Source organism: Salmo salar, chromosome 10 (genome assembly GCF_965601325.2).
Source record: "Salmo salar chromosome 10, fSalSal1, whole genome shotgun sequence".
In the NCBI taxonomy this organism is placed as follows: Eukaryota; Metazoa; Chordata; class Actinopteri; order Salmoniformes; family Salmonidae; genus Salmo; species Salmo salar.
The window spans coordinates 35502216-35646394 of record NC_138300.1 but is presented as its reverse complement, the minus strand read 5'-3'; positions in this window follow the sequence as shown (position 1 = coordinate 35646394).

The following is a 144179-nucleotide window of genomic DNA, read 5'->3' as shown; positions in this document are numbered from 1 at the left end:
CAGCATCGCCCACATTGTACAGGAAACTTCATGGCAAAAAAATCACAAAGCAATACACAGATTTTCTAATGTTGCCAAAGCAAACCGCGTTGGGTGACATTTGCTAGATATGGGTTGACTAGATATGAGTATTTGTGTAGATAAACAATAATGTTAAAAAGTAACTGTACGCCTCCCGAGTGGCGCAGCGGACTAAGGCAATGCATTTCAGTGCAAGAGAAGTCACTACAGTCCCTGGTTCAAATCCAGGCTGTATCACATCTGGCTGTGATTGGGAGTCCCATAGGATGGTGCTGAATTGGCTGCATCCATTTCCTGACAAATTTAAGCTTTTGTGATTGCAACTCAATATTAGGAAGATATAGTTTCTAATATTATTTCCTATGACCGAAAAGCACTTCTGGACATCAAATCGGAGATTACTCACCACAAATCTGACTTTCAGCTGGATCCTTTGTCTGGACAACCCGAAGCAGTTCCATTGAGCCCTTTTTCCAAAAAGACACCGCCAGAGGAGAGAAAGGCGAGCTGGAATTTTAGTCGGATTAAGGAAAGGAGCAAACCACCCTCCGCTTTCTAGTATATTACTTGCTAATGTACAGTCTCTGGTCAATAAACTTTGCGACCTCAGAGCATGGATTTCCTACCAGAGAGATACGAGAGACTATAACGTAATCGGTTTTACAGAGACTTGGTTGTCGGTATAAGTGCTTGATCAGGCTATAATGCCTACAGGATTCTCTGTTCATCACACGGACAGGGTAAAAGAGCTTTGTAGGAAAAACAAAGCCGGAGGAGTATGTTTTATAATGAACAACTGATGGTGTGAGTTGTACAAACCCTTAAGAGTTTCTGTTCCTCTTACCTGGAATACCTCACAATCAAATGCCGACCCCATTATCTCCTGGCAGAATTAACAGCTGTTTGTGTCACAGCTGTGTACATCCCCTCATAAGCCGACACCACGCTGGCACTCAAGGAATTACACAGGACTTTGAACAAATTGGAAAAAGCATGTCTTACGGCTGCATTTGTTGTAAGGAGACATGGACAAAAACAGGTATAAACAGACCACCTATGACCTCCGCAAGAGAATCAAAGAGGTAAAAAGACAGTACAGCAACAGAGTGGAGTTGCAATTTAATAGCTCAGACGCGAGATGCATGTGGCTGAGACTTCAGACAATCACGAATTATAATGGGAAAACCAGCCACATCGCAGACACAGGTACCTGACTGCCAGACAAGCTAAACACATTTTTCACCCACTTCGAGGAAAACAATACAGAGCCGCCGACATGTGCCCCCACTGCTCACGAGGACTGCTGGCTCCCTATCTCTGTAGCCAACGTGAGTAGGACCTTCAAGCATGTTAACCATCACAAGGCCGCATGCCCAGATGGCATCCCAAGCAGCATCCTCCACATCAACCTCTCACTATCCCAGTCTGTCGTCCCCACTTCCTTCAAGATGGCCACCATTGTTCATGTACCCAAGCAAGCCAAGGCAACTGAAATAAATGACTATCGCCCCATAGCACTCACTTCTGTCATCATGAAGTGCTTTCAAAGTCAAGGACCATATCACCTCCACCATATCCGACACCCTTGACCCACAACAATTTGCATACCGCCCTAACAGATCCACGGATGTTGCAATTGCTGTTGCACTGTACACCACCCTATCCCACCTGGACAAGGGGAATACCTATGACAGAATGCTCTTCATTGAGTAGAGCTCAGCTTTTAACACTATAGTGCCCTCAAGGTCATCATCACTAAGCTTGGTGCCTTAGGACTGAACTCCTCCCTGTGCAACTGGTTCCTAGATTTCCTGACGGGCTGACCCCAGGTAGTGAGGGTAGGCAACAACACTTCCGGCATGGTGATCCTCAACACAGGGGCCCCCCATGGGTGTGTTCTCAGTCCCCTTCTGTACTTCCTGTTCACACATGACTGCGTGGCCTCACAGGACTCCAACTCAAACATCAAGTTTGCTGACAACACGATTACTAACAACGATGATACGGCCTACAGGGAAGAGACTAGAAACCACAAGGATATTCCAGAAAGCCGGATTAGTGATTTAGTGAGATCTGTAAAATTAGAACTTGTGCAAACTCAGAATTTATGGCTTCAGAAAGAGAACTTGAAAGAGAACCTGATCAGACACCATAGCAACGAATGCTTTGAAGCAAACCTGCTACCTACAAGGTTAACTTGAACTTAGCCTGTCCTGGTGAATATATACGGCACTTCTCCACCAATGAGATTCACGTTCGTCGCTTTGGCCTGTCCCTTCTTGGAAAATCCACATCAGAGCCTGCATTGTTTGCTGTGGTTTACAAAGGGAACAAATTATTGAACCTCAAATACATTCTCTAGATCAATAAGAATAATTTAGTTTAGAAAATGTTTGCTTTTACCCCCTTTTCCTCCCCAATTTTGTGATATCCAATTGGTAGTTACAGTCTTGTCCCATCACTGCAACTCCCCTACGGACTCGGGACAAGCGAAAGTCGAAAGCCATGCTCATAAAAAAAGAAAAATTGGCCTAACTCATCTTAAACGGCACTGACACACACACACCTCATACACAAACACATGCACATACACACTCACAATCATACAATCACACACAACCAATGCTGCTGTTCCATGCTATAGAGACATTGAATCACTGATCATTGAACCACTGTATCCCCGACGTAGCTCATCATAATATTTATACTACTGTACATTTTTTTTGTTACACTTTATACACATCACATATTAATTAGTTTACATAGTTTACTCTAATATATCTACTGCTGTACATATCATTCTTAGCTGATCTTGTGTAAATTATCCTGGTTTACATACAGTACGTATAGATTGCATTTGATTGCTGCTACAGTGCTATTTCGGTTGTTAATCAGATTCATCCCGCCGTTCTTGATTTCTTGTCTTTTCTTTCTCGATTTTCTTCCTTACATTTTAATTGTTTGACATTTTACATTGTCAGGAGCTAGTGACATAAGCATTTTGCTTCACGCACTATTTATTTGATATACAGTACCAGTCAAATGTTTGGACACACCTACTCATTCAAGGGTTTTTCTTTATTTTTACTATATATTTTAGATTCTTCAAAGTAGCCACCCTTTGCCTTCATGACAGATTTGCACACTCTTGGCATTCTCTCAACTATCTTCATGTGGTAGTCACCTGGAATGTATTTCAATTCACAAGTGTGCCTTGTTAAAAGTTAATTTGGATAGGGTCAAAAGGTCCCCAGGACATCTATAGCACCCGGTGTCAAAGGAAGGCCAAGAAGATCAATTAAGGACCTCAGCCACCCGAGCGACGGACTGTTCACTTGGTTACCATCCGACAGACAGAGACAGTGCAGGTGCATCAGAGCTAAGATCAAGATACTAAAAAACAGCTTCTATTAACAGACCATCAGACTGTTGAACAGCCATCACTAGCCATCTACCAGGTGATGCACACTCACACACACAAAACACAAACAGAAGGTAACACACACACCAGTGGAAGCTCCTCAGAGGAGGAAATGCAGGATCATCCTCCTCAGTAAATTTCGTAAATATAAAAATAGTAAAACATTAAAAAAGCTATTATTTTTAGATAAAACTATACTAAATATGTACTTGTCACCAAACAATTGATAAAACATACACTGTTTTGCAGTGAAGGTCCACAGCCTCAGAAATCGGCAACTGCACCTCAGATTGCAGCCCAAATAAATGCTTCAGAGAGTTCAAGTAAAAGACACTTCTCAACATCAACTGTTCAGAGGAGACTGCATGATTCAGGCCTTCATGGTTGAATTGCTGCAAAGAAACCACTACTAAGGACACCAATAATAAGAAGAGACTTGCTTGGGCCAAGAAACACGAGCAATGGACATTAGACCGGTGGAAATCTGTCCTTTGGTCTGATGAGCCCAAATTTGAGATTTTTGGTTCCAACCGCTGTGGCTTTGTGAGACACAGAGTAGGTGAACGGATGATCTCCGCATGTGTGGTTCCCACTGTGAAGCATGGAGGAGGAGGTGCGATGGTGTGGGGCTCTTTGTTGGTGACACTGTCTGTGATTTATTTAGAATTCAAGGCACACTTAAGCAGCATGGCTGCCACATCATTCTGCAGCGATATGCCATCCCATCTGGTTTGCACTTAGTGGGACTAACATTTTGTTTTTCAACAGGACAATGACCCAAAACACACATCCAGGCTGTGTAAGGGCTATTTGAACAAGAAGGAGAGTGATGGTGCGGCATCAAATGACATGTCCTCCACAATCACCCGACCTCAACCCAGTTGAGATGGTTTGGGATGAATCTGACCACAGAGTGAAGATAAAGTATCCAACAAGTGCTCAGCATATGTGGGAACTCCTTCAAGACTGCTGGAAAATAATTCCTCATGAAGCTGGTTGAGAGAATGCCAAGAGTGTGCAAAGCTGTCATCAAGGAAAAGGGTGGAAAATAAATCAAGGAAAATATATCTATAATATATTTATTTAAATATATACTGCATATTATTATAAATACTGAACACACTGGATACATATATAATAGCTTATATCTGAGGACTAATACAGTACTGGTCATAGTCAAACCATAATGGGTTAAATAGTGAGCTACTGTACTCATAATAACTCCCCAATATTAGTCATACATCTTCAGATTATTTAACGGATTCTCCCTATAGTTATTAAATCCCACAAAGGTAGGGCTACAAGCCACCTGAACTCAATTAACATTTGTCACGCTCTCTTTTTTCCTCTCTCCTTCTCCCCCCAATATTCTCTCAGGCTTTGTAATAATAAAAAAAGTGCCACAGACTCCAAGGATTAGACTATGATGCTGCCTCATGGCAAGCCTCAGAGAAATACAGATGTAAAATAGAGAAGGACATATGAATTATTCCGGACAGAAACCATCAGTGATACTCACGCCTATTTCTGTGTCCTTTGAAAAAGAGAGCAGTTAAAAAAAAGTTACCCGTGTCATTCTACAAGTTGTGTGATGGGGTGGGCTGCCTTTGATATTACAAATTCAAAGTCTGTTTGTGTGTGTGTGTTTGTGTGCAATTCATACAGTTAATCTGTACAGTAACAAAGGACTTGACATACAAATGTTTGTTTGCACCTCCATATTAAATTATTCTCTGAGGAGTAACTGCAGCAGCAGAACCCAAATTGTACTGTGTCGAACAACCACAATAGTTTTTTTGTTCAGTCACCCATTTTGAATGTGGCAGATTTTCCCCATCGCCATGAATGATACAGTGTTATGGCACACTGAAATCAGAGATCAAAATGAGGCTGGAGACCAAAGCTGTAAGTCATCCTTAGTGGTGAGATCTATAATAGCGTCGCTCATCAGTAAAAGCTCTAATCACCTCCCTCATCAGAGCTGCTCCACACGCCACTGACGCTATTGCCACCACCGCAGCAATTCAATTTAATTTGTGTCATTGCAATGACAAACTCATCCACGTAAAGCAACTTTTTAATGTCTTGAATTTTTTATTTCAAACAGAAGCTATTCTCTCTGTTTTAATGAACAAATTGGGCTGGGCCGGGTGGAGAGTAGGAGTGGGGGCAGATATTCAGATGAGAATGAGTCATTATCTGAATATCCTTTGTTTTAAGAACAGGTTTTGAATTTGATGATGGGAACTGCAGCACTGCATATTGTAGTGATGTGTCGTTTTAATGTCATGTTTTGAACATATGCAAGACTGAATGTAACTTAAAACTGTAAGTCCCCTACATTAATGGTGCTCAATGTAAGGACAATCCCCTACGTTATATGGTACCCCGTGTGAGGAGAATTATGACAGAAGTTTGCCAGAAGCATACTGTAGTATTTTACATAGTGAGGTCACACTAACAAACCCAATGTCACAAGGAACATACTTGAAGGTCTTCAATGTCACTAAGGAGCAACATAATGATTGAGATCTCTCTTTCTCTGCTTTCATAATACAGCCTCACAGTAGTCAGTCGCCAATTCATCTTGATTCCTCAGCCGTTTTTCAAAGCCCTTCTTTGAGGAGTGCAGCTCGACTGGAAATAAGATTTGGTGCTGTGAGCACAGGCTGGGCCAGTGTAGCTGCAACCCTCTTAGCTTATTTTCCAATACAATTTCACAGCTGAAAAGTGGAACTTCAGACAGTTGTGCAAATTGTAGAAGGTTCAAGGCATTTCACCCACAGAGATTTCCTGTTTGGGGATCTAGTGATTAGTGTGGAACAGCTTGGGCCCAGGCCTGGACTCCAATAAGCTCCCCATCACCATGGCCTCACATCAACTTCACACTAGTTTAGAAGGGAAACAGTAGAGTTAACCCCTAGTATCACCTCTAGTACCACGGTGAAATTGCAATCAGGCCCACACAGCTTGTTCGATCCAAGCTTGTTCCCTCCTTTATACACAGCAAACACACATACACAAACAAACATCACACACATCCTTTAGTCTCTGCAGTTGGTCCTGAATTCAAAATAAAACTTGTTTTTGTAATATTACTCTGAAGACGCAGACCTACTGGGCAGAAACCACCAATTTATCTGAGGTGTGATATCTCTCTGATTGCCCTCCATTGTAAATGTTTGTAATGTAGGCCTGTGCTTTTCCAATCAAACACGTACTTCACCATAAACAACACAAGGGTACAATTTGGCCCCAATTATCCGGTTTCCCTAATTCAACTTCAAGGCATAATCATCTGGAGTGTATCAACACTGTGTGTTCTCTCCTTGGTGCTCAGTGGGAAGGTGAAAATGAGTGAACACAGAGCAGAAAAAGCCTCTACAGTTTTTGATTAGAGAGGCTGTAATTGCGTGATATGTTTTCTGTCGGTGATAGATAAGACTTTGAGACAGCTGGAGGATCGTTGTATTTATTTAATTATATTTTCGGTTCAGAGAAGTGTTGTTTAAATTTTTGTTTTTATAGTGAGTTTTGTGTTTTACCTGAAAATTTGGATTGGGTAGCATATGCTGATTTTGGATCTGTGCTTTTAGAAGTGAAATATTTCTGTAGCTCTGGTATTAACTTGAATGAGAAGTTGCTGCCATGCATCACCATGAAGGATGGCAGACATTTTCAATGATGTCCATGATTAATATAATTACACATGATTCTGCAGATGAGGAATTTGCTGAGGATAAACCACCTGTTCCATAGCTGAGAAACAATCAGGCTGAGGTGAACAACGGGAACAGGGAACAGGGTAGCCTATAAGCAAATTGTCTCAAGCTCAATAAAGCATGTCCTGCTGAGGCAAAAAACGAATTGCTGAATAATTACACTGTGGACAGTCTCTTGTGGCTGGCGCTCTCATGCATCGGTGAGAAATAATTTAATAAAATGAGGAAATGGAGGTTCAGGAATCTTAAATCTGTAGAACATCCCCCCTAAATGTTTTAACAGACATATTACTGAAGTGAAAAGGGTGTATTTCATTATTTAGCTAGCTGTAAACTTGAACTGAAATATTTGTAGTGGGTAAGTGCTTTATTTTGCTCAAATCTAATACTCAAGCCTGTTTTGATTATGTGGACACTGGATTGGTTTTCCTCAGTAATCATACTGTAGCTACTTGTCTTGGTTTCCCACTAAGCAGTTTTAATTTAGACTGTTCTTGTAAAATCCCACTAATTTAGCTCAGACACAGGCCTTAGACCACAGAAAAGAGGCATTCTTTGTTTTCATGGAAATTAAAGCAGATTAAAACAAATCACAGATGAGCTAAGCAATTTATTTGCTTGAAATCAGAGTATAATGCAACAATGCTAGAGTAAACTTCATCCTAGAAGCTATGGAATGTTGTGTCTATGATTCATTACAAAGAATAAATGAGAATACCTAGTGGGATCTGGAGACGCATTTTAAAATGTGACAGTGATGCCCACCCAGGGGATAATTTAATTGAATTTAAATTGTTGATATTGCAGAGTAAAATTATTCTCGCTGTATTTCATATCAATGCAAAGTACAGTAATTGACTTGGACTGGGGAAGAGGCAGCACGATTTCACAGTCTCTGAGTGTACAGTATATATTCTAAGTACCCTTCACTGAGGCAGCCTCTGCCCTGTTTGCGTAGATCTGATTAGCAACATGACAGTGCGCTCCTGAAATTAAGGACCAGGTCCTATCGGTAGCGTTTCTTCTGATTCTAATGCCATAATACCCTGAGCAAAAACTGGGTGACCCACACATAAATCATCTCGATACAAAAACATTAAGACCAGGGGGAAAGCGAAACTATAGATATGGAAAGTCTATAAATCTACCAGGGACCTATATCTGGGGGCACTGATGGGACCACAGATGATGAATTTTGGCTACTATAGTCTTCTCTACCCCATAGGGGGAATTAAGTGCTGTATCTCACTACATTCGAAAGAGAGGGAGGGAAAAAACAGCTCATTACGGAAGATTGTGTTTATTGTGTGATATAATAAATATTCTAAAGAAAACATCAGGCTGCGGTTGGGGAATGTGTATGGAATGTAAAACAGGCTCTAATGGGCCATCATGTTAGTACATAAAAAATTAAGAATGGATCCACCTGCCAAGTGCCTTACAGGATTCACTTTCATAACTGGAACTGAGAATGTGCCAGAAGAATATGACTCAAAGCACATCATCTTGACAAAAAATAGTGCTTTATTCCAATCAACAAGTTGCACCAGGTTTCTTCCAAAGCCTTGGCCACAGAATGTAGTCTTTGGTCTGTTGCTAGTTGTTTTTCAGCTGACTCTCCCCTCAGTTCCACTGATAATCTCTTTCAGTCTTCTCTCTGGATGCCTCTGAAGTACAAGCAGCACATCCATATGCTTTACTGCATACCAGACAACTCTCCCTGTTCTGACTTTGAGAGCTTTCACAAACTTGTGATTGAACCTGCAGCCGTCACATTGTTAGGAGTGGAAGCGTCTCGCAAGGCATGGCTCCAGATCGTACAGAAGGGAGATACTGCTCACCTTGATGGACCCATGCAGTGAAGCCAGAAGTGCTGGGTTAAACACAATGAACACTGATAGAAACACATTGGACGATGTCACACAGTCGTCCGGAACAGCTGATGCTCTCATGCATGTTTCAGTGTTACTTGCTTCGAAGTGAGCATAGAAGTAGTTTAGCTCGTCTTGTAGGCTCGTGTCACTGGGCAGCCCGCAGCTGTGCTTGCCTTTGTAGTCTGTAATAGTTTGTAAGCCCTGCCACATCCAACGAGCGTTGGAGCCGGTATAGTACGATTCAGTCTAAGTCATGTACTGATGTTTTGCCTGCTTGATGGCTTGTCAGGGGCATAGTGGGATTTCTTATAAGCTTCCGGGTGAGAGTCCCGCTCCTTGAAAGAAGCATCTCTACCCTTTAGCTCAGTGCGGATATTGCCTGTAATCCATGGCTTCTGTTGGGGTATGTACGTACGGTCACTGTGGGGGGGACGTCATCGATGCACTTATTGATGAAGAAAGTGACTGATGTGGTGTACTCCTCAATGCCATCTGAGGAATCCCGGAACATATTCCAGTCTGTGCTATCAAAACAGACCTGTAGCTTAGCATCTGCTTCATCTGACCACTTTCTTATTGACCGAGTCACTGGTGCTTCATGCTTTAGGTTTTACTTGTAAGCAGGAATCAGAAGGATAGTATTATGGTCAGACTTTCAAAATGGAGGGTGAGGGAGAGCTTTGTACGCATCTCTGTGTGTGGCGTAAAGGTGGTCTAGAGTTTTTTTCCCTCTGGTTGCACATTTAACATGCTGGTAGATATTACGTAAGACGGATTTGAGTTTCCTTGCATTAAAGTCCCCGGCCACTCGGAGTGCCGCCTCTTGATGAGCGTTTTCCTGTTTGCTTATGGCTGTGGACAGCTCATTGAGTGTGGTCTTAGTGCCAGCATCGGTTTGTGGTGGTAAATAGACAGCTACAAAGAGTATAGATGAAAACTCTCTTGGTAAATAGTGTGGTCTACAGCTTATCATGAGATACTCTACCTCAGGGGAGCAAAACCTTGAGACTTCTTTAGATCTCGTGCACCAACTGTTGTTTACAAATATACATAGACCGCTACCCCTTGTCTTATCAGAGGCCGCTGTTCTATCCTGCCGAACAATCTTAAAACCCGCCAGCTGTATGTTATTCATGTCGTCGTTCAGCCATGACTCGTGAAACATAAGATATTACAGTTTTTAATGTCCCATTGGTAAGATATATGTGATCGTAGTTTGTCTATTTTATTTTCCATTGATTGTACGTTGGCTAATAGGACCGATGGTAAAGGGAGGTTACCCGCTCGGCGTCGGATCCTTACAAGGCACCCAGATCTTCGTCCCCGATATCTCCGTCTCCTTCTCATGTGAATGACGAGGATGAGGGCCTTGTTGGGCATCTGAAGTAAATCCTTCCCGTTCGACTCGTTGAAGAAATAGTATTCCTCCAGTACGGGGTGAGTAATCACTGTCCTGGTATCTAGAAGCTCTTTTTGGTCATGACACACGGTGGCAGAAATATAATGTACACAATAAATAGCACAGTTGGTTAGGAGATCGTAAAATGACAGACATCTCCTCCAATATGAAGAGGAATAAAAAGTGATATATTAAAACAAATGTGTTTCTCACTATGCTAATGTAATTTAAGATTACATTTGTATATGGGAGATGGCAGTCTATCTTCGAACGTAAATATACAGTATCTATTTGAAGAATACTTATGATTTTCGGCTTTATCTTCAGTGTCAAATTCTAAGCAGCACGGTAGAGTTTACAGATCATCAAACTCACAACATATCATATTATTATCTTTCCTGTGTATGTTGCTGTTACCAAATACATCATAGTCTCCGTTTCCAAACTTCAATGAAATGTTCTGGATCCCAAGGACAGGAAATGTCCATTTTTAGCCCTCTAACAAGCAGACCAATAGTAGAAATATGGTCATAAATTTTACATAAAATTAGATGTGGTCCTTTGAATGAGCTTGGGTCCAGTTCCTGGGATCAAGGTGGTTAATGAAGAGCGAACTGGAGCAGTTCACAGCAGTGATCCTCTCTCTGAACCTGGGGGAACCTTTCTCTGCTAATCAAGCTATTGGCTAAGGTAATTACTGCATTAGCGAGTGTTTCCCGGAGTGCTAATTATTTATCCAGCTCGGGAGTAGAGGAACTTTTAACTTTACTCTGAAATCTGGTAGATGTACAGACAAATGGTGGTGGTGGGGGTGGGTTGTTCATCTTACAATCAGGTCACAAGAAAGCTGTTTCACTGACTTTAAGCCTACAACTGGACTTAAAAGCAGGTTTCTTGTTGCTCAGGGGTCAGTGGGGTGGTGTGTGTGGCTGTAATGTAAATTGATATACAGTAGTGTACCAAAAGAGAAAAGTCAGGATGTCAGAGAAAAGTCAGAATCTTCTACTGTTTCTCTGATGTATGTCTGGCTCTCTGCTATGATGAACTGCACACCTACAGCACAAAGAACTTCCTCTTTAGCTTCTGAAGTAAAGTAATGGTCCTCTGGCATAAGATGGTTCATTATGAGGCGGTTGGATTCGGCTGAGCTACAAACGCAGCACTTTGGCCTAAAGACGGTCTTTGGAGACTATTACATTTTACTCTTCATTATACACCCCTAACTAGAGGTCTTCTCGATCCCGAAATTGAGATCCGAACCAAATTGGATCCGTGAAATTCCTGTCCGACACTGACAGGACCTGGTCATAAAAGAAAAAGCTGGACCAGATCCGACCCAAAATATGTCAGAGATGAGGGAGAATTGGATCTAAATTGAGTCGGGTCTGTATCGGACCAAATTATTGTTTCATTATGTGAATGGTTTGCTCTTTGTTTGTTAATGTTTACTTTTTTACATTTGTATTGTATGTATTATGGATCCCCATTAGCTGCTGCCAAGGCTGCTCTTCCTGGGTTCCAGCAAAATTAAGGCAAAATATTTTGCTTGAGCATGCATAGAAGTACCTGGACTATGTGCTAATGTAGGCCTATAAAAGTTCCCATTTTGGGATGTGTGATTGTCTTAACTCACCACCCCTTACGAGCTGCAGCGATACTCAAAGTTAACAGAGTGTTTACATCCATTGCGAATGACAATAGTTCCTTTATGTTTTTGAAAAATCTTTCCAACACTCTCCTTCTCCGGTCCTCGGTGTCAAATAGCAACATATTTCTGATCACATATCTCCAGCGGAAACATCATAAAATAGGCAAACTGAACACCTTGTGCAAATACAACTGTCTGTTCTGAGCTCATTGGCGTGGGAAACAGTGAGGGCCCATTTGAAACAATGTTGCAAGTTCGCTATAGCAAGAGATCAAGCCAGACAGAGAGAGAGTCACACAGGCAGAGGATAGAGATTAATGCTTTTGACTGAACCAACTGCCATGGGTAACAAATGTGATTTATTCACCTCTCCGTTGACTTTAACTACCAAACAAGTGACTCCAAATGACAAAAACCTGACTACAGTAAAGGTCAACTCCAGATCCACCTCAATGCAGCTCTCTTATATGCTGTTTCTTCTGGCTCTATCAATAAAAATCAAAGACAGTGTAACGTGTGCGCTGGGTGTCGGGAAGCAAATTCAGGGCTGTGAATAATTTAATAAATGAACGAAACATAATACATAACAAGAAACACGAACAACGCACAGACATGAAATGGAAACAAAAACACCTGGGGAATAACGCGTGAGTGTCATTAGGCACTGATTCTGTGTTCTGTGAAGGGAGTAGTTCACAGCGTTGTACAAGCTCTTCAGTTTCTTGGCAATTTCTCGCATGGAATATCCTTCATTTCTCAGAACAAGAATAGACTGACAAGGTTCAGAATAAAGTTATTTGTTTCTGGCCATTTTGAGGCTGTAATCGAACCCACAAATGCTGATGCTCCATATACTCAACTAGTCTAAAGAAGGCCCGTTTTATTGCTTCTTTTCAGCTGTGATAACATAATTGCAAAAGGGTTTTCTAATGATCAATTAGCCTTTTAAAATGATAAAAGGGGGGGGACATATACCTATATTTTACTTTTTTTATATATTGTATACCCTTCAAATATGCATATTGTATAAGGTACCGTAGATAACTGAGGTTGTTCCCTCCAGAATCCCTTCCCTAGGTGTAAACTTGATTATGTTTGGCTCTGAATAGAGTTCTACTGAGGTTCAGTTTAACATGGTAGCATTTTTCTCTAGTCTAGGAGAGGTCGATGCAGCCTTCCAACTGGGGGAAGGCCAGCTTAGGGGTCCAAGGTTTCCTCTGGGTATTTTTTTGTTTTTAGCCGTTTTTTATTTTCTTTATATTTTATTACTCTGACCTTTCAGCACACTGGCCATGTGATCATACTAACATTTATTTCTGATTACTATGACTATGCCTAATTCGCATACTCTGGGCTCCTGTAACGGCTGTCTGAAGAGAGAGTAGACCAAGGTGCAGCGGAGTTAGTGTTCATCATGAATATTTAATTATGTAAGAACACGATACAAAAAACAAGAAAAACCGACAGCCAAACAGTACTGACAGCTAACACACTGAACAGAAACAATTACCCACAAAACCCAAAGGAAAAACATGCTCCTTATGTGTGACTCCCAATCAGCAACAACGAGCTTCAGCTGTGCCTGATTGGGAGCCACACACAGCCCAAAACAAAGAAATACAAAAACATAGAGAAAGGAACATAGAACACCCACCCAATGTAACACCCTGCCCTAACCAAAATAAAGAACAAAAAACCCCTCTCTATGGCCAGGGCGTTACAGTACCCCCCCCCCCCCAAAAGGTGCGGACTCCGGCCGCAAAACCTGACTCTGAAGGAGAGGGTCCGGGTGGGCCTTCTTACGGCGGCGGCTCAGGTGCGGGACGTGGCCTCTGCTCCACCCTTGGCGTCGCCCTCTTAGGTGGCGCACCTGGCCGCGCCGAAGGTCTGGTGGGCGACCCTGACTGCGCCCGGCTGGCAGGCGGCGATGGCTGCGCCCGGCTGGCGGGCGACCCTGTTTGCGCCCGGCTGGCGGGCGGTGATGGTTGCGCCTGGCTGGCGGGCGACCCTGGTTGCGCCCGGCTGGCGGGCGGCGATGGCTGCGCCCGGCTGGCGGACGGCGAATGCGGCGCCCGGCTGGCGGACGGCGATGGCTGCGCCCGGCTGGCAGGCGTCGATGGCTGCGCCCGGCTGGCGGGTGACCCTGGTTGCGCCCGGCTGGCGGGTGTCCCTGGCTGCGCCCGGCTGGCGGGCGTCCCTGGCGGCTCCGGCGGCACTGACCCAGGATTCACCAGGCTGGGGAGATATGAAGGAGGCCTGGCCCTGGGCACAGGCACAGGACTCACCAGCCTGGGGAGACATGAAAGAGGCCTGGCCCTAGGCGTAGGCACAGGACTCACCGGGCTGGCGGGCGGCTCTGACTGCTCTGGACAGGCGGGCGGCTCTGACTACTCTGGACAGGCGGGCGGCTCCGGACAGGCGGGCGGCTCTGGCGGCTCCGGACAGGCGGGCGGCTCTGGCGGCTCCGGACAGGCGGGCGGCTCTGGCGGCTCCTGACTGGCGGGCGGCTCTGGCGGCTCCTGACTGGCGGGCGGCTCTGGCGGCTCCTAACTGGCGGGCGGCTCTGGCGGCTCCTGACTGGCGGGCGGCTCTGGCGGCTCCTGACTGGCGGGCGGCTCTGGCGGCTCCTGACTGGCGGGCAGCTCTGGCGGCACCTGACTGGCGGGCAGCTCTGGTGGCTCCGGACTGGCGAGACCCACTGGAGGCCTAGTCCTGGGAGGTGGCACAGGACGGACCAGGATGGGGAGACCCACTGGAGGCCTGGTCCTGGGAGGTGGCACAGGACGGACCAGGATGGGGAGACCCACTGGAGGCCTGGTCCGAGGAGGAGGCACAGGCTTAACCAGGATGGGGAGACCCACTGGAGGCCTAGTCCTGGGAGGTGGCACAGGATGGACCAGGCTGGAGAGATCCACTGGAGGCCTGGTCCGAGGAGGAGGCACAGGATAAACCGGGCTGTGGGGGAGCACTGGAGTTCTAGCCTTTACGTTCTTTACCCATACTCCAGGCTGACTGCCCACTTTGGCCCGGCACGGGCGGAGAGCAGGCATTGGGCGAACTGGACCCTCCCAGCGCCCTGGAGACACAGTGCGCAGAGCCGGTGCAGGATACCCTGGCCCGAAAAGGCACACTGGAGACCAGACGTGCTGAGCTGGCACAACCCGTCCTGGCTCGATGCCTGCACTCACATGGCACTTGAGGTGGGCTGGCCTATAGCGCACCGGGCTATGAACGCATACTGGGGACACCGTGCGCTTTACCGCATAACACGGTGCCTGACCAGTACTCCCCGTGTGCCCCCCCCAAAAAAATTCTGGGGCTGCCTCTCGTGCCTGTTGCGCTCCCTCTCCTCATACCAGCGCCTCTCAGCTCTCGCCGCCTCGATCTCCCACTGCGGGCGGCGATAATCCCCAGCTTGAGCCCATGGTCCTTTCCCGTCCAGGATTTCCTCCCAAGTCCACGACTCCAGATAGCTTTTCTCCTGGTGCCTCTCCTTCCTCCGCTGCTTGGTCCGATGTTGGTGGGTAATTCTGTAATGGCTGTCTGAAGAGAGAGTAGACCAAGGTGCAGCGGAGTTAGTGTTCATCATGAATATTTAATTACGTAAGAACACGATACAAAAAACAAGAAAAACCGGCAGCCAAACAGTACTGACAGCTAACACACTGAACAGAAACAATTACCCACAAAACCCAAAGGAAAAACATGCTCCTTATGTGTGACTCCCAATCAGCAACAACGAGCTTCAGCTGTGATTGGGAGCCACACACGGCCCAAAACAAAGAAATACAAAAACATAGAGAAAGGAACATAGAACACCCACCCAATGTAACACCCTGGCCTAACCAAAATAAAGAACAAAAAACCCTCTCAGCTCCACATGCTTTATCAGCAGTAACATGAAAGGAATTAACCAGGTGGTCAAGCGTAGCCGAGTGTATGCTCATCTTAAGTCCGGACATTGTTTTTCTCCAAGAGAACTACAGTGAGGGAAAAAAGTATTTGATCCCCTGCTGATTTTGTACGTTTGCCCACTGACAAAGAAATTATCAGTCTATAATTTTAATGGTAGGTTTATTTGAACAGTGAGAGACAGAATAACAACAAAAAAATCCAGAACAACGCATGTCAAAAATGTTATAAATTGATTTGCATTTTAATGAGGGAAATAAGTATTTGACCCCCTCTCAATCAGAAAGATTTCTGGCTACCAGGTATCTTTCATACAGGTAACGAGCTGAGATTAGGAGCACACTCTTAAAGGGAGTGCTCCTAATCTCAGTTTGTTACCTGTATAAAAGACACATGGGAGCCAAAAGCAATCAATCAATCAGATTCCAAACTCTCAAACATGGTCAAGACCAAAGAGCTCTCCAAAGATGTCAGGGACAAGATTGTAGACTCACACAAGGCTGGAATGGGCTACAAGACCATCGCCAAGCAGCTTGGGGAGAAGGTGACAACAGTTGGTGCGATTATTCGCAAATGGAAGAAACACAAAAGAACTGTCAATCTCCCTCGGCCTGGGGCTCCATGCAAGATTTCACCTTGTGGAGTTGCAATGATCATGAGAACAGTGAGGAATCAGCCCAGAACTACACGGGAGGATCTTGTCAATGACCTCAAGGCAGCTGGGACCATAGTCACCAAGAAAACAATTGGTAACACACTACGCCGTGAAGGACTGAAATCCTGCAGCGCCCGCAAGGTCCTCCTGCTCAAGAAAGCACATATACATGCCCGTCTGAAGTTTGCCAATGAACATCTGAATGATTCAGAGGACAACTGGGTGAAAGTGTTGTGGTCAGATGAGACCAAAATGGAGCTCTTTGGCATCAACTCAACTCGCCGTGTTTGGAGGAGGAAGAATGCTGCCTATGACCCCAAGAACACCATCCCCACCGTCAAACATGGAGGTGGAAACATTATGCTTTGGGGGTATTTTTCTGCTAAGTGGACGGGACAACTTCACCTCATCAAAGGGACGATGGACGGGGCCATGTACTGTCAAATCTTGGGTGAGAACCTCCTTCCCTCAGCCAGGGCATTGAAAATGGGTCGTGGATGGGTATTCCAGCATGACAATGACCCAAAACACACGGCCAAGGCAACAAAGGAGTGGCTCAAAAAGAAGCAAATTAAGGTCCTGGAGTGGCCTAGCCAGTCTCCAGATCTTAATCCCATAGAAACTCTGTGGAGGGAGCTGAAGGTTCGAGTTGCCAAACGTCAGCCTTGAAACCTTAATGACTTGGAGAAGATCTGCAAAGAGGAGTGGGACAAAATCCCTCCTGAGATGTGTGCAAACCTGGTGGCTAACTACAAGAAACGTCTGACCTCTGTGATTGCCAACAAGGGTTTTGCCACCAAGTACTATGTCATGTTTTGCAGAGGGGTCAAATACTTATTTCCCTCATTAAAATGCAAATCATTTTTTAGCATTTTTGACATGCGTTTTTCTGGATTTTTTGGTTGTTATTCAGTCTCTCACTGTTCAAATAAACCTACCATTAAAATTATAGACTGATCATTTCTTTGTCAGTGGGCAAACGTACAAAATCAGCAGGCGATCAAATACTTTTTTCCCTCACTGTATCTCCGGTCCAGAAACCAGGATAAACTAAAGAGAGGATGGTTAGACCAAATATTTCCCTCCAACTTTGATGCTAAGGCCAGAGGGGCAGCCATCCTTATCAGAAAAGGTACCCCGTTTGTATCCTCCAAAGTAATTTCATATACTAATGGCAGATATATTATAGTGATGAGGAAATTATTTAACACACAGGTTATTCTGGCAACAACTTCCCAACCTTAACTCTCATCATTTGATATTGATTTCAATTGTGTATTGCATCCAAGTCTAGACAGATCCAGACTGAAGCCCAACAGTGTAATTTCAAAATCAGGCGCAGTAATCAAATCATTTCTAGAATCCTATAATCTGTCTGATCCATGGAGGAGGAGCAATCCCACTGCTAAACAGTACTCTTTTTTTCTCCAGTCCACTGCTCATACTCTAGGATTGACTTTTTCCTGCTAGATGATATAACTCTTCCTTTTGTAACTAATAGCCAACATCACAGCATCATTATCTCAGACCATAGCCCTGTCCAGCTAGATATCCGCTTTCCGGACAGTACTGTATCAAAATGCGCTTGGCGACTTGACCCACTACTACTATCCTGTAGTGCATTTAAAAAATACATATCAACTCACATTATTGTCTTTTTACAGATCAACTGCACCCCTGACATGTCTCACTCTACTGTGTGAGAGTCGTTAAAAGCATACGTATCTAAGGGACCAATTATTTCATACACAGCGTATGACAACAAACAGCGCACCAAACGCTTATCGGAGCTATCTCAACTCATTCTAGACATGGACAATAGATATGCCTCTTCTCCGACTCCTGAACTCCACAAAGAGAGACTGCTACACCGAGCGAAATTTGACAATCTTTCCACCAAACAAACAGAGCAGCTTCTGTTTAAGTCGAGGCAAAAATTCTAGGAATACAGAGAGAAAGCTGGCAAGTTGTTATCTCACCAGCTTCAACAATCCGCTGCTAGCAGCACCATACCTGAAATCTGTGTTGACGCTGATTTAACTTCAACCAATCCCAAAGAAATGAACAATCAATATACGCAATTCTATTCTGCTCTTTACTCGTCAGAGGCTGTTCTCGACACATCTCGTATGCATGCATTTCTAGACAATCTGTACATCCCCTGCCTCAATTCAGATGAACAAACCAACATGGATGACTCAATAAGCGATGAAGCTACTCTGACAATCCAGTCCATGCAGAGCGGTAAAGCCCCTGGGCTTGAGGGATTCCCTTTTGAATTTTATAAAGCCTTCTCCTCTAAATTATCCCCTAACCTCAGCTCAATGTACAATGAAATATTTTCTAGTCAGAAACTGCCACAGACACTTACCCAGGCGACTATTTCGGTTTTAAATTGTTGTATCTGCACGAACCCAGTCTTTACTAAGAGTCATCCATACATCAATTGTCTTAAAATCATTTATTTACTAAACTAAGTAATTCACAGAAAGTATACAAACAGTAATTATCATCACAAAGAATTGGTAGAGTAATGTGCCCTAGTGGCTAACAGGCATGGCTGGTGTCTTGTTCAACAATGGGTCATAAAAGTTCAGCTGAGGAGGTACACAGAGTTCATTAATATTAACAATTGACAATTGAACGCTCACTCATTCGGGAACAATTGCAATCAATATATATTTACGCTCAGTGTGTCGTCGGGATCCTTGTTGGAGCGTCATTCTGTTGGAGAGTTTTGTCCGCGTTCTCTCTCTCTCTCTCTCTCTCTCTCTCTCTCTCGGTTAGAATGGATCTTTCAAAGCGACATTCATTAATGTAATCATAGAATGGATGTTTCGTTGGTCTTCGCGTTCAATGATATAATTTCTAGCTGCAGACTATTAATTAATATCAAAGACTTGTTCTTATTCTGTCAGTATCAATAGTCTAAAAGTTAACCACGTGGTATGGTTCACTTTCAGTAGTGGAATTGGATGGTCAAACCTATTGGCCAACTCGCAATGGAGTGGAGGCCTGGTCTGAAGAAAGTAGATCAGGGTATAGTTTTATAGTGAACATGTCACATGACGCCTGGTCCTGTCTGTGTCCCTGGGGGCGTGCCGATGAATGAGTTAACCTGTTAGGGCTAGGGGGCAGTATTGACACGGCTGGATAAAAAACATACCAGATTTAATCTGGTTACCACTCCTACCCAGTAACTAGAATATGCATATACTTATTACATATGGATAGAAAACACCCTAAAGTTTCTAAAACTGTTTGAATGGTGTCTGTGAGTATAACAGAACTCAAATGGCAGGTCAAAACCTGAGAGATTCCTTTACAGGAAGTGGCCTGTCTGACCATTTCTTGAACTTCTTTTCCATCTCTATCTTTTACTAAGGATCTCTGCTCTAACGTGACACTTCCTACGTCGTCCATAGGCGCTCAGAGCCCGGGAAAAAACAGAATGTCGTCATCCCAGCCCCAGGCTGAAACACATTATCGCCTTTCTCAAGTGGCCGATCAAGGGACTCTGGGCTTAGGCGCATGACCCGACCGCCCCCGCCTTTGTGATTTTTTCCTCTGTTTGCCGAAAAGGAGATTCCCTGTCGGAATATTATCGCTTTTCTACGAGAAAAATGGCATAAAAATGGATTTTAAACAGCGGTTGACATGCTTCGAAGTACGATAATGGAATATTTAGAATTTTTTTGTCACGAATTGCGCCATGCGCACGACCCTTCTTTACCATTTCGGATAGTGTCTGGAACGCACGAACAAAACGCCGCTATTCGGATATAACGATGGATTATTTTGGACCAAACCAACATTTGTTATTGAAGTAGCAGTCCTGGGAGTGCATTCTGACGAAGACAACAAAAGGTAATCAAACTTTTATAATAGTAAATATGATTATGGTGAGTGCTAAACTTGCCGGGTGTCTAAATAGCTAGCCCGTGATGCCTGGGCTATGTACTTAGAATATTGCAAAATGTGCTTTCACCAAAAAGCTATTTTAAAATCGGACATATCGAGTGCATAGAGGAGGTCTGTATCTATAATTCTTAAAATAATTGTTATGCTTTTTGTGAACGTTTATCGTGAGTAATTTAGTAAAATGTTAGCGAATTCCCCGGAAGTTTGCGGGGGGTATGCTAGTTCTGAACGTCACATGCTAATGTAAAAAGCTGTTTTTTGATATAAATATGAACTTGATTGAACAAAACATGCATGTATTGTATAACATAATGTCCTAGGGTTGTCATCTGATGAAGATCATCAAAGGTGAGTGCTGCATTTAGCTGTCTTCTGGGTTTTGGTGACATTATATGCTAGCTTGAAAAATGGGTGGCTGATTATTTCTGGCTCGGTACTCTGCTGACATAATCTAAAGTTTTGCTTTCGTTGTAAAGCCTTTTTGAAATCGGACAGTGTGGTTAGATTAACGAGAGTCTTGTCTTTAAATAGCTGTAAAATAGTCATATGTTTGAGAAATTGAAGTAATAGGATTTTTAAGGTTTTGAAAATCGCGCCACAGGCTTCAAGTGGCTGTTACGTAGGTGGGACGAATTCATCCCGCCTAGCCCATAGAGGTTAACCTGTTGGGTCTAGGGGGCAGCATTTGCACGTCTGGATAAAAAAAATGTACCCGATTTAATCTGGTTACTAATCCTACCCAGTAACTAGAATATGCATATACTTATTATATATGGATAGAAAACACTCTAAAGTTTCCAAAACTGTTTGAATGGTGTCTGTGAGTATAACAGAACTCATTTGGCAGGCAAAACCCTGAGACATTTTCTGACAGGAAGTGGATACCTGATGTGTTGTATTGACTTTAAACCTATCCCATTGAAAAACACAGGGGTTTAGGAATATTTTGGCACTTCCTATTGCTTCCACTAGATGTCACCAGCCTTTACAAAGTGTTTTGAGTCTTCTGGAGGGAGATCTGACCGAACAAGAGCCATGGAACGATGATGTCCCATTAGACACCTGGCGCGCTAGTTCATGTTGGGTACCCTCGTTCCAATACGTTATAAAAGAGTATGCATTCGTCCACCTTGAATATTATTCATGTTCTGGTTAAAAAAGGCCCTAATGATTTATGCTATACAACGTTTGACATGTTTGAACGAACGGAAATATATTTTTTCCCCTCGTTCATGACGAGAAGTCCGGCTGGCTTACATCATGTGCTAACGAGACGGAGATTTTTGGACATAAATGATGAGCTTTTTTGAACAAAACTACATTCGTTATGGACCTGTGATACCTGGAAGTGACATCTGATGAAGAGAATCAAAGGTAATGGATTATTTACATAGTATTTTCGATTTTAGATCTCCCCAACATGACGTCTAGTCTGTATCGCAACGCGTATTTTTCTGGGCGCAGTGCTCAGATTATTGCAAAGTGTGATTTCCCAGTAAGGTTATTTTTAAATCTGGCAAGTTGATTGCGTTCAAGAGATGTAAATCTATAATTCTTTAAACGACAATATAATATTTTACCAATGTTTTCTAATTTTAATTATTTAATTTCTGACGCTGACTTGACTGCCGGTTATTGGAGGGAAACGATTTCCTCAACATCAATGCCATAGTAAAACGCTGTTTTTGTATATAAATATGAACTTGATAGAACTAAAAATGCATGCATTGTCTAACATAATGTCCTAGGAGTGTCATCTGATGGAGATTGTAAAAGGTTAGTGCATCATTTTAGCTGGTTTTATGGTTTTGGTGACCCTGTCTTTGACTTGACAAAACATTACACACAACTCTTGTAAATGTACTGTCCTAACATACTCTAAATTTATGCTTTCGCCGTAAAACCTTTTTGAAATCGTAAAACGTGGTTAGATTAAGGAGATGTTTATCTTTCAAATGGTGTAACATAGTTGTATTTTTGAAAAATTTGAATTTTGACATTTATTTGGATTCAAATTTGCCGCTCTTGAAATGCACCTGCTGTTGATGGAGTGCACCACGGGTGGCACGCTAGCGTCCCACCTAGCCCCAAGAGGTTATTAAGCTTGGTACAGAAATACAATTCCATCACATTAACATCAGTACATAGCATCTCAATGTATTACAAATAGCTTTATCCTTATTAATACATTTTACACAACCATGTGGATGCAAGTCCCATCGCTGAGGCTATTATATAAACAGTTTTATGGTAATATGGCTATATTGTCTCTTCTGAGTATCACAAAATTGTACCAAGCGGACCAGTTCGTAGCTGGATTCTTCACCAGTCTTCCATACCTTCTCCAGAACACAAATGTCGCTTGGCTCCCCAATTCTGTGATTTGGAAGAATTTCCTGTGTCTCTCTATGGGCCATTTGGCAAGAGATTCTCCTGGAATTTTACAACTCCTTCACACAGGGACTGGGTGGGGGAAGGTAGGTTGGGGGATGGTGAAAGGGGGGAGGGGGTCAACTGTCCTCCCTGTACTCAAAGAGGACAATGTCATGACACCACAAATGAGAAAGGTACTGTATATCCAGAGAGACCTATGCCCACAGGGGGCTGGGCCTTCCCAATTGTTTACACTACTACTGGTCAGAAAATACATCTAAATGTGTTTATTGGGTTCTACATTTGAAAACAAGGATGGCCCAACTTGGGCCATCATGGAGTTACAGTCAAGCCTTCCAACTTCTCCGGTCTCGCTCCTGTGCTCCCCAATGCCCATGAACCTTGGCACTGTTGTGTTGAACCCCATTGTTAATTAAGAACTTCCTTAAAATCTGGTCCCAATTCTGAAGTCACTTTAGCCTTAAACAAGCAAGCGGCTTCTCCCCTTTAACATCTAATCATCTCTTCCCAGCATCACAGATTGACACGGCATTCCAGTTCTGGCATAGGAAAGGTCTGGTGTTTTTTTGGGAGGGAGTAGATGGAGTGGATGGATGGATGGATGGATGGATAGATGGGAGAATGAGGGGTTGGGGTTATAATGTTTTTGTTGTTATATCTGAAAATCTACAAATAAAGTTTTTAAAACATTATTTTTTATTTTTTATTTGATAGCAACATGAGGATATGTTGTATAATGTTTGGATCTAGCTTTTCTAAACTCCACCCCATTCAGCATAGCAGAGCACAGAATAGAGGGTAGAAGGCTCTGGCTTGTCATGATTTAGGGCCAAGTAAAATCTTGGTGAATGTAACTCCAATTTCACAGGCTCTTACCTGGTCATCTTACATTTCCACACCCTCCATCTATCGCTCTTAACATTTGGGTCCGCCTCCACTGTCCACACATCTCAACCTGAGCCTCCCTCCCTCCGTCTATAGGCCATTAGACACTCTCTGTACCCTGTCCTGCTGAGAATCCACTTTTGAGCACTTTCCACTCCGGACAAATTAGGAAAATGTGTAAAGATGTGTGAACTTCACCTCCTCCTCTTGCTGCTGACCCAAAGAGCTTTTTTGAAGGAATATGTTTATATTTTGTCTGAATTTCAGAGTGTAATTTTGGATGTCTCAAGTACAAAAGACCACCCTTAGTATTCAAGTAGACGTGTGTTTTCCCTTAATTATTCATATTGAGCTGATGGTGTTGTCTGAAAAGAGATCTGAGAAAAGATGTCTCTTCTAAGACAACAAAGAGAATGAAGATATCTGCAGTCAAAATGAAGATATTGTACAAACAGATAGGGTTAGTGCTGAACATGAATGTCATTCTTAATACATACATTACATTTCTGAGAGCAACAGTGGTCATTGGTGGGGGTGGTGTTGTAGTGGTGGGAACCATCCATTAACCTGGGGCCAAGGCATACATTTTTATTTTTCTCTTTCCATGGCCAAATGATGGCAGTAAAAGCTGAGGATTTCTTTTTGTTTTTGTTTTGCAGGCATATTATTATTGAATTGATTTTATGTACTAGGCTTCATTTTTCTCATTAGCAGCTGTGTGAATACAGTAATTATCGTTCACATAATTTTTCAATATTCCTGCAGTTAAATGCATTAGCGCCATCTTAATCTATGCCTTTGGATTCGGTGCCCAGAAATGAAATAGACGCATATTCACAAATGTTTTAGAAACAAGGTGGTAAAATGCATTTTCTCTCCCATGTTAATTTATCTAATTTCATTGAAATTGGCAAGAATTAGGGTCATTATTATTTTGCTTTCTGCAAGTAGAGCAAGCCTCCATCCACAATTTTAGTCTGAATGCAACTAAAATGTAATCATTGGGCCTGGTGTAACTTGATTTGAACTAACTCAGTTTCCGAAGGTCCTTTGAAGACCATCCAGACTGTTTTGGCAATAAGACTTTCCACTGAGTTTTTCCCCTGTGAGGGGCTGCTGAACCTTGTAGTATGTGGGAAACACAGGTGTGCCAAGCCTCTCGCACCCACCTGTTCCACTTAACTTGGAACCAGAAAGGGAGAGGGAGGAGTAATGAAACTATGCAAACTGTAATGACATAATACAGTCTGATGTAATGCATAACATGTACTGTATGAACACTTGTATGAACACAACCCATTGTGAAAATAACTAACGCTATTAGGTTCTGTGACCTGCCAGCAGGGTTTGACCAGCAAATGCAATGCTGACATACAGTAAGAGCCATAATAAAATGTAGAAAACGCTATATCGTGTCAGAGACTGTTTTAAAGGGCAGACATATTCATCAAAGCTAAGCAGAATGGTCCTCACATTCTGTGAAAGGAACTCTTGCATGACCAATAGAGGTCCTGCGTATAATCGAACTAGGCCGTCAAAGTAAAACTTGACCTCTACTAGTAATAGGAGTTCTTTCAAATTGTTTTACTCACAACCATTACCCCAGTACAAGTGCCAAAGACAACTTTACCTCTGAGAATTGCTGCAGTACTTTTCTCTCAATTAGGATGTTTTCATCAAGGGTTGTTCAAAGCAACCAGCGACCTTCAAGGTGTACAGACAGATTTTTGTCCAAAGGTTTGCCAACAACCTTTCTAGCAGAGCATTGATCAAAGTGCTAATGAGCTTTATATAACAACTTAACTTGCCTTCGAAAAATAACATCTCATTAGCAAAGGTCCGCAAGTATTTGCTGCATTATGTTTTTGACATGGCTTTATTGATAGAGGACATTCCGAGTAGCTGCATGGGTTATTTTTGTACGTATTTTTGTGAGAAAAGAGTGAAAGCTCTTGGTCATTATGAACTATCTCCTAAAAGGGAGAATTTGCTGCAGATCCATCTGACAAGCCTGTCAAATCACTCACATAATGGTGGTCACACCAGAAAGGATGACACTCTTCACTTTCTCCTCTCTTCACTCTCTCCTCTCCTTTTTATGTTTGAAACCTCAGGCGATCTTCAATCCTGTCCTTCCATAGCTCACGTTGTGACTGTAGGAGTGTATAATGTAACACAGCTAAGCTATTTATACCATTCTCCTATTAAATAGCAATACCTAGTGTGAATACAGCATGGAATAGACATTCTCTCTTGTATATTATTACTGTGTTTGGACAATAGGAGAACATGAGAATGAACGTTTTTGCTTTCCAGGCGTATCTAAGTATGAATGTCCAATGATCACCAAGGGACTGAGTTCAATGACCTCTGTAACAGCTATGATGAACTGAAAAGAGATCAAAGCAGTGCATCTTGCTTTATTTAACAACCCTAATCTTGTTGTTTAATGAACTGATCTAAATGATAATGGCAATGTAATGACACCCCTCAATAAATATTTAATCTCACCACAGCATGCTCTGTCACCTTGAGAAGGCCAAGGCATAAACAAGAACCTTTTCAATTAAGGCTAGCTTGGATGTGCTTGATTCTCTTGGTGTAATTGATTCTGCCGTATAATAATTAGCCATATTTTTGTAATGTAGCTAGGACTTTTGTTGATGACTGTATAGGTTGGAATCGAAGGGATAGGCATGCATTGTTGGCTCTTAATGGCCACATAAGCACTTGGGCAATAACAGTTTCTTTATATAATCACAGTCATTACGCTGGTTCGTTGTTGCACTGTGATCTCAAGGTCAGCTGGTAATGAGGCTATGGACCAGTTACGTTACGCTTCTACACAATTAGTCCTTATCTAAGACAACGCTACCGGTACTTTAGTTGTGTATTTTCCTGTTTTTGTTTTGTGTAATTATATAAGTATTTTGTACTATCAATTAAGATAACAGGCCAAATAAACCTAGCTTCTGTTTTAATAACCTGAAGATCATGAGCTGTTTCTCTGACATTTACTAAATGTTACAATGTTGAACATGCAACATAGATTAGATCATTGATCAACATCATAACCTCTAACCTTTAGCTTTCACCTTGTTGTGGGCTGATTGGCCGAACAACTTTTAATCACACCAATGTGCTGGTTCATTGGGACAACATCCGTTTTCTGCCAGACTAAGATATACAAGAATCAGACAAAGCTGCAATGAATTGGCCTCATGCAAGATAACTGACACTATTTATTCTCTATGATTTGCGAGACAAAGTGCAATTAACATTTTGACTTGGGCTCTACAGTGTAAAAATGTCCCATCTCATCCCTGTTAACCTGATTATATCATTTACCCTGTAACTTTGCTCTGAGAAAGAACTTCATCTGAAAGGCTTGTGTCCATGCACTATACTTTAAGCTTTCTTTCTTCCAATCAATTATGAGTGTCCATAAAACACATCCAACACTTTCAAACTTTTATTATTGTCTATATTTGAATTTAGCCCTATTTGGACCTTGATTCTTAGAGTATCTTTACTATCAATAGTGAGAGCTAGGCAGGCAGGAAGTCTCCTCTGAAGTCCAGCCAATCCATGCTGTCCACATGGTCGGCATGACGCAAGACCACCACAGGAGAGTGCTCGTCGATAATGTACTGAATCTCAACCTCTCTGAAAAGATGCATCATCTGCTGCAATGCTTTTTTCTCTGTACTTTCCCATGTTTTGTCATGCTGTGCAGGTATGTGAGATGTGCAAGGGTAAACAGTTCTGAAAGCAAATCTCTCATCACTCATCAGTGGTTTGACATGAAAAGTCACCATTTCAGTTAACCTTTGAGCAACCTTTTCAGAATTGTTCAGTATCCAAGCTTTTTGTGCTAAGTTGAGAATGAGGTAAATGTGCTGCAATTCATTTCAATTCAAACTTGGAATGTGTCAGACACTTGATTTCTTGGAACACATTTTTCTATTACACCTGACTGATGAAAATCTGTCCCATCTACAGAAATACCACAGTTGATAACAGTGAATGTGGCATTAAATCCTATCATTATGCAGCAATCATCCATTCCTATTACTTAGCTATCATTAATTGATTTGTACAATAACATATTTTAAGTGTAATAAGATTCAGTGGAATATTGGAGACGAGACCTTAAATAGAATCACTTGTATCACCATATTTTATATGAATTCATTTTCATTCGATATTAGCATTTTTCGCTCATCATGTTCACATCATCTATAAGTGAGCTTCACAATCAATTTTAGATACTTTTGGAGGATTTGGACATTATGGGTGAAAAATGACAATATCGGTTCCATGACTTATCGGTTCCAAAAAGTGGATTTGTGCCACACATTCTAAAATGTTAGCATGTGGAAACAATGCCATGGAAACTAAACCAAAGCATGTATTGCTGTAATAACTTGTCCATAGGCTGCTTACATGGTAAGGAAACCAATGTGTCATTTTAGAATGTGGATGAACTATCCCTATAAGGTCAACTTAGAGCTGTTGTTATATTTGGGAACTGTTTTAAGATTGATCTTATCATATCAAGGGAACAAATTAAGATACAAAAATATATTTTGTAATGAAAACATATTTGTTGTAATGACCTGATGGAAACACTTCACTTTGAATACATGTGAGAATATAAATGCAAGAGAAAAGTAGTTTGAATATTAGATGCTTGCAAATCAATTACAAGAAAACCAATAGCTTTTTGAGTATGTGGGAGAGGAGGGGGCTGTTTGATCCTAGTAGAACAAAAAAAATACAATTTTTTCAGGGAGAGGATGGTATGGGAGTACATTTTCAAAGAAAACATTCATCAGAAGCGAGGTTCTCTTTTCATGGTTTATTTCAGTAGGTTACACAGAGTGTGCTTGTTCTCTTTATTGATACAGCATTTTGTTTTTTAAAGCAGCGTGTACAGTGGGGATGATTCCCTAGGGGGCAACGAAAGCGGTTCAGCCCGACGCGCAGCGCTCATTATTGCTGTAGTTAGATGTGTAAAACTTTAACACTAACCATCTGGAGACTTGTATTTTGAATTAAAAAAAATAAGATAATAATCACATACATATCAGATATGTGTTGTTTTAATGACAAACAGGATCTGTAGCCCTTGGCAAAGATGATGTGCTCATGATGTTTAATATTTTATTCTATTGATTTGAATACGTTTGTTTTGAGCTACGTTATGAGCAGCCTGGGAAATAATAGCTGATAGATACTATATACACATTTATTTCTGTATGAGTATTTTGGTCTGTGGCGGTTATTTCAAAGTAGTTTTCCGAACGTTTACGGAGATAGTAAATTACTGGATATTAAGACTGTTGATTAACGGTTGTCATTTACAATACTCTGAATGCAAAGTACAGCATGCCACACATGTTTTGCTCCGCTTGATATTCAAGCCAATCCTGAAACCACATTGTGGTGGTACAAGAACCCACTCCTGATTACACGCATTACTTGTAAATCATCAACAAATAGTCTAAAGTGAGGATGGGCCAGCAAATTCCTGACACCGTAACAGCTTTAGCGTGAACGTGACGATAACCAACTCTGACTGATCAACGATGGAGAGATAGAGTCACTAATGGACTAGGAGTGGCTGTGAGGCGTTTACTGTCAGGCCATCAGTAGTGATGTTAGAGATAGCAGGTAACAGGAAGAATAAAATAACAACCAGATGAATAGGAAGTCAACAGATGTCTGTTGCGAATCTTGGATATAGAAAGATTGTGACACCTAACTTAACTTTGTGGAGTATAGTGTTTGATGAGACCATTCCTTAAAAGGAAAGGAAGCCATACCGCTCAGTAGTCAGTGATAGGTATGAACAAGACACACTGCACCTGTGAAGAGGGTGTTAGATCAATGATTTAGACTTATTGCTTAATGTGAATTTTTCTAAACTATGGTTGACAATCACCTGTGAAACATTTATTTTGAACAAGACCAAATACAGGTGTAAAGATAATGGAGAGAAAGGTGTACAGCATTTGATGTATCTATGGAATCCCACATATATGCCCACTATGGACATCCCCATTTCTTTGCTGTAGAGCTGGGCGATATGGACAAAAACCTATACAACTGAATTGATGCGATAATGATAAATAGAGCACTACATTTTTATTCATTAATGTGCACCACACTTGTTTTTTGTATCTTTTAAACTACTACTACTAGTTTGACGGTTGTAGCCATCAATTGTCCCATAAACAATCACCCATATTAGCAAATGCATTTCATACTTAACATTTCTCTAGTATAGGCTACTTATCATAATGAACAATATCATCAAATTGCATGCGTTAAGTCATCGGCATAGTCGTTGTCTAAAATTTTTTGTTTATCATCCCAGCTCTAATTTGCTGCCTATACTCTCATATACTGTGCTGTGTGTTTGACTGCTGCAGAAGCATAATCCCAATCTCAGAGCTGTATGCATCTCTCCAGTGCCCTCTCTGGGACAACACTGTAAATATTTAGACACAGCCATCTACCATGCTACTGTATTTTATGTATCTCACTGTAAGAAGGAGAGACACAGATATCCTTCTGGCACACCGTGCTACAGTATGTAATCGTCTCATCTCATTCAGCGTGAATGAAAGCCTGCCAAGTCAAATGCTGTGGTTTAGGTTTGACGGCCGTAGACTATCATTGTTATTCCCAGACTGCAAGTAGATACGTGCTTGCCATATCATAGTCTGTGCCATTTACTGTAAATTACCTCACAAGACCTGTACATATACAGGAGAACGCGAGTTAAGACTAGTATAAGCAGTTTTTCTTCAAAACAAAACTGTGGTCATGGTTGTTTTTATTTTAAGCTTATACAGCACATTTTGAAGGCATAGAATGTTGTTGATATAACATTCTAATGACACATTGTTTTAGGTGTAAGATGGTGAAACATCAACATTCATATCATTCTCTACAGTACACTCAAAATTACAAAAGCTTCTGCAGCTTTTCTCAGCTTTTGTATGTGGTTAGTGTAGTGCTAGCCATCATTTGTTATTTGTATTCATAATGAGGTGTACCACTAGCACAACAGCTGGCTACATTAACGCATATAATTCATCTGGACACTGATTAGGGGAGTGCTAGTTAACGCCAGCAAGCTAGCAGGCTAATTTTAAGAAGGGCATACTGTTTGACAAATTGAAAAAATGTTAAACAATTAATTAACAATGACCAAACAGGTGTTTGTTGACAAAAACACTTACGGTGTCTAGGGAACACCACAAACACCCTTCGCACACAAACACCCACGCATGTACACACACCTGCTCCTTATACGATGAGGTATAGGTAAAATAATGTAGGAGTAAGATTATTACTTCACCCAATAAAGTAAATTGATTAGGGAAAGGGGCTACATAGTAACCCAACCCCTTTGAATCAGAGAGGTGCGGCGGGCTGCCTTAATCGACATCCACGTCATCGGCACCCAGGAGCAGTTGTTGTTGGGGGCAGAACGATAGATTTTCCCACCTGCCAGCTAGGGGATTCGAACCAGCGACCTTTCGGTTACTGGCCCAACGCTCTTAACCACTAGGCTTCCTGTCGCCCTTTACAGTAAACAAGGCTCCCAAACGATATTCAATGTAGGACAACAGCAGTACAAAACACATGGCAATGTAGTGAACAATTTTACAAAGTCCTTATTCACATGATTCAAAACTTCTTTGAACTTTCCACTTCTTAGAATATATGAAGATGTCTCTGTCATGTAAAGGAAACAAAGAAACAGCCTCCTGAAGTTTGAGCCAAAGAGAAAACAATCTGGACATAAAAGTGCTGTCATGTATAAAGTACTTGGGCCCAAAGCTAAAGCCCACATAATGGGGAGGGAAGCAGTGATGAGACTGGCCCCACGCTGAGTCTTTGGCGTTGTGCTTACAATTAGCCAACTGGCAGCTAAGCAAACCGAAGCTGTTATTCTCAGCGCTAGCCTCCTCTGTTCCAGAACCAAGGACAGAGTTTGGTGGCATGTGACAAAACAGCTAGAAAAACGAGCCTTGTATCCTCAAACAGTGCCTGTAATTAAAGACAAAATCTGTCCTTAGCTCTGTCTTCACTCCGAATCACTGCTGACAGGGAAAGGCTTCAAACAAAAGGATAGTTTGTAGTATTTTTACTCAATATCTTTCCCTCAGTATTTTTTCTATATTTCTGCCCTCGGTCTTTCTCTCTCATCATTCTCTCTCTCATGTCACTATAAAGCCCCATTTCTATTGGCACATGGAAGTCAACCCAGGTTAGGCTGGCCTTGGTTTTCATTGCGTTTCCACTGCTGCCTCCAGAAATGAGAAAATATTTTATGTTGCTAGGTAGCCAATATGTGACTGCAGCTGGCTTCGCTAATGTTTGAGGTGCTAGCAAGATGCTGAATAATTTAATTTACCCTCACCATGCTGTAACTAACGTTGCCCCATACTCCTACCAGTGCCAGCCAGACTCATGTATTTAGCTTGCTGACATTAGCTTGATAGCTAAACGATCAAACCAGATGACAAGCAAACCAGACGACAGATTTGATATGATGTAGCTAGCTAGCTAGCATTCAATACTACCTGGCCAGCTAAAATTCCTGCTCACTCATGTTAGCTAGCTAGCTTGTTTCAACTCTGATTTGCTAGCAAACGTTAGGTAGCTAGCATTCGAGGACTGACTGTTTCCATAAAAGTTTATTGTATAGTGCAAAAATGAATACAGGATCCAGGTATGGTGGCAATTTGTGTCATGTCTGACTACTGCAGTACTGCTTGTCCATGTGCTAGCTAACAGCAACAATCCGAGACAAGCTAGCTAAGTGGTTGCATGGTGGTTGCATTGTAACGCCATCACCAGCCCGAATTCTAATCGAGCTGGCACCAGTTGTGAAACTGGGTGGTGCTGGCCCGGGTTTCCCTCGACCCAGCTCGAATTTGAGAACTCCATTCGAGCCAGCTCGAATTTGGCCTTAATTTTAAGTGCCAGTGCCAAGGCTTTTAGGTACAAAACAAACACATGTATGGCATGGCTGCTTTCCATCTCTTTCCTTCCCTGGTCCATCCATCTCTGGAACTGGAGGTTGACTCCATCATACTCCTCGGCTGCCCTTGAACTCACCATCAGGTAAGGTCAGCCTAGTCCTACATTGCCCGGCCCAGCGAATGCAGTGTTAATAATACACTTTGCTAGGTAATATAATTTATTGTGTGTGCATGATAACCTTGAGGGTCTTCAGATGTGTAATAAAAGCCTGCCTGCAGGGGGCCTCAGATGCGAGGAGGTTTATAAAAGATTAAACAAACTATGATGTTCTGGGTCATAGTTAACGAGGAAGAGGTAGGTGCCGACTGCTCACCTTCAGAAGGAGAGAGAGATAGGGGGAGGAAGGGAGGAAGAGAGAGAGAGAGACAGAGAGGCTAGTGATCTCCACAGAAAACTGTACAGACCCTTACAAAAATGTACCATGGTACTACTGTGGTACTTTCATTCATACCATGTTACCATGTGTTGTGGTTTTTCACTATGAGCTAACGTAATATAATAGGGTACTAGGCCTACGCTTTGCAAGTGTAGAGCGAGTAGTCAATGTTGCATTATGTGAGTAGCATAAATGATTATGTTTTTGGTCACTTTACCCCCCAAAATATATGCTGCTAGTACAAAACCATGGTATTTTTTTAATTGTACTACCGTGGTTTCATTTTTTACAATGAAAAAAAATAGAGATTTTTTGGTCACTACCATGGCAGGAAAATACCATGGTATTTGCACTAGTACAGTGGTATTTTTTATGCTATGGTAGTGACCAAACAACTATGATAGTACGTACCATGGTCGATTTTTCATTGTACTACCATTGTATATTTTTGTTAGGGGAAAACCTACCCCCACCAAACCAAAATAAGCAGATTCAGACTTGTGATTAGCATGACAAGTAGCAACACTAAGTTGATTCCTCTCTCTAAAATATACTCTTACATAGGCAAAGCAGCATGCAGTGTTTAAGCGCTGTAAATTATATGGGAATTGATTGTAAGTTGCTGCACACAGCGTAGCTCCCACCAAGCACAAAGAAAGCATCTCAAAAGAGTTTAAACTCATTTTATTCCACACTCCATTATTATGACCGCTTCAATGAAAGCCATCATTCCAAACAAATACACACAACTCCTCTCTCTGCAGCATGTTTCGCTGGGATACTCAGAAGTGTCACCTGCACATTTCCTCATTATGATGAATAAATTGAGCCAGTGAGTGGTAACAATGTCTCTCCTCACTCTCCCAATACCGAGGCACTTTGTGCCAAAGAGCCGCTGAGTTAGAAGAGAGTCTGAGATGATATACAATCCTGTTCTGGCGCCTGTCCCGAGGATAACAAGGGTTTAGGCTCCGCACTATACCTCATGTATTCTTTATGAATGATCATCCTGACTGACTCATCCATGGTAAATATTTCACTAACATGCCTACCGACTGACTGACTGACTGACAGACTGACTGACTGACTGACTGACCGCTGCGCTGGTTGCGGCTGAGACTGGGGCTGAACGTCATGGGAGCTGCCAGGATGGAGCTAGTGCCTCCTCCAAACAGGCTTGCGCTCTTCACCAAGGAGATGACAGGAGATGACACCTCTTGCTGGGAAAGGATTCACAAGACAGCGGGACATGTGAAAGATGGAGGACTGGTAGAAGGCCTACGTTAAACAGCTCGTCCCTGAGTCGAAGGCTTGTTTGCATTGTGCAGCGCTGTGCTATCAAGCAGGGAGGGACACGTGTCGAAGACGGCGGGCTGGGAATACCTGGGTATTGATTTTGGGGACAATCTGTGAGGATTGCAGTATGGAGGGCAGTCAAAGGCAAACATCTCTCTCTCTGGTCTCGGATCGAATTGCTTCAGAGGGACTCCTTGATGAGCTTGTATCATTTATAAGAACCTTTCACAAATTGGACCTAGGTCAGTCACTCCCCCATCCGCAGACTGGGATCTTTCTTTTTAATAGAGTGGCCCTGGGACCCCAGTGGAATGTCAGCTTTATTTAGAAATGGATAGAACTCACACTCTCTCATATTTCAAATATATCCTCTGACCCACGGGTGTCTACACTGCATACAGTGGGTTGGCATGAATTGTTGATTTACAGTGCTAGTTAGCCTAATCTAAAGTAGGGGGACACACATGATTCAACCCTTTGTCCTTCACACATACTGTAACCCCCAAACACGTCATCTGAAGTATTAAGAGTGATATTTTAACAGCCTTCATAATACTTTGAATTTAATTCCTTTACTTGTCTCCGTGAACAATTCCTGAACACTAATATTTAGCTATACAAGAGGTGTGAATACTGGTAAGAGAGAGAAACAATAGGCCTACTATATGCAACACTACATATTCCTTAAGCAAATCAAGTGATTATTTTACAATACATTGTTCTGTATGGAATATGTCTCAGACATATAAGATCAATCAGGTTTCCGTTTGTTGGCAGAAAGTGGGTCTTGCTGGCAGGTTGCGGGGTGGGGGTCGATGGGGGGGGGGTGACCCTCTCTCAGCTCACCTGATATCAAATCAGTCGGAGTGGCTTGCACACACACACCAAACACACACACAAACACACACACAGAGCTCTCTCATCATATGTCATCGTGTCATCACTCTCAGCATTTCAAGGTGCCCTAAGGTCACAGACGACAATCTGTTAACGTCTCAGCCGCTGTATGTGTGTCTGTTAGGGAGAGGCCTGGCTCTGCCTGACCACACACACACACACACACACACACACACACACACACACACACACACACACACACACACACACACACACACACACACACACACACACACACACACACACAGGATGAGCTACATGCTTCTCATTATACTTTTCATAACACATCTCTCTGTCTACTCCCTCTCTTCCTCAGCTCCTGCCTTTCCTCTTCTCTAATCTAGAGGAAGGCACAAATCAGCAGACCACTGGGACAACGTTGTCACTTTATCAGATGGATGTGGGGTTTGTGATGTTGATTTATCATTTCTGTTTCACTAAACACTCCAAAATGCATTTGCTTTTGTTTTGAAATTCATTGCTGTTGAATGTCACATACCAATAATAGTAGTTGTCTCACGCACTCTCATTCCATGTCTGTTACTGTTTTGGTTTATATTCTCCTGCTCATTGGTGTTCTCACTGAAACCTAAGGGTGGCACTGTTGCCTTTCTTTGGTCCACATTCCTCTATAAGAATCTAGGCCAGTATCATTCCTGGGTGTACAATTTGTTTCATGTTAAATATATGATACCAGCATGTAATAAATGTACAGCTCAAATGCTAATGGTAAAACATCCTCCACAGCGTAATTCAGAGATGAGCTGTATGACACACACTAAGACAGCAGAGAGGAGTCTCCCAGCAGCTCAGGTCAACACACAGTAGGGGGCAAACAAGACCCTTGAATAAACCACTACATATCAGCTGAATGGGAGAGCATATCTGTGTGTGTGCAAGGGGGAAAGAGACACATGCACATAGAGAGTGGGAGTAGAGAGAGTAGGGTGAGTAGAGAGAAAGAGTTTACAGGGAGTGAGAGTGTAGAAAGATAATAGAGAGAGAAAATAGAGAGATTTGAGAGAGAATAGAGAGATGATGAATGAAAAACTGTGTGCTATCAATGTCATATAAGGGTGAGTCGATGTGTGTAAGCCTAAGCCATAGAGACATATCCCCATTCTCTTAAATGTTGTATGTTCCACAAAATCAGGCCTTTCTATAATGAGTCATCCAGTCATTATAAAACGTTCATACCCTACAAATCCTTGTTCAGGTCTCACAGAAGATACATCTGACAAGAACCAAGCATGCAATTCACCACCCATGCCAGTGAAATCCATTTGCACATTACAATCTCCACTGCCGCACAAATCACATTTTCATATAACATCACCTTTAGTGGAGGGAGAAGACATTTTTTGGCACGATGTTGTCTGTCTTTGGCCTGTGAGAATATCACTCTGCAACATGAATTTCACATTGGCGGTGTCAGATTCGTGACTGTGCATTTCAACCATAAATTATGGATATGATTTTACATGAACAAACTTATGTAAGTTCAGATATTTACATTTGAGTAATTTAGCAGACGCTCTTATCCAGAGCAACTTACAGTTAGTGCACTCAACTTAGAATAGCTAGGTGGTGCAACCACATATCACAGGCATTCAAGACAAATTGCACAGTTGTCTAAATAGATTAATCAAATAACTTATTTCAACATGCCTCCAGTGGAGTTGCTGGGAGGTGAAATGGCTCCATAGTGTGTAACTGTAATTCACAACACAAAAATCACTATCTTAACTTTACCCTTCACACACAACTCTTTGTTGTTTTCTGTGGAAGAAAATGTTTACTTATAGTCATTTAGCACTGGTCTCTCATCCAGAACATCTTACAGATGGTGCATACAAAGAGAAAATAATTTCAGGAGGTGGTATTGAGTCCAGGTTTGACTTTACAAGACGAGAGGGAACGTTGCAAGGTGCTGCACTGCTTCAAACAAAAGCATAACAAAGGCTACAGCAGCCATCCGCTTACAGCACAATGGCATACGAAGTCCTGAGATGGGATAAGCTCCTTCAATGTCTTTCTTTCTCTCTCTCTCACTTCCTTTCTCTTGCTCATTCTGCCTTCCTCTCTTTTTCTTTCCCTCTCTTTTGTAATGGTAATCAAAGAGTCATTCCCGAGAAAGACGTTGACAACTTTCAGCTTTTTGTTTGAAATGTAGAATTTCAAAGGGGTTGTAGAGAGAAGCTGTTAAGACTCTGTAGTTGGTGATGAAGACTCTCCAACAGACATAGACCTGATTCCCCCCCCCCCCCATTAGTATCTCTTCTCTCTGCGGGATGAGGTCCCAACAGTCCTCATCCCAACTCACCTGTCATGTCGTTCTGTCCTCGCTGTGAATTCTCAGACTTTCAGAACCCCTTTTCTGCCCTCTTTGATGTACAGAATGAGCACATTGCATGGAGGGAAAAGAGAGAGAGAAGAGGAAAGGGGAGGGGTGGGGTGGGAGAAGGAGAGAGTGGGAGAGAGAGAGAAGTGCTTCCATCTATTCCATCTCTCCTCCTTTGGCTTCATCTGTGATTAATTCCTGAGCCCAAAACAGTGACTTCCTCTTGCATTAATTTCCTAAGTAATGTGACACCTGCGTACAGAGAAGGGCGAGCAGGTTCTGAGGATTCCTGAATGCCGAATCCTGCCATGTGATAAATCATTACCCATTAAAGACCTGTGTGTGTCTGTGTGTGTGTGTGTGTGTGTGTGCGTGTGAACTAAATGACTTAAACAAATGAACTTGTCTGCTTTAATAACACCTTCAGTTACATGGATGTAGTCGATGCAGATTTGTTTTTTTAAGAGAACGGGGAAGTTTCTTCTGGACTCGTCTTGTGCGGAAGTTTTAACTGCTCAGTACCTTTCTTCTTTGGCTCTGTTTTAATTAATTTGGTTTCCTTTTATAACCTGTTATTCAACATTTACATTTAAGCAGATGCTCTTATCTATAATGACTTATAGAAGCAATTAGGGTTAAGTGCCTTGTTCAAGGGCACATCGACAGATGTTTCACCTAGTTGGCTCAGGGAATCAAACCAGTGTCTTTTTGGTTACTGGCCCAAAGCTCTTAACCACTAGGCTACCTGCCGCTACCTGCGATTCATGTTGGAAATAAGATATTGATGTTAATTAATGATGAAAAAGCTGCAATACCATTCTACAGACACGTTGTTCCAACAGAGTATGGCCAAAATGAGCATTTGAACTACACTCAAAAAAGGGTTGCAAAAGGGTTCTTCGGCCTATGGGAAGTGTTTCACGTGTGTGTGTGCTGCTACACCTCTCTGGTAAACATGGGGATGGCTAGGTCGAAGGGTTTGTTTTAGAGTAGTCAACAGGGCACTCTAAAACTATGGGGAGAGACAGAGAGAGTGAAAGAGAGCGAAAGAGAGAGAGAGAAATACTAAGTGGAAAGGACAGTGAGAGGAAATATTTACAAATTATAGTGAGACAGTGCTGGGAGGGTGTAAAGCGTCAGCAGATAAAAGTTCATGTTCGAAGCATGTTGCCTTCACAGCTTCCCACAATGGACTTCCAATTGAATCCATAGCCTGGCTCCGTGGCCCTGGCAGTTTCCTATCCACGGCCCAGAGCACAACTCGATCATGCTTTTATGATCCGCCCCTATCTGCCATTATCCCTGCATTCAGAAGGTTCCGCAGTGCATGGAGCATCAACAACACAGGGATGGAAGAGCCATGATACATATAATCAGGAATCACACTTCCGTAAGGAAAGGGAAGGACCTGGTTGGCTTAGCCTCCAGTGACACACCACCTCTCAGCGTTGTATTTGAAGACAGATACTCATAGTAGGCTACAACTCTCTGTAGTTGATAGATGTGATTGTTATTCCGGTGCAACTGCATCCTTGCGTAAAATAAAGATTTTTGATTTTTGAGTGTTGAGTGCATCTTGGTATATGAAAAACATGCATCAATTGTCCTGTATGTCTCCCCTAGGGGCTATCAACTAGCAGAGTACATGATGCCTTGAATTAATGCCCCATAGCCAGTCATCAATCATAAAAGTACACAGACACTGTGCACAATTACCCAGAGAATGGATTATGCCAGTATGTCTCTGTGAAGTCTGCAGTGAGGTCCACATCAAGTCTACCACAGGTTAATTAGAGTGCGCTAATAGAATCCCTGCACTGCTTCTTCCCCAGACACTCCAGCCAAGCAACTTAAATACTGCATTAGAATGCATATTAGCCGTTTGGGTGTCACATCCCAAAATTGGCATACACCACAAATAGAGAATTCATTAAGACCGGTCTTACATTACAGAGTCCACATTTAATGGCGAGATATCCTTTTGATACAACAGCAGCGATGATTAATTAAATGTATAATTGCATTGGCAAGACCTGGGTTCTGTCTGCTTTCTTGGCAAAATAAACCTGACAATCCTTGCCGGTAGATATACAGGCAAATCTCGGTCATCTAAATTGGTGTGCATTGTAAGATGGAGAGTTGATGGGGTTGACTGTGTTGTTGTATTGTTTAACCACTTAAAGGTGAGAGGCTGTACACTCTCAGAAAAAAATGAATGAATTAAGGTAATGACTTCTTCTTAAAGGGGTACAAACCCTTGTCATTGACAGTTGTTGTACCCTGTAAGGTAGTTTCATTGTACAATTAGTTATAGGTACACATTTTACCCTTGAAGTTCATACCTTTAAAGAGCCAAAAGGAAAAAGTGTGCCTTTTTAAGATACCACCACAGTGACAAAGCCATTTGTTCCTTTAAGTGGCAAACATTTACCTCTTCTCTATACCATGTGCTACCTCGGTAACGTAACCTTTCTATCTGAGTGGAGAGCTCGCATTGATGTGTGTTTACTGTATGTACTTGTTTCCAATGATTATTGTTAAATGGAGTTTAAAAAGCTCCCCAACAAAAAGCTTTAAATGCTTTTAATGACGTCTGATTGTGTCAATGTTGATCCCAGGAAAAACACTTTATTTGGGAAAACACATTTAGCCAATTAGGCTAATTGAGTAAATAGGGGCATTTGCTAATGGGTTGTATATTTGATTCCTTTAAGCTTCAATAAAAACATCCAAATGTCAAGAGCTTAAATATGTTTGCCTGAATATGTGGTCATACATTTAGCTTGTTAAACTAAACAAGAAAATATTATCTGTTGTGACGGCAACTGATGTCACCTAGGATGTTTCAATCTCATGTCAGACCAATAAGAATTGGACAAATTCACAAACACAAAAACGCATGAGCGCACACACAAACGCACCTGCCGATGTGCCCTTGAGCAAGGCACTTAACCCTAATTACTTAAGGGTCACCGTTGATAATAGCTGACCGTGACCACACTCTCCGTATGTGTTTCAGGGGGAGTTGCAATGCAAAATAACACATTTCCAATTCACATATGCTTATGAAACACATTTGTACATGTGTGAAATAGGGCAAATGTAAGCAATCACCAAAATAATAATTCATTATTATTACCTGCCATTTAGCAACCATGGCACTGAGCAGTTCTCTGTATATGCTCTGGTCATTAAGTGCTCTTAATTAGATGCAACTCATACTCTACTGTACTAGTATAAGTCACCGCAGGTGAGATCGAGGTACAGTGCTCCAGAGTAATGGAAGTCAATACAATTGCTGCATGAATGTACCCTAATCATGCTGAATGGAGTTCAGTTGACGCTACTCACTAAAACCATTCCTTTTACCCATTTAGCATTTCTATAATCACCATTCCACACCCATCTACAGCCTTCCCAAGTTCCCAATGTTAAACGTATCGAAAATGGTTCCTTTGAAAGAAACTTTGAAAAAAGTATACAAGAAAAATAAAAAAGGCGGGAGTCATTTTGATAATTATATTGACAATGTAATTAAGCTTTTTTATTCACAGTATCACAAACCAGGTTATCATCTGTCCTTTTTAAGCGAGTAAAGAACATGTTGGATAAAAACTGTCATAACAGGCCTGATGGAAACAGCTAATTTGTCTGTAAACTTTCCAAATGTCAAAAAAATTAAAGAACACTTGACAAGGTGGGATCTTTTTGTTTCAGTAAAATAAATTATGCGAGAAATGGCAAATGTTGATATAATAGCCATAATGTCAAAGTAAACTTGGAGTCACGTAATGTTGTGTGGTCCTCCCACTACGACTCAGGAAGGCATACAGTTTATTAGGCTACAGATGCCATCTCCCGTCTGGATTACTGCAACTCGCTGTTGGCGGGGCTCCCTGCCTGTGCCATCAAACCCCTACAACTCATCCAGAACGCCGCATCCCGTCTGGTGTTCAACCTTCCCAAGTTCTCTCACGTCACCGCGCTCCTCCGCACACTCCACTGGCTTCCAGTTGAAGCTCGCATCTGCTTCAAGACCATGGTGCTTGCCTACGGAGCTGTGAGGGGAACGGCACCTCCGTACCTTCAGGCTCTGATCAGTCCCTACACCCAAAGAAGGGCACTGCGTTCATCCACCTCTGGCCTGCTCGCCTCCCTACCTCTGCGGAAGCACAGTTCCCGCTCAGCCCAGTCAAAACTGTTCGCTGCTCTGGCACCCCAATGGTGGAACAAGCTCCCTCACGACGCCAGGACAGCGGAGTCAATCACCACCTTCCGGAGACACCTGAAACCCCACCTCTTTAAGGAATACCTGGGATAGGATGAAGGAATCCTTCTAACCCCCCCCCCCCCACCCACCCACCCTCCCCAAAAAGATATAGATGTACTATTGTAAAGTGGTTGTTCCACTGGGTATCATAAGGTGAATGCACCAATTTGTAAGTCGCTCTGGATAAGAGCGTCTGCTAAATGACGTAAATGTAAATGTAGATGAAATAAATTATGATGAACTTCACAGGGTGGTGAAAGTGAAAGGTGATGAGCTTGATGCTCCTTTCCAATAAATATCAAGGTTCTCATTCTGGTGACATGATGCTTGGCCTATGTTTGACAAATACATTTGTTTTCGCTATTTTGTCCATAATAATCTCATCATGTAGGCTATACCCACATTGTATCTGCGAGCTCATCTCTTAAATAATTATGAATAGAACCACCAATGAGCACAAAAACAACACTTGTTACAGAATATTTTACATAGAAATAACATCTGTCAGACAAACAATGCCTGACAACATGATCTAATAAGGCACACGTGCCAATACCAGATTGGGCACATTCGCTGTATAAATCTTTTTTGTTGTGACAAAACCATCAGTCGAGTTGAAAATGTGATTTTTTTATCCAGTACATGGTAATTTAACAAGAAAACATATTTTTATGTGCAATACATCATAACGCACAGCCTTTTATCCGCGACAAGTAAATTTGATGGAAACACATCTATGGTCGGAACATACGTTAATGTTAATATTTACTCTAAAAGGCATTTCTAAATTTGCTGTGTTGTTGTTGATATCCTAATAATGAAATAGTTCTCTCAATATAGCTCATAATGAGGTTCCTCAATATATAGCTAAGTGTACAGATGTTGGATCTTAATTTGACCACTGTTTTGTTGCTGAGAATTTTCCTGAATCGCAGGAAATGTAGATGAGCTTCATGATTTATGTAAATTCACTGAAAACCCACACTAACACACGGTTATATAACAGTATGGCACTTTTTATATAGCTTACTTTTGGCTAGCTAATAGCCTAACCACCGATCAAGCAACATTATGGACTACAAGTTCAAATCCTTTTGCTGCAGGATTATTTAGCTGTGACAATATAGGTCAAATTAAGATCCTACATCTGTTTTGTATGGTGTTCGATCCTCTCATAGCATGTCTAACATAAGTGTGTTTGTTAATTCTCTGGTGACATCCATGTTTTTGCCAACTGTTCCATTTTTATAAGGATCCAGCACTGGCAAGTCTTGTATGTACTTCCTGGATAACAAGCTCACCATAGACTTAATTTCCAGGGAAATTGAGGACATTCAAACTAGAGCAAAATGGTTGATTCTCATGCTAACACCACTCACTGTTATGACCTGAATAAGGGGAAAGAGAGCCCTGCCCAGACATTGGAATCAAATTAGCCCCACAACCAACTTTCATATGTCTGAAAATGAGATGATTCAAGTATGAGCTGTGTAAGGGGATGGGGTGGGGGGGTACTTACATGTAGGTGTGTTCACACAAGCATATGTAAGTGTGATCAGTCTCACTTCACCCAGTCCTTCTGAAGGCTTACACAGATATCTGAGAGAACACACTCCCTGATGGGGCTTTCACTAACTATTCGACTATATGCCCCTTTAGAAGACCAATAAAAAGTGAAATCATACCTTCTAGTGCACTTTTTAGTACACTTTTTTCTCCGTGTCTGTATATTTCCTCCCTTAGCTGTTGAGTGTTTATCTTTTTTCTACACAAGGGCTGATGAACTGCTTAGAGAGTCATGATGCACAAAGGATCTGTTAATAGAGATCACTAACAGCTATTTAATCTCTTCTATTAAAGGTGTGTGTGTGTGTGTGTGTGTGTGTGTGTGTGTGTGTGTGTGTGTGTGTGTGTGTGTGTGTGTGTGTGTGTGTGTGTGTGTGTGTGTCTTGATTTGTGTATTTATGCTACACTATATGTATCCAACCCGCTGTACTCTGCCAGCTGGAGAAGGTGGGGATGGCAGGTTAAATGTTTTCTGCCAAGTATTTCGCTACACCTGCAATAACATGTGCTAAATATGTGTATTTGACCAGTAAAATTTGGATTTGTATAGATGCACAAACTGTACTTTGCCTTTTCAAGTTCTTGATTTTATTCTCAAATGCCGGCTGCGGAGAAATAACACTGCATTCCTCATGAATACTGATTCCTGCCTGTTTCACGGTGACATAACATCATAATTGAAACAGATTTTCAGGCTAGGACATTCAGGTCAGGGTAGATTATGGATGAGATATTAAAATATGACAAGTACCATTATTGTAAATATTCTTTGAGAATATCCTGCATAAATGTGATTTATTGAAGTGTGTTTGTTTACTTTACTTTGGTGGATAGGATATGTGCTGAATGGATTTATGCGATAAGACTGGAGAATTCAGCATTGTATTATTGGAATAAAATAATTTATAGACCTACTCTTTCTCTACAGATGCGAGATACCATAGTGGGTTGACTTGTGACAATATAATCTTAAACATGTTTGAAAACTGAGTTTCCTAAATCTATATAATGACAGTAACTACATTGTACTCATGATGGAGAACCGTCAAAATCATTGACTCATAACAGCCAAGGCGTATGGGTCCAAGATCACAGTACTTCAGATCTCAGGAAGCAATATCACTGCACATGCTTTCTTGCTACACCAACATATCAATACATGAGTCGAGAAGTATGCTGTGTCCTTTGGGTATCCAGCCTCTCTACACAGGGAGTTGCAGCTGAGTTCAGCAGACCTTGGGTTCTCTGGAAGTTTCCAGCCTCCACTTAGATACTGTATCTCCACTACATACTTCCCTTGTTAGAATGGTAGTCATTCAAACAAAGCTCTTGCCCACTCCTGCTTACAGTACTTGCAGAGTTTCACTTTTTGTATTGAAGTGCACATTTATTAGAATGGTAGTCATACCTTCAACATTTGACTACTACTTCTGGTTCTAGGGTGATTGTATCAGTATGATATGCACCCCTCTGGTATGGCTTATGCAGCAATGAGGCAATGATCCACTTCAGCCTGGCAGATGAGTGCTCTTCAGCCGTTAAATGGGTTAGGCTAACCAAGGACGCACTCCCCAATGGATGAGCATGAGATAATTGTTACCGTGGCACATGTTATGTCAGAGGGACCACACTATAAAAGCTGTTGTTCAATCTTCATTCAGAAAGAGAGTTGTTTGCACACCGAGTGATGTTCCAGCTGCATAGAGAGAAATACTCAGTATTGGAAAAATAATCTCCAGCACACTGATCTGTTTTCAATGGACCATTGAAAACCTGGTGGAGCATATACAGTGAGCAAAAATATAAATGCAACATGTAACAATGTGCGCTGAGAGTTGGGAAGCAAGTACAGGGAGGGAGTGAGTGAGTGTTTTAATAAATAAACAAAACACACGAAACTCAAACAACACATCGACATGAAACAGAGTCAATAACACCTGAGAAAAGAACCAAGGGGAGTGACAGATATAGGGATGATAATCAAGGAGGTGATGGAGTCCAGGTGAGTGTCATGTGGCGCTGGTGCGCTTGACGATGGTGACAGGTGTTCGGGATAATCAGCAGCCTGATGACCTAGAGGTCAGAGAGGGAGTATACGTGACACATGTAAAGTGTTGGTCCCATGTTTCATGAGCTGAAATAAAAGATCCCAGAAATGTTCCATAAGCACAAAAAGCTTATTCTTCTCAAATTCTGAGCACAAATATGTTTACATCCCTGTTAGTGAGAATGTGTCCATTGCCAAGATAATCCATCCACCTGATTAAACAGCATGATCATTACACAGGTGCATCGTGTGCTGTGGACAATAAAAGTACACTCTAAAATATGCAGTTTTGTTACACAACACTATGCCACAGATGTCTGAAGTGTTGAGGGAGTGTGCAATTGGCATGTTGTTGCCAGAGAATTGAATGTTCAGTTCTCTACGATAAGCCACCTCTAATGTCGTTTTAGAGAATTTGGCAGTACGTCCAACCGGCCTCACAACCGCAGACCACATGTATGGCGTTGTGTGGGTGAGTGCTTTGCTGATGTCAACATTGTGAACAGAGTGCGGTGGGGTTATGGTATGGGCAGGCATAAACTACGGACAACGAACACAATTGCATTTTATCGATGGCAATTTGGATGCACGGAGAAAGGGATTTTTACCTAACCTTTATTTAACTAGGCAAGTCAGTTAAGAACAAATTCTTATATACAATGATGGCCTACCCTGGCAAAACCCTAACCCGGACGACACTGGGCCAATTGCGCGCCGCCCTATGGGACTCCCAATCGATGGCCAGTTGTGATACAGCCTTGAATCGAACTGATCCACACACGTACCTTTACGGTATCTGTGACCAACCGATGCATATCTGTATTCCTAGTCATGTGAAATCCATAGATTAGGGTTTAATGAATGTATTTCAATTGACTGATTTCCTTATGTGAACTGTAACTCAGTAAAATCTTTGAAATTGTTGTATGTTAAGTTTATGTTTTTGTTCAGTATAAAAAAGTTTTCCTAACGGAAATTCTACTCATTCAAGAGTTGTTCTTTATTTTACTTTTTTGTACATTGTAGAATAATAGTGAAGACATCAAAACTATGAAATAACACATATGGAATCATGTAGTAACCAAAAAAGTGTTAAACAAATCCAAATGTGTTTTATATGTGAGATTCTTCAAAGTTGCCACACTTTGCCATGATGACAGCTTTGCACACTCATTCTTTCAATCAGCTTCAGGAGGTAGTTTCTTGGAATGCATTCCTTCTTAACCTCTATGGGCTAGGTGGGACGCTAGCGTGCCACCCGTGGTGCACTCCATCAACAGCAGGTGCATTTCAAGAGCGGCAAATTTGAATCCAAATAAATGTCAAAATTCAAATTTTTCAAACATACAACTATTTTACACCCTTTGAAAGATAAACATCTCCTTAATCTAACCACGTTTTACGATTTCAAAAAGGTTTTACGGCGAAAGCATAAATTTAGAGTATGTTAGGACAGTACATTTACAAGAGTTGTGTGTAATGTTTTGTCAATTCAAAGACAGGGTCAACAAAACCATAAAACCAGCTAAAATGATGCACTAACCTTTTACAATCTCCATCAGATGACACTCCTAGGACATTATGTTAGACAATGCATGCATTTTTAGTTCTATCAAGTTCATATTTATATCCAAAAACAGCGTTTTACTATGGCATTGATGTTGAGGAAATCGTTTCCCTCCAATAACCGGCAGTCAAGTCAGCGTAACAAATTAAATAATTAAAATTAGAAAACATTGGTAAAATATTATATTGTCATTTAAAGAATTATAGATTTACATCTCTTGAACGCAATCAACTTGCCAGATTTAAAAATAACCTTACTGGGAAATCACACTTTGCAATAATCTGAGCACTGCGCCCAGAAAAATACGCGTTGCGATACAGACTAGACGTCATGTTGGGGAGATCTAAAATCGAAAATACTATGTAAATAATCCATTACCTTTGATTCTCTTCATCAGATGTCACTTCCAGGTATCACAGGTCCATAACGAATGTAGTTTTGTTCAAAAAAGCTCATCATTTATGTCCAAAAATCTCCGTCTTGTTAGCACATGATCTAAGCCAGCCGGACTTCTCGTCATGAACGAGGGGAAAAAATATATTTACGTTCGTTCAAACATGTCAAACGTTGTATAGCATAAATCATTAGGGCCTTTTTTAACCAGAACATGAATAATATTCAAGGTGGACGAATGCATACTCTTTTATAACGTATTGGAACGAGGGTACCCAACATGAACTCGCGCGCCAGGTGTCTAATGGGACATCATCGTTCCATGGCTCTTGTTCGGTCAGATCTCCCTCCAGAAGACTCAAAACACTTTGTAAAGGCTGGTGACATCTAGTGGAAGCAATAGGAAGTGCCAAAATATTCCTCAGCCCCTGTGTTTTTCAATGGGATAGGTTTAAAGTCAATACAACACATCAGGTATCCACTTCCTGTCAGAAAATGTCTCAGGGTTTTGCCTGCCAAATGAGTTCTGTTATACTCACAGACACCATTCAAACAGTTTTAGAAACTTTAGGGTGTTTTCTATCCATATATAATAAGTATATGCATATTCTAGTTACTGGGTAGGATTAGTAACCAGATTAAATCGGGTACATTTTTTTTATCCAGACGTGCAAATGCTGCCCCCTAGCCCTAACAGGTTAAGAGTGTGCTCCTAATCTCAGCTCGTTACCTATATAAAAGATACCTGGTAGCCAGAAATCTTTCTGATTGAGAGGGGGTCAAATACTTATTTCCCTCATTAAAATGCAAATCAACGTATAACATTTTTGACATGCGTTTTTCTGGATTTTTTTGTTGTTATTCTGTCTCTCACTGTTCAAATAAACCTACCATTAAAATTATAGACTGATAATTTCTTTGTCAGTGGGCAAACATACAAAATCAGCAGGGGATCAAATACTTGTTTCCCTCACTGTACTCTACATATGATATGAGTAATGTAAGATATGTAAACATTATTAAAGTGTCATTGTTTAAAGTGACTAGTTTGTTAAAAAAGTGGCCAGTGATTGGGTTTCCATGTAGGCAGCAGCCTCTCTGAGTTAGTGATTGCTGTTCAGCAGTCTGATGGTCTGGAGATAGAAGCTGTTCTTCAGTTTCTCGGTCCCAGCATTGATGCACCTGTACTGACCTCGCCTTGTGGATGGTAGCGATGTGAACAGACTGTGGCTCAGGTGATTGTTGTCTTTGATTACCTTTTTTGCCTTCCTGTGATATCGGGTGCTATAGGTGTAATGGAGGGGAGGTAGTTTGCCCCCGGTGAGGCATTGTGCAGACCACATCCCCCTCTGGAGAGCCTTGCAATTGAGGGCAGAACTGTTGTCATACCCGACAGGATGCTCTCGATTGTGCATCTGTGGAAGTTAGCCTCTCTAGGCTAGGCGGGACGAATTCGTCCCACCTACGTAACAGCCACTGCTATCCTGTGGCGCGATTTTCAAAACCTTAAAAATCCTATTACTTCAATTTCTCAAACATATGACTATTTTACAGCCATTTAAAGATAAGACTCTCGTTAATCTAACCACACTGTCCGATTTCAAAAAGGCTTTACAACGAAAGCAAAACATTAGATTATGTCAGCAGAGTACCAAGCCAGAAATAATCAGACACCCATTTTTCAAGCCAGCATATAATGTCACCAAAACCCAGAAGACAGCTAAATGCAGCACTCACCTTTGATGATCTTCATCAGATGACAACCCTAGGACATTATGTAATACAATACATGCATGTTTTGTTCAATCAAGTTCATATTTATATCAAAAACCAGCTTTTTACATTAGCATGTGACGTTCAGAACTAGCATACCCCCCGCAAACTTCCGGGGAATTCGCTAACATTTTACTAAATTACTCACGATAAACGTTCACAAAAAGCATAACAATTATTTTAAGAATTATAGATACAGACCTCCTCTATGCACTCGATATGTCCGATTTTAAAATAGCTTTTTGGTGAAAGCACATTTTGCAATATTCTAAGTACATAGCCCAGGCATCACGGGCTCGCTATTTAGACACCCGGCAAGTTTAGCACTCACCATAATCATATTTACTATTATAAAAATTTCATTACCTTTTGTTGTCTTCGTCAGAATACACACCCAGGACAGCTACTTCAATAACAAATGTTGGTTTGGTCCAAAATAATCCATCGTTATATCCGAATAGCGGCGTTTTGTTCGTGCGTTCCAGACACTATCCGAAATAGTAAAGAAGTGTCACGCGCTTGGCGCAATTCGTGACAATAAAATTCTAAGTATTCCATTACCGTACTTCGAAGCATGTCAACCGCTGTTTAAAATCAATTTTTACGACATTTTTCTCGTAGAAAAGCGATAATATTCCGACAGGGAATCTCCTTTTCGGCAAACAGAGGAAAAAATCACAAAGGCGGGGGCGGTCGGGGTCACGCGCATAAGCTAGTGTCTCTTGATCGGCCACTTGAGAAAGGCGATAATGTGTTTCAGCCTGGGGCTGGAATGACGACATTCTGTTTTTTCCCGGGCTCTGAGCGCCTATGGACGACGTGGGAAGTGTCACGTTAGAGCAGAGATCCTTAGTAAATGATAGAGATGGAAAAGAAGTTCAACAAATGGTCAGACAGGCCACTTCCTGTAAAGGAATCTCTCAGGTTTTGACCTGCCATTTGAGTTCTGTTATACTCACAGACACCATTCAAACAGTTTTAGAAAATTTAGGGTGTTTTCTATCCATATGTAATAAGTATATGCATATTCTAGTTACTGAGTAGGAGTGGTAACCAGATTAAATCGGGTATGTTTTTTATCCAGCCGTGTCAATGCTGCCCCCTAGCCCTAACAGGTTAGTCAGGGTTTTGGGTGACAAGCCAAATTTCTTCAGCCTCCTGAGGTTGAAGAGGCACTGTTGCGCCTACTTCGCCACGCTGTCTGTGTGGGTGGACCATTTCAGTTTGTCGTTGATGTGTACGCAGAGGAACTTAACTTTCCACTATCTCCACTGCTGTCCATTCCTGAAATCCACGATCATCTCCTTTGTTTTGTTGAAGTTGAGTGAGAGGTTGTTTTCCTGACACCACACTCCGAGTGCCCTCACCTTCTCCCTGTAGGCTGTCTTGTCATTGTTGGTAATCAAGCCCTCTACTCTACATGGCCACGCATCTGTGGGTGAACAGGGAGTACAGGAGGGGGCTTAGCACGCACCCTTGTGAGGACCCAGTGTTGAGGGTCAGCGAGGTGGAGATTTTGTTTCCTACCTTCACCACCTGGGGCGGCCCGTCAGGAAGTCCAGGACCCAATTGAGCCCCAGGGCCTCCAGCTTGATGATGGGCTTGGAGGGTACTGTGGTGTTGAATGCTAAACTGTAGTCAATGAACAGAATTCTTACATTGGTATTCCTCTTGTTCAGATGGGATAGGACAGTGTGAGGTGTGAGGGCGATTGCATCGTCTGTGGACCTGTTAGGGCCGTATGCAAACTGAAGTGGGTCAAGGGTGGCCGGTAAGGTGGAGGTGATATGATCCTTGGCTAGTCTATCATAGCACCACATTATGACAGAAGTGAGTGCTAAGGGGCGGTAGTCATTTTGTTCAGTTATTTTTGCATTCTTGGCTACAGGAACAATGGTGGCTATCTTGAAGCATGTGGGGACAGCAGACTGGGATAGGGAGTGATTGAATATGTCCGTAAACACACCAGCCAGCTGATCTGCGCATGCTCTGAGGACGTGGCTAGGGATGCCGTATGGGCCAGCAGCCTTGCAAGGGTTAACACGTTTAAATGTTATACTCATGTCAGCCATGGAGAGGTGGGGGGCGCAGTTCTTGTTAGCGGGTCGCGACGGTGGCACTATATTATCCTCAAAGTGAGCAATGAAGGTGTTTCGTTTGTCTGGAAGCATGACGTCGGTGTCCGTGATGTGGCTGGTTTTCTTTTTGTAGTCCATGATTTCCTGTAGACCCTGCCACATACGTCTCGTGTCTGAGTCGTTGAATTGCGACTCCACTTTGTCCCTGTACTGGCATTTTGCTCATTTGATTGCCTTGCTGAGGGAATAACTACACTGTTTATATTCAGCCATATTCCCAGACCTCTTTTCATGGTTAAATGCGGTGAAACACGCTTTCAGTTTTGCGCAAATGACGCCATCCATCCACAGTTTCTGGTTAGGGTAGGTTTTAATGGTCACAGTGGGTGCAACACCTCCAATGCACTTCCTTATAAATTCACTCACCGAGTCAGCGTATAGGTCAATGTTATTCTCTGAGTCTGACCGGAACAAATCCCAGTCCGCGTGATCAAATCAATCTTGAAGCATGGATTCTGATTGGTCAGACCAGCATTGAATTGTTCTAGTCACTGGTACATCCAGTTTGAGTTTCTGCCTATAAGACGGTTGGAGCAAGATGGCGTCGTGGTCGGATTTGCCAAAGGGAGGGCTTTGTATGCATCGCCGAAGTTAGAGTAGCAGTGGTCGAGTGTAATACCCCCGCGTGTAGTGCAATCAATTCGCTGATAGAATTTAGGTGGCCTTGTTCTCAAACTAACTTTGTTAAAATCCCGAGCTACAATAAATGCAGCCTCAGGATATATGGTTTCCGGTTTACATAGAGTCAATTGAAGTTCCTTGAGGGCCATCTTGGTGTCTGCTTGAGGGGAATGTACACAGCTGTGATGATAACTGACGAGAATTCACTTGGAAGGTAATATGGCCGCCATTTGATTGTGAGGAATTCTTGGTCGGATGAGAAGAAGGACTTGAGTTCCTGTATGTTGTTATGATTACACCATGAGTCGTTAACCATGAAGCGTACACCCCCGGCCTTCCTCTTCCCAGAGAGGTGTTTATCTCTGTCGGTGCGATGCATGGAGAAGCCTGGTGGCTGAACAACAACATATCCGACAACATATCCCGAGAGACCCATGTTTCCGTGAAACAGAGAATGTTACAATCTCTGCTGTCTCTCTGGAAGGCAACCCTTGCTCGAATTTCATGTACATTGTTGTCAAGAGACTGGACATTGGCGAGTAGTTTACTCGGGAGCAGTGGGCGATGAGCACGTCTACAGAGCCTGACCAGGAGGCCGCTCCGTCTGCCTCGTTTGTGGCGCCATTGTCTTGGGTTGGCTTCTGGGATTAGATCCATTGTCCTGGGTGGTAGTCCAAACAGAGGATTCGTATTCCTGGTCATAATGTTGGTAAGTTGACGTCGCTCTTATATCCAATAGTTCTTCCCGGCTGTAGTTAATGAGACTTCAAATTTCCTTTCTTACGATGTAAGAAATAATAGAATAAATAATAATGTAGACAATAGTAATAATAAAGAAAAATCCTTGAATGAGTAGGTATGTCTAAACTTTTGACTGGTACTGTATATAATTGAAAATATTTCCGCGAACCTTCCCACAATAACTAATTGTAATGGTAAGACTATCTTTTAATTCAATGTTTCCACGGAATTCATAAGATGTACATACAGTTGAGGTGAGTAATGTGCTTCTGTATGACAAGTCTCCAGTTAGGACAGCATCACGGTTTCTATATTCCATATGCAATTCAATAACTTGTCAAGGTCCTGGTGAGGGCATGCATTAGATGCCAGAGGCTCCATCACAGTGTGGTAATCATAACTCTATGACAAGTTTGTCTGCTCGCATTAACATAGTTAAACAATAAACTGTTTTAATATAGTCTGCAAGAGGCAAACGCCAGTAGCTACAAGTTTTTGTGAATGTGTGACAGAGCGACAAAGTTAATCCAATTCAATGAGCTACTGTATGTCTTATTTTATTTCTACTGGCTCCTCTTCTATGTCCAGCTAAGGCACTGTATCGCCAGTAACACGTCCTGTTTGTCACATACTACCTCCCAGCTAGACTAAGAATTCAAGTGTGCATATCATTAACGACTTTGTTGTGACTGGGCTGGTCATTTGCATGTGAATTACAGAGGTCACCTTTACAATCCTCTTGGATTTATTGCCAGGGGTCATACTGTAGGTCAACAACGACTGTCTGGAAGCACATCCACAAGGGCAAATTATTCCATTTATGTTGAGGGGTTAGCAATATGACTTAAAAAAACATGGGTTTGCTTTTAGTGTAATGTGTAGGGACAAGAACTTGCTGCCTGGGAAAATAGGTGCCACCCACGAACAATCTTTAGAAACAGCATCCAGGCTTCTCCGAACCAACCCATTATAATTCATACTGCGCCCCTCTAGGAAAGCTGGACCAATCTACGTCAGTCTGTCAGGATGAAAACAAGCAGTTAGAGCTCTATTGATGTTGTGTAACTAAGATCTGGAATAAGTAATATTGGTCCTGTTGCTTATAACATGTCGTACCATAGAAGCATAAGAAAACCCATCTGTGCTGACTCACTCCATACAGCTCTTAAGGAGACACAGGATGAGAAGTAGAGGGTGTGGCAGGTGCAGATGTAACATATATAATAACTTATAACACAATGCTCATATAGCAGCATATACTTGATATTGTACAGCACAACTTTAAGCTGCTCTTTTTGTGGTTATCCATAGACATGGTGACAATCCTTTGTGCTGGCTTCACAGTTGCATCTTAACCAAATTTTGGTTCGACTTATCCTTTCACAAATGTACCACCTTCTTTCCAGAGTCTCACCCGAGCTCCACTAGCTCAAATAAGACTCTTTCTAGGTTTAAGCAGGGCTGCCAGCCGAATACATAACCTTTATTTCTCTATCTGACAATACCTCACTGGTTCATGCTACAAAGTACATCACACTGGAATCTCGGACAGACTTGTGCATAGCAGATGGGATTCCAATATTTTTGTTAAAGTCTTCGGAGAGATCTATTTAGCATGTGCTAATAGCTATATTTCATTTAAACCTACTGTATGGGTAAGGCCCAGCCTTTGAAGCACATTTTTAATCCTCCCAACATGGCAAAGGTTCACTCAATTGAGAATAATAATGACATTAGCCATGACCTTCTGTTTAATACAGTGGAATGATAGTCATGACCTTCTGTTTAATACACTGGACTGATGCCAACACTATGGCTAGTAAACACATCAACATTTCCAGTGATAATGTTAGTAAAGGGTAGTTGAATTAACTCAAGGCACTATGTAGAAGTAGCTTTCTCTATCTCTCCATGCTTGTATGTTTAAGTGTGTTGGGCTAATTGTGTGGACAGATGAAGCATTGCTGTTCCATACATAAACAACCATTGACCCTTGGTAGAAGCACTTCAGGACACTGTGTAAATATGCACAGCAAAATCTTCAATCGGAAACAGTGTTAATAGAAAATGTAAAGTATTTAAGTAGCTTCAGGGCATTTTTATATTGTAATAATTAATGTTCTTTTGCCACCGTAATTTAGGAGTGTCAGCAGCTTAATTTAAATCCCACTCAATTTCTGTTGAACTTTATCTTCATTATTTTCTCATTGCTGGCAACTTGTTTACCAGTGATTAAAATGTTTAGGAGCAATGAAAGCTTCCAGTTATGCTGAACGATGGACAAGGCACTTTCCTAATGATATTTTCATATGTTGAAATCGTACAACTACAAATCCCAATGTTTAATCACATCTTTAGTGCTATTGTAAGTGTATATGGGTACATGAGGACTGTGGTTTATTTATGGTGTTCCATTAGAAGAATGGTAATTTGTAATCCAGATTGATTCAGCAGTTGCTGTAACACAAGGTTGGACTATGGAAAACATTTGGAAAACTTTGATTCTTTAATTCATTAGCCCCAAAAGTGGCTGCAGTGAGACGCTGGTGGATACAATGTAATTAACAACACAATTACTGGGTCAATCAACACCTATTAGTGTTAGATGGCAATCACTCTGAGCAGGAGCAGATCATTCACAGTGACAGGGGAAGCTGCAGAGGAAGAAACATATACAATAAATCAATCAATTCAATTCATTATCATATAATTATTTAGATATATCATCACTGCAATGGGATAATATGCCATACAATACCATAGAAATGTTGTGATATTTCTTAACTCTGGGGTAGGTATTCTCCTTCTGACGTAATTCAATATGTCTACTCTGTTGTGATTAATTAAGATGAAAATATCTGTTGTGATTAATTAAGATGGGTTTCTGATATCTAAATATCAGAAACCCAGTCTCTGGAGACTGGGTTTCTGCTTGATGACTGTTATTGACTCAGGGAATTGATTACCTGAAGTCCATTGGTTTCTATGCAGTCTTCTACTGCCCCTAGCCCACTGTGAGAGGCTTGTCTCAAAAAGACTACATTTGTATTAGTTTATACATTTGAGAAAGAGTTGATGATGTGATCTAGAAAAAGGACATCGTCTCTCTGTTTTACTTATTTGGAACAGTTTAGAACACACATTGAGCCATACAGCATCATTCACTTTAATAATGTTGCTCCAAGGTTTGGAAAAATAAATAACTATGTTATCGCTCCAAAATAAAACCCATTGTAGACCCTCTTGAATCTAAATGATGATCTTTTTCCATCATTGTGGATTACGGAATAGTGCAGAGGAAGAGTCTTTGCTCAGTGGGGTTAACCAGATTATTATCTGTGAAGGCGTTGAAGGTGACTCATTTAACCCCTGGTGGGGGATAATCTGTCTGGATCCAGTTGGCTGTTAGGGTAGCCTGCACCCCAAGATAAGAACCAGAGGGCCCAGGAAAATAACTTAAGCACTCCGGTTTGTGAGGATTTGGAGGTTGAGACTCTATGGCCTACAGTATTTGGTGAACCGATAAGAGTACAGAAGGAAAATGTAACTCTCTCATCAACATCACATCTATTTTCTCTGTGCAGGGCGATTTTTCTACATCGTGGAAATCTAGTAGACAAACACCTTCATTTTTTGGGTTAGTTTATGTCGTGGACTTACAGACAGAGCAGCGCCCTGGTGATTCCAATGTAATTGCATATTCAAGTTTTAGAGTTGTGTTTTTTAGGGGGAGACTCGTGTTTGGCTGTTATCAAAAAATTTGAAGCAGAGAAGTGCGTGGGCATCAAAGATAAACCCAGGCAGGGCTGCCTTCCTTCCCTCTGCTCTACCAGCATAATGTCAATGCCAGATGAATATAACACAAACCAACCGGCATCTACAGATTACACTGAGCAACACTGATAGCACTGTCTAACACTGAGAGTATTGCTATCCTATTCAAAAATGCATTATGGGATTTATTTTTGGGGGCCTGAATGGAGAGGCAATGCATGATCTAGTGGAAAGACACTGGTGGTTATCAAAGCACTGCCAGGTGCACTGTATGGGGAGATATGTTTGCTTCCTGCTTGAAATTAGTAAGTAATTTGCTTCGCAATGCAAACATTGTTAACTGCTAATTAGATGAGGAGACTGTTGATAACACAAACGGATCTAAGGAGTTATTGGTGTTACACCATATAAATGCACAAGGTGCATCCAACATTTTATTAATATTCAGGTCCAGGAAACTCCTGGAAGTAAGGGTGCTGAGGGTGCTGCACCCCCTGATTAAAACAAAGAAAGAAAAAAAAGAGTGAACTAGCAGCATAGAGAAGACCAGCAAGGAGGCCCTCATCAGCATCATGTAGACATGCCCTCACTGTGAGCATTCCTATGAATGGAATAGTCAGCCACACGTTGGCAAGCATCCGGCAAGCAACCTTTACTTGTTAGCAGCAACAGCTTTCACAGGCTAATAATCTTTACAAATACAGAAGGTAACCCATTTCATTACTTTGATAAATTTGATAACCCAATTGGGAAACATAATTTATGTAAACTGACATTATTTGTTGCTTGTTTTCTACACTATATATACAAAAGTACACTACCGTTCAAAAGTTTGGGGTCAGTTAGAAATGTCCATGTTTTTGAAAGATAAGCAAATTTTTTGTCCATTAAAATAACATCAAATTGATCAGAAATACAGTGTAGGCATTGTTAAAACCTGTTAGGGCTAGGGGGCAGTATTGACAAAACATACCCGATTTAATCTGGTTACCACTCCTACCCAGTAACTAGAATATGCATATACTTATTACATATGGATAGAAAACACCCTAAAGTTTCTAAAACTGTTTGAATGGTGTCTGTGAGTATAACAGAACTCAAATGGCAGGTCAAAACCTGAGAGATTCCTTTACAGGAAGTGGCCTGTCTGACCATTTCTTGAACTTCTTTTCCATCTCTATCTTTTACTAAGGATCTCTGCTCTAACGTGACACTTCCCACGTCGTCCATAGGCGCTCAGAGCCCGGGAAAAAACAGAATGTCGTCATTCCAGCCCCAGGCTGAAACACATTATCGCCTTTCTCAAGTGGCCGATCAAGGGACACTGGGCTTATGCGCGTGACCCGACCGCCCCCGCCTTTGGGATTTTTTCCTCTGTTTGCCGAAAAGGAGATTCCCTGTCGGAATATTATCGCTTTTCTACGAGAAAAATGGCGTAAAAATTGATTTTAAACAGCGGTTGACATGCTTCGAAGTACGGTAATGGAATATTTAGAATTTTATTGTCACGAATTGCGCCATGCGCGCGACACTTCTTTACTATTTCGGATAGTGTCTGGAACGCACGAACAAAACGCCGCTATTCGGATATAACGATGGATTATTTTGGACCAAACCAACATTTGTTATTGAAGTAGCAGTCCTGGGTGTGCATTCTGACGAAGACAACAAAAGGTAATCAAACTTTTATAATAGTAAATATGATTATGGTGAGTGCTAAACTTGCCGGGTGTCTAAATTGCGAGCCCGTGATGCCTGGGCTATGTACTTAGAATATTGCAAAATGTGCTTTCACCAAAAAGCTATTTTAAAATCGGACATATCGAGTGCATAGAGGAGGTCTGTATCTATAATTCTTAAAATAATTGTTATGCTTTTTGTGAACGTTTATCGTGAGTAATTTAGTAAAATGTTAGTGAATTCCCCGGAAGTTTGCGGGGGGTATGCTAGTTCTGAACGTCACATGCTAATGTAAAAAGCTGGTTTTTGATATAAATATGAACTTGATTGAACAAAACATGCATGTATTGTATAACATAATGTCCTAGGGTTGTCATCTGATGAAGATCATCAAAGGTGAGTGCTGCATTTAGCTGTCTTCTGGGTTTTGGTGACATTATATGCTGGCTTGAAAAATGGGTGTCTGATTATTTCTGGCTTGGTACTCTGCTGACATAATCTAATGTTTTGCTTTCGTTGTAAAGCCTTTTTGAAATCGGACAGTGTGGTTAGATTAACGAGAGTCTTGTCTTTAAATAGCGGTAAAATAGTCATATGTTTGAGAAATTGAAGTAATAGGATTTTTAAGGTTTTGAAAATCGCGCCACAGGCTGCAAGTGGCTGTTACGTAGGTGGGACGCAAGCGTCCCACCTAGCCCATAGAGGTTAATGTTGTAAATGACTATTGTAGCTGGAAACAGATGATTTTTATGGGATATCTACATAGGTGTACAGAGGCCCATCAACAGCAACCATCACTCCTGTGTTCCAATTGCACGTTGTGTTAGATAATCAAAGTTCATCATTTTAAAAGGCTAATTGATCATTAGAAAACCATTTTGCAATTATGTTAGCACAGTTGAAAACTGTTGTCCTGATTAAAGAAGCAATGGCCTTCTTTAGACTAGTTGAGTATCTGGAGCATCAGCACTTGTGGGTTCGATTACAGCCTCAAAATGGCCAGAAACAAATAACTTTATTCTGAACCTTGTCAGTTGATTCTTGTTCTGAGAAATGAAGGCTATTCCATGTGAGAAATTGCCAAGAAATGGAAGATCTGGTATAACGCTGTGAACTACTCCCTTCATAGAACAGCACAAACTGGCTCTAACCAGAATAGAAAGAGGAGTGGGAGGCCTTGTGCATAACTGAACAAGAGGACAAGTACATTAGAGTGTTTATTTTGAGAAACAGACGCCTCACAAGTCCTCAACTGGCAGCTTCATTAAATAGTACCCGCAAAACACCAGTCTCAACGTCAACAGTGAAGAGGCGACTCTGGGATGCTGGCCTTCTAGGCAGAGTTGCAAAGAAAAAGCCATGTATGCCTATGTAGATATTCCATGAAAAATCTTCTGTTTCCAGCTACAGTAGTCATTTACATCTACACTGTATTTCTGATCAATTTGATGTTATTTTAATGGCCAAAAAATGTGCTTTTCTTTCAAAACCAAGGAAATATCTAAGTGACCCCAAACTTTTGAACGGTAGTGTATGTGGACACTACTTCAAGTGAGTGGATTTGGTTATTTAAGCCTCACGTGTTGCGGACAGGTGTATAAAATGTTGTACACAGCCATGCAATCTCCATAGAAAAATCATTGGCAGTAGAATGGCCTGACTTTCAACATGGCACCTTTCCAACAAGTTTGTTTGTACATTTTATGCCCTTCTAGAGCTGCCGCGGTCAACTGTAAGTGCTTTTATTGTGAAGTGGAAATATCTAACGGCTCAAATGCGAAGTGGTAGGCCGCACAAGCTCACAGAACGGGACCGCCAATTAATGAAGCATGCAGCGCGGAGAAATCGCATGTCCTCGGTTGTAACACTCACTAGTGAGTTCCAAACTGCCTCTGGAAGCAACGTCAGCACAACTGTTTGTTGGGAGCTTCATGAAATGGGTTTCCATGGCTGAGCAGCCACATAAAATAATAAGATCACCATGCGTAATGCCAAGCGTTGGCTGGAGTGTAAAGCTTGCCGCCATTGGACTCTGGAGCAGTGGAAACACGTTCTCCGGAGTGATGAGTCATACTTCCAACAGACAAATCAGACAAATCTGGGTTTGGAGAAGGTTACCTGCTTGAATGCATAGTGCCAACTGTGAAGTCTAGGGAAGGAGGAATAATGTTCTGGGACCTGTTTTTCATGGTTCGGGCTAGGCCCCTTAGTACCAGAGAAGGGAAATCTTAACGTAATAACATTCCAGACAATTCTGTGCTTTATTACATTTTTATTTAACTTGGCAAGTCAGTTAATAAATTATTATTTACAATGATGGCCTACCCCAGCAAAACCCTAACCCGGATGACGCTGGGCCAATAGTGCGCCACGCTATGGAACTCCGAATCACGGCCGGTTCTGATACAGCCTGGAATCGAACCAGGGTCTGTAGTGACGACTCTAGCACTGACATGCAGTGCCTTAGACCACTTCGCCACTCGGGAGCCCCCCCATGTATTGCTAAATAAAAAGGTTAAAGAAATACAGGCAGGCACTGCATTACTACAAGACAAAACAGTGCGATCAATCAAGCATGATGGTCTTGTAAGTATAAAAGGAAAGCTTGTTTCCATAAAATAAAAAAATAATCCAATACTTTAACTTTTATGCAGTACAAATCACATTGTGGGAGCACCCCCTCTAAGAGTATTAATTAGGCTGTTGGAAATTATTTGAATCCTAAGCAACCTGTGTGCACATTGTTTGAAGTTCAATAGACGAACATAGCTTCTGTAGTAGGTCAAAGCTGTGTGCTGGAAAACCTTGGTAGGACATGGGTAGAGCAGGCATTGTGTTGCTCATGTGAATTTGATTTATTTTTCAGACCAATGCCTACTTCTCACTTAAAACATTGTAGTTTAATATATTCAAAACAAAAAACTATGTCCTTCTTACATCCAATGCCAAATGCATAATTACACACAATCAAAACCCTCAGGTGAAAGTGAGGCTAGTTTCCATCAAACTATCAGATATGAAGGTAAGACCCAGATGCAGACCACATCGGATAACCAATAGTTTAAACATCCCAAAGGGGCAGGCAAATAGACAGGTAAAAGCAGGCAGGGGTCAATAGTCCAGAGAAGGTACAGGACAGCAGGCAGGCTCAGGTCAGGCAGAGGTTGGTAATCCAGAAGTTGGGCAAAGGTACAGGACGGCAGGCAGGCTCAGGCAGAGGTCGGTAATCCAGAAGTTGGGCAAAGGTACAGGACGGCAGGCAGGCTCAGGGGTAGGCAGAGTGGTCAGGCAGGCAGGCTCAGAGACAGGACAAGCAAGGCAAGGGTCAAAACCAGGAGGCCGAGGAAACAGCGAGCCTGGGGAAAAGCAGAGCTGAGACAAACCGCTGCCGGCTTGAACAAACAAGATGAACTGGCACAGACAGACAGAAAACACAGGTATAAATACCCAAGGGATAATGGGGAAGATGGGCGACACCTGGAGGGGGGTGGAGGCAATCACAAAGACAGGTGAAACAGATCAGGGTGTGACACAAACCTTATCTTGTTCAATCCCTACAGTGGTGCTGACGCATCACACTAGCAGTCAGATATGTACCCAAAGCAAAGCTAGTTGCCTAGCACTATTCCAGGTGCCAGTCTTCTGTATTAGCAGCTCTGAGCCCCTCTGAAGCGTGGGTCCCTTTAGACCTCGCAGGCATTTAAAGCAGTCCTAACAGCTAGCTAATGAGAGGCGCCAGCACAGACGTACGCCTCAGTTTGACACCTGCCTTACCTTACAGCAACACTTCTGAGAATTAATCTCCTACACACACATTTTCTATTTATTTATTGGGTTTTAATGCTGCCAGCCATCACCTGCCTGGCTGCACTAAGACACTGGTGGGAAGAGTGGTGAAAGCTGGTAAGGAGGAGACTCTGCGGTCATTCTCTCTGAGTGCTGTGGGTTTGATATCATTGGAACAATTATATAATTAAAGCTGAAGCCATGGTATTTGCATTTCTAACCCCAAAAATCCTGCATGCCTTTCATTGACATCAGTGCTTCACACAAATGTTTGATCTATGCAGGTATATCTACATGTAATATTCAGCCCATAAAGAATAACAGCTTGGCCTATTACATAATGAAAATTAACCTATTCCACTTCCCTCCCTCACAGGAAAGCTTCAAATTACACCACGCTCCAAAACAACACTGTTTCATTCATTACAACTGAATTTCGGATTCACCTGTATGTGTCATCTCTACTCATAATCAAAACGTTAAATGAAAGAGCAGGCTTTAAGCATCTCTCATACCCTCCAGGCATCTCACACTGACCATGACCCTGTCTCTGGTTGGAATAGAGATATCATTTCCTCATTCAGGGAATAAACACAAACATTTACCTCTCACCTGCCTTTTGTCTCTATCCATTATACAGCTGAAAGATGTGTTTTAAAGTATTCTGGATGGAATAAGATAGAAAATAATAGTACTTAATTTGTTCATCGTTGCAAAGAATGGCATTTTTGGCCCTGAAACCAATGATAAAGTCAAGAACCAGCCAATATCAAAGGATAACTTATATATATTTTCATCAATTAGAAATTGTAAGTATATTATCAAAGTGATACTGTATATACCAGTGACGTGTGTGGGTAGTCTATGTGGGCAGAAAACGTTTGAGGAGAAAACATTTATATTTTCTCTAAGCACATCTTTTAGTTATCATTTCCCCAGTGTTCAATCCCTTTAACTCTCCAGAGCAGTCCTCACTAACACATGTCCAATCTCTCTGAAGATAAATTAAATCAAAATGCAAACAAGCGGATGAACCAAACATTACACAAATGTATGCATTTGCATTTTTCCAGACAAGGTTAATCAATACTACTCATACAGTATAGCTCAATTCCTCATTACACTCCCATGTAGCTGTCAGAGGAACACTTTTTTCCCTTTCCCCAACCTCTTCCTGCGAAGCATGCAGCTGAATCCCCAGCTCTGCCTCAGCCGCCTCAGATGAGCATGATCTAAAGCCTGTCTGGGCCGCTAAGAGAGAGTGCATGTGCTGTGTTCTAATTCCCAGTCCACAAAGCTCCTCTTCAAAAGTATGAACTCATCAGGGAGAGAAAGGCAAAACTGGTCCCCTTCTCCTTTTCAATTCCAGCCCTAATGAAAAAATGTACACCTGGAAATGGAGGCTTTATGTATGAGGGGGAGAGCCAGCTAATGGGACTCAATACTTAATAAGGTGTGTGTGTGTGTGTGCTTGCGTGTGTGTGTGTATGCGTGTGTGTGTGTGCATGCGTGCGTACGTGCCTGTGTGTGTGCGCGAGAGGGAGTGAGAGAGTGTTTGTGTGGTGGGTGGATGAGAGAACTCTGTATTTATAAGCAAATCCAAGATGCAATGAGAACCATAGTGAAACTCAAATTGGGAGATGGGTCAATTTCAAAACCTCAAAATGGATATAGTCAATGTGGGTGGTATATGTAAAAAAATATATGCATGGTTATCTGTGAGCGACTTGGACAGGAGCCAGACATTTTACCTAGAACCTATAAAGTTTAGAAGGTGGAGAACTTGTGTGAACTTGGTAGTAGACAGCATTTCATATTTATTCATCCTTTGTTTAGTATTTTCTTGAACATAGTGCTTATGCCCTTTTTGTGTGAATGCGCATTTGTTGAGTAAACGACAAACTGACCAATTCTGACGTAATCCAATTGTTCTTTCCTCCACAGACACTCAATTAGACAAACCTGTGTAAAATTCTTCTGTTGTGCGAACATAAGTCCTGTTTGACAATTGAGAGGAAGTATTGTATGATAATGTCATTACAAGTTTTAAGCTAACAGATATAGATGGCTTAAGTGTATTAACAAGACCAGCACAATATTAGCAGAGATTTTCTTGAATTCAAGACATTCTGTGACACTGTCATTGACTGCATAGATACTGAACAGCGTGAGACCACATATCACTGATAACAGAGATTTAGTCACAGTTTCCCCTTATCTTATCACACGGCTGCTTCTGTGAATCAACTACATTTATCAACTCTACTTGAAGAAAAAGTTAGAAAACTCTTCATTCTGGAAGGAATTGACAGGAAAATTATACCGACAACTGAAAACACCTGTCCCCGGTTTTCACTCCTCTAACACTTCAGTTAGGAGAGACTGCAATGATTCAGGCACAGATAAGGTGTTTGGCGAAACGGGAGGAAATAGATTATATTTGTCTTGGTGGAGGGCATTTCATACCATTAGTATTTATCCTAATATCAGTCACTTTTTGTGTATATACTGTACCAGTCAAAAGTTTAGACACATCTACTCATTCAAGGGTTTTTCTTTATTTTTACTATTTTCTACTTTGTAGAAAAATTTGGAACCATGTAGTAAGCCAAAAAGTGTTAAACAAATCTAAATATAATCTTCAATGTAGCCACCCTTTGCCTTGATGACAGCTTTGCACAATCTTGGCATTCTCTCAATCAGCTTCACCTGGAATGCTTTTCCAACAGTCTTGAAGGAGTTCCCACATATGCTGAGCGCTTGTTGGCTGCTTTTCTTTTACTCTGCTGTCCAACTCATCCCAAACCATCTCAATTGGGTTGTCAGGTGATTGTGGAGGCAAGGTCATCTGATGCAGCTCTCCATCACTCTCCTTCTTGGTCAAATAGCCCTTAAATAGCCTGGAGGTGTGTTGGGTCATTGTCCTGTTGAAAAGCAAATGATAGTCAGACTAAGCGCAAACCAGATGGGATGGCGTATCGCTGCAGAATGCTATGGTAGTTATGTTGGTTAAGTGTGCCTTGAATTCTGAATAAATCACTGACACTGTCACCAGCAAAGCATCCCCACACCATCACACCTCCTCTTCCATGCTTCACGGTGGGAACCACACATGTGGAGATCATCCGTTCACCTACTCTGTATCTTACAAAGACACGGTGGTTGAAACCAAAGATTTCCACCGGCCTAATGTCCATTGCTCACGTTTCTTGGCCCAAGCAAGTCTCTTCTTCTTATTGGTGTCCTTTAGCAGTGGTTTCTTTGTAGCAAATCGAGCATGAAGGCCTGAATCACGCAGTCTCCTCTGAACAGTTGATGTTTAGATGTATCTGTTACTTGAACTCTGTGAAGCATTCATTTGGGCTGCAATTTCTGAAGCTGTTAATAACCTGTTAGGGCTAGGGGGCAGCATTTGCACGTCTGGATAAAAAAAATGTACCCGATTTAATCTGGTTACTAATCCTACCCAGTAACTAGAATATGCATATACTTATTATATATGGATAGAAAACACTCTAAAGTTTCTAAAACTGTTTGAATGGTGTCTGTGAGTATAACAGAACTCATTTGGCAGGCAAAACCCTGAGACATTTTCTGACAGGAAGTGGATACCTGATGTGTTGTATTGACTTTAAACCTATCCCATTGAAAAACACAGGGGCTGAGGAATATTTTGGCACTTCCTATTGCTTCCACTAGATGTCACCAGCCATTACAAAGTGTTTTGAGTCTTCTGGAGGGAGATCTGACCGAACAAGAGCCATGGAACGATGATGTCCCATTAGACACCTGGCGCGCGAGTTCATGTTGGGTACCCTCGTTCCAATACGTTATAAAAGAGTATGCATTCGTCCACCTTGAATATTATTCATGTTCTGGTTAAAAAAAGGCCCTAATGATTTATGCTATACAACGTTTGACATGTTTGAACGAACGTAAATATATTTTTTCCCCTCGTTCATGACGAGAAGTCCGGCTGGCTTAGATCATGTGCTAACAAGACGGAGATTTTTGGACATAAATGATGAGCTTTTTTGAACAAAACTACATTCGTTATGGACCTGTGATACCTGGAAGTGACATCTGATGAAGAGAATCAAAGGTAATGGATTATTTACATAGTATTTTCGATTTTAGATCTCCCCAACATGACGTCTAGTCTGTATCGCAACGCATATTTTTCTGGGCGCAGTGCTCAGATTATTGCAAAGTGTGATTTCCCAGTAAGGTTATTTTTAAATCTGGCAAGTTGATTGCGTTCAAGAGATGTAAATCTATAATTCTTTAAATGACAATATAATATTTTACCAATGTTTTCTAATTTTAATTATTTAATTTGTGACGCTGACTTGACTGCCGGTTATTGGAGGGAAACGATTTCCTCAACATCAATGCCATAGTAAAACGCTGTTTTTGGATATAAATATGAACTTGATAGAACTAAAAATGCATGCATTGTCTAACATAATGTCCTAGGAGTGTCATCTGATGGAGATTGTAAAAGGTTAGTGCATCATTTTAGCTGGTTTTATGGTTTTGGTGACCCTGTCTTTGACTTGACAAAACATTACACACAACTCTTGTAAATGTACTGTCCTAACATACTCTAAATTTATGCTTTCGCCGTAAAACCTTTTTGAAATCGTAAAACGTGGTTAGATTAAGGAGATGTTTATCTTTAAAATGGTGTAAAATAGTTGTATTTTTGAAAAATTTGAATTTTGACATTTATTTGGATTCAAATTTGCCGCTCTTGAAATGCACCTGCTGTTGATGGAGTGCACCACGGGTGGCACGCTAGCGTCCCACCTAGCCCATAGAGGTTAACTCTAATGAACTTATCCTCTGCAGCAGAGGTAACTCTGGGTTTTCCTTTCCTGTGGCGGTCCTCATGAGAGCCAGCTCCATCATAGCACTTGATGGTTTTTGCAACTGCGCTTGAAGAAACTTTCAAAATTCTTGAAATTTTCCAGATTGACTGGCATTCATGTCTTAAAGTAATGATGGACTGTCATTTCTCTTTGCTTATTTGAGCTTTTCTTGCCATAATATGGACTTGGTCTTTACCAAATAGGGCTATCTTCTGTATACCGCCTCTACCTTGTCACAACACAACGATTAGCTCAAACGCATTAAGAATAAATACATTCCACAAATTCTGTCACGCCCTGACCTGAGAGAGCTGTTTTTCTCTGTTTAGTTAGGTCAGGGTGTGATATGGGGTGGGCATTCTAGGTATTTATATTTCTATGTTTTGGCCAGGTATGGTTTCCAATCAGATGTAGCTGTCTATCGTTGTCTCTGATTGGGAACCATACTTAGGCAGCCTTTTTTCCACCTGTGTTTTGTGGGTAGTTATTTTCTGTTTTGTATTTCGTTACCTGACGGAACTGTTTGGCTTTTCATTTTGTTTCTTTGTTCTATTGTTCCATTTGTTTAATAAATAATAATGAACACTTACTACGCTGCGCTTTGGTCCCCTCTCTACGGCAGCTGTAACATAATTACCCACCACCAAAAGGACCAAGCAGTGTGCCCAGGAGGAGCAGGGATCCTGGGCTAGGGAGAAGAGAGAGTGGAGGACGTCCTGGACCTGGGACAAGACCCTGCCATGGACCTGGGACAAGACCCTGCCAGGACAAGACCCTGCCATGGAAGCAGGTGGAGACGGCGCAAGCGGAACGGCGATGCTATGAGGAGCTAGCCCAACGACGGAAGCCTGAGAGGCAGCGGCAAAACATTTTTTGGGGGGGCACACGGGGATATTGGCGAAGTCGGGTTTGAGACCTGAGCCAACTCCCCGTGCTTACCGTGGGGAGCGAATGACCGAGCAAGCACCGTGTTATGCGGGGATGCGCACTGTGTCGCCAGTGCGCAGCTACAGCCCGGTGCGCTTGGTGCAAGCTTCCCACAGTTGCCGTGCTAGAGTTGGCAGTGAACGAGGAAGAATTGTGCCGGGTCAGCTTTCCTAGTCTCCAGTGCGTCTCTTCGGCCCAGGTTATCCTGCGCCAGCTCTACGCACGGTACCCCCCGTTCACCAGCACAAACCAGTTTGTCCTGTGCCAGCGCTCCGCCCTTGCTGGGCTAAAGTAAACATCCAGCTAGGACGGGGTGTGCCAGCCCTAAGCTCCAGACCTCCAGTGCGCCTCCACGGCCCAGTATACCCTGTGCCTGCTCTGCGCACCCAATCTCCTGTGCGTCTCCCCAGTCTGGTGAGACCGGTTCCAGCTCCACGTAGGAAGCCTCCAGTGATGATCTACGGTCCGGAGCCTCCAGTGATAATCCATGGCACGAAGCCTCCAGTGATAATCCATGGTCTGGAGCCTCCAGTGATGATCCATGGCCTGGAGCCTGTAGGGGTGATCCATGGCACGAAGCCTCCAGTGATAATCCATGGCCCGGAGCCTCCAGTGATGATCCATGGCACAAAGCCTCCAGTGATGATCCATGGCGTGGAACCTGTAGTGATGATCCATGGCACGGAGCCTACAGCGACGCTCTCCAGTCCGGAGCTTCCAGCGACGCTCTCCAGTCCGGCACCTCCAGCGACGCTCTCCAGTCCGGAGCCTCCAGCGACGCTCTCCAGTCCGGAGCCTCCAGAGACGCTCCCAATTCCGGAGCCTCCAGCGACGCTCCCCAGTCCGGAGCCTCCAGCGACGCTCCCCAGTCCGGAGCCTCCAGCGACGCTCCCCAGTCCGGAGCCTCCAGCGACGGTCCGCAGCCCAGAGCCTCCAGCGACGGTCCGCAGCCCGTAGCCTCCAGCGATGATCCATGGTCTGGTTCCTCCGGCAACACAGAAGCGGGGGGGATCAGTGGGCGGTGTGGGGGCTATGCCCCGAACCAGAGCCGCCGCCAAGTATACATGCCCACCCGGACCCTCCCCTATAGGTTCAGGTTTGCGGCCGGGAGTCCGCACCTTTGGGGGGGGGGGGGGGGGGTACTGTCATGCCCTGACCTGAGAGAGCTGTTTTTCTCTGTTTAGTTAGGTCGGGGTGTGATACGGGGTCGGCATTCTAGGTATTTATATTTCTACGTTTTGGCCAGGTATGGTTTCCAATCAGAGGCAGCTGTCTATCGTTGTCTCTGATTGGGAACCATACTTAGGCAGCCTTTTTCCACCTGTGTTTTGTGGGTAGTTATTTTCTGGTTTGTATTTCGTTACCTGACGGAACTGTTTGGCTTTTCTTTTTGTTTCTTTGTTCTAGTGTTTCATTTGTTTAATAAATAATAATGAACACATACCACGCTGCGCTTTGGTCCCCTCTCTACGACAGCCGTAACAAATTACATTTTATCAATGCACACCTGTTAATTGAAATGCATTCCAAGTGACTACCTCATGAAGCTGGTTGAGATAATGCCAAGATTGTGCAAAGCTGTCATCATGGCAAAGGGTGGCTACTTTGAAGAATCTCAAATATAAAATATTATACACTTTTTTGGTTACTACATGATTCCTTATGTGTTATTTCATAGTTTTGATGTCTTCACTATTATTATACAATGTAGAACATTTTAAAAATAAAGAAAAACCCTTGAATGAGTAGGTGTGTCCAAACTTTTGACTGGTACTGTACCTAGTTAAACCACTCCAGTACATTGAGTATGGTACTGGCACTGACCCATATTTAGCTGCATTCTCGTGTTTCTGTATCTTATGTCGTATCTCTTGTAGGTTTATATTCAATGTTTTACTATCTGTAAGGCCTTCCCTGGAGCTCAGTTGGTAGAGCATGGTGTTTGCAACGCATGGTGTTTGCAACGCCAGGGTTGTGAGTTCAATTCCCACGGGGGGCCAGTACAGAAAAAAATATATAAAATGAATGAAATGAAAATGTATGACATGTATGCATTCACTACTGTAAGTCGCTCTGGATAAGAGCGTCTGCTAAATGACTAAAATGTAAATGCATTATTATTTTTATTACTGCACTGTTGGGAAAGAACTCGCAAGTAAGAATTTCACTGTACTGTTTTACACCTGAAAAATCCTGTGCCTGTAGTAAATAAACTCAACTTAAAAGATAGCCAACCCCTGTCAACAGCACTAATGGCTTCTTCAAGGATATCCATTAATGGAAAAAAACACAGTCTGTAAGATATGCACCAACAAAAACTAAAACAATGCATCAATATTACAATTCTGCATTCCGTGACATTTTCACATATGCAAATAGCACTTGTTTCAATGATACTGTATAGTGCTCCAGGAATATCTTTGCCTTCAAAACAACATCTCAGGCATATTGGAGGCAACATAAAAATGTTCACCAGTGAAATTGTGTTGTGCTGACATGTAATTTACATATGCAGCCTTTAAGATTTAATGGTGGCATTATTATTCTGAGCTGATGAAGCATTTGTTATTCAAGGGGACAATTCAGAGGTACAATAGAATGTGATTTGAAAGCCCCTTCAGAAATGTGTGTGTGTGATCGGCAGTTTTTACTCTGCTTCGAAATTATAAGCAACGCTTCTGCTTCTGTCACAGCACAATGATACATTCGTAACCTACACATTTCCATTGTTAGTCCTCAGAGGAATTTGAAGTCATGTCTGAGGACTAGGACAAGGTAATTACCTGGGGAACCAAACAACGCAGAGAAAACACAAACACACTTTTTTATGAATCATTACTTCCTTCAGGAAATATACACAGCCTTTTATGTTTCAAATATCAAGTCCATTAAGTAATTCGCTTGGCTAGCAAAGTGATGTGTTTTCTGAAAAGGTCAGGCTTCATATTACGAGAGCTTGGGATTATAAGGTTCTATCTGCAAAAAGATGATTCTGAGATAAATGGCTTGATGGTGTCAGTCATTTGTATATTGCATTATTTTGAACATAACATTAATTGGGGGTATTTAGAGTACTATATAGGTAGAGAACACTGAACAGAACAAGGCTATGTCAATAACTAAAGTTTTACAAAAATGCAGATAGAACCAATTGTCTTTGTCCTGTCGCGTCCTTTGTATATATCTTTTTACATCTTTTTCTTCGCATATCTTTTAAAAATATTTTCCTAAACCTCAACTTCTAAATACTCTCCTGCAACCCGCCTCACCCAATGTGGCGTGGATCTGTTTTTTTTCTAAAGTATTTCTATTTACTTTGGATCTGGAATTCCTCAACTGAAGCTAGCCAGTTAACTACCTACCAGCTATCAGTTAGCAAACCACTTCCATCCCCGAGCAAGCACCAATTAGCCTGAAGCTAGCCCGGCTAGGGCTCCTGTGCTACCACCGAAGCCCACTCCTGGGCTACAATATCCGGACCCCTTCTGCTGCCGGTACGGGGCACGGAACCCCGCTGATCCTCTACGACTGGAATACCGACAATCTGTCTGAGGATTCCAACAGGCCCCTCAGGCGTGACGTCCGCTGAAGGCTCATTCTGCTAACCGCGGCCTGCTAGCTACCTAGAGCTACTTGGAACCCTACTAATCCACGACTGGTCTATCAACATCAACGCACGAAGAGGCAAAAACAGACTTACCTCCATCGCGACGTCCCCCAAAGGCATTTCTGTTAACTTGCTTGCCCCGGTCTGCTAACTGCTTGCTTGCTAACCAGGTCTGCTAACTGCTAGCTTGTTTAGTCCCGGCCTACTAACTGCTAGCTTGTTAGCACTGGCCTGCTAACTGTCTGAATCGCCGTGTCCCCAGCCAGCCCAACCACTCACTGGACCCATATGTTAATTTGGCTACGCATGCCTCTCTCTAATATCAATATGCCTCGTCCATTACTGTCCTGGTTAGTGATTACTGTCTTATTTCACTGTAGAGCCTCTAGCCCTGCTCAATATGCCTTAACCAACCATGTTGTTCCACCTCCTACATATGCGATGACATCACCTGGTTTAAACATCTCTAGAGACTATATCTCTCTCATCATTACTCAATGCCTAGGTTTACCTCCTACCTTACCTTTGTCTGTACACTATGCCTTGAATCTATGCTATCGTGCCCAGAAACCTTCTCCTTTTACTCTCTTTTCCAAACGTACTAGACGGCCAGTTCGTATAGCCTTTAGCTGTATCCTTATCCTACTTCTCCTCTGTTCCTCTGGTGATGTAGAGGTTAATCCAGGTCCTGCAGTGCCTAGCTCCAATTTGCATCCTGTAGTACAAACTCAAAAAAGTTCTGGGACACTGTAACGTCCATGGAGAATAAGAGCACCTCCTCCCAGCTGCCCACTGCTCTGAGGCTAGGAAACACTGTTACCATAGATAAATCCACTATAATTGAGAATTTCAATAAGCATTTATCTACGGCTGGCCATGCTTTCCACCTGGCTACCCCTACACTGGTCAACTGCCCGGCACCCTCCACAGCAACCCGCCAAAGCCCCCACCATTTCTCCTTCACCCAAATACAGATAGCTGATGTTCTGAAAGAGCTGCAAAATCTGGACCCCTAGACAATCTGGACCCTCTCTTTCTAAAATGATCTGCCGAAATTGTAGCAACCCCTATTACTACCCTGTTCAACCTCTCTTTCGTATCGTCTGAGATTCCCAAAGATCGGAAAGCTGTTGCGATCATCCCCCTCTTCAAAGGGGGTGACACTCTAGACCCAAACTGCTACAGACGTATATCTATCCTACCCTGTCTTTCTAAGGTCTTTGAAAGCCAAGTTAACCTGTTGGGTCTAGGGGGCAGCATTTGCACGTCTGGATAAAAAAAATGTACCCGATTTAATCTGGTTACTAATCCTACCCAGTAACTAGAATATGCATATACTTATTATATATGGATAGAAAACACTCTAAAGTTTCCAAAACTGTTTGAATGGTGTCTGTGAGTATAACAGAACTCATTTGGCAGGCAAAACCCTGAGACATTTTCTGACAGGAAGTGGATACCTGATGTGTTGTATTGACTTTAAACCTATCCCATTGAAAAACACAGGGGTTTAGGAATATTTTGGCACTTCCTATTGCTTCCACTAGATGTCACCAGCCTTTACAAAGTGTTTTGAGTCTTCTGGAGGGAGATCTGACCGAACAAGAGCCATGGAACGGTGATGTCCCATTAGACACCTGGCGCGCTACTTCATGTTGGGTACCCTCGTTCCAATACCTTATAAAAGAGTATGCATTCGTCCACCTTGAATATTATTCATGTTCTGGTTAAAAAAGGCCCTAATGATTTATGCTATACAACGTTTGACATGTTTGAACGAACGGAAATATATTTTTTCCCCTCGTTCATGACGAGAAGTCCGGCTGGCTTACATCATGTGCTAACGAGACGGAGATTTTTGGACATAAATGATGAGCTTTTTTGAACAAAACTACATTCGTTATGGACCTGTGATACCTGGAAGTGACATCTGATGAAGAGAATCAAAGGTAATGGATTATTTACATAGTATTTTCGATTTTAGATCTCCCCAACATGACGTCTAGTCTGTATCGCAACGCGTATTTTTCTGGGCGCAGTGCTCAGATTATTGCAAAGTGTGATTTCCCAGTAAGGTTATTTTTAAATCTGGCAAGTTGATTGCGTTCAAGAGATGTAAATCTATAATTCTTTAAATGACAATATAATATTTTACCAATGTTTTCTAATTTTAATTATTTAATTTCTGACGCTGACTTGACTGCCGGTTATTGGAGGGAAACGATTTCCTCAACATCAATGCCATAGTAAAACGCTGTTTTTGTATATAAATATGAACTTGATAGAACTAAAAATGCATGCATTGTCTAACATAATGTCCTAGGAGTGTCATCTGATGGAGATTGTAAAAGGTTAGTGCATCATTTTAGCTGGTTTTATGGTTTTGGTGACCCTGTCTTTGACTTGACAAAACATTACACACAACTCTTGTAAATGTACTGTCCTAACATACTCTAAATTTATGCTTTCGCCGTAAAACCTTTTTGAAATCGTAAAACGTGGTTAGATTAAGGAGATGTTTATCTTTCAAATGGTGTAACATAGTTGTATTTTTGAAAAATTTGAATTTTGACATTTATTTGGATTCAAATTTGCCGCTCTTGAAATGCACCTGCTGTTGATGGAGTGCACCACGGGTGGCACGCTAGCGTCCCACCTAGCCCCAAGAGGTTAACAAACAGATAACCGACCATTTTGAATCCCACCGTACCTTCTCTGTTATGCAATCTGGTTTCAGAGCTGGTCATGGGTGCACCTCAGCCACGCTCAAGGTCCTAAACAACATCATAACCGCCATCGATAAGAGACATTACTGTGCAGCCGTATTCATCGACCTGGCCAAGGCTTTCGATTCTGTCAATCACCACATTCTTATTGGCAGTCTCGACAGCCTTGGTTTCTCAAATGATTGCCTCGCCTGGTTTACCAACTACTTCTCAGATAGAGTTCAGTGTGTCAAATCGGAGAGCCTGTTGTCCGGACCTCTGGCAGTCTCTATGGGGGTGCCACAGGATTCAATTCTCGGGCCAACTCTCTTCTCTGTATACATCAATGATGTCGCTCTTGCTGCTTGTGAGTCTCTGATCCACCTCTACGCAGACGACACCATTCTGTATACTTATGGCCCCTCTTTGGACACTGTGTTAACTAACTTCCAGACGAGCTTCAATGCCATACAACTCTCCTTCCGTGGCCTCCAACTGCTCTTAAATGCAAGTAAAACTAAATGCATGCTATTCAATCGATCACTGCCCGCACCTGCCCGCCCGTCCAGCATCACTACTCTGGACGGCTCTGATTTAGAATATGTGGACAACTACAAATACCTAGGTGTCTGGTTAGACTGTAAACTCTCCTTCCAGACTCACATTAAGCATCTCCAATCCAAAATTAAATCTAGAATTGGCTTCCTATATCGCAACAAAGCATCCTTCACTCATGCTGCCAAACATACCCTCGTAAAACTGACCATCCTACCGATCCTCGACTTCGGTGATGTCCTCTATAAAATAGCCTCCAACACTCTACTCAACAAACTGGATGCAGTCTATCACAGTGCCAGCCGTTTTGTCACCAAAGCCCCTTACACTACCCACCACTGCGACCTGTACGCTCTCGTTGGTTGGGCCTCGCTTCATACTCGTCGCCAAACCCACTGGCTACAGGTTATCTATAAGTCTCTGCTAGGTAAAGCCCCGCCTTATCTCAGCTCACTGGTCACCATAGCAGCACACACTCGTAGCACGCACTCCAGTAGGTATATCTCACTGGTCACCCCCAAAGCCAATTCCTCCTTTAGTCGCCTTTCCTTCCAGTTCTCTGCTGCCAATGACAGGAACAAACTGCAAAAATCACTGAAGCTGGAGACTCATATCTCCCTCACTCGGTTTAAGCACCAGCTGTCAGAGCAGCTCTCAGATCACTGCATCTGTACATAGCCCATCTGTAAACAGCCCATCTATCTACCACATCCCCATACTGTATTTATTTATTTATCTTGCTCCTTTGCACCCCAGTATCTCTACTTGCACATTCATCTTCTGCACATCTACCATTCCAGTGTTTAATTGCTATTTTGTAATTACTTCGCCACCGTGGCCTATTTATTGCCTTAACTCCCTTATCTTACCTCATTTGCACTCACTGTATATAGACTTTTTGTTTTCTTTTTTTCTACTGTATTATTGACTGTATGTTTTGTTTATTCCATGTGAAACTCTGTTGTTGTATGTGTCGAATTGCTATGCTTTATCTTGGCCAGGTCGCAGTTGCAAATGAGAACTTGTTCTCAAGTAGCCTACCTAGTTAAATAAAGGTGAAATAAAATAAAATACAAATTTTACAAAGAGCCAAAGTCAGATTTCTGTTATGTCGGAAGCGAAACATTTGCTTCCTGTTTCCTGACAGTTTTCAGGGGCAAATCCATAATTATCACTTTTGTGATCATTTCTGTCCTTTTACATTTTATAGAGAACTTCAGAATTATGAGGTTCTTGAATAAGAGCTTTTCCTGCAACAGGGTGATCAAATCTATATGTGTTACATTACTGCTCCTGAAATTAACCTGTACACTGAGCTTCTCTGTATTGAATCATCAGAAAAACCAACCTGAAAAACGCAGCTCTCAGTGAGTGAAAAAGGACACATGGCTCTCAGTAGCTTCCCCTATTGTTTGAGGTGGACTGATGTACCATAGCAGTCATCAAATCAGAGTGTGCTAAAGCCAAGTCATAACATAGGTCAAGTTATGTTCACTTGTTTAAATAACATTCCCCACAGGCTTGTAGCATCACTTAATAAAACGCTTTGCTTTTGATATTATAATGACAGGAGTGTATTGACTGGTGCTGAGGGGGCATTTTTATTGTTTTTCAGGCTAAGTAGTTTCTGTTACAGTGCTACTCAGATCTTTCACTAGCTGACTTATCTATAAGGCACTGACTGGTGCTGTCAGAAGGTGGGTGTAGCTGGTGCATGAAGTCAGGCGCAGGAGAGCAGAATGAGTGAGCAACGTACTTTACTAAAAATAAAGGCTAATACGGTAATCGGGGGGAAGCTGTAACCTGTAACAAACCTCATTCAGTCTCCTCAGGACTTTGAATGGCCCCACAAACTGCGGGCCCAGCTTCCAGCAGACCAGCTTTGATGCACCTGTACTGACCTCACCTTCTGGATGGTGGAGGGGTGAACAGGCAGTGGCTCGGGTGGTTGTTGTCCTTCATGATCTTTTTGGCCATCCTGTGACATCGGGTGCTGTAGGTGTCCTGGAGGGCAGGTTATTTGCCCCCGGTGATGCGTTGTGCAGAACGCACCACCCTTTGGAGAGCTCTGCGGTTGTGGGCGGTGCAGTTGCTGTAACAGGCGGTGATACAGCCCGACAGGATGCTCTCAATTGTGCATCTGTAAAAGTTTGTGAGGGTTTTAGGGGACATGCCAAATTTCTTCAGCCTCCTGAGGTTGAAGAGGCGCTGTTGCGCCTTGTTCACCACACTGTCTGTGTGGGTGGACCATTTCAGTTTGTCAGTGATGTGTATGCCGAGGAACTTAAATCTTTCCACTTTCTCCACTGCTGTCCCTTCGATGTGGATAGGGGGGTGCTCCCTCTACTGTTTCCTGAAGTCCACGATCATCTCCTTTGTTTTGTTGACGTTGAGTGAGAGGTTGTTTTCCTGACACCACACTTTGAGAGCCCTCACATCCTCCCTGTAGGCTGTCTCGTCGTTGTTGGTAATCAAGCCCATGACTGTTGTGTCGTCTGCAAACCTGATGATTGAGTTGGAGGTGTGAATGGCCACACAGTCATGGGTGAACAGGGGGTACAGGAGGGGGCTGAGCACGCACCCTTGTGGGGCCTCAATGTTGAGCATCAGCGAAGTGGAGATGTTGTATCCTACCTTCACCACCTGGCGGGTGGCCCGTCAGGAAGTACATGACCCATTTGCACTGGGCGGGTTTAAGACCCAGGGCCTCAAGCTTAACCTCTTGGGGCTAGGTGGGACGCTAGCGTGCCACCCGTGGTGCACTCCATCAACAGCAGGTGCATTTCAAGAGCGGCAAATTTGAATCCAAATAAATGTCAAAATTCAAATTTTTCAAAAATACAACTATGTTACACCATTTGAAAGATAAACATCTCCTTAATCTAACCACGTTTTACGATTTCAAAAAGGTTTTACGGCGAAAGCATAAATTTAGAGTATGTTAGGACAGTACATTTACAAGAGTTGTGTGTAATGTTTTGTCAAGTCAAAGACAGGGTCACCAAAACCATAAAACCAGCTAAAATGATGCACTAACCTTTTACAATCTCCATCAGATGACACTCCTAGGACATTATGTTAGACAATGCATGCATTTTTAGTTCTATCAAGTTGATATTTATATACAAAAACAGCGTTTTACTATGGCATTGATGTTGAGGAAATCGTTTCCCTCCAATAACCGGCAGTCAAGTCAGCGTCACAAATTAAATAATTAAAATTAGAAAACATTGGTAAAATATTATATTGTCATTTAAAGAATTATAGATTTACATCTTTTGAACGCAATCAACTTGCCAGATTTAAAAATAACCTTACTGGGAAATCACACTTTGCAATAATCTGAGCACTGTGCCCAGAAAAATACGCGTTGCGATACAGACTAGACGTCATGTTGGGGAGATCTAAAATCGAAAATACTATGTAAATAATCCATTACCTTTGATTCTCTTCATCAGATGTCACTTCCAGGTATCACAGGTCCATAACGAATGTAGTTTTGTTCAAAAAAGCTCATCATTTATTTCCAAAAATCTCCGTCTCGTTAGCACATGATGTAAGCCAGCCGGACTTCTCGTCATGAACGAGGGGAAAAAATATATTTCCGTTCGTTCAAACATGTCAAACGTTGTATAGCATAAATCATTAGGGCCTTTTTTAACCAGAACATGAATAATATTCAAGGTGGACGAATGCATAGTCTTTTATAACGTATTGGAACGAGGGTACCCAACATGAAGTAGCGCGCCAGGTGTCTAATGGGACATCACCGTTCCATGGCTCTTGTTCGGTCAGATCTCCCTCCAGAAGACTCAAAACACTTTGTAAAGGCTGGTGACATCTAGTGGAAGCAATAGGAAGTGCCAAAATATTCCTAAACCCCTGTGTTTTTCAATGGGATAGGTTTAAAGTCAATACAACACATCAGGTATCCACTTCCTGTCAGAAAATGTCTCAGGGTTTTGCCTGCCAAATGAGTTCTGTTATACTCACAGACACCATTCAAACAGTTTTGGAAACTTTAGAGTGTTTTCTATCCATATATAATAAGTATATGCATATTCTAGTTACTGGGTAGGATTAGTAACCAGATTAAATCGGGTACATTTTTTTTATCCAGACGTGCAAATGCTGCCCCCTAGACCCAACAGGTTAATGATGAGCTCGGAGGGTACTGTGGTGTTGAATGCTGAGCTATAGTCAATGAACAGCATTCTTACAAAGGTATTCCTCTCGTCCAGATGGGATAGGGCAGTGCGATGGCGATTGCATCATCTGTGGACCTATTGGGGCGGTAAGCAAATTGAAGTGGGTCTAGGTTGACAGGTAAGGTGGAGGTGATATGATCCTTAACTAGCGTTTCAAAGCACTTCATGATGACAGAAGTGAGTGATATGGGGCGATTGTCATTAAGTTCAGTTACCTTTGCATTCTTGGGTACAGGAACAATGGTCACCATCTTGAAGCATGTGGGGACAATAGACTGGAATAGGGAGAGATTGAATATGTCGGTAAACACACCAGCCAGCTGGTCTGCGCATGCTCTGAGGACGCGGCTAGGGATGCCGTCTGGGCCGGCAGCCTGCGAGAGTTAAGACGTTTAAATGTCTTACTCACATCGGTCACGGAGAACGAGTGCCCACAGTCCTTGGTAGCGGGCCTCTTCGGTGGCACTATTATCCTCAAAGCGGGCAAAGAAGGTGTTTAGTTTGTCTGGAAGCATGACGTGGCTGGTTTTCCTTTTGTAGTCCGTGATTGTCTGTAGACCCTGCCACATATGTCTCGTGTCTGAGCCATTGAATTGCGACTCCACTTTGTCTCTATACTGACATTTTGCTTGTTTGATTGTCTTACGTAGTGAATGACTACTCTGTATGTATGTTTTGCACGAATGCTGCCATCTATCCACTGTTTCTGGTTAGGGTAGGTTTTAATATAGTCACAGTGTGTACAACATCCCCTATACACTCCCTTATAAACTCACTCCCCGAATCAGTGTATACGTCAATATTATTTTCTGAGGCTACCCGGAACATGTCCCAGTCCGCGTGATGAAAACAATCTTGAAGTGTGGATTCCGATTGGTCAGACCAGCGTTGAATTGTCCTTAACACAGGTACTTCCTGTTTGAGTTTCTGCCTATAGGAAGGGAGGAGCAAAATGGAGTCGTGGTCAGATTTGCCGAAAGGAAGACGGGGGAGGACCTTGTATATATTACGGAAGTTAGAGTAACAATCGTCCAGTGTTTTTCCAGCGCGAGTGCTACAGTCGATATGCTGATAGAATTTAGGTAGCCTTTTCCTCAAAATGTATTTGTTAACTTCCCCTGCTACAATAAATGCAGCCTCAGGATATATGGTTTCCAGTTTGCATAATGTCCAGTGAAGTTCCTTGAGGGCTGTCGTGGTATCGGCTTGAGGGGGAATATACACGGCTGTGACAATAACCGAAGATAATTCTCTTGGGAGATAATACGGTCGGCATTTGATTGTGAGGAATTCTAGGTCAGGTGAACAAAATGACTTGAGTTCCTGTATGTTGTTACAGTTACACCATGAGTCATTGATCATGAAACATACACCCCCGCCCTTTTCTTTCAGGAGAGATGTTTATTCCTGTCGGCGTGATGCACTAAGAATCCCGGTGGCTGTATCGACTTCGACAGCATATCCCAAGAGAGCAATGTTTCCATGAAACAGAGTATGTTACAATCCCTGATGTCTCTCTGGAAAGCAACCCTTGCCCTGATTTAATCAACTTTGCTTTCTAGGGACTAGACATTAGCGAGTAATATACTCGGAAGCGGTGGGTGGTGTGATTAGAAGACCGCTCCGACTCCCTCTTCTCCGGCGGCTTTGTTTGGGTCGGCCTCTGGAATCATATCAAATGCCCTGTGTGATGCGGACAAAGGATCCTCTTCGGGAAAGTCGTATTGCTGGTCGTAGTGCTGGTAAGTTGACACCACTCTGATATCCAATAGTTGTTCCCAGCTGTATGTAATTCTTAAATTGAAGACGTTTGGAACCACAAAGACTCTTACTAAAGCTGGCCACCCGGCCAAACTGAGCAATCAGGGGAGAAGGGCGTTGGTCCAGGAGTTCACCAAGAACCCGATGGTCACTCTGACAGAGCACCAGAGCTCCACTGTGGAGATGGGAGAACTTTCCAGAAAGACAACCATCTCTGCAGCGCTTGACCAATTTAGGCCTTTATGGTAGAGTGGCCAGACGGAAGCCACTCCTCAGTAAAAGGTATATGACAGCCCGCTTGGGGTTTGCAAAAAGGCACCTAAAAGACTCAACAAGAAGATTCTCTGGTCTGATGAAACCAAGATTGAACTTTTTGACCTGAATGCCAAGGAGGAAACCTGCCACCATCCCTACTGTGAAGCATGGTGGTGGCAGCATCATGGTGTGGGGATGTTTTTCAGCGGCAGGGACTGGGAGACTAGTCAGGATCGAGGGAAAGATGAACGGAGCAAAGTACCGAGAGATCCTTGATGAAAACCTGCACCAGAGCGCTCAGGACCTCAGACTGTGGTGAAGGTTCACCTTCCAACAGGACAACGACCTGAGACAAGACTCTGAATGTCCTTGAGTGGCCCAGCCAGAGCCCGGACTCGAACCTGAAAGAACATCTCTGGAGAGACCTGAAAATAGCTGTGCAGCGACGCTCCCCTTCCAACCTGACAGAGCTTGAGAGGATCTACAGAGAAGAATGAAACAATCTCCCCAAATACAGGTGTGCCAAGCTTGTAGTGTCATACCCAAGAAGATTCAAGGCTGTAATCGCTGCCAAAGGTGATCAACAAAGTAAATGGTCTGAATACTTACATATGTAAATATGATATTTCAGTTTTTTATTCTGAATTTGTCATTATGGGGTGTTGTGTGTAGATTGATGAGGAAAAAATGATTTCATAAATTTTAGAATGAAGCTTAATGAGGAAAAAGTCAAGGGGTCTGAATACTTTCCGAATGCACTGTAGATACACACAATCTTCATTTAGGATAAAAAAACACAATACTTTTGGACATTTTGAAACTATAATAACGGTTTCTAGTCAAAGTCCTCATTAAGGCCACGAGCAGGCAGTGTGTTGAGCCAGTGGATCCAGAAAGATTCCCTTTGAAGAAGTTTCCTCTCAATGTCCCCTCCCATGCATGACATCTTGACCATTTCTATTCCAATGTATCTCAGAAAACTAATAGGATGTCCCGCTTGCACAAAATGAACAGCAACTGGATTTTTTTCTCTCACCTCTCCGTATATTGCTGTGATGATCACTGATCCGGTCTTAAGGCTTCTAAGGGTTTTCCCTATGTAAGACAGACCATAAGGACATTTCAACATGTAAACAACATTGGTGGACATGCAGGTAATCAGGCCTTTGATCTTAAACCTGTGTCCTGTGTGGGTGTAGTTAAATGAGTCACATTTGTATTGTGCAGCCATGAGTGGGCCTGGGAGGGCATAGGCCCACCCACTGGGGAGCATGGCCCAGTCAATCAGAATTCGTTTTTCACACAGAAGGGCTTTATTACAGACATAAATACTCCTCGGTTTCATCAACTGTCCAGGGTGCTGGTCTCAGACAATCCCGCAGGTGAAGAAGCCGGATGTGGAGATCCTGGTCTGGCATGGTAACATGTTGTCTGTGGTTGTGATGCCGGTTGGACCTACTACCTACCTCTCTAAAATGACGTTGGAGGCAGCTTAAGGTAGAGAAATGAACATTACATTCTATGGCATTACCTCTGCTGGACATTCCTGCAGTCAGCATGCCAATTGCACACTCTCTCAAAACTTGAGACATCTGTGGCTTTGTGTTGTGTGACAAAACTGCACATCTTAGAGTGGCTTTTTACTGTCCCCCACCATAGGCACCTGTGTAATGATCATGCTGTTTAATCAGCTCCCTGATATTCCCCACCTGTCAGGTGGATGGATTATCTTGGCAAAGGAGAAATGCACACAGGGATGTAAACAAATTTGTGCACAAAATTTGAGAGAAATACGCTTTTTGTGCCTTTGGAACATTTCTGGGATCTTTTATTTCCGCTTTTATATTTTTGTTCAGTAAATTTACGCCTACCCTATACAGCATTTGCAATGTCATCAACAGCTATTGTTTCAATTCAACCCAAAATACACAAAAACATTTACAAAACATGTAGGCCTAGGGTTTCAAGCTCTGGTTGATTTCAAATGTGATATTGAATTGCGTTTGGTTGTCAACAAAACGAAATATCAACATTTGAAGGACATTTATCTTCTGCTGGGATAGTTCCATCTGTTCCACTGGCTTCAATTCCAGTTTGTCTGCAAATTAATAATTGATATGTTGGATTCACATCTCCATCTTAACCAAAGGTCTAAATTGAAGAATATGACTGAATAAAAAAATATTTTTATTTAAAGTGTCTTTACAGTTTGATTTGGTCCTATTCTTTAAACTAGATTTTTGGTTGGGATGGAGATGTGAATCCCCAAAAAATTATTATTAATTTGTAGACCAACTGAAATTAAAGCAGACTGAGTCAGTGGCACAGATGGACCTATCCAAGCAGAATATAAATCTCCTATAAATGTTGATATTTGGTTGCCTTGGCAACCAAAGAAAATGTAATATCACTTTTGAAATACAATAAATTGCTTATTATCTTGTCGACAAGTAAAGAAACTATATGTTGGATTCAAGTCTCCAACTCAAACAAAAATAAAAGTGAAATAATGGGATTCATTTAGTGGCTCAGATGGAATTATCCAAGCAATTAATACATGACCTTTAAATGTTGATATTTGGTTGCTTTTTCAGACAAACTCAATTCAATATTACTTTTGTAATACAGTAAATAGCCTAAAGTTTAGTTTTACAATCTTATGTAACATTCAACCTTAACATTTCTAGGTTACTGTAACTATACATTTTTCTTATGTAATCATGTAAAGTGTGCATGCTCAAGATAGCATATAAAGGTCGTCGCAGGTCTTTGGAGAGCTTCACTGTAATAATCTGCGCAAAATCTCCAAAGGCATTTATCACTTGACCATGTACTTTGAATGTAATCTCAATTGCAATCCAGGTCATTTGGTTCTGTTATTAGATGAAGCACAGTGATAACGCATTAATCTGTTAAATAGTTGAAAGCGCAGTGATTTAGGTGACAACTAAACCAAAAATCAGACATTGTTTTTCCATTGAAATTTGATTGTGCATTTAAATGGTTGAAAGCAGTCAAACATGTTGAAAGTTCAACTAACTTTTGGCTGTCTTTTTGAGTTGGTGAATATAGGTTGTAATCTCATTGATCAATATTTCAACCAAAATGTAATTATCCACTTTGAAATGATGTGGTGTGCCCAGTGGTTAGTGAGTTAGCATAATAACAAATTGTCAAACTGCATTGTTTGTATTTGACCATTTCTCCTAAATGTACAGAATGATTACCCTCTGTTTCATACTGGGTCTGGTCTCATTTAGAATAAATCAGTGCAGACCTATTTTTACCGGTCTGATTACAGTTAAAAAGTGGATCGGGAAAAGGCTTGGCAGTAGACACACTTTAGACACACAGCCTCTATTGTCTGGCAGCCTTTGTGAGGCTAATAATAATTGCTTTCCCAACCCGCAGAAAAAGAGAAAGAAAAGAGAAATGTAATGTCAGTACTTTCAACTCAGACACTGCCACTGAAAATTAACACCCGAGATGCCTATCATTTATTTTATCTTCCTCGGTGTAAAATATTCCAGTAGGAATAAATAATTATATACAAGACACAATTGTCTGTGTGTGTTATTGTGTGTGTGCGTACAGTATGTGTGTATGTGTGTGTGCATGAGCACAAACACGATGGCCATATTTCAGCAGGAGTTGATAACGGAGCTGGAAGACAGAGAAGTGGAGAATTCATTCTCCACCCTTTCAAGTCTCAGCAAAATGAAAACTGTCTCTGCCATCAACCACCACATTCTATTCAACAACAAAAAATTATATTTGCGGGTTATTTCAGTATATTTGCTAAAAGGAAAAGCTTGATTGCTGTTTGAGTTTAATTAATTTAGTGATATGATGGAAATGATTACACCCCCATTTCAAATATGCCTACCTCCAGGGTATATTAAGAGGAAATCTATAGAGGGAAAAAATAACAATTACAACTGTCACAGACTGCCTTTAAATGTGTAATGATTTCCTCTTTGCCTATCTTACTTATCTTTCTTTTTTAATCTGAGTTGAATTTATCTTAAGAGGTTTTCCCCAGCCTCTGTTATCAAAAGGAAAGTTCACATTCTGATATGAAAAAGAGTATATTTTATTTTCCTGCTCTGAGAGATGGGAGTTCTGGTAGCATTTGTCTCTTTGGGCAGCTGTATAAGACTTATCTGATACTGTGGAACCATCCTGATGACGTGTGAGTGATGATGGACTGTAGATTGTCTCTTTGGGCCATAGAATGTCCACGATACACAATGAAGCACTAAGAAATACTGCACTCTTACTATTAGTTCAATGTCTGGTTGAAACCTCTGGGGCATACAATCACTGGTATATAATAATATTCTTACAGAAAGGACACCTGGGGGTTTTCTAGGTTGTGGGACTACATTAATGTTTATTCTATCTATGGCATGTACCAAACTGTTGAATTTGACACCTACTGAAGCAATATTCAATCATCATCCTCTTAGTTTAAAACTGAGTGAACCTTGTGACACTAGGGCAAGAAACATTAGATAACAAGAAAGACAAGGTCACCACAACAAAGAATTTACTGACAGTAGTACAGTGGGCTTGATGCAAAGGGTAAGTTTTGAGTCATGCATTGATTGGGTTCATCAACTGGAATAGAAACGTTAAAGTGATTTCTGATAATTTCGATGATGAGAATACTCACAGTAGAATAGGCTGTATATTACCTTTGTTTGGATCTGAGTATTTCAAGGTTTTATCTCTTTATTATCTCATTGTATAAAAGTACTATTTGCATTTCACCACTAAGCACATATTGCACCTGTCACGTCCTGGCCAGTATATAAAGGTAATTTTTTTGTAGTTTGGTCAGGTCGTGGCAGAGGGTATTTGTTTTATGTGGTTCGGGGTGGTGTGTTTGTTAAAAGGGTGTTTGGTTTAGTATTTCCGGGTTTTGGTTTATGTCTAGGTAGTTCTATGTGGAGTCTAGTGAGTGTATGTCTATGTTTGGTTAATTGGGGTTGGGACTCTCAGTTGAAGGCAGGTGTTGTCTATCTGCCTTTGATTGAGAGTCCCATATATTAGGGTGTGTTTGTGTTTGTGATTTGTGGGTGATTGTTCTGTGTTGAGCCTATGCTAGCCAGACTGTTTGTAGTTGTTCGTTCGTTCGTTCGTTCGTTCGTTCGTTCGTCTCGTTCGTTCGTTCTTGTTGTTTTGTGATTTTTGTACGTTCATTTTTTGAAGTAAATAAATTCTCAAGATGAGCATACACGTACCTGCTGCGTATTGTTCCTCCTTCACCGACGACAACCGTGACAGAATCACCCACCACCAAAGGACCAAGCAGCAGAGGAAGGAGCAGACGGAGTTCGAGTTGGACTGGCGGGAGAAGTGGACTTGGGAGGAAGTTCTGGACGGGGCCGGACCCTGGCATCAGGCTGGGGATTATCCCCGCCCGCAGTGGGAAATTGATGCAGCCAAGGCAGAGAGGCGGTGGTACGAGGCCAGAGTGGACGCGCTGAAGGAGATGCACGAGAGGCACCCCCAAGAATTTTTTTGGGGGGGGCACACGGGTAGTTTGGCTAGGCGTAAGAAGAGCCGGAAGCCAGCTACCCGTGGTTATATGGAGGAGCGTATGGGGTGGAGAGCGCTATGTTTCGCTGAGAAGCGCACTATCTCACCCATACGCACGCACAGTCCGGTGCGAGTTATTCCAGCCCCTCGCAGGTGCCGTGCTAGGGCGGGCATCCAGCCTGGTAGGAGGATGCCTGCGCAGCGCATCTGGTCGCCGGTACGCCTCCGAGGACCAGGCTACCCAACTCCCGCTCTACGCACGGCTACCATCAGGCCCCTGCACAGCCCAGTCTGCCCTGTACGAGCACCCCGCTCGTACAGGGCTACTAGTTCCATCCAGCCAAGGCGGGTTGTGCAGGAGGTAAGATCTAGACCGGCTGTGCGCCTCCATAGCCCTGGGTTTCCAGCTCCTGTCTCTCGTGCGGACCCGGAAGTGCGTCCACCCAGTCCGACTCGTCCTGTTCCCGCTCCCCGCACTAAACTGCAAGTGCGTAAACCCAGCCTCGCCAGTCAAAAGTCATCATCAGAGCTGCCCGCCAGTCAACAGTCATCATCAGAGCTGCCCGCCAGTCAACAGTCGTCGGAGCTGCCCGCCAGTCAACAGTCGTCGGAGCTGCCCGCCAGTCAACAGTCGTCGGAGCTGCCCGCCAGTCAACAGTCGTCGGAGCTGCCCGCCAGTCAACAGTCGTCGGAGCTGCCCGCCAGTCAACAGTCGTCGGAGCTGCCCGCCAGTCAACAGTCGTCGGAGCTGCCCGTCAGTCAACAGTCGTCGGAGCTGCCCGTCAGTCAACAGAGCTGCCAGACTGCCCAGACTGTCCCGAGCTGCCAGACTGCCCAGACAGCCTGGAACGGCCTGAGCCGGAGCCACCTCCAAAAAATAGGTGGGTTGGGGAGGGGGGGTGTAGCACAGTGCCCTCGTTGACGGCAGCCACCCTCCCTTCCCTCCCTTTAGTAAGGGGGAATTTTTCTTTTGGGTATTGTTTGGGGTTATTTTTTTTTTTTTTGTTAAGGTGCTTCCGGGGTAGCACCTTTAAGGGGGGGGGGGGGGGGTACTGTCACGTCCTGGCCAGTATATAAAGTTAATTGTTTTGTAGTTTGGTCAGGGCGTGGCAGAGGGTATTTGTTTTATGTGGTTCGGGGTGGTGTGTTTGTTAAAAGGGTGTTTGGTTTAGTATTTCCGGGTTTTGGTTTATGTCTAGGTAGTTCTATGTGGAGTCTAGTGAGTGTATGTCTATGTTTGGTTAATTGGGGTTGGGACTCTCAGTTGAAGGCAGGTGTTGTCTATCTGCCTTTGATTGAGAGTCCCATATATTAGGGTGTGTTTGTGTTTGTGTTTGTGATTTGTGGGTGATTGTTCTGTGTTGAGCCTATGCTAGCCAGACTGTTTGTAGTTGTTCGTTCTTTTGTTTTGTGATTTTTGTACGTTCATTTTTTGAAGTAAATAAATTCTCAAGATGAGCATACACGTACCTGCTGCGTATTGGTCCTCCTTCACCGACGACAACCGTGACAGCACCACTAAGCACACACAGGGCACCAAGGTAAGAACCTTGTAAGCTCATGCGTATACAGAACGTTCCTACTGCTTCTGCCTTTCCCACTCACAACCTTAACAAAACTAGCCAGGGAAGAGGTGAGCAGCATCCCGCCTGACAAACAATATCCTATTGCTTTATTTCATATCCCCATCTCCTCCTGTGGACGTAATGGCACAGATAGATTGAGGTGAGCGCTCCCATTCAAGCGCTGCTGAATCTTTGACCACATCACTATTGATTTTGTCACCTGATAGTGGTCGCCAGACAGCTGATAGATTGTGAAGGATACAGTTCATTAACTCTGACTTTCTTCTCCATCTGCCTCCTAACTCTCCCTCGTTTTTATCAAGGCACCTGTCAATACACTCACTATCATCAGAGAACTGGAGCTTGTCTGTCCTCCGCTCCACATTCTCTCTATACAAAATGAATCTAAATCAAATCAAAGTTTATTGGTCACGTACACAGATTTGCAGATGTGATCGCAGGTGCAGCTAAATGCTTGTGTTTCTAGAGCCAACAGTGCAGTAATACCTAGCAATAAAACAAAAGCAATACACACATAATCAAGAAAAATCTAATACAAAATAAAGAAATTAAGAAATATCAGAATGAGCTACGTCAGAGACCAGGATATAAATATCTACACATATAATGATGTCTATAGACAGTATGGACAGTATATGAATAGAAAAGGTGTGTACAGCAGTAGTTATATAGGATGAGCCAGGATTAGAATACAATATATATAAAGTGGGTGAAACAATATGTAAACATTATCAAAGTGACCAGTTTTCAATGACTCTATGTACACAGGGCAGCAGTCTAAGGAGCAGGGTAGAGTACCGGGTGTTTAACAGTCTGGCGGCCTGGAGATAGAAGCTATTTCTCAGTCCCTCGGTCCCAGCTCTGATGCATCTGTACTGTCCACCTTCTAGATGGTGGCGGGGTGAACAGGCAGTAGCTCGGGAGGCTGAGGTCATTGATGATTTTCAAATTAAATTTTATTTGTCACATGTGTTTAGCAGATGTTTTGCAGGTGTAGTGAAATGCTTGTGTGTCTTCCTGGCCTTCCTGTCACACCGAGTGCTGTAGATGTCCTGGAGGGCAGGCAGTGTGCCTCCGGTGATGCGTTGGGCTGACAGCACCGCCTTCTGGAAAGCCTTGCGGTTGCGGACGGTGCAATTGCGGTACAAGGCGGTGATACAGCACGACAGGATGCTCTCAATGGTACATTTGTAGAAGTTCAGGAGGGTTTTAAGGGCCAAGCCAAATTTCTTCAGCCTTCTGGGGTTGAAGAGGCGCTGTTGCGCTATCTTCACCACACTGTCTGTGTGAAGGGACCCTTTCAGGTTGTCAGTGATGTGCACGCCGAGGAACTTGAAACTTTTGACCCCCTCACAGAGAGATGAAGAGATAAACAAGTCATGGTAATGGATGGAAGAGAGAGAGAGAGAGAGAGAGGGAAAGAGATTAAAGATGGTCTGTATGTAGATTAACAGGGTTCAGCTACGATAACTCAATTGTGAGAGCACTGTTGACCTCACAAGTCGACCACACACACGTCATCTCACAGAAGATGCCTTACAGGGTTCTTTCTATAAGACATGCATACTCAGATATGAAACTAGCCTTCTTAATGGGGCTGTAGACATGGGTTCAAATTCATTCACTTTTTTACATCGACCATGACAATGTGCTAAACCAAAGCAGTGGTAGGTAACAGCCAACAATACATCTCCAGGGCATTATCTGTGAGTGTGGAAGCTCTGTAAACCCATTAGCTCTACAACAACCACCAGCAATGAAATATGCGGTCCGGACGTTCCTGGTGCGAGTGCACTCCCTGAGAGTCTGTTCAATCTGTTTCTGTTGTACAGCAATGGAGAGCTGTAAAGGTTAAATAAAACTACAGAGTAGAGCATAGCAGAGCTACCAAGCATCATGACAAAATCCTGCCTTTTATGCAAATACCAGTGGCTCCTCTGTAACATTCAGATTATAGTGATTCCTGCCCACCACACCTTGAATGAGTTAAATATCACAACACATCTTATTTATCCCAGTGAATATTTAAATACAAACTATGCTCTCTCTCTCTCTCTCTCTCTGTCACTGTCTCTGTCTCTGTCTCTGTCTCTGTGATAGAAAGTCTTCATCTCAGTGAGCAAATAGCTGTTGATCCATACCACTCCACACACCTAAAAAATGTGGGTTCTTTGGGAAGGGTGATGGTTCTATGTCTAACCTCTATGGGCTAGGTGGGACGCAAGCGTCCCACCCGTGGTGCACTCCATCAACAGCAGGTGCATTTCAAGAGCGGCAAATTTGAATCCAAATAAATGTCAAAATTCAAATTTTTCAAAAATACAACTATTTTACACCCTTTGAAAGATAAACATCTCCTTAACCTCTTGGGGCTAGGTGGGACGCTAGCGTGCCACCCGTGGTGCACTCCATCAACAGCAGGTGCATTTCAAGAGCGGCAAATTTGAATCCAAATAAATGTCAAAATTCTAATTTTTCAAAAATACAACTATGTTACACCATTTGAAAGATAAACATCTCCTTAATCTAACCACGTTTTACGATTTCAAAAAGGTTTTACGGCGAAAGCATAAATTTAGAGTATGTTAGGACAGTACATTTACAAGAGTTGTGTGTAATGTTTTGTCAAGTCAAAGACAGGGTCACCAAAACCATAAAACCAGCTAAAATGATGCACTAACCTTTTACAATCTCCATCAGATGACACTCCTAGGACATTATGTTAGACAATGCATGCATTTTTAGTTCTATCAAGTTGATATTTATATACAAAAACAGCGTTTTACTATGGCATTGATGTTGAGGAAATCGTTTCCCTCCAATAACCGGCAGTCAAGTCAGCGTCACAAATTAAATAATTAAAATTAGAAAACATTGGTAAAATATTATATTGTCATTTAAAGAATTATAGATTTACATCTTTTGAACGCAATCAACTTGCCAGATTTAAAAATAACCTTACTGGGAAATCACACTTTGCAATAATCTGAGCACTGTGCCCAGAAAAATACGCGTTGCGATACAGACTAGACGTCATGTTGGGGAGATCTAAAATCGAAAATACTATGTAAATAATCCATTACCTTTGATTCTCTTCATCAGATGTCACTTCCAGGTATCACAGGTCCATAACGAATGTAGTTTTGTTCAAAAAAGCTCATCATTTATGTCCAAAAATCTCCGTCTCGTTAGCACATGATGTAAGCCAGCCGGACTTCTCGTCATGAACGAGGGGAAAAAATATATTTCCGTTCGTTCAAACATGTCAAACGTTGTATAGCATAAATCATTAGGGCCTTTTTTAACCAGAACATGAATAATATTCAAGGTGGACGAATGCATAGTCTTTTATAACGTATTGGAACGAGGGTACCCAACATGAAGTAGCGCGCCAGGTGTCTAATGGGACATCACCGTTCCATGGCTCTTGTTCGGTCAGATCTCCCTCCAGAAGACTCAAAACACTTTGTAAAGGCTGGTGACATCTAGTGGAAGCAATAGGAAGGGCCAAAATATTCCTAAACCCCTGTGTTTTTCAATGGGATAGGTTTAAAGTCAATACAACACATCAGGTATCCACTTCCTGTCAGAAAATGTCTCAGGGTTTTGCCTGCCAAATGAGTTCTGTTATACTCACAGACACCATTCAAACAGTTTTGGAAACTTTAGAGTGTTTTCTATCCATATATAATAAGTATATGCATATTCTAGTTACTGGGTAGGATTAGTAACCAGATTAAATCGGGTACATTTTTTTTATCCAGACGTGCAAATGCTGCCCCCTAGACCCAACAGGTTAATCTAACCACGTTTTACGATTTCAAAAAGGTTTTACGGCGAAAGCATAAATTTAGAGTATGTTAGGACAGTACATTTACAAGAGTTGTGTGTAATGTTTTGTCAATTCAAAGACAGGGTCAACAAAACCATAAAACCAGCTAAAATGATGCACTAACCTTTTACAATCTCCATCAGATGACACTCCTAGGACATTATGTTAGACAATGCATGCATTTTTAGTTCTATCAAGTTCATATTTATATCCAAAAACAGCGTTTTACTATGGCATTGATGTTGAGGAAATCGTTTCCCTCCAATAACCGGCAGTCAAGTCAGTACCACAAATTAAATAATTAAAATTAGAAAACATTGGTAAAATATTATATTGTCATTTAAAGAATTATAGATTTACATCTCTTGAACGCAATCAACTTGCCAGATTTAAAAATAACCTTACTGGGAAATCACACTTTGCAATAATCTGAGCACTGCGCCCAGAAAAATACGCGTTGCGATACAGACTAGACGTCATGTTGGGGAGATCTAAAATCGAAAATACTATGTAAATAATCCATTACCTTTGATTCTCTTCATCAGATGTCACTTCCAGGTATCACAGGTCCATAACGAATGTAGTTTTGTTCAAAAAAGCTCATCATTTATGTCCAAAAATCTCCGTCTTGTTAGCACATGATCTAAGCCAGCCGGACTTCTCGTCATGAACGAGGGGAAAAAATATATTTACGTTCGTTCAAACATGTCAAACGTTGTATAGCATAAATCATTAGGGCCTTTTTTAACCAGAACATGAATAATATTCAAGGTGGACGAATGCATTCTCTTTTATACCGTATTGGAACGAGGGTACCCAACATGAACTCGCGCGCCAGGTGTCTAATGGGCCATCATCGTTCCATGGGTCTTGTTCGGTCAGATCTCCCTCCAGAAGACTCAAAACACTTTGTAAAGGCTGGTGACATCTAGTGGAAGCAATAGGAAGTGCCAAAATATTCCTCAGCCCCTGTGTTTTTCAATGGCATAGGTTTAAAGGTAATACAACACATCAGGTATCCACTTCCTGTCAGAAAATGTCTCAGGGTTTTGCCTGCCAAATGAGTTCTGTTATACTCAGACACCATTCAAACAGTTTTAGAAACTTTAGAGTGTTTTCTATCCATATATAATAAGTATATGCATATTCTAGTTACTGGGTAGGATTAGTAACCAGATTAAATCGGGTACATTTTTTTTATCCAGCCGTGCAAATACTGCCCCCTAGCCCTAACAGGCTAACCATATTGACTCAAAAACCCTTAGAGCTCTTCAATGGTTCTTTACAGTTCACAAAAGGGTTATTTGCTATTTTAGTGATAATAAAACATTTAGGGAGGTGGCTCATTAGACTATTTTGGGTCATGATTTGCTCACGTGATTCGCTCGCTTTTGTGCAAGCGTGAGTGAGAGCGGCATTCCATTTTATCTAATGTGTTGTGTTATTCCATGACATATTATGTTTGACTATGGCCTGTGACGGTGTCTCAGGTATGGCCTTGTGTCAATTGAGAACGGTTGACTAAATCAGTCAGTGGTTGTCAATTCTCTCCTTTGGGACCTCCAGCTGTTCCAGATGTAGCTCACTTGATTCAACTTGTCAGTAAACCCAATAATAACACCTATGACATTTTTACAACATGGCTGACCAGAATAAAAAAAAACTGTATGGTTCTTCAAAAGCATCTACAAAGAGTCTTTGAAATTGAGAAATGTTCGTTATAGAACCATTCTTCACAAAGGTTTGTTAACCTCTTGGGGCTAGGTGGGACGCTAGCGTGCGACCCGTGGTGCACTCCATCAACAGCAGGTGCATTTCAAGAGCGGCAAATTTGAATCCAAATAAATGTCAAAATTCAAATTTTTCAAACATACAACTATTTTACACCATTTGAAAGATAAACATCTCCTTAATCTAACCACGTTTTACGATTTCAAAAAGGTTTTACGGCGAAAGCATAAATTTAGAGTATGTTAGGACAGTACATTTACAAGAGTTGTGTGTAATGTTTTGTCAAGTCAAAGACAGGGTCACCAAAACCATAAAACCAGCTAAAATGATGCACTAACCTTTTACAATCTCCATCAGATGACACTCCTAGGACATTATGTTAGACAATGCATGCATTTTTAGTTCTATCAAGTTCATATTTATATACAAAAACAGCGTTTTACTATGGCATTGATGTTGAGGAAATCGTTTCCCTCCAATAACCGGCAGTCAAGTCAGCGTCACAAATTAAATAATTAAAATTAGAAAACATTGGTAAAATATTATATTGTCATTTAAAGAATTATAGATTTACATCTCTTGAACGCAATCAACTTGCCAGATTTAAAAATAACCTTACTGGGAAATCACACTTTGCAATAATCTGAGCACTGCGCCCAGAAAAATACGCGTTGCGATACAGACTAGACGTCATGTTGGGGAGATCTAAAATCGAAAATACTATGTAAATAATCCATTACCTTTGATTCTCTTCATCAGATGTCACTTCCAGGTATCACAGGTCCATAACGAATGTAGTTTTGTTCAAAAAAGCTCATCATTTATGTCCAAAAATCTCCGTCTCGTTAGCACATGATGTAAGCCAGCCGGACTTCTCGTCATGAACGAGGGGAAAAAATATATTTCCGTTCGTTCAAACATGTCAAACGTTGTATAGCATAAATCATTAGGGCCTTTTTTAACCAGAACATGAATAATATTCAAGGTGGACGAATGCATACTCTTTTATAACGTATTGGAACGAGGGTACCCAACATGAACTCGCGCGCCAGGTGTCTAATGGGACATCATCGTTCCATGGCTCTTGTTCGGTCAGATCTCCCTCCAGAAGACTCAAAACACTTTGTAAAGGCTGGTGACATCTAGTGGAAGCAATAGGAAGTGCCAAAATATTCCTAAGCCCCTGTGTTTTTCAATGGGATAGGTTTAAAGTCAATACAACACATCAGGTATCCACTTCCTGTCAGAAAATGTCTCAGGGTTTTGCCTGCCAAATGAGTTCTGTTATACTCACAGACACCATTCAAACAGTTTTAGAAACTTTAGAGTGTTTTCTATCCATATATAATAAGTATATGCATATTCTAGTTACTGGGTAGGATTAGTAACCAGATTAAATTGGGTACATTTTTTTTATCCAGACGTGCAAATGCTGACCCCTAGACCCAACAGGTTAAAGAAACATAAAAAATTGTTCTATATAGCCCCAAAAAGGATTGCAACCATAGCGAAACCCTGTTTTGGTGCTATCTATAACCTTTGTTAATAGTTCTTTATAGAATCTTAGGACAGGGGTCTTTATAGCAGCATACAGGTTCCATTTAGAACGTCATGAGAATGGTTCTTTATAGAACCTTCGAAAAAGGGTCCTATGTAGCACCAAAAAGGGTTCCGCTATGGTTACAAGCCAAATAACCCATATCTGGTACTATTTAGAGAAAAAAAAAATGTGTGTGCATATATGGCAGTCCATGCACGAAACTGAGTTTAGATTAATTAGGGAGGTCATGATAAACATCACAACCTAGTGGACAGCCCTCTTAGCTAGTATATACCGTTAGATACTCCAGCTCAATCCCTTCTCACTCTAAAGCCACCCACTGTCATTCCCCGAGAGATATTCAACACAGTAATGGGAGAAAAATGACACTTTTCTTAATTATCACCCCCCCATCATTTGAAACTCAACGACACTTCAGAATAAAAGGCTACCAGTAAAACAAACACACGTGACAGCCTTGTTCTATTATTAAGTGTGACTGATTACTGAATGTTGTTGTATTTACCAATAAATTAATTAGACGCAGACGCATTAAATGCTAATTGTGATAATATCCAAGTCATTCTCACGATGCATTTAACTCCGTGTTATATGTCAGCCTAGAATAAGGCTTCTGCTGAGTATCTAAGTTGTTTCTTTTGCTAAGCAATAAGGTAAACAAGTACACAGTGATTATTCCAAATCCGCAATATGTTTTTGTTAGAGTTGACCTGATGGTTGAGGTAACTGCTACTGTGAAATCAAACTTGATTTAGTCGACAGTGTTTTACTAATGATTATAAACACAGCCACATAATACTATGAAATATACAGTGTCCTCAAAATGTCCCTGACTACCTTTAGTCAGGCCCGGCCCACTTTGACAACCGACAGAGTGAAACTGCATTTGTAAGCAAAACATGTTGTCTTTTAGATATAATTTGGAAAAAGACTGCAGTGGTCCGTCACAGTGCACTTGACTCCATTAAACAGGCCTACCAATGTAAGCGTTCTGAGCCTGGGGTGCTCTGCTCCTCTCCCGTCTCCTGTTTGTGCCACAGAGCCTTGTTTCCCCTTAATAGAGTTCCCTCTTTATACACCAAGAAGCTCATGCATGAATATTGAAAAACTCACACGCATGCATACACAATCACTTACACACACAAAAATACGAGTGCACGATCAAATACCTGGGCATTTTCAAACCACATACACAAATACGCAAACGTGAATGTTGGAACACACACACCATTTTTTTCATCACTGTGTAATGTGGAATGTAGTGGACATGAATTGATGAGAACCTGAGTGAGTCGTTACGCACGCTGATTGACTTGTATGAGCAGTGTGACAGCCGCTCATTACTATCGCCATCTTCAAACACCATGTCCTCCTGACAAAGACAGAACCACTGGAACACTGATCAATATCTGCTCCTCGGATTGTGTTACAAACAGCATTGTGTTCTCACTCAACAGGAAATATTGATGGCTCTCTGTTTCTAAAGGCATGCATAGATCTGTTTCAATGCTGTGCGAAGACCTTGAAGCAGGCCTTTTCATGTCCTTTCCTAGTGTGATGTATTGTTGGGAACATCACAAGCTTGCTAACACTATAAACAATAGGCTAGCTTCCATGGGGCAGCTCCTAGCTTCATCCTGAGAGTCTTCAGCACCCACGCACAAATGCACCCACGCGCACACACATACGCACGCACCCACACGCACCCATACATACACACAGGGAGTGTTAGCTGAGGATCCACTGTGACATATTAGCTACTGTGTTTTTTCTACAACTATTCAACTTTCCTTAAATTGTGTGTATTCAGATGAGACGAGAATACCATGCCTGGGGACTGGATGAGGCTAGAAGCTTGTCTCTGGGGAGAAAAAGTTGTGAGATTAAAAAAGACTAAAGTCTAATAAAGACATGTTAGTCACCATTTCCAGTCTAGTATGACTTCCTATGTTACTTTATGTTTGTAATGGTTTTCTTTAGAGAAGTAGAGGAGTCAGGCGCAGGACACAGGGATAAATGTAAACAAACGTGTTTACTAAAAATATAAATAAATCTTCTCATAGGAAAATACATTGTTTGGAGAAACACCTCCAACTACACAAAACAGGAAACAATTACCGACAAGACAAACAGGAAATGCAGAGGTTAAATAATGAACATAATTAGGGAAATCAAAAATAGGTGTACACAATAAAGACCAAACGAACAGTGAAACAACGATCGGTGGCAATTAGTAAGCCGGTGACGTCGACCGCCGAACGCCGGCCGAACAAGGAGAGGGGCCGACTTCGGCGGGAGTCGTGACAACGTTACTGTACATTCTTGGCTATATTGAAGACTTGAAGGTGTAGGATGAGAGATGGATGAGGAATTGAAACCAAATCCATCTCCAGTGTTAATATTTCATCCTTTAATTAAACTTGAGTGTGTCAATCCATCATAGCTTCAGAGAGATGGATGGATGACCAGAGACTAGATGGATAGATGGCTATGTTTTATTGATGTACAGGTAGTTATTTTTGATTGCTTTGACATTTGGCTCAACTGTGGCAGTAGAACTATTGTGTCCTTGCTGTTACTGAGTGATCAATGTGCACAGCTCTGTAAGGGTCATGATTTAATCCAAGTATTTTGTTTATAATCTTAACCTAGAGTAACATCTCAACAAAATCAAAATACTTGGAGCTACTGTTGGTAATGCTCCCTTCTCATCACACTATTTGTAGCCCTTGGTTGCATTCAACTATGGTAACACTTTATTTGGATCTGCAGATGCTCTACATACTATCTACAGACAATCAGTAACCTTTCAACTAACTCTATTAACCCTTACCCTAGCCTTAACCCTTGTCCTAACCCTTACCCTAACCCTAAACTTAGACCTAACCCTAACCGTAACCTTAGGAAGCAGTTAGACAGATGGACTATGCGTACTATCCAAATAAAGTGTGACAAAAAGTAGAATATTGGATATTGCGTTCAATGTGAGTACTAACAATATATAAGACAGGACCAGCCGTGCAAAGCATCTGAGTTCTGTCTTTCCCATTACCATTCACTACAGTTTTTAGAAACTAAAAGCGTTCTGTTATCATAAATAGAAAATCTATTACAAGAGAATCCATTAGAAAGAATGAGCTTTCGACATGGCCACATATTATGAGTTTGCCAAAAATTAAAGCAGAGCTTAAAAGGAAGCATAAAAGCATGAGGAAATCCTTCGGCAAATTAAAAAGGTGATTCCTTTTCAAAAACCCAGAGCTTGATTTTCTTTTTTCATTATTTTATCTTTCAAGAAGCCTCATGTCATATTGACACTAGTGTGTTCATACTCATTGTCTCACTTTGCAAGGCACACGTACAAACATACCCACACCCTCACAAATGCCTATAGAATGCACACACACACAGTCAATGAAACATATGTTATTTCACCGATCCCTTGGGGCCCATTCAATCGATCACACATGAGATAGTCATCCAACAGAGAGTAATTGGAAAAATATGTGGCTAATTCCATATCCCAGTCTCTGGAATAATGTCTCCTCACCGACCGTGACAGACACTTTCTTCACTGGACACACCTACTCATTCAAGGGTTTTTCTTTATTCTTTCTTTATTTCTACTATTTTCTACATTGTAGAATAATAGTTAAGGCACCAAAACTATGAAATAACACATATAATCATGTAGTAACCAAAAAAGTGTTAAACAAATCAAAATCTATTTTATATTTGAGATTATTCAAACTAGCCACTCTTTGCCTTGATGACAGCTTTGCACACTCTTGGCATTCTCTCAACCAGCTTCATGAGGAAGTCACCTGGAACGCATTTCAATTAACAAGTGTGCCTTGTTAAAAGTTCATTTGTGGAATTTCTTTCCTTGTTAATGAGTTTGAGCCAATCAGTTTGTTGTGACAAGGTAGGGAGGGTATACAGAAGATAACCCTAGTCCATATTATGGCAAGAACAGCTAAAATAAGCAAAGAGAAATGACAGGCCATTATTACTTTTAGACATGAAGGTCAGTCAATTGGGAAAATTTCAAGAACTTTGAAACTTTCGTCAAGTGCAGCCACAAAATAAATCAAACGCTTTGATGAAACTGGCTCTCATGAAGACTGCCACAGGAAAGGAAGACCCAGAGTTACCTCTGTTGCAGAGGATAAGTTAATTAGAGCTAACTGCACCTCAGATTGCAGCCCAAATAAATGCTTCACAGAGTTCAAGTAACAGACACATCTCAACATCAACTGTTCAGAGCAGACTACGTGAATCAGGCCTTCATGGTCGAATTGCTGCAAAGAAACCACTACTAAAGGATACCAATAAGAAGAAGAGACTTGCTTGGGCCAAGAAACAAGAGCAATGAACATTAGACCAGTGGAAATCTGTTCTTTGGTCTGAGTCCAAATTTTAGATTTTTGGTTCTAACCGCCGTGTCTTTGGGAGACACAAAGTAGGTGAATGGATGATCTCCGCATGTGTGGTTCCCACCGTGAAGCATGGAGGAGGAGGCGTGATGGAGTGGGGATGCTTTGCTGGTGAAAGCGTTGGTGTTTATTTAGATTTCAAGGCACACTTATCCAGCATGGCTACCACAGCATTCTGCAGCGAAGCGCCATCCCATCTGGTTTGCGCTTAGTGGGACTATCATTTGTTTTTCAACATGGCAATGATCTAACACACTATTTGACAAAGAAGGAGAGTGATGGAGTGCTGCATCAGATGACCTGTCCTCCACAATCACCCGACCTCAACCCAATTGAGATGGTTTGGGATGAGTTGGACCACAGAGTCTGTGTGGTTTTAGGTACTGGAGCAATACAATGATCTAGAGAGAGCTCTTGCCTTTTGTCAACATGCAGTTCTGATAATCATGTCCTATGGGCCTATAAACAAGACTGAGAGAATTCAAATGGAGATACTCAATACTATGTACTTCTCCTGAACATCAAATCAGAATACTTCCACCATTCCAAATATGGCTTTGCCTTTCCTAATGTTAATTCATTTTTTAACACCATCAATCAGAGCTGTCAGAGCAGGATGTGACAGGCATCAACTAACTACATGCTGCTGAGTGTTGCTGCAGGGAGTCCTAGGGCTGTCAGTGTGCATAGCAGATCTCCGACTGGGGATGACTGACAGCTTAGCTAGCCTAGCAGGACTGCTCTTTCTCCTGCTCAGACAGACAGTGTGTCAGCCAGCCTCACACGGGGCCCTGTCTAGCCCTGCCTGGCCTCTCAGACTCTAATGGAAGATGAGTCTCCTGTTTAGATGATCTGAGCAAAGCTTCCGGAATGATCATCATCAGCCATGGAACACAGAACATTCAAGAACAGAGCCTCATCAAGGACCATCAGCTGATTCAGTGGTGAAAGCACACAATGCTTACACAGGCGTAAAGGAGACAAGCAGTCAATGGGAATGGAAATGGTCATGTAGCCATAGCAGTACAAGGATCAGGCTCCTGGCTATCGGGTCGCATATTATTTCAGATCTGCTTAGCAGACAGCTGGCCAGCGAGCCGTGGATCCACGAGATCACAGCAGCAACAATCTTTGAGCCGAGAGAAGAGATTGCTTACTGTTGGACTTCTCAAATTGAAATTGGGAACACTGCCATCCACATTTTTCATGTCATGCCCATGAAAATTCAAATAAGTCGAAGCAATCTGTGGTGTCAAAATGTCTACCGCTTGACAGAGAGGCCCTGAAATACAGCAGGTAATGAAGATAACATACATTGAAAATGGATGCAGGCTTAACTTTGAAATATTTGTTTTCATGATAATGTGAACAGTAGATTCACTTACATAGCTACGTTTCAATGTCACACAGAAGTTTCTGAAACATTTTCGAATACTTTTTCGCCACTATGTTATGAAAATCAAATGTAACACTTCCCCTCGCCCCCCACCACAGAACTCAAAACACTGTTGGATCCTGGGTAATTATATGACTGCAGAATGCCTGCCCCTGAGAGTTTCCATGGGAAAGCACTGCCAACAGAGTCATGCTTGTAGACATTTGTGATGGTCCCCTGAAAAAGCCCTCCAGCCAAATCGTGCACCAGTCATTAGTCTGATGTGTCTGCCTTCATCACTAGACAGCACAGTCTGTACTGTCAAACACTCTTCGACAACATGAAGGTCAAATCAGACCTGATGCTGGTACTCTTATGACGTTGGATAATGAAAAATAAACAATTATTTCTCCCTTATTTGAAATAGTTACATTGTTTGTGTTTACGACATGAAGGTTTTTTGCTCTTTCAAATGTCTCTATTGTGTATTTTGTTTGCATGCGATGAACTAGACAATTTGACTAAACTGTTGTGAACAATGGCAAGGTCACGAAAATCCCAAAATGGTTTCAATTGTTGTGTAGGTTATTCACCAGTGACGGCTATTCAAATAGATGAAAATACATGTTTCTCCCTGCAATAAAACAGGCTTGTAGGGTCACTATTTGTAAGGTGCATGAAGGGAACAGGCAAACTGACTGGCAGGTGAATAGAGCTGAGACTAAACAAGACATTTCTCAGGGCCTGAAAAACACAAATAAACGGATTAAGCAAACAGGCACCCTGGGATAACACACCACAGTTACAGTCTAGGGACAGAGGCAGGTCAAATTGTCAGTTCCCAACATGAAACAGAGAGCATGATGGGGAGAGAGAGAGACAGACAGACAGACAGACAGACAGACAGACAGACAGAAGTTCACTCAATTACTTTTTGGTAGCATTGCCTTTAAATTGTTTAACTTCGGTCAAATGTTTCAGGTAGCCTTCCACAAGCGTCCCACAATAAGTTGGGTGAATTTTGGCCCATTCCTCCTGACAGAGCTGGTGTAACTGAGTCAGGTTTGTAGGCCTTCTTGCTCGCACACGTTTTTCAGTTCTGCCCACAAATTTTCTATAGGATTGAGGTTAGGGCTTTGTGATGGCCACTCCAATACCTTGACTTTGTTATACTTAAGCCATTTTGCCACAACTTTGAAAGTATGCTTGGGGTCAAAGTCCATTTGGAAGACCCATTAGCGACCAAGCTTTAACTTCCTGACTGATGTCTTGAGATGTTGCTTCAATATATGCACATAATCATAGTCTGGCTTTTTTATGGCGGTTTTGGAGCAGTGGCTTCTTCCTTGTTGAGCGGCCTTTCAGGTTATGTCGATATTGGACTCGTTTTACTGTGGATATAGACACTTTGTACCGGTTTTCTCCAGCATCTTCACAAGGTCTTTTGCTGTTGTTCTGGGATTGATTTGCACTTTTCGCCCCAGGAGACATCTCTAGTAGACAGAACGCGTGTTTATACTTGTGTATTATTGTTTGTACAGATGAACGTGGTACCTTCAGGAATTTGGAAATTGCTCCCAAGGATGAACCAGACTTGTGAAAGTCTACCATTTCTTTCTGAGTTGTTTTCTGATTTCTTTTGATTTTCCCATGATATCAAGCAAATAGGCACTGGGTTTGAAGGTAGGCCTTGAAATACATCCACAGGTAGACCTCCAATTGACTCCAATTATGTAAATTAGCCTATCAGAAGCTTCTAAAGCCATGACATTATTTTCTGGAATTTTCTAAGCTGTTTAAAGGCACAGTCAACTTAGTATATGTAAACTTCTGACCCACTGGAATTCTGATACAGTGAATTATAAGTGAAATAATCTGTCTGTAAACAGCTGTTGGAAAAATGACTTGTGTCATGCACAAAGTAGATGTCCTAACCAACTTGCCAAAACTATAGTTTGTTAACAAGAAATTTGTGGAGTGGTTGAAAAATGTGTTTTAATGACTCCAACCTAAGTGTATGTAAACTTCCGACTAACTGTATCTAACTGTATCTGCAAAAATTCACCTCACCACTGTCACAGACTGGTCTCCCCTGGCTGCCTGAACCTGCCGAGACCTGTGTCACCATCTGATCCTCCTAAAATGAGGCATGACAAAGAATTACCTTGGTGTACATGTTTATATTATATTATCTTAGAATAGAATCAATGCTTCAATAATCGAAATGACCTTATTCCAAGATCCCAGAATGTAACTTTAAGCTTAAGCTGCTGTCCTGTAGCTTCTGTAGGTCTACCCATCAATTCAAGATGGTACTTTGTATCATTCACTGAATATACTGCAAATTCACCTGAGCTCCATAGACTGCTCTTCCCTGTCTGACCCTGCTGGGACCACTGTCACCATCTGATCCTGCTAAGACATAATGAGCATAGTGTTGTGTACTGACTGCACTAGAGGGCTGTATTCCCGCGGGATGACAGATCATTGTGGCCACAGTCGGAATTTTTCATGCTGCAGGCGGGAGCGGGCGGTCAGACAGACGACCCAGCTAGCAATGAGGAATCGGCCCTCTTCCGGGGGGCAGGAACTGATTGAATCGGCCTGGAATCGGGTGTCGGACTCGGCCAGGAATCAACATGAATGACTGCCCAGAATCCGCCCAAGTACATCGGGCCGTTTCCATCTATCGGAATTCAGCTGACTTTGCCGGCATCTTACCAGAATCCCCACAGAATTGGCCCGATGCAAATTTAAATAAATGTATACAAAATTACCCTATTTAGTCATTTTAGATATGTCTATTATACATTTTATACATACAAATTATACCCATCCACAAAAAAAAAACTGTGTTGGAGGAAACACAATACACCTGGTGACCGTGTCAGCGTGCATGCGCCTAGCCTGCCACAGGAGTCAGTACAGCGCGATAGGACAAAAACATCCAGGCAGGCTAAACCCTCCCCTAACTCGGACGACGCACGGGTCTCCCGGTCGCGGTCGGCCTGGGTCTCAAACTAGCATCTGTAGAAATGGAGTTTGCACTGCGTTACAGTGTCTAAGACCACTGCGCCACTCGGGAGGTTCCATCCACAAAATTTTGAACGCTTTTACTACACAGGACTCTTAAAGAATTTCATTAAAATGTTAAATGTATTTTTTAATCACAGAATAAATGTGGAAAATAAGGAGAAAAAATTATAAATAATGAAACGCTAATTATATAAAGCAGCCCGTGTTATCATCTGCCAGAGATTAGCCCCAATCGGCCCGAGCCCCAAGTAATACATTTTGGCCAGATAACTCACACCGGAATCAGCCCGAGCTTAATCCCCATATCCTAGTCATAAGTAATACTGCCAAAGGCGGCCCAGACTTGTGTCACATTACGTCGGAATTGGCCAAGATCCACTGTGTTATCTGGGAACTTTGGGATAAAAGTATTTTTGTTGTCCCACAGATCATTTTGAAACGGTCCTCTTTCTGCATTATATGCGTTAGCCTACCTCTTGTATTAAAAGCACATATTTTTCACATTATCCACAGAGTCAGAATTCACTGCTTCAACTTTAGTTGCCTACCCCTCCTAGTTGGGAGTGAGAGTTCAAGTGTGCGTAGTATGTGTGGTTTCATTGAAACAGAGTAGGCAGCCGGAGAATCATGTGGCAGTTAACTTGAATATGAAATTAACTTAAATATGGTTAGACTGTAGTTTACTACAGTGTCTGTAAATAAATATTGATAATGAAAAGAAGTGGAGGGCGCTCAACCAACGTGAGTCGAAGTGCAATCCAAAAATGTAATCATAATTGAAAAGGAAAAGGTCCAACGTGCACATAGGTTAACCTCTATGGGCTAGGTGGGACGCAAGCGTCCCACCCGTGGTGCACTCCATCAACAGCAGGTGCATTTCAAGAGCGGCAAATTTGAATCCAAATAAATGTCAAAATTCAAATTTTTCAAACATACAACTATTTTACACCCTTTGAAAGATAAACATCTCCTTAATCTAACCACGTTTTACGATTTCAAAAAGGTTTTACGGCGAAAGCATAAATTTAGAGTATGTTAGGACAGTACATTTACAAGAGTTGTGTGTAATGTTGTGCCAATTCAAAGACAGGCGTCACCAAAACCATAAATCAGCTAAAATGATGCACTAACCTTTTACAATCTCCAACAGATGACACTCCTAGGACATTGTGTTAGACAATGCATGCATTTTTAGTTCTATCAAGTTCATATTTATATCCAAAAACAGCGTTTTACTGTGGCGTTGATGTTCAGGAAATCGTTTCCCTTCAATAACCGGCAGTCAAGTCAGCACCACAAATTAAATAATTAAAATTAGAAAACATTGGTAAAATATTATATTGTCATTTAAAGAATTATAGATTTACATCTCTTGAACGCAATCAACTTGCCAGATTTAAAAATAACCTTACTGGGAAATCACACTTTGCAATAATCTGAGCACTGCGCCCAGAAAAATACGCGTTGCGATACAGACTAGCCGCCATGTTGGGGAGATCTAAAATCGAAAATACTATGTAAATAATCCATTACCTTTGATTCTCTTCATCAGATGTCACTTCCAGGTATCACAGGTCCATAATGAATGTAGTTTTGTTCAAAAAAGCTCATCATTTATGTCCAAAAATCTCCGTCTTGTTAGCACATGATCTAAGCCCGCCGGACTTCACTTCATGAATGAGGGGAAAAAATATATTTACGTTCGTTCAAACATGTCAAACGTTGTATAGCATAAATCATTAGGGCCTTTTTTAACCAGAACATGAATAATATTCAAGGTGGACGAATGCATTCTCTTTTATAACGTATTGGAACGAGGGTACCCAACATGAACTCGCGCGCCAGGTGTCTAATGGGCCATCATCGTTCCATGGCTCTTGTTCGGTCAGATCTCCCTCCAGAAGACTCAAAACACTTTGTAAAGGCTGGTGACATCTAGTGGAAGCAATAGGAAGTGCCAAAATATTCCTCAGCCCCTGTGTTTTTCAATGGCATAGGTTTAAAGGTAATACAACACATCAGGTATCCACTTCCTGTCAGAAAATGTCTCAGGGTTTTGCCTGCCAAATGAGTTCTGTTATACTCACAGACACCATTCAAACAGTTTTAGAAACTTTAGGGTGTTTTCTATCCATATATAATAAGTATATGCATATTCTAGTTACTGGGTAGGATTAGTAACCAGATTAAATCGGGTACATTTTTTTATCCAGCCGTGCAAATACTGCCCCCTAGCCCCAACAGGTTAGGCTACTACGGTTAGCGAGCGTTGCGTCTTATGGATTACCCATTTGTTTGCCTCTGCCTGTAAATCATCCTACTAAAAAGGTAGGCTATATCCTATAGGACTATGCAAAACATACAGTGGGGGAAAAAAGTATTTGATCCCCTGCTGATTTTGTACATTTGCCCACTGACAAAGAAAGGATCAGTCTATAATTTTAATGGTAGGTTTATTTGAACAGTGAGAGAGAGAATAACAACAACAAAAATATCCAGAAAAATGCATGAAAAAAATGTTATAAATTTATTTGCATTTTAATGAGGGAAATAAGTATTTGACCCCCTCTCAATCAGAAAGATTTCTGGCTCCCAGGTGTCTTTTATACAGGTAACGAGCTGAGATTAGGAGCACACTCTTAAAGGGAGTGCTCCTAACCACAGCTTGTTACCTGTAAAAGAGACACCTGTCCACAGAAGCAATCAATCAATCAGATTCCAAACTCTCCACCATGGCCAAGACCAAAGAGCTCTCCAAGGATGTCAGGGACAAGATTGTAGATGGTTGGAATGGGCTACAAGACCATCGCCAAGCGGCATGGTGAGAAGGTGACAACATTTGATTCGATTTTTCACAAATGGAAGAAATACAATAGAACTGTCAATATCCCTCAACCTGGGGCTCCATGCAAGATCTCACCTCGTGGAGTTGCAATGATCATGAGAACGGTGAGAAATCAGCCCAGAACTACACGGGAGGATCTTGTCAATGATCTCAAGGCAGCTGGGACCATAGTCACCAAGAAAACAATTGGTAACACACTACGCCGTGAAGGACTGAAATCCTGCAGCGCCCGCAAGGTCCCCCTGCTCAAGAATACATATACAGGCCCGTCTGAAGTCTGCCAATGAACATCTGAATGACTCAGAGGACAACTGGTGAAAGTGTTGTGGTCAGATGAGACAAAAATGGAGCTCTTTGACATCAACTCAACTTGCCGTGTTTGGAGGAGGAGGAATGCTGCCTATGACCCCAAGAAAACCATCTCCACCGTCAAACATGGAGGTGGAAACATTATGCTTTGGCGGTGTTTTTCTGCTAAGGGGACAGGACAACTTCACCGCATCAAAGGGACAATGGACGGGGCCATGTACCGTCAAATCTTGGGTGAAAACCTCCTTCCCTCAGCCAGGGCATTGGGATCAAATACTTTTTTTCCCCCACTGTAGCAAGAGTCACTGTCATCATTCTTGCTGCTTCCAGTTCAGTAGCCATACCTGTGAGATCAGGTGAGCGTGTGGTCTCAATTTAAATAGAGTAGGCTATAGCCTATGTATACATGGACAGAGAAGCACGGGCAGTTATCTTTCCACGAAAATGTACTTCCTAAATAGGCCTATGATTAGGCTATTTTTCACTACATTGCCTAATAAATAGGCCTAAATATGGATCACCCATATTTCTCCATCTGAAAATCTTCCCATTCGTAAAAGGTAGGCTATAAAAATAGTCTCTCTCCAACTCTGCTCTCTTCAAACTACATCTAGAATATTGGCTGATATAGCCCAGTAAAACAATTTATGGGCCATGAAAGAATCTCTGGTAATTTAACATATTTGTTATGAAGTTATTTTTGCGCATTTGATATTGCCTGTAGGGCGTAAAATTGATGGAACTATAGATGGCAAGTGAGCTGTCACATATGGCTAAAATAACATTGTGGGACTGCAGTTGGGTTTGGGACCAGTTCTTGCGGTAGCAGGTGGGAGTCAGAAAGCCAGTGGGTGCTGGCAGGAGCGGGATGAAGAAATCGTCCCGTACAGACCTCTACTGTGCACCATGACAGTGAAGCCTGTAACTTTAGAGGTGTTTATTATGTGAAAAGTAGGGAATTACCTAGATCAATAACGTTACATTGACATACTGACTAATACAACTCACATTGCATTGAAAAAGTTGACTTAAGACTTCAATCGCGAGGGCCGATGGTTTCATCGTTTGATTCAGGTCTAGTTCGATTGAGGAAAAAATAATAGCTAATGTAAGTCAACTTTTGGCCAGCACTCTCTCTTACGGTACATCAACTTGTGAAGGCTTGCTAAGTTAATTTACTTCTGAAATGTGACAAAACAAAGTCTACAAAACATTTCCATACAAACAACTGCTGTTTGATAGTGATATGAGGTGGCTATTTATTACTATCTCACAGAAAACTAGAGGATACAGCTGACCTGGCTGTGTTAGCTACTCACTAGCGTAGCTTATTCATTCACCTCAGTCAAGAGGGGATGAAACATTAGCTAACATTACATGTCAGTTACAATACTAGCTCAGCACTGCGAATAAACACTAGTTTTGTTATTTTTTCTGTTATGTTAAACGGAAGTTACCTTGCCAGCTACATCAGTCAACTAAAGAGTAGCCAGTTTCTGTTCTGCTTCCTTTTACAACACGGTGAAAGAGCGCAACACGTACACACTATGTTCAACTCCCCTGTGCTGGTCCAGTAAGCCTTTCAGAAGCTTTGCCTTCACACATCCTAACAGCACACTCTGTGGTGTCTGCGCCGTCCTAAATCCAGTCGGATAAACACTCCAAACAGCCTATCCGACTGCTCGGAGGCATCCGTATAGTCCTAAAGCACACCGCTGCTGTGTTTTGTATTACATTTCAATGATAAAACTGGGGGGGACAAAAATGCAATATCAGAATGTGAGGGGGATTTCATGCCCCCCCCCCATCCCGTCCCATCCCCAGTGAAAGTTGCGCCCCTGATACCTACCATATGAAACATAACATCATACTAATTGGGGTGTCCCGGATTTACTTTTACTATGTTGAGTCTACCCCTGAGTCCAGATTGACAGTACATATGCAAGGGACTCACAAAGTACAATGTGTTACAAAGCAGATATGAGACAAACAGTTGGCAACTGACCACCATTCTGTCTGCAAGCCCTCTGAGTGAGACATCGTAAATATGCAGCAACAACTCAAGCTTCAGCATAATCAGCACTTCATTATAGACCTAAACTTCTCCGCTACTCACTATTCACAACAGCAGCACTTTTCAGCAAACAAGCATTTAACATGAGAGGTTTGGATGAGGTAATTTTCTGCATCATTTGAGAGGGAACAAATCACTAAATGGAAGCAAAGAGGTTGCTTTGTGAGCGCTGAAGCAAAACTACACCTCTGTTTCACTCTCCAGAGAGTCAAGCAGATGAGAAAAGAGAGAGAGAAGAGGAGAGGAGAGGAGAGAAGAGGGAGAGAGCAGAAAAGAGAGAGAGAGGAGAGATGAGAGAGAGGAGAAGAGAAGAGAAGAGAAAAGAGAGAGGAGAGGATGGGAGTCTGCAAGTTCTTAAACGGGTGATGTGAAATCCTAAAAACATTTCAACTTCTTCAAAGAGCCACTCTCTCATTGTTCTGTCAACTGTCTCTTTGGCACCTTTAAAAAACGTTTTTATTTAACCTTTGTTTAACTAGGCAAGTTAGTTAAGAACAAATTCTTAATTACATTGACGGCCTACCCCGGCCTAACCCTGGCACAATTGTGCGGCGCCCTATGGGACTCCCAATCACGGCTGGTTGTGATACAGCCTGGAATCAAACCAGGGTCTGTAGTGACGCCTCTAGTACTGAGATGCAGTGTCTTAGACCACTGCACCACTCGGGAGCCCCACCTCTCATGGTCTGCCACTTACGAAGCTAAGATTATTACCATATAATCCTCTGTAGATTTATGTTATCCTGTCCTTGTCAACAGCAGCATAATCTAGTTTTAAATGTACTCCATCTGCAACCATTGTTTTTTTTTGAAGATATGCTGTTTGATCCCCTTTCCTTGCAAATACTTCAAGAGGCAATCTCTCTCACGCAAACACCGATGTTATTGTGGAAATCTAACATTTACTCTACAACTGTCGTTTTTGACAATGATTTCCATTGCACCTATTAGAGATTGGCTGTTGAAATAAAACTTTTTGTTACAGGGGCTTGTCTTGAAAAAGGCCTAGTGGTAAAATTGGTGACAAAAAAATGTATCAGTTCATTGAATTTATTCTTATCCTCTCCCCATGCCTTTTCTCAACATGCATTACCTTTTATTACACCAAGAATCACATTGAGACTCAGACTCTCATTTAGCTGATTGTCTGTGGGACTGGAGAGGAGGAACAGACACACTTACCATGGTTGTACTGAGTAAGAAAGAACCAGTGTTATGATTACCCTGTAATAGGCTGGTAAGTGCACGCATGTATGGGGTGATCACGTATAATGTACAAGAACATCTCAGGGTTTTCTTGGAAAAAATGATGTTACAATTTTTCAATGTACTAACTACATTTACATTACATTTTAGTCAATTAGCAGACACTTATTTCCAGAACAAATTACAGGAGCAATTAGTGTGCAGGGATTCAAAGCAGGGACCCATGATTTACTGACCGAACTCTCTTAACCACTAGGCTACCTGCCAACCATTCATGCCATGTACACAATTTTATAGGTAACAACCTCATCGTTACCTTGTAATAACACCTATACTGTATATCAGTACTGTTCCATCCAGTCCTCGGGGATCACCAAACAGCTAGATTGTTGTATATATCCCAAGACAAGCATACCTGATTTAACTACTGGTATTCAACCAATCACGGATTCCTTCATTAGCTGAATGTGTGACTATATTGAAATAGATCAAATCTGAAATGGCTGGTGATCCCTGAGGACTTGGTTAGGAAACACTGCTGTACTGTGTAAGGTTTGCCAGAGGAGCATTGTTCATAACACTGTAACACAATAACCTTGACTTCAACTCTGTGAAGCTGTTGAGCTGTGATTGTATTCCCATCTCACTCTGGCATGTGTGAAGTCTCCACCACTTAGGCCAGAGGGTCTGAGACAAGGTCCAGATGCCAGGGCTGTCCTCCTCTCCACTCCTTTCCAATCTGGGCCTGGTTACACTACACAGGCATAGTGGAGGGCTTCCCTGCCTGACAGATTGATGTCCCTACTCCAGTCCATTACCGCCTCGCTTTTATTTGCCATTTGGCATATAGGCACTCGGCTACCATAGCCTTGCTGGGACTCTTTCTGTGTGATTTTGTCATCTGCTTCTGTTTCAGGGAGAGAGGATTTGTCCTCATGCCCAATACACACAAACATGCACGCACACACATGCACAAACTCAGGCACAAACAGCCTAACAGTTGTGGTTCTGATTACTCACCAGCAAACCCAACCACTTCTCTGGTAGTCCCTGTGATAAGCAATGAGTGATTGCTGTTTCTTGTAGAAATGGGCGTTTTAAATGATTTCACTATTTGAATAATATAATGATTTTTTTGTAGGATTCAAGCGCCAGTCATGTAAAAAAAAAGAAGAGAAAAAAAAGTTTTTGTTAACTTCAATGGAGACTTGTTGCACGACTTGGGAGAGAGTTGGTGTACTGCTCTGCTTGTTTCAGCAGAAGGTGGGGGCGATGGAGGAGAGGAGCAGGGGCCGGTGTGTGTGACAGTCTAAGCGGGAAGGAGAGACAAAAAAAAGAAAGTAGCCGAATCGACTCATGCTAGTTAGACAAACTTGTTGCTGCCACGGCTTATCTATCATACCATCTGATAGTAACTAGTATTCTGCCAGCAGCACAAATTAAGACATCATATTAGAATGGTAATGAGTAAACCTTCAAAATAAAACTCTGCATTTCAAAACATTGTAATGCTGATAACTAATTTAAAAGATATTGAATTTTAATCAAAAGACACTTTTATTGTGGCAAGTAATTAATGAAAAAAAATATAGGGTTTTACTTATTTTTGTTGTTGTTGAAAATACACTGCTCAAAAAAATAAAGGGAACACTAAAATAACACATCCTAGATCTGAATGAATGAAATAATCTTATTAAATACTTTTTTCTTTACATAGTTGAATGTGCTGACAACAAAAGCACACAAAAATAATCAATGGAAATCCAATTTATCAACCCATGGAGGTCTGGATTTGGAGTCACACTCAAAATTAAAGTGGAAAACCACACTACAGGCTGATCCAACTTTGATGTAATGTCCTTAAAACAAGTCAAAATGAGGCTCAGTAGTGTATGTGGCCTCCACGTGCCTGTATGACCTCCCTACAATGCCTGGGCATGCTCCTGATGAGGTGGCGGATGGTCTCCTGAGGGATCTCCTCCCAGATCTGGACTAAAGCATCCGCCAACTCCTGGACAGTCTGTGGTGCAACGTGGCGTTGGTGGATGGAGCGAGACATGATGTCCCAGATGTGCTCAATTGGATTCAGGTCTGGGGAATGGGCGGGCCAATCCATAGCATCAATGCCTTCCTCTTTCAGGAACTGCTGACACACTCCAGCCACATGAGGTCTAGCATTGTCTTGCATTAGGAGGAACCCAGGGCCAACTGCACCAGCATATGGTCTCACAAGGGGTCTGAGGGTCTCATCTCGGTACCTAATGGCAGTCAGGCTACCTCTGGCGAGCACATGGAGGGCTGTGCGGCCCCCCAAAGAAATGCCACCCCACACCATGACTGACCCACCGCCAAACCGGTCATGCTGGAGGATGTTGCAGGCAGCAGAACGTTCTCCACGGCATCTCCAGACTCTGTCACGTCTGTCACATGTGTTCAGTGTGAACCTGCTTTCATCTGTGAAGAGCACAGGGCGCCAGTGGCGAATTTGCCAATCTTGGTGTTCTCTGGCAAATGCCAAACGTCCTGCACGGTGTTGGGCTGTAAGCACAACCCCCACCTGTGGATGTCGGGCCCTCATACCACCCTCATGGAGTCTGTTTCTGACCGTTTGAGCAGACACATGCACATTTGTGGCCTGCTGGAGGTCATTTTGCAGGGCTCTGGCAGTGCTCCTCCTGCTCCTCCTTGCACAAAGGCGGAGGTAGCGGTCCTGCTGCTGGGTTGTTGCCCTCCTACGGCCTCCTCCACGTCTGCTGAATTACTGGCCTGTCTCCTGGTAGCGCCTCCATGCTCTGGACACTACGCTGACAGACACAGCATACCTTCTTGCCACAGCTCGCATTGATGTGCCATCCTGGATGAGCTGCACTACCTGAGCCACTTGTGTGGGTTGTAGACTCCGTCTCATGCTACCACTAGAGTGAAAGCACCGCCAGCATTCAAAAGTGACCAAAACATCAGCCAGGAAGCATAGGAACTGAGAAGTGGTCTGTGGTCCCCACCTGCAGAACCACTCCTTTATTGGGGGTGTCTTGCTAATTGCCTATAATTTCCACCTGTTGTCTATTCCATTTGCACAACAGCATGTGAAATGTATTGTCAATCAGTGTTGCTTCCTAAGTGGACAGTTTGATTTCACAGAAGTGTGATTGACTTGGAGCTATATTGTGTTGTTTAAGTGTTCCCTTTATTTTTTTGAGCAGTGTACTATGTTGACACTGGTATGTTGAGAATATTGGGCTGAAAAGAGAACTTTTCTACCTCTCTCAGCTAAAGTGGGGTGGTAATTACTGATTAGGGTCTTTAGTAACCAAATATGTTGTTTTGAATCGGGACTGTATCGTACATATCCAACAGCACTTTGTTCTCCAACCCTTCCATAGCGCCCAATGCAATACAATGTAATACTCTATATGGGATACATATTAGCTTGTACAGAGAACTTTTCCACCTGTCTCAGCTAAATTGGGGTGGGAAATACACAGTAGGGTCTCTACTAACCGAATATGGATCGTTTTTGGAAGGGGACCTGCTGCTGGCTTTTCACTCCGACCCCTCCAACGCAATACACTGTAATAGACTGTACATGGGATACATATTGGCTTGTAAAGAGAAAACTTTACAACCTTTCTGAAATATGACTTGCTTGGTTCAACTATTAGTTTTTTAGCCTGGCTGTACACTGACTGCAATTTTGAAAGCATAGACTTTGAATGTGGAGGAGATCATTTGCAGGTAGCATTTCCTTTACAAAAAATGTTTTGTCACACATATCGCTGTTTTGAAGCCTCTGTTGAAATAGTGGTTGTGTAGTCTGTCCTGATATCACTGCCTTTTTGTACTTACGGAAAAGTGGTGATTCCTAAAAAGAGAATTGTACAATAGGGATTTCATTCCTTTACTTTTGCTGCAAATAAGCCCTCAAATATATATATTTGAACATTTCTGATACTTCTTTGCGAATGGACCTTTTCTCATTCATTAAACACTTAATTACTTGGAGTTTTTCACCTAAATTAATCCAAAACGCTTCAGCTGAAAAGGGACACTAGATTATAGGCTGCGTATCTACTTCATCCTCAAAATCATTAGACTCAAGTGTTTCCTTGCTTATCAATGGTTATCAATGGTCATCTTCACAACAGTGTTCCTTAAGAATTACAGGATCGGTGTCCCGTAATCAGGACAGTTGTGGCTTATTATGCGATAATGTGACTAGAATGGCATTGTAAACAACAGCCAACTTTTTGGGACATAGACATGTCTTATATTGGCAGAAAGCTTAAATTATTGTTAATCTAACTGCAGTGTCCAATTTACAGTAGCTATTACAGTGAAACAACATGCTATTGTTTGAGGATGTGCACAACAACAAAACACTTTTATCAGGCAACTGATTTGATACATTCATCTCTGAAGGTAAATAATGTACTTACATTCAGTAATCTTACTCCCATTTGTCATCCAAAGGGTCCCAGAGATAAAATGTAGCATTGTTTTATTTGATAAAATACATTTTTATATCTTAACACGATCCATGTTGTACACAGCGTTTTGCATGAATTCCGACTCTTTCAACATGAAACAAAACAATCTATGAAATATAAACGCTAAATCTTGTTTCACCTAGTCAAGTTTGGTTCCTGTTCAATCATCAGACAACCAAACTTGTTTCATCATTCTACATTACGTATTGGCAAAACAACACATATAATATATTAGCCCACGAAGGACAGACACTATTACGCACCAATGAGACGGGCGGTGTTCACTCGATTGACAGTCTCTTGGGCCGATGACCTCCTACAGTTTATAAACTTAGCTAGCTAGATAGCCAATGAGCTGGGCTTTCCATGAGTATGTGATCGCACTTTGTAGGACAAATGGCTGTTATGCTAGAGCTGTCCGTAACAGGATTCATTATCAATTGAAAATCAACAGGACGCAGGTAAGTTTATGTTACACAGCAGTTCACTTTCTTCTACAAACTTTTCTCAAAACTGAAAAAGTACAACATGGCTACTAAGAGTGGAAAAGTCCAAGTTTACAAATTTGGATGATATTATTGCAGAAATTGACATGGAGAGTAACACAGAACAAATGGATGAGGAGTCTGAGTGAGGAGTTTTGATTCCAGCGCGCAAGAAAGATTTGGAAGGAAAATATACTTTTAGATCAGTAAGTAAAATATGTTTTTGCTTCTCATGCTAATGCAGTTGCATGTGTTATGTTGGCTATGACATGCTTTTTCTGTTCTATGTTTATAGATATGTGTTGTGATTTTGATGTATTGACGCAGAAGATTATCTGTAAAGGTATTGACGCAGGGCTCACCCCCTGCTAAAATAAAGGTTAAAGAAAATAAGTAATAGTAAACTTGAGTTGTAACAGAATTTTTTGAAATCCTCAATAGTGGTAGATACTCCAAAAAGACTAGATTCAAGTCCTCCATCTCACACTCATTCAAATGTAGAAACTGGTTCCAACATTCTGACCCCTCTGCTATCTCTGGGTCCACATCCACCCCCGCCCGGCCATCTAAAAGGTTAGTACCTTTTATGTAGGAAAGCTAATGATCCATCATGTATGATATTCCTGGGAGTGTGTAAACAAAAATAAATATTACATAGCATTTTTGTATGTTCTCTATAGTTATGTACTTGAAAATGTATAAATTGACCAATTCGGCCATTTGGGTACATTTGGGCAAACTCGTGAGGGACACCTGGGAGAGTTTATGCAAAATAATGTAGCTTGTGTTCTTGAATGTACCAGTGTGAAACTTTGCACACACTGTTGCCCTCTTGTTGACAACATTTAAATTATCCCCAGCTTCTGATCTCAATGTATGGCCTTGAAGCTATACATGATTGGCTTATGAAACATGGACAACTGGATGGTGATTGGACATGTTTGACAGCTTTACATAGTTAAGTGACCCCAAAGCTCCATGCTCTTCCAACTGAGCTACAAGGGACCACAGATAATGGTCTTGTTAGCCTTTGCTGAATGGATGTGTTCATCCTGAATTGATACACTATTTAACCTTTCTCTACATGTTGTCATGGCTGTCCTGTGAGGATCACAATGGTTGACAATGGTTGGCAATGGCAATGGTTGGCAATGGTTGACAATGGTTGACAATAAAACCAGACCTTCTCTCACCCACAGAAGAGGGGAGGAGGGAACTGGGCCGGTTTGTCAGTCCACACACTGTTGTAAATTGCAGGAAAAGGGGTCTCTTTCCCCCCTCCAGTAAAATCCACCAAGGAATGTACTTTGTTAACTTCTTGCAGATCTGTGGGACGGTAGTGTCCCATTTCGACAACTTCCGGTGAAATTGCAGAGCGCCAAATTCAAATTAAATTACTATAAATATTAAACTTTCATGAAATCACAAGTGCAAAATAGCAATATAAAGCTTAACTTGTTGTTAATCAGCCGCCATGTCAGATTTCCAAAAGGCTTTATGGCAAAAGCAAACCATGCACTTATCTGAGGATAGCGCCCAACACACAAATGCATAACAAATCATTTTCAACCAGGGAGTTGCGACACGAAAGTCAGAAATAGCGACATAATATATGCCTTACCTTTGAAGATCTTCTTCTGTTGGCACTCCAAAAGGTCCCAGTTACATTACAAATGGCCCTTTTGATAAAGTCCTTCTTTATATCCATAAAAACTCAGTTTAGCTGGTGCGCTTCAGTCAATAATCCACTCGGTTTCCCTCCTTCAAAATGCATACAAAATGAATCCCAAACGTTACCAATAAACTTATCCAAACAAGTCAATCAACGTTTATAATCAAACCTTAGGTACCCTAATACACAAATAAATTATCAAATTTAACCTGTTAGGGCTAGGGGGCAGCATTTGCACGTCTGGATAAAAAAAATGTACCCGATTTAATCTGGTTACTAATCCTACCCAGTAACTAGAATATGCATATACTTATTATATATGGATAGAAAACACTCTAAAGTTTCTAAAACTGTTTGAATGGTGTCTGTGAGTATAACAGAACTCATTTGGCAGGCAAAACCCTGAGACATTTTCTGACAGGAAGTGGATACCTGATGTGTTGTATTGACTTTAAACCTATCCCATTGAAAAACACAGGGGCTGAGGAATATTTTGGCACTTCCTATTGCTTCCACTAGATGTCACCAGCCTTTACAAAGTGTTTTGAGTCTTCTGGAGGGAGATCTGACCGAACAAGAGCCATGGAACGATGATGTCCCATTAGACACCTGGCGCGCGAGTTCATGTTGGGTACCCTCGTTCCAATACGTTATAAAAGAGTATGCATTCGTCCACCTTGAATATTATTCATGTTCTGGTTAAAAAAGGCCCTAATGATTTATGCTATACAACGTTTGACATGTTTGAACGAACGGAAATATATTTTTTCCCCTCGTTCATGACGAGAAGTCCGGCTGGCTTAGATCATGTGCTAACAAGACGGAGATTTTTGGACATAAATGATGAGCTTTTTTGAACAAAACTACATTCGTTATGGACCTGTGATACCTGGAAGTGACATCTGATGAAGAGAATCAAAGGTAATGGATTATTTACATAGTATTTTCGATTTTAGATCTCCCCAACATGACGTCTAGTCTGTATCGCAACGCGTATTTTTCTGGGCGCAGTGCTCAGATTATTGCAAAGTGTGATTTCCCAGTAAGGTTATTTTTAAATCTGGCAAGTTGATTGCGTTCAAGAGATGTAAATCTATAATTCTTTAAATGACAATATAATATTTTACCAATGTTTTCTAATTTTAATTATTTAATTTGTGACGCTGACTTGACTGCCGGTTATTGGAGGGAAACAATTTCCTCAACATCAATGCCATAGTAAAACGCTGTTTTTGGATATAAATATGAACTTGATAGAACTAAAAATGCATGCATTGTCTAACATAATGTCCTAGGAGTGTCATCTGATGGAGATTGTAAAAGGTTAGTGCATCATTTTAGCTGGTTTTATGGTTTTGGTGACCCTGTCTTTGACTTGACAAAACATTACACACAACTCTTGTAAATGTACTGTCCTAACATACTCTAAATTTATGCTTTCGCCGTAAAACCTTTTTGAAATCGTAAAACGTGGTTAGATTAAGGAGATGTTTATCTTTCAAATGGTGTAAAATAGTTGTATTTTTGAAAAATTTGAATTTTGACATTTATTTGGATTCAAATTTGCCGCTCTTGAAATGCACCTGCTGTTGATGGAGTGCACCACGGGTGGCACGCTAGCGTCCCACCTAGCCCATAGAGGTTAAGACGGAGAATCGTTATTGTCTTTACCTGAAAAAAACACCAAAGAACGCGCTCTCATTCATGTGCTTGGAAACACTACAGCCAAAATGGGAGCCACCTAGAAAAACTACAATTTCTGGCTAATTTTTCCAAAAACCAGCCTGAATGTCACGTCCTGACCAGTAAAAGGGGTTGTTTGTTATTGTAGTTTGGTCAGGGTGTTGCAGGGGGTGTATGTTTAGTGTGTTTCGGGGTTTTTGGTTTATGTTCTATGTTTTCTATGTCTATGTGGTTGTCTAGTTTTTCTATTTCTATGTTGGGGTTTTGGAACGACCTCCAATTAGAGGCAGCTGGTTGTCATTGCCTCTAATTGGAGGCCATATTTAAGTGGTTTAGTTTTCTCTTGTGTTTGTGGGTGGTTGTTTCCGTGTATAGTCTGAGCACCTTACGGGACTGTTTCGTCGTTTGTTTTGTGTAAGTGTTTTGTTTGGGTTTTTCTTCAATAAAAGGAAGATGAGCATTCACATACCCGCTGCGTTTTGGTCTACCTACAACGACACTGTGTGACAGAACCACCCACCATAAGAGGACCAAGCTGCGGAGGAAGGAGCAACATAGGAGCTATTTAGAGTCGTGGACATGGGAAGAAATGATGGATGGAAAAGGACCATGGCACCAGGTTGGGGAGTACCGGCGCCCAAAGGAGGAGCTGGAGGCAGCAAAGGCTGAGCGTCGGAGGTACGAGGCATTATATCCTCCATTTCAGGAGGTGAGGAGGCAGCCCCCCCAAAAATGTTGGGGGGGGGGGGCACACGGGGAGCTGGAGTAAGTCAGGCAATAGGCCTGAACCAACTCCTCGTGCTTACTATGGGGAGCGCTTGGCGGTGAGAGCACCGTGCTATGGGGAAGTGCGCATGGTCTCGCCCATCCGCACACACAGTCCGGTACGGGTGATACCAGCCCCCCGTAAGTGCCGTGCTAGAGTGGGCATCGAGCCAGGGAGAAGTGAGCCGGCACAACACATCTGGCCACCAGTGCGTCTCCTAGGCCTAGGCTACCCTGTGCCTGCTCTACGCATGGCAACCATCATGCCTCAGCACAGCCCAGTTCGCCCTGTGCCAGCACTCCGCCCGTGCAGGGCTACAGTTACAATCCAGCCAGGACGGGTTGTGCAGGCTGTGCGCTCCAGACCTCCAGTGTGTATTCATGGCCCAGTGTATCCAGTTCCTGCTCCTCACACCAGCCCTGTGGTGCGTGTTACGGTTCTGGCACCTCCAAAGCCAGCCCTGAACAGTTCCCCATCCAAAGCTTCCGGCGACAGTTCCCCATCCAGAGCTTCCGGCGACAGTGCCCCGTCTAGAGCTTCCGGCGACAGTTCCCCGTCTAGTGCTTCCGGCGACGTCCTACAGTCCGGAGCCGACAGAGACGGCCCACAGTCCGGAGCCGTCAGAGACGGCCCACAGTCCGGAGCCTGCAGAGACGGCCCACTGTCCGGAGCCTGAAGAGACGGCCCACAGTCCGGAGCCTGCAGAGACGGCCCACAGTCCGGAGCCTGCAGAGACGGCCCACAGTCCGGAGCCTGCAGAGACGGCCCACAGTCCGGAGCCTGCAGAGACGGCCCACAGTCCGGAGCCTGCAAAGACGGCCCACAGTCCGGAGCCTGCAGAGATGGCCCACAGTACGGAGCCTCGGGGTTTCGCCTGCCATTTCAGTTCTGTTATACTCAGACATTATTTTAACAGTTTTAGAAACTTTAGAGTGTTTTCTATCCAAATCTACCAATTATATGCATATTCTAGATTCTGGGCAGAGTAGCAGGCAGTTTACTTTGGGCACGCTTTTCTTCCGGACGTCAAAATACTGCCCCCTATCCCAAAGAAGTTAACAGTCTTTTTCCCACCGAACCATATTGTGGGGAATGGTCAGTGGGGAGCTATAGAAAACTAATGTCATTGTCAGTAACTGCTAGGAGTGGTGGTAGGAGTCAGCCGCAGAGAGCAGAGGTAAGGAAATTTGTGTTTATTCCATAAAACACAAAACGGTCGACGCCAACACAACCGGCGTGAAAAATGCAAAGTGCCCAGAACAACAGGTACACAGCATGCATATAAAATAACACTTGTCGATCACCAGCACATCCAATAACAAAAACACACTCAGACGCAGAATAATCCCGCACAAACCTGGGCGGGCTAAGCAGGCTTAACCTGTTATGGCTAGGGGGCAGTATTTTCACGGCTGGATAAAAAAATGTACCCGATTTAATCTGGTTACTACTCCTGCCCAGTAACTAGAATATGCATATAATTATTGGCGTTGTATAGAAAACACTCCAAATTTTCTAAAACTGTTTGAATGGTGTCTGTCAGTATAACAGAACTCAAATGGCAGGTCAAAACCTGAGAGATTCCTTTACAGGAAGTGGCCTGTCTGACCATTTCTTGAACTTCTTTGCCATCTCTATCTTTTACAAAGGATCTCTGCTCTAACGTGACACTTCCTACGTCTTCCATGGGCGCTCAGAGCCCGGGAAAAACCTGAATGTCGTCACCCCAGCCCCAGGCTAAAACACATTATCGCCTTTCTCAAGTGGCCGATCAAGGGACTGTGGGCTTAGGCGCGTGCCCTGGCCGCCCCCGTCTTTGTTATTTTTCCTCTGTTTGCCGAAAAGGAGATTCCCGGTCGGAATATTATCGCTTTTTTACGAGATAAATTGCATAAAAATTGATTTTAAACAGCGGTTGACATGCTTCGAAGTACGGTAATGGAATATTTAGACATTTTTTGTCACGAATTGCGCCATGCGCACGACCCTGATTTACCATTTCGGATAGTGTCTGGGACGCACGAACAAAACGCCGCTATTAGGATATAACGATGGATTATTTGGGACCAAACCAACATTTGTTATTGAAGTAGCAGTCCTGGGAGTGCATTCTGACGAAGACAACAAAGGTAATAACATTTTTGTTATAGTAAATCTGATTTTGGTGAAGGTGTTACGCACGCCTCTAGATAGAGGGAACGCAACACCCTGCTACAACTTAAATCTCCGTGGTGTGAAAAAGGTAGGGAAGTGTAGGTGTGAGCAAGGATGACACAAAGGCAGAGAATACCGTTAACAGGGAATTTATTCCTTCACGCGGTAAGGTTGGGGAAAAGGGGCTGGACGGAACCAAAGCAAAGAAACAAAATATCAAAGCCCCCTCTCCTACCTTACCTGCCTACCCACTACTTACCTAACTAGCACCACCTGGTGCACTAACCAAAATACAGGGGATGGTCCGCCCAGGTCTTTCCTAGTGTGTATAGACAATAAATTACTACGGGTATATGTATGCCCGCGGACCTCTTGCCTAAGCACTCCCTAGGTGCCTTCCCCTTCCCCCTGGGAACAAAGGAAACAGAATAACAAACGTCTTCAGAACAACCTGAGAAAAAACAATTAACTCAGGACATTAAAGAAGCTCTCTCTGAGCAACAAACTAACACAGAACATTATAAGGTTTCTCAGCAACAACTAACTAAGTACATACCAAATGTTCTTTCTGCGAAACAACCAACATATATATCTCTGCCATCAACCTTCTCTCTCAGCAAATATCTCTGTGTCTCTCTCTGTGTGTCTTCCTCCTCTGAGCAACAGCACACTGGCTTATATAGCTTTAGGTGGGGTTGTTAATTGGAGACAGCTGCGTCCTGACGAGGGGGCGGGGTCAGCTCTCTAATCAGCAATGGGGCCGACCAATCAGCTGCTTGGAGAACTTCAGGAAGCCATTACCTGAAACACACTCACAAATATACAAACTACAAGACAGAAACTGGGGAACGTAACAAAGGCTAAACTTGCTGGGTGTCTAAATAGCTAGCCCGTGATGGCTGGGCTATGTACTTAGAATATTGCAAAATGTGCTTTCACCAAAAAGCTATTTTAAAATCGGACATATCGAGTGCATAGAGGAGTTCTGTATCTATAATTCTTAAAATAATTGTTATGCTTTTTGTGAACGTTTATCGTGAGTAATTTAGTAAATTGTTAGTAAATTCCCCGGAAGTTAGTTCTGAATGTCACATACTCTCACAGACATCATTCAAACAGTTTTAGAAACTTCAGAGTGTTTTCTATCCAAATCTACTAATAATATGCATATTCTCGTTTCTGGGCAAGAGTAGTAACCAGTTTAAATCGGGTACGTTTTTTATCCGGCCGTGAAAATACTGCCCCCTAGCCCAGACAGGTTAATGAAAGTAAAGTCACGACAACGTATACAGCAAAGAATAAACGTAACCTTTGTGTTATTTAACCCCATCGTGTCAAAGGCTTGCCAAATCACAGTTCACATGACTTATTCTGTGTGGTGTAATGATTTTATTGACTAGACTGTTGATTTTTATATTTTTTTTTTACGAATTAAATGAATTCACTGCTTTACCTTGCAAATGATTTGCCTCAGGACATAGCTTTGCTCCACAGAAAACCATATCACAGTATTGCAAAGAGGAAGCTGATCATACATGCTGTGGAGTTCCATTGAAAAGCTCTTAGAGAGTCTACCGAGGTACACTGAACATCAGCAAGTCATCCAACACCACAGGAATCATGTCCTACTCTCTCCTGAGTTGAGTTGTGCCTTGAGGACAAACTGCAGTGATGAATCTTTATTATCGCTCCTCTCCCTTCATTCTGCCAAAACCATGTTCTCTAGAGACAGGCACAGCCATCCACACCATGGTAGAAGGATAGTAGAACACACACACACACACAGTCAGGGGACAGTGAAGTTGCTCTTTATTCTAGGCCTGCTCTGTCAGCAGTAATCAGGGTAGTGTGATGTGATCCTGATGAGAAGCAGTAATATGCACTGTGGCTTTACTGTCCTCCCCATTCCCTCGAAATCCCTGTCTATTGACTCACCCTGATAAAGTTTGAATTTAATTGTCTGTCAGTCCCAACGGGGTGGGGATCCTGAGAACCGTATGGTGTCCTTGACACTTTGTCTCCAAAGTAACTTTCCTTAACCCATAAGAGTCTAAGTCGGGGGGAGGCTCTACTAAGCTATATGCAATTGCTTTAAGAAGGTCATACCAAGGATCATTTTTCTATTTTATTTGGAGTTTTCAGACCCGTTGAAGTATACAAAAACATATATAAGATATAACAAAGATCAGGAAACATTATATATATATTTTTAACATGTATTCAACCCCTTACTTTTGGCACTAAACAGTTTCCATATACAGCATACTTCGATACATTTTTCAACTGGTAGGCCTCCCGAGTGGCGCAGCGGTCTAAGGCACTGCATCGCGGTGCTAGCTGTGCCAAGCTCATGAGATCCATGCTTCAAGTCCAGGCTCTGTCACAGCTGGCCGTGACCAGGAGACCCACGGGGCGGCGCACAGTTGTCCGGGATAGGGGAGGGTTTGGCTGGCAGGCATGTCCTTTTCCCACCGCACTCTAGCGACTCCTGTGGTGGGCCGGGCGCATGCACACTGATGCAGGTGCCAGGTGTATGGTGTTTCCTTCGGCACATCGGTGTGGCTGGCTTCTAGGTTAAGTGGGCATTGTGTGAAGAAGCAGTGCAGCTTGGTTGATCATGTTTCGGAGGACACATGGCTCTCGACCTTAGCCTCTCCCGAGTCTGTACAGGAGTTGCAGCGATGAAACAAGACTGTAACTACCATTGGGGAGAAAAAAGGGCTAAAAAAACATATTGAAATGGTACCAGGGGAATTCAGATGAGTCTTGTCAGGCCTGTGGGTGTCCAAGAGCAAAACAACGTACATGTCAGTAAAACAACTGACATGAGTCTCACCTTTCCATCGAGGGGTCATAGCCCAAACTGTTCGGACTCAACAGAACATTTTGTGAGAAGACCGATTTTCTGGATGTCTCGTGGTCTGACAAACACCTCTCTAGCTCTGTCACCTTTCACCGCAGATGTTCATGGTGAACTGTTTTTGGATCTTCGAATAATGAAACAATGGAATAATTGTTTGTCTCCAGTGTGAATTTTCAGCATTGGCAGAGAGACAGACAGTGGAAGCAGAGAACACGTGAATTAGTGAGAAAAACATTATCATCGTTCTTCATTCAGATACAGTATGTGCCCATGCCCCTCAGAAGCTGCTGTCAGATGTGTGAATTCCTCTGGTTAAAAATGCATTGTGGGAGTGATGATCTCATTGTATGGGACACTTCTCGAACCCTGCTGAGATAGCCCTCATCCCCCCTCTTTCTATTTCCACCCTCTCTCCCAAACACAGCAACCCTCCCTCTCCTCAGCCAGGGAATTTTATTACAGGTGACACACTGTGACTTAACACCCCACTCCATAGCAGGTGCTGTGGGCGTGCTGCCCACTTCTAGACTGGCCACGGAGGAATATCTGTCAAGCCTGTATACCACAAGCGCTGGTTTCCGCACCCCACAACCGCTACCTGGGCCTGTTTGTCTGTCTGCAGGGGGAGGAGGATGGGGAGCTAGCGGATGGAGTGGGGAGTCAGTGAGTGTGCTGTGTTTTGTTTTGAGGAGCGGGGGCTGAGGATGCTGAGTAGAGCTGGAGCAGGAAAACAGTGTATTCGCCAGGGAGGACCACCTTCTTTGAGGTTACTGTGTGTAGCAAGTTATAGACTTAGACGCGCTTGTTCTGATGAGAACATCTATAGCACCTACCCTCCCCTGACTCCTCACCTACCACTAAGCTCATGAAGACACAATAGTTTGGATGTTTTTTTAACTGAATCTAATTAAAGCTGAAAGAGTTTTTAGAGTAAACAGATTCTTCTCAGTATGGTATTCATGAAGGAATACTGCTGCAGTACATATTATTTTATTCTGGATTCTACCATCTGCAAGAGTTACAGCCTTACGGTGAATGTGATAATTGAAAGTACTGTAGTTTAATGAGACCTGATGTTATTGTAGTGGGAAAGGTAATAACATTTTTTCCAGAGAGGATTGCTGACCATAGCCTTTTTCTAGTGTTTGTAATTTATAATTTCTTTACCTGGGAAGGTCTTTCAATTTGACAACTTGGCAAACTTTCAAATCAATGTCCTCTTTGCTACTGTACCTATCTGTAATATACTGTATTTCAAAACATTTCAACTGTCAGACTTAGAACAGGGCCACCAAATGTCACATGAAGCATTGTACAAAGAATTTATCCAAATATAACCTTGGAAGTTGTCTACATAATGAGAGCTGAGAGAGCTCATGGTGAAGTTGGTTAACTCAACTCCCCCTCACACAACCCCATCCCCTTCCATAGAAAAGCTGTGAAATCTGATTGCATTCACCACCAATTCAAAGGGTGAAGTTGTGAAGAAAGCAATTTTACATTTTAATTAAAAATAAAAAATATTTCCATGATAACGGATGTAGGAAATGCATATCAATTGTCTTGTGATTAACACAACTCTGTACTCTGACATTTACCATAATTGAGGTCTATTTGACTCGTTTCTTATCGTTTTGTTAAACATATTGAAAAGGAAGCTATAGCCTGTAAGGAGCATTGACAGCAACACAAAGTCTGCGGTGAGGCGGAAAAGCTGTTTATGCATTCAAAGCCTTTAGAGCAGTTTCTCCAATCACAGCAGGCCTTTGTTCGTTGACATTAGCACTATTTTAACGCTGAAGCGGCCAGAAATACCCATTTAGCAGATGTCTTTCAAAATCTAATGCCTATAAAATAGGATTTCTTAAATCTGTCTTTGGAAGTGTGAATATTAATGTCCCTTCGCTCTCCCTTTCTATTTCGCTCTCCCTCTCTCCCACTCACACGCTCTTTCTATCTCCTCCCCTACATCTTTTGCTTCTCTCTCTCGCTCTCTGGCTGTGTGGGAGTGTGGGATTTGGTTGTACAGATATTAAATAAACTAAAGTCAAACAGAGAGGCCAATGAATTAATGGAGGGAGGAGGCTGGATGAAAGCTATTGGCGAATCAATATTACAAATACCGGAGGAAATAAAGGCTTCTTTTCTTCCCTCTTCTCTCCAAGCTCTGAATGCTTAAAGTTTATATTAAAAGTTAGCTATTGATGTTCTCTGATTACATTTCTTCAGAGTTCAGCTTCCCCCATCAAATCTATAAAACATTATGCCACATTACTCTTGTCAGAGAGGCCAATCTCACTGGAGAGGAGGATCTGGTGATATGTTTTCCAATATCAAAGTGATGAGTGATGTGTCGTCTGTAAATTGTTCCACATCAGATCTCCCTTATAGATTTCTGCCTGCTTAAGGCAGATATTCTTGAGGCCACTATGTTCTTCCAAAGGAAAATTATTACTTTTTAATCTTCTCATAGATATTTCATCATTATGTCTTTTATCCAAATATTACCAGCTGGTCCTGTGAAAGGCAATATGATCATAGACATGTACATAATTTCCCCTTTATGTGGTAGATGAAGTCCCCGTGCCACAGTTCCCCCTCCACAACACTTGACTTGAGTTTCATGCCGCTCCACACTGCTCACTCTGAGGTAGTTGTGTGTGTTTGGCAAGGTGGACATCTAATGTATGTGTGTGTGTGTGTGTGTTCGGGACCCTTGGTGCTACGTCCTCAAGCTGTGCACTGTGGTCATGCTGAGCGAGATGACACCTTTTCTATGCACTTTCCCAACTCCCTGACCTGTGTCATTCCACCTCTTTTTACTGATGCTGGATAATGAACATTGGATAATTTCTTTCATCCCTTTACAAAAGATACATATTCAAAATAATCATATATACTAGCATTTTGACAGAACTGATTACCTCTATTGGTGCACCTACTACTGTGTAACGGTGAATGTTGCTTTTATAATGGGTGAGGAGGAGAACAATAGAAAAAGGCAATGGGAAAGAGATATAAATGGAGGAAAAAAGGGCATACAGTGCCTTCAGAAAGTACTCAACCAGCTTCACCTGGACTGAATTTTACAACAGTCTTGAAGGACTTCCTACAAATGCTGAGCACTTCTTAGCTGCTTTTCCTTCACTCTACGGTCAAACTCATCCCAAACAGTGTCAATTGGGTTGAGGTTGGGTGATTGTGAAGGCCAGGTCAGCTGATGCAGCACCCCATCACTCTCCTTCTTGGTCAAATAGCAGTTACACAGCCTGGAAGTGTGTTCGGTCATTGTCCTGTTGAAAAACCAATGACAGTCCCACTAAGCGCCAACCAGATGGGATGCCGTATTGCTGCAGAATGCTGTGGTAGCCTTGCTGGGTAAGTGTTCCTTGAATTCTAAATAAATCACAGACAGTGTCACCAGAAAAAGACCCCCACACCATCACACCTCCTCCTCCATGCTTCATGGTGGTAACCACATATGCGGAGATCATCCGTTCACCTACTCTGCATCTCACAAAGACACGGTGGTGGGAACAAAAAATCTCAAATTTGGACTCATCAGACCAAAGTACAGATTTTCCACCGGTGTAATGTCCATTGCTCGTGTTTCTTGGCCCAAGCAAGTCTCTTCTTCTTATTGGTGTCCTTTGGTAGTGGTTTCTTTGCAGCAATTGACCATGAAGGCCTGATTCACGCAGTCTCCTCTGAACAGTTGATGTTGAGATGTGTCTGTTACTGGAACTCTGTGAAGCATTTTTTGGGGGCTGCAATTTCTGAGTCTGCTAACTCTAATGAACTTATCCTCTGCAGTAGAGGTAACTCTGAGTCTTCCTTTCCAGTGGCGGTCCTCATGAGAGCAAGATTATTCATAGCGCTTGATGGTTTTGGCGACTGCAGTTCTTGAAATTTTCCACATTGACTGACCTACATTTCTTAAAGTAATGATGGACTGTTGTTTCTCTTTGCTTATTTGAGCTGTTCTTGCCATAGTATGGACTTGGTCTTTTATCAAATCTGGCTTTTTTCTGTATACCATTCCCTACCTTGTCACCACATAACAAGGAAATAAATTCAACAAATGTACTTTTAACAAGGCACACCTGTTAATTGAAATGCATTCCAGATGATTATCGCACGAAGCTGGTTGAGAGAATGCCAAGAGCGTGTAACGCTGTCATTAAGGCAAGGGTGGCTACTTAGAAGAATCAAAAATATTATTTGTTTAATACTTTTTTGGTTACTACATGATTCCATATGTGTTTTTTCATAGTTTTGATGTCTTCACTATTATTCTGCAATGTAGAAAATAGTGAAAATAAAGAAAAACCCTTGATTGAGTAGGTGTGTCCAACTTTTTGACCGGTACTGAATATTTTCTTCATCCATCTACACACAGTATTAAATAATGACAAAGTGAAAATAAAGAAATACTGTATCTCATTTACATAAGTATTCACACCCTTATGGGTAATTGAATACAAAGCCTTACAGTGAGGGAAAAAAGTATTTGATCACATGTTGATTTTGTATGTTTGCCCACTGACAAAGAAATTATCAGTCTATAATTTTAAATGGTAGGTTTATTTGAACAGTGAGAGACAGAATAACAACATAAAAATCCAGAAAACGCATGTCAAAAATGTTATAAATTGATTTGCATTTTAATGAGGGAAATAAGTATGGATCCAAAAGATAAAGAATGCAGATTTATTTCTGTGCAAGCCAGCAGAAATTGTTGACTTGTATGGCAGAAAGTGAATGTAAACATTGCACATGCATTTTCTGTTGTAGGCCTATCTAAAATAGAGTTCTGATCCACATTACAGCTTAGAATTTTCATAAATCCCATCCCTAATTTCAAATGTCGACACAAGAAGGGAGGGGGTGGTTGGCGAAGACACACTATAAGCACGTCTCTATCCTGAATTGAATCTCTAATCAATGTGTGAATTGTTTGCCCTTTGTTAATGTTTATTTCTTTATATATTTTGTTTGAGCGTGCAGAGAAGTATATGGCCTGTGCTCAAATGTAGGCCTATGAAAGTTCCCATTTGGGGATGTCTTATAGTATTTCTGATTGTCTTAACTCACCACCACTAATGAGCTGCAGAACTTCTTAAAGTATTTTGTTTGTCACCTCGACAAAGCGTCAACAGAATGTTTTACATCCATTCCGAATGACAATAGTTGCTCACAGTATTTGAAAAATCTTTCCAACTCTCCTTCTCGATAGGCCTAAGTTACCATCTCACCTTCGTGTGAAAAAGCAACACATTGCTGCTCCCGTATCTCCAGTGGAAACCTCATAAAATAGGCTACTGGAACACTTCTCTCTTGCCCAAGTACAGCTGTCTGTTCTGACCTCATTGGCGCAGGAAACGGTTGAAACAATGTTGCAAGTTTGTTATAGCGAGAGCTCAAGCAAGACAGAGAGGCTGACAGACGGAGGATAGAGATTAATGCTTTTGACTGAAACTGCCTTGGGTAGCAAATGTGATTTATAGAGGATATTTATTTTCATCAGGATATTTTCTAATTCAAATATAATTTTGCATCTGGTCGGTATTTCACATATTTGCAAAAGATCCGAGGTCCATGGCTACCGAGTGTGACCCGACCCAGGATCCAAGGGTCAACTACGGAATTTGGGATCCAAAATGTTTGGAGACCGGGTCAAATCTCGGGTATTGGGTTAGGGTATATCCGTTAAAACCTTTTTAGGATAGGCGTCCCGCTAGCGGCACGCCTCGACAACATCCAGTGAAATTGCAGAGCGCCAAATTCAAATTACAGAAATAGTCATATTTATCATTCATGAAAATACAAAGTGTCATACATCAAAATAAAGCTAAACTTCTTGCTAATCCAGCTGCTGTGTCAGATTTCAAAAAGGCTTTACGGCGAAAGCATACCATGCGATTATATGAGGACAGCGCCCCGCATACAAAAGCATACAACATTTTCAAGCCAAGTAGAGGAGTCACAAGTCAGAAATAGCGATAAAATTAATCACTTACCTTTGATCTTCATCTGGTTGCACTCACAAGAGTTCCTGTTACACAATAAATGTTCGTTTCATTCGATAAAGTCCCTCTTTATGTCCCAAATCTCTGTTTTTTTGGCGTGTCTTGTTCAGTAATCCACTGGCTCAAAGGCGGTCACAACAGGCAGATGAATACATCCTAAAAGTACCGGTAAAGTTCGTCAAAACATGTCAAACGATGTTTATAATTAATCATCAGGTTGTCTATTGTCTAAATAATCGATAATATTTAAACCGGACAATAGCGTATTCAATAGAAAGGAAAAACAATGAACGGCGCGCAAAACAGCTCTGGTTCATTCTACAGTCCACTGAAAGAATGGTCTCGTTCTTCCTCATTTTTCAGAATACAAGCCTGAAACAATGTCTAAAGACTGTTGACATCTAGCGGAAGCCATAGGAACTGCAATCTGGGTCCTAACCCAATACATACTGTATAGGCAGGCAATTGAAAACTACACACATAAAAAATATCCCACTTCCTGGATGGATTTTCCTCAGATTTTTGCCTGCCATATCAGTTCTGTTATACTCACAGACATTATTTTAGCAGTTTTGGAAACTTCAGAGTGTTTTCTATCCAAATCCAATTACATGCATATCCTAGCTTCTGGGTCTGAGTAACAGGCAGTTTACTTTGGGCACCTCAGTCATCCAAAATTCCGAATGCTGCCCCCTATCCCCAAAAAGTTTTAAGACCTATACAACAGACAGTACTTGGGATACATAATGACTTGTAGAGAGAATACTCTTCAACCCGTCTCAACTAAAATGGGGTGAAAAATATTCAGTAGGGTCACTATTTGCCAAATATGTGTATTTTTGGAGTGGGACTGTTGCACATATCTAGCAGGACTTCGTTCTCCGCCCCCAATACAAAACATGTCAGATTGTAGTTTAAGCAGAGTCAACTTGTTTTCCAACAGTATAATTTAACTAGCAACTGCTAACTTGTAGCTATCAATAGTTGCTGCTTAGCTTAACTGGCTGGAAAGCTTGTTAGCTAGCATGGTAACATCAAAGATTTTTACAACTAACCCTGTGTGGTTATGGTAACTCTAACATTTGTTTTTGTAGGTAAGAGAACTGTCAAAGTTGGGAAGATAAAAATCATGCAATCTGCTACCAAGTTATTGCCCATTTTAGTAAATGCTATTCAGTTGGCTAAGTTCATTATCTATCTAGCTAACATTTGCTTGCTAGCTACAGTACGGTCACGCATAAAATGTCATGTTACAGTAGCATTCACTTTAAATGGGGGAACTGTCAGAGTTAGTATCACCTGATGTTTCTTTTGATTAGCTAGCTATATTATTATGCCAGCTAAGGTAGTTAACCTGTTAGGGCTAGGGGGCAGCATTTGCACAGTCTGGATAAAAAAATGTACCCGATTTAATCTGGTTACTAATCCTACCCAGTAACTAGAATATGCATATACTTATTATATATGGATAGAAAACACTCTAAAGTTTCTAAAACTGTTTGAATGGTGTCTGTGAGTATAACAGAACTCATTTGGCAGGCAAAACCCTGAGACATTTTCTGACAGGAAGTGGATACCTGATGTGTTGTATTACCTTTAAACCTATCCCATTGAAAGACACAGGGGCTGAGGAATATTTTGGCACTTCCTATTGCTTCCACTAGATGTCACCAGCCTTTACAAAGTGTTTTGAGTCTTCTGGAGGGAGATCTGACCGAACAAGAGCCATGGAACGATGATGTCCCATTAGACACCTGGCGCGCGAGTTCATGTTGGGTACCCTCGTTCCAATACGTTATAAAAGAGTATGCATTCGTCCACCTTGAATATTATTCATGTTCTGGTTAAAAAAGGCCCTAATGATTTATGCTATACAACGTTTGACATGTTTGAACGAACGGAAATATATTTTTTCCCCTCGTTCATGACGAGAAGTCCGGCTGGCTTAGATCATGTGCTAACAAGACGGAGATTTTTGGACATAAATGATGAGCTTTTTTGAACAAAACTACATTCGTTATGGACCTGTGATACCTGGAAGTGACATCTGATGAAGAGAATCAAAGGTAATGGATTATTTACATAGTATTTTCGATTTTAGATCTCCCCAACATGACGTCTAGTCTGTATCGCAACGCGTATTTTTCTGGGCGCAGTGCTCAGATTATTGCAAAGTGTGATTTCCCAGTAAGGTTATTTTTAAATCTGGCAAGTTGATTGCGTTCAAGAGATGTAAATCTATAATTCTTTAAATGACAATATAATATTTTACCAATGTTTTCTAATTTTAATTATTTAATTTGTGGTACTGACTTGACTGCCGGTTATTGGAGGGAAACGATTTCCTCAACATCAATGCCATAGTAAAACGCTGTTTTTGGATATAAATATGAACTTGATAGAACTAAAAATGCATGCATTGTCTAACATAATGTCCTAGGAGTGTCATCTGATGGAGATTGTAAAAGGTTAGTGCATCATTTTAGCTGGTTTTATGGTTTTGGTGACCCTGTCTTTGAATTGACAAAACATTACACACAACTCTTGTAAATGTACTGTCCTAACTTACTCTAAATTTATGCTTTCGCCGTAAAACCTTTTTGAAATCGTAAAACGTGGTTAGATTAAGGAGATGTTTATCTTTCAAAGGGTGTAAAATAGTTGTATGTTTGAAAAATTTGAATTTTGACATTTATTTGGATTCAAATTTGCCGCTCTTGAAATGCACCTGCTGTTGATGGAGTGCACCACGGGTGGCACGCTAGCGTCCCACCTAGCCCATAGAGGTTAAACGGCCCTACACACTGCGGGCCCAGCTTCCGGCAGGGCAAGCAGAGGGGCAGGTTTCTAGCCGAGAGCCAGACTCGATCCCCTGGTGCAAACACAGGGGTCTCACTGCGGTGCTGGTCAGCGCTCTTCTTCTGCCATCCACTCGCCTTTGTAAGTGCGTCTTGGACGGCTCTCCAGGTGTCCTTCGAGCGCTGCACCCAATCCTCCACCGCAGGAGCCTCGGTCTGGCTCTGGTGCCATGGAGCCAGGACCGGCTGGTAGCCCAACACGCACTGGAACGGTGACATGTTGGTTGATGAGTGCCGTAGAGAATTTTGGGCTATTTCTGCCCATGGCACGTATCTCGCCCATTCTCTGGGCCGGTCCTGGCAATACGTCCTTAGAAACCTACCCACCTCTTGGTTCACCCTCTCCACCTGCCCATTACTCTCGGGGTGGAAACCCGAGGTCAGGCTGACCGAGACCCCCAAACGTTCCATGAACGCCCTCCAAACTCTGGACGTGAACTGGGGACCCCGATCAGAAACGATGTCCTCGGGCACCCCATAGTGCCGGAAGACATGGGTAAACAGGGCCTCCGCAGTCTGCAGAGCCGTAGGGAGACCGGGCAACGGGATGAGACGACAGGACTTCGAGAACCGATCCACAACGACCAGGATAGTGGTGTTCCCCTGCGATATGGGAAGGTCAGTGAGGAAGTCCACTGACAAGTGTGACCACGGCCGCTGTGGAACGGGTAGGGGGTGTAATTTCCCTCTAGGCAGGTGTCGAGGAGCCTTGTTCTGAGCGCACACCGAGCAGGAGGAAACATAAAACCGCACGTCCTTACCCAAGGTGGGCCACCAGTACTTCCCCCTCAGGTTCCGCACTGTCCTCTCGATCCCAGGGTGACCCGAAGAGGGGAGATTATGGGCCCATCGAATCAATCGATCACGGAGACCAAGCGGTACGTACTGAACACCTGCCGGACACTGCGATGGTGCAGGTTCCGACCATAACGCCCGCTCGATCTCCGCGTCCAACTCCCATACCACCGGAGCTACCAAACACGACGCCGGAAGAATGGGAGCCGGATCGATGGCCCTCTCCTCGGTGTCATATAGGCGGGACAGTGCGTCGGCCTTCGTGTTCAGTGAACCTGGCCGATAAGAGATCGTGAACCGGAAACGGGTAAAGAACATGGCCCACCTGGCCTGACGCGGATTCAGTCTCCTAGCTGCCCGGATGTACTCGAGATTACGGTGGTCAGTCCAGATGAGGAAATGGTGCTTTGCCCCCTGAAGCCAATGTCTCCACACCTTCAGAGCCTTGACCACAGCTAACAACTCCCTGTCCCCCACATCATAGTTCTGCTCCGCCGGCCCTAGCTTCCTAGAGAAGAAAGAGCACGGGCGGAGTTTGGGTGGCGTGCCCGAGCGCTGTGATAGCACGGCCCCCACCCCAGTCTCGGACGCGTCCACCTCCACTATGAATGCCAAAGAGGGATCCGGATGAGCCAGCACTGGAGCGACGGTAAACAGCTCCTTCAGGCGACTGAACGCTCTGTTCGCCTCTGCTGACCAGCGCAAGCGCGCCGGACCCCCCTTCAGCAGTGAGGTAATGGGAGCAGCAACTTGACCAAAGCCCCGGATAAACCTCCGGTAGTAATTGGCAAACCCTAAAAACCGCTGCACCTCCTTTACCGTGGTCGGAGTCAGCCAATTACGCACGGCTTTAACGCGGTCATCCTCCATCACCACCCCCGAGGTGGAAATGCGATACCCCAGGAAGGAAACGGCTCGTTTGAAAAACTCACATTTCTCAGCCTTGACGTACAGGTCATTCTCCAGCAGTCGCCCAAGCACCTTGCGCACCAGGGAGACATGTGCGGCGCGGGTGGCGGAATAAATCAGGATGTCGTCAATATACACCACCACCAGCTGTCCGTGCAGGTCCCTGAGAATCTCGTCAACAAAGGATTGAAAGACGGCTGGAGCATTCTTTAACCCGTACGGCATGACGAGGTACTCATAGTGGCCCGATGTGGTACTGAATGCGGTTTTCCACTCGTCTCCTCCCCGGATACGCACCAGATTGTACGCGCTCCTGAGGTCCAGTTTCGTGAAAAAACGCGCGCCGTGAAATGATTCCACCGCCGTAGCGATGAGAGGTAGTGGGTAACTGAACCCTACTGTGATGGAATTTAGACCTCGATAATCAATGCACGGACGCAACCCTCCATCCTTTTTCTTCACGAAAAAGAAACTCGAGGAGACGGGTGACATGGAGGGCCGAATATACCCCTGTCTCAGAGATTCCGTGACATATGTCTCCATAGCCAACGTCTCCTCCTGTGACAATGGGTACACGTGACTCCTGGGAAGTGCAGCGTTTACCTGGAGATTTATCAGGCAATCCCCTCGTCGATGAGGTGGTAATCGGGTCGCCCTCTTTTTACAGAAGGCGATAGCCAAATCGGCATATTCTGAGGGAATGCGCACAGTGGAAACCTGGTCTGGACTCTCCACCGTCGTCGCACCGATGGAAACTCCCTTACACCTGCCTGAGCACTCCTCTGACCACCCTCTGAGAGCCCCCTGTCTCCACAAAATATTGGGATTGTGATTGGCCAGCCAGGGAATCCCCAGCACCACCGGAAACGCAGGAGAATCAATGAGGAAGAGACTAATCCGTTCCCCATGATCCCCCTGCGTTACCATGTCCAGTGGCACCGTGGCCTCCCTGACCAGTCCTGACCCTAATGGTCTGCTATCTAAGGAGTGCACGGGGAAAGGTTGGTCCAACGACACCAGGGGAATCCCTAGCCTTAACCTTTATGGGCTAGGTGGGACGCTAGCGTCCCCCCCGTGGTGCACTCCATCAACAGCAGGTGCATTTCAAGAGCAGCAAATTTGAATCCAAATAAATGTCAAAATTCAATTTTTTCAAACATACAACTATTTTACACCCTTTGAAAGATAAACATCTCCTTAATCTAACCACGTTTTACGATTTCAAAAAGGTTTTACGGCGAAAGCATAAATTTAGAGTAAGTTAGGACAGTACATTTACAAGAGTTGTGTGTAATGTTGTGCCATTTCAAAGACAGGGTCACCAAAACCATAAAACCAGCTAAAATGATGCACTAACCTTTTACAATCTCCATCAGATGACACTCCTAGGACATTATGTTAGACAATGCATGCATTTTTAGTTCTATCAAGTTCATATTTATATCCAAAAACAGCGTTTTACTATGGCATTGATGTTGAGGAAATCGTTTCCCTCCAATAACCGGCAGTCAAGTCAGTACCACAAATTAAATAATTAAAATTAGAAAACATTGGTAAAATATTATATTGTCATTTAAAGAATTATAGATTTACATCTCTTGAACGCAATCAACTTGCCAGATTTAAAAATAACCTTACTGGGAAATCACACTTTGCAATAATCTGAGCACTGCGCCCAGAAAAATACGCGTTGCGATACAGACTAGACGTCATGTTGGGGAGATCTAAAATCGAAAATACTATGTAAATAATCCATTACCTTTGATTCTCTTCATCAGATGTCACTTCCAGGTATCACAGGTCCATAACGAATGTAGTTTTGTTCAAAAAAGCTCATCATTTATGTCCAAAAATCTCCGTCTTGTTAGCACATGATCTAAGCCAGCCGGACTTCTCGTCATGAACGAGGGGAAAAAATATATTTACGTTCGTTCAAACATGTCAAACGTTGTATAGCATAAATCATTAGGGCCTTTTTTAACCAGAACATGAATAATATTCAAGGTGGACGAATGCATACTCTTTTATAACGTATTGGAACGAGGGTACCCAACATGAACTCGCGCGCCAGGTGTCTAATGGGCCATCATCGTTCCATGGCTCTTGTTCGGTCAGATCTCCCTCCAGAAGACTCAAAACACTTTGTAAAGGCTGGTGACATCTAGTGGAAGCAATAGGAAGTGCCAAAATATTCCTCAGCCCCTGTGTTTTTCAATGGGATAGGTTTAAAGGTAATACAACACATCAGGTATCCACTTCCTGTCAGAAAATGTCTCAGGGTTTTGCCTGCCAAATGAGTTCTGTTATACTCACAGACACCATTCAAACAGTTTTAGAAACTTTAGAGTGTTTTCTATCCATATATAATAAGTATATGCATATTCTAGTTACTGGGTAGGATTAGTAACCAGATTAAATCGGGTACATTTTTTTTATCCAGCCGTGCAAATACTGCCCCCTAGCCCTAACAGGTTAATGCGAGCCCACGAGCCATAAAGTTTCCAGCTGCGCCTGAATCGACTAGCGCCTTATGCTGGAAAGAGGGAGAAAACAAGGGGAAAGTTACTAAAACGAACATGTGACCAACAGGGAGCTCTGGATGAGGTTGGTGCTTACTCACCTGAGATGGACGAGGAGTGCTCTGCCTGCCATCCCGATTCCCAGAGGAGCTCCCCCAGCACCGGTCGGTAGTGTGTCCTCTCCGACCACACTGGATACAAGGGGAGCCTCCTCCTTCGGTTCCCCTGGACGCGGCCCCCCCTAGCTCCATAGGTATGGGAGCTGGAGGACCTGCAGTTGGAACCAACAGGGCCCCGTCTGGACGCCCGCGCGCAGCCAGCAGATTGTCAAGACGAATGGACATGTCGATTAGTTCGTCTAGTGACAGGGTAGTGTCCCGACAGGCTAGCTCACGGCAGACGTCCTCCCGGAGGCTACACCGATAGTGGTCCATCAGGGCCCTGTCGTTCCACCCCGCTCCAGCAGCCAAGGTCCGGAACTCCAGAGCAAAGTCCTGTGCGCTCCTCGTCTCCTGACGCAGGTGGAACAGCCGTTCACCCGCCGCCCGGCCTTCTGCTGGGTGTCGAACACGGCCCGGAACCGGCGGGTGAACTCAGGGTAGTGATCCCTTGCCGAGTCTGGGCCGTACCACACTGCGTTGGCCCACTCCAGGGCACGTCCCGTTAAGCAGGAGACGAGGACGCTTACGCTCTCCTCTCCCGAGGGAGCTGGATGAACGGTAGCCAGGTACAAATCCAACTGTAGCAGGAACCCCTGGCACCCAGCCTCCGCTCCATCGTACTCCCTGGGGAGAGCCAGGCATAGGGCTCCGGGTCCGGATGTCGGTGGAGGGGTAGATGGTGGAGGGGGAGTTGGTGCTGGGGATGCGGTAGGGAGGCCACTCCTCTCCCATCGGTCCATCCTCTCCATCATCTGCGCCATCGCTGAGCCGATTCGGTGGAGGATGGTGGTATGGTGAAGGACCCGTTCCTCCATCGATGGGAGAGGAGGGGAGGCTGCTCTTGCTGACTCCCTAGCTGGTGCGGGATTCTGTCAGACGATTGCTAGGAGTGGTGGTAGGAGTCAGGCGCAGAGAGCAGAGGTACGGAACTGTGTGTTTATTTTAATCAAAAACACAACACGAACAACGCCAACACAAACGGCATGGAAAAAATGCCAAGTGCCCAAAACAGGTGCACAGCCAGCCTACAATATCACAGTCGTAAATCGCCAGCACATCCAATGAAAAAACACAACCTGACGCTAAGATAATCCCGCACAACACTGGGCGGGCTAACCAGGCTTAAATAACTAAAATCAAAAGACAAATGAGGAACAGGTGCAAACAATAAGACAAACCAAACGAAAAGGAAAAAAGGATCAGCGGCGGCTAGTAGGTCGGTGACGACGACCGCCGAGCGCCGCCCGAGCAGGCAGGGGAGCCACCTTCGGTGGGATTCGTGACATGGTGTATCAATACACCCAGTCACAACAAAGATACAGGCGGCCTTCCTAACTCAGTTGCGGGAGAGGGAGGAAACCACTCAGGGATTTCACCAGGAGGCCTATTGTGACTTTAAAACAGTAACAGAGTTGAATGGTTGTAACAGAAGATGGATCAACATTGTAGTTACTCCACAATACTAACCTAATTGACAGAGAGAAAAGGAAGATTGTATAGAATAAAAATGTGACTTACCACCTGTATTCGGTCTTATGTAGCAATATTTGAATTTCTGTTTTTTACATTGGATAAAAGTAGACTCCGAGCTACAAAATGGTATAGCATACACTGCATTTGAGGAAACAATGGGAAAGTAATTCTGCTTTGAAAGTTGATCAGCTTGTAAACTCACTTTTGAGACAACTGTCTTTCAATGTTTTAGTACTACTATTAGAGATCCCTTTGTCTACACCCATTCAGCATTGTTCACACCCTCTTACGCCTTAGCCCCACCCATGGTTGATCCGAGCATTCTGTACTAACTTGCCAGCTACTTCCAGTCATCTGAGAGAGAGAACAGCTCACTGAACATCACTCGCCCTAGCAGAGCTGGTTAGGCTGTTATGTTGTCCAGAGCGTTGGTGACTGCATCTGTGCTGTCAGATTGTCCATTTGTTAATTCAGAGCGTTTCACGTTCAGAGCGCACACTGGACGCTCTGGCCAATAATTAGGGTTTGTTCTGAAAGCTCTGACCTCAAGACAGTCAAGCAGCCAAGCTAACTGGCTAACGTTGGCTAACTACTTCCAGACACATGAGAGAACACCCCGCTCTGACCATTTTACTCACCCTAGCAGAGCTGGTGAGGCTTTTTTCATGTTATCCAGAGCGTTGGTGGCTAACTGCTGCTAGTAACAATTGAATTACGCTTTGTTGCTGACGTGTACTGACACTGGACATATTCAACGAGTGTAGAGCGTTCAACAATGCATCAGTTATTCTGCGCTCTGGCACACTAAGACGAGGGTCTCTTGTTGAGAAATTTAGCTAGATAGGTAAACAATGAATCCTAATGCATGACGTGGCGTTAGTTAGCGAGCCATCCAGCTAACGTTAGCTAGGTAGCTAACAGTACACCAACTTGAAATGAAAATACTTTGTCAAAATTAGAGTGGAGCCTTAGGTTAAGACATGTAGCTAGCTAAACAATGGACCATAATCACAACTCATGACGTGACTACCCTGCATGAATCTACAGGTAGCTAACCAACCAGGTTCAATGGCTATAACTTTGTCAAGCAAATGTGTCTAAGATATGAAGAATAAGATCATACACATAATGTTAGCTAGCGACCCAGCCAGCTATAACGTTAGCTAGCTAACAGTTCACTTGAAATGAAACCACTTTCTGTCAAATTAGAAACGTGTAATATCTGAAAATGTAGCTAGCTAGACTATCTTACCAGTATACATCATGGTTGGATGCGTCTCCTGTCTGATGCAATGCATGGTTGCCCTTTGTTGGACGATGTAATCCAGACTGGTGTTTTCTCGATCTCCTTAGCTATCAGACTTGAAATCCATTGATTTTCAATACTCGGTACTCCAGAAAGTAGAAACCATACACATACGTTAGCTAGCAAGCCAGACAGCTAACGTTAGCTAGCTAACAGTACACTTAAATTTCTTTGGGATAGGGGGCAGTATTTTCACGGCCGGATAAAAAACGTACCCGATTTAATCTGGTTACTACTCCTGCCCAAAAACTAGAATATGCATATAATTAGTAGATTTGGATAGAGAACACTGTAAAGTTTCTAAAACTGTTTGAATGGTGTCTGTGAGTATAACAGAACTCATACAGCAGGTAAAAACCTGAGAAGTTTCCATGCAGGAAGTGCCCTGTCTGACAAATTGTTGTCCTTCTGTTGCATCTCTATCGAAATTACAGCATCTGAGCTGTTATGTGACACTTTCTAAGGCTTCCATTGGCTCTCTAAAGCCACCAGAAAGTGGAATGGGGTGTCTGCTGTCTCTGGGCAAAGTATAGGAGCAGAGTTTGTAAGTGGTCAGCCTGGGGACAGTGAGACCGGAGATGCGCGGTCACGAGAACTCGCCATTTTTTTCTTTCTCTCTTTGACTTCATACAACGTTGCCCGGTTGGAATATTATCACTATTTTACGAGAAAAATAGCATAAACATTTATTTTAAACAGCTTTTGACATGCTTCTAAGTACGGTAATGGAATATTTTGAATTTTTTTGTCACGAAATGAACGCACGAACAAAACGGAGGTATTTGGATATAACTATGGATTATTTGGAACCAAAACAACATTTGTTGTTGAAGTAGAAGTCCTGGGAGTGCATTCTGACGAAGAACAGCAAACGTAATCCAATTTTTCTAATAGTAATTCTGAGTTTAGGCTGCCCCGACGTTGGCGGGTCTGAATAGCTAGCCTTGATGGCTATGTACTCAGAATATTGCAAAATGTGCTTTCGCCAAAAAGCTATTTTAAAAATCATACATAGCGATTGCATAAAGGAGTTCTGTATCTATAATCCTGCTGGCAAGCAGGCACTAAAGTAGTACTGCAAAAAAATGTGGCAAAGCAATTAACTTTTTGTTCTGAATACAAAGTGTTAAGTTTGGGGCAAATTCAACCCAACACATGAGTACCACTCCACATATTTCCAAGCACAGTGGTGGCTGCATCATGTTATTTGTATGCTTGTAACTGTCAATGACTGGGGAGTTTTTCAGGATAAAAAAAATAAATGGAGCTAAGCAATCCTAGAGGGAAGCCTGGTTTAATCTGCTTTCCACCAGACATTGGGAATTGAATTGACCTTTAATCAGGACAATAACATAACAGTTTTTCACAATTCCTGACATTTAATCGTAGTAAAAATCCCCTGTCTTAGGTCAGTTAGGATCACCACTTTATTTTAAGAATGTGAAATGTCAGAATAACAGTAGACAATGATTAATTTCAGCTTTTATTTCTTCCAACACATTCCCAGTGGGTCAGAAGTTTACATACACGCTTTTAAATTGTTCATCTTGGGTCAAATGTTTCAGGTAGCCTTTCACAATCATCCTACAATAAGTTGGGTGAATTTTTGCCCATTCCTCCTGACAGAGCTGGTGTAACTGAGCCAGGCGTGTAGGTCTCCTTGCTCACACTTTTTTAGTTCTGCCCACAAACTTTCTAAAGGACCGAGGTCAGGGCTTTGTGATGGCCACTCCAATCCCTTGACTTTGTTGTCCTTAAGCCATTTTGCCACAACTTTGGAAGTATGCTTGGGGTCATTATCCATTTAGAAGACCCATTTGTGACCAAGCTTTAACTACCTGACTGTCTTGAGATGTTGCTTCAATATATCCACAAAATCTTCCCACATGATGCCATCTATTTTGTGAAGTGCACCAGTCCTTCCTGCAGCAAAACACCCCACAACATGATGCTGCCACCCCCGTGCTTCACGTTTGGGATAGTGTTCTTCGGCTTGCAAGCCTCACCCTTTTTCCTCCAAACATAACGATGGTCATTATGGCCAAACAGTTCTATTTTTGTTTCATCAGACCAGAGGACATTTCTCCAAAAAGTATGATCTTTGTCCCCATGTGCCGTTGCAAACCGTAGTCTGGCTTTTTTATGGGGGTTTTTGAGCAGTGGCTTCTTCCTTGCTGAGCGGCTTTGAGGTTATGTCGATGTAGGACTTGTTTTTCTGTGGATATAGATACTTTTGTACCTGTTTCCTCCAGCATCTTCACAAGGTCCTTGGCTGTTGCTCTGGGATTGATTTGCACTTTTCGCACCAAAGTACGTTCATCTCTAGGAGACAGAACGTGTCTCCTTCCTGAGCGGTATGACGGCTGCATGGTCCCATGGTGTTTATACTTGCGTACGATTGTTTATACAGATGAACGTGGTACCTTCAGGCGTTTGGAAATTGCTCTCAAGCATGAACCAGACTTGTGGAGGTCTACAAGTTTATTTTCTAAGATCTTGGCTGATTTCTTTTGATTTTCCCATGATGTCAAGCAAAGAGGCACTGAGTTTGAAAGTAGGCCTTGAAATACATCCACAGGTACACCTCCAATTGACTAAAATGATGTCAATTAGCCTATCAGAAGCTTCTAAAGCCATGACATCCTTTTCTGGAATTTTCCAAGCTGTTTAAAAGCACAGTCAACATAGTGTATGTGAACTTCTGACCCACTGGAATTGTGATACAGTGAAATAATCTGTAAACAATTGTTGGAAAAATTACTTGTGTCATGCACAAAGTAGATGTTCTAACCGACTTGCCAAAACTGTAGTTTGTTAACAAGAAATTTGTGGAGTGGTAAAAGGCGAGTTTCAATGACTCCAACCTAAGTGTATGTAACCTTCCGACTTCAACTGTACAGGTGAGGTGCTTACCAAGAAGACAGTGAATTTTCCTGAATGGCCAAGTTACACTTTTGTCTTAAATCTACTTGGAAATCTATGGCAAGATGTGAAAATGGTTGTCTAGCATTGATCTAAAACCTAATTTGACAGAGCTTGAATAATTTTGAAAAGAATAATGGTCAAATGTTGCACAATCCAGGTGTGGAAAGCTCTAAGGTCCCAGGTGCTTCTACAAATTATTGACTCAGTGGTGTGAATACTTATTTAAATTAAGATAATTCTGTATGTATTGTTCAATAAATTTGGTAAAATATCTAATCATGTTTTTACTTTGTCCTTACGTGTGTAGATTGGTGAGAAAACAATCAATTTAATTCATTTTAATTCAGTCTTTAACACATCAAAATGTGGAATAATTCTAGGGCTATGACTGCTTTCTGACGGCGCTTTAGCTGTATGTTAGTAGAAGGCTGCTAATGATGTGATAATAGTCAGTTCACTAATGACGACAAGGCATGTTGAATGAAT